We start from the raw sequence: 144,179 nt of genomic DNA, 5'->3' as shown, positions 1-144,179 counted from the left end.
GAGAGGGGTTAGATTCTGGAGTATAGAGAGAAGAGTAATATCGGAGAAAGCAGTGGAGGATTTTAGCATCTGTGGATTGAGAGACTCCCTGGGAGTCTGTGATGGCAATAATCTGAGATTTTTGCTTTTTAATTTTAAGATAGTTTGCAAGTGATTTGCCGGCTTTATTACGTCCACCATACATTTTAGCTTGAAATTTAGGAAGTTGATTGGAAGCGGAATCCCAGGAGTGTTTATTGAATTGCATTTTTGTTTTGATAAGAGAAGTTAGGGGCATATTATCAAGGGGCTTTATCTCCGCTTTTTTGGCTTTAAAAGCCAAGAAAGCGGAGATTAAATGATCTCCCTATTACCAAGCTGTCGCTAACACCAGTTAGCGACAGCTAATAGGAGATAGTGACCATCTTGGGCCCCGCTTTGCATGTCAGTGATATTTATCACTAATGACATGCAAAGTGGGCGTGCCAAGATGTTAGCGACTGAAAACAGTCACTAACATCACTATCTCCTATTACCAACTTTTGGAGATATTCGCGCTAAGCGCGAATATCTCCAAAAGCTAACACCTGCCCTGAGCAGTTCTTAGGCCATGTTATCCAATGGGAGGTGGATAACATGGCTAAGAGCATTTGCTCGATAATGCATGAATATCGCTGACTTTTCAGCGATATTCATGCATTGCGGCCGTTTTTTATCGCATTTGCGATAAACCTTGCTAATAGCAAGGTTTATCTGCGATAAAAATCGCCGATGTGCGGCGATAATTTTTGTCTCTAAATAAGTTAGAGACAAAAATTATCTCTATTGGTTGGTAATATGCCCCTTAGAGTGTTAGGGGAATTAGTAGTAAAATAAAGGTGCTCAAGTGTTTTAATTTGTTGGCGGATTTGAAATGATTGTAAAAGGGCCTTTTTTTTCTTTCGGGATACGAAGTCTATTATACAACCTCTAGCAGCGGCCTTAAAAGTGTCTCAGATAAAGTGAAAGTCTGAAGTAGTGTTGAGATTGTTGCGAAATAATTTATCCATAAAAAGTGTGAAGTGAGCAGTAAGTTGGGGGTCTAAAAGTAGAGAATTGTTAAAGCGCCAGCCTCGAGAGGCGGAGATAGGTGAGGGGTAATCCACATCTATAATGACGAGGGCGTGGTCTGAAATAGGAATAGATCCCATTTCAGAATTAGTCAGAAATTGAAAAGCATGTTGAGTGAGAAACATGTCATCAATGCGGGAGTGTGATGCATGTACTGGTGAAAAAAAGGAAAATTCAAGGGAGTCTGGGTGAGATATTCTCCAGGAATCTATAAGGCCTCTAGAGGAGTTTGATTTGTGAAATTATTTTTGCATTTTATTAGGAACGTATCTAGCTCATGATTTCCGATCCAGAAAGGGATCCATGAGTTGGTTACAGTCACCACCCACAACCAAATCCTCAGTCACATGTGAAGAGAGAATCGAAGAGAAGTCATTCCAAAAGGTTAAATACATTCCATTGGGGCCATAAACATTGCAAAAGGAAAAAAGGTACATTATTAACAATGCTATTTAGAAACAACCATATACCATTAGAATCATGAATTTCTTTTTGAACTTGAACAGACAGTGATTTATGAAACAACATTACGACACCATTTTTATTGTTAACTGCAGGAGAGCAAAAGGCTTCTCCTACACATTGTTTATGCAATGAAGATATATCTTGCGAGGTGAGATGTGTTTCCTGCAACAAAGCAACTTTACATTTCAATCTTGCTAAATGGGACAAAACACGTTGCTTTTCAACAGGATTGCGGATACCCTTAACATTCCATGAGATGATGCGAAGACCACTCATAGTGGAAAGTGAAAAGGGATTAGGAAAAATAGTGTAGACCAGTTAAAAAAGAGGGAATGAGAATAGAAAAGGTTTAAACCATTATTAAAAAAGTGAAGAATAAAAGAAAGAGCAGAAGGAAAAGGAAATAATCTTTGTGGCCACCACAGAAGAAAGAGCCAAAGCAGAACAAAAAAGCAATACAAATTCAGAGTTGAGAGTACAAGAAAGAGAGGAGAATATAATAGAAAGTATGCAAGAAAAATGTTGCCAAGGAAGAGGAAATAGAAAAAGGTGAAACCACCATAGGGACATAAGGAAGTGAGTAAGTTAAAAGGAGGAGGAAGAAAAGGCACTGTTGGGAGAAGGAAAAGAGAAAGGAAAGGGTAGAAGAAGAGGGAAATGGGAGAAAAGGATAGGAAATCGGGAGCAGCATCTCCCAAAAGGATGAAGAAAGAGAAAATAACAAGAAGCCAAGGGGCTTTAGTCATAGTATTCAATGAAAGAAGAACAAGCAATATAAAGGGAGGGGGGGCGGAGGAGAGGAACCAAGACAACCACATCACTGGGAGGGAAACGAGGACAGAATCGACAATATGGAATTAGGTAGGCATGAAGTGATGAACAAGTCCGAATGAGACATAGCAGACAAGGAGACTATATGACAATATACAACTTTATATAGGGGAGCTTACCAAGGTGTTGGGGAACATAGGATCGGAAAACACCAAACTAGTAAACACATGAGTGAAACACGTGGAAATCCTCGACCATAGCACAGGATGAACCTAAAACAGACAAAGAACAGATAACAATTAACTGAAATACAAGACAATTGCATTGACCTGAAAGGAAAAACAGGAGGCAAACTTATAAGAGCATAACAAAAACAATTAACGTTTGTCGAGTTCCATCTGCTCTTCGCGGTGAATGTGGATGAATTTCCGAAGGTCAGCCGGGTCATCAAAAGAAAAAGTTCTGTCTTTATAAGTCACCTTAAAGAAACAAGGATGTATAAGACCATAGCCAGCGTTCATTGACTTCAAAGCCGTCTGAAGGTCTAGGAATTACTTGCGTCTATTAGCAGTGGGCTTGGACACATCTTGACTGAAGAAGATTTTATGACCTGACCAGAACATCTGTTTGTGTTGCTTGGCTGCAGCAAGAATGGACATTAAGTCAGAGTATAGCAAAAAATAGACAATGATACCTCTTGGCTTAGTAGATGAGGATGCATTTCGAGGACCTAATCTGTGGGATCTTTGGATGTTAAAGTCAACAGTCTTTGGGAGAACAGCAACTTGTAAGACTTGAGTTTTCAAGAAGAGAATCATGTCAGATCCTTCTGAACCTTCTGGTATTCCGTAAATTCGTAAATTATTACGCCGATTACGATTTTTGAAATCCTCAGTGGATTTTTTCAGTAGGTTTACTTCCTTAGTAAGAGTCTCAACTTTTGCCATGACATCCTGAGCATCACTTATCTTTTGTTTGACATCAGATAATCTCATGTCCAGGCCAGACCATTTTTCCTCTATCCTTTGGAGAGTGGTAGTAGTATCTATCATGAATGGACGAATAAGTCGCAGTTCATCCATAAAAACTTCTAACGTAATAGAAAGAGGAGATTTAGTCGGAGAAGAGGGGTCTTTAGACGTTTACTGTTATTGCTTGAAGAATCCTTACGGCCCCCAGAAGGAGATCAAGAGGCACTTAGTGGTTTATTAGAATGCATGAGCTCCATATTGGAAAAATGAGAGAAAAAATGGAACAGGAAAACAGGTCCAGACACAGGATAAAGGGACCAATAAACAAAATAGCTGGTACAAAGAAGCAGGTTAGAAAATGAAGGTGAGAGGGTGATCAATTGAAAACCAGAGGAGGCCCTCATGGACACAAGAAGAATTGGCATCCGTCCAAGGGTAAGGCAAAACATTAGAGCAAGTACCAACTGTTGCGAACATTTTATACAGATTGATGCATGTATTGGCCTCTAAGAGTAAACAAAAGTGCAGGTTTAGCATGCATTGATCAGTGCCGACAAAAGGAGCACAGCCATATAACCAGAAAAGCTAAAGGCAATATGAATGACCAAATAGCACTCGTTCTAATGGAGTTCAGGAGAAAAAAGAGCCAGCTCTAGTTAAAGAGTGCATTAGTTAGAGCAAAAACATGTTCACAGCAATGAAATGAGAGATACAAGTAGAATAGTGTTGCTCTTTCTCAGTTGTAGGAGCAGTGTTCAAGTAAGCTCCATTCCGTGAGGAAAATTAATGTCGCGCAGCTCCTGACGCACAAAAAGGCAGCATGCAACTCAGACCACAAGGAAACGCTTGTTTCATGAAAATTAATCAAAGATTGAGGCACAAAGGTAACAGCAGCTTAAAGGCAGAGTCATTCTATGTGCATTTTGAAGAAGAAAATCAATCGCAGTACTTTCATGAGGCAGATTGCATTCATGTCCGATCAAACGCTCAAAATGGCGGCCGCGTGAATGAGGCGCAGGTACCCAGAACGAAAGAGACTGGAAAACACACCTTGTTTCACATTTTGAAAGTCAGAACTCACACCACCGTGATCCGGGCTGTTTCCGAAGTCGATATTGCCGGAGAAAGGCAGGAACGGGGGCAGAAAGTGTAACCTTCGCGTTTAGGGAAAGCACCGATTCTGCGATCCCTCTCAGGACACGGCCATCTTGCAGCCGACGCCGCGCGCTCCTCTCCCTTTTTTTTATTTTGACATATAAATGCAACTTGAAATATATGTGGGCAAGATGTATGCTGTTTAAAATGTACTGTTGGGTTTGATTTATTATACCATAGTGTTGTTCATCTATAGTGGTAACACAAACCACGCAGATAATTCCTCGTGATAAATTACTTGGCTCTTAGTTCAGTATTGGCATTGTTGCCAGGTTGGGAGGAGACAAGACTGTTTCTATATTCATTTTGAAAACTGTCCCTTTAGAAAAATACATCTAAAAGCACTGATATAATCTGATGTACTAAGGTGAAATGCATATTAATGAAATACAGTTTTTTAAAACTTTGAAAAGACTGTGGGGCTTATTTACAAGCCCCCTTGTGCCAACGGTGCATCACTTTTTGTGACGCACCGGCGGCACATTTTTCTCCCCCATATTTACAAGGACCGGAAAAGCCACCCTGTGTGACTTTTCCTGTCCTTGTAAATATGGCCCCTTTACACGCAGCACTTTGCATGAAAGGGGCATTCCATGGGTGTCGCTGTGGGTGTTTGCACACAACAACCATAGAACCTGACAAAATTACAGATTAAGAGAAATCGTAAACTCGGAAATGCGTCTCAATGCTCGCCTCCCATGGGCAGGTGCAACGAGTAGAAATGTATTAATTTATTCTCGTTTTGTTTCTCTTTTTAAGTGTGCTGCATTCTGCAGCACACATAGAACGAGAAAATCACCTCTTGTGATTGTTTATGTGCAGGAAGGTATCCCTTACTGCGCATAGACAATCACAGAAAAAAATATGTTTTGCAAGTTCAATGTGTACTAATGCAGCACACATAGAAGGTGAAAAACACAATTTCTGATTGTTTATATGCAGGAAGGGAACCCTTCCTCCACATAAAGAATCATCCCCATGACGCAGGCATTCTTGCACCATGGTGCAAGAATGCCTGTGTCGGCACATAGCAGCCCATTGTGTGCCAGCGCAGGGGAGATACAGGAATGCAACATATTATTGTAAATATGTTGCATCTCTGTGCTTTGAAGGTGCCACAGCATGGCACAGCCAAAGGCCTTGCAGTGCTGTGCTGTGGCAATTTCTTGTAAATGAGGACCTTTATTTTTACATGTTTATTGTGTCTCAACAATGTGTTCCTAAAGATAAATGGTGCAGGACACCTTTTTTGTGTCTTTTCTTTTCTTTCATTTAGTGTAAATAAACACTTGCCTGTTTAATTAACATATTTATGAACATTAATACTCTCAGCAGCCCAGTGCAGTCCAGAAGACAGCATGTGCCCCCCGCGGCGTACTTTGAGTATCACTGCTGTAATCAATGTGTGCATGCATGAGTATTGGTCGCATTGCTGCCAATATTTTACACAGTCAGCTTGGGCTGCCAAATAGTGAACTATTGTCTTGTGGTGGGCATGGCCGAAAAGCTGCACATGGAGACCAGGTGGAAGGATTGAAAGTTCACCCGGGCCTCAGGAGAGTTGCTGGAGACCGGGAGAGGTCTATGGCAAGAGCCCCTCCCCCTTGGAGCTCCAGATTCGGACCGACTCAGCAGTCAAGCAGGGAGGAGCACAGCGGCCCAGCTGGTGGTCCCTGCAGGAGTTCCGGAGAGACCAACTGTCCCTGGAGAGTGGGGCAGTCCATTGAAAGCAGCGGGACTGGTAAGAGGCCCGGCAAGGGGCGCGTGGACATTTAATGAACGTGCCAGCCAAACACAATCAACACACAGCAGGCATATACGCAATACTAAAGCTTCTGTTCCTGTTTGGAATATTATAATTAGGGTTCCCTGTTTTATGGTATTTCTTTTTTGGCCATTTCCGTCTGTATTTATCCATATTTCTTTTTTGGCCATTTTATCTCTATTTATCCATATTTATTTTGTGTTTTGCGTATAACATGGTACATTTTCATATTTAACTGATTGACACGCACTCCTACTTTGATATCTGTTGTGTTTTAGCTATTTAAGCTGCCAAATATTTCATAACAATACATCTACTGGTAAATACTAGCATTATACCATAAATGTATGCTGTTATTTAAAAAAAAAAATTATCCTGTGTTTATAATTCCCATGCTGTCCATCGGCTCAGCTGCTGGCCTATAATTCATGAAAGACAGCACGGAGAGTCATTTAAAAGAAGCACAAGTTTCTGTATTTATCCATTTTTTAAAATAAGCGCAGACATTGTTTTCTGTCTGTATTTATCTCTAAAAATCCGTAAAAACGGAAAACAGGGAGCCTTAATTATAATACCTGGTTGCCACTTATTTTGTCAAGGTTCTTATCCAACCAGATGAATTCATCCTCAGATGTGAATTTGCTCACTTTTTAGGAAAGTCCATCTGAAAGCATTCAGAACAATACTGAACAGTGCACAACTGAAACAAACGATAGAATAGGACTAAATTTACTTTTCAACCTTCTCCCCAATCAATAACAGCGGTGAAAGTTGAATTTGAAAAGTCAGTCATTCAGGAAATTAAGTTAATTGACATAAAAAAAGAAGAAACATTTGATCATTTCTATTGGAGAGAACACATTGCATTAAATCGTTTGGAAAACAATCACCTTCTAGTTATAAAACCAAGTGATAAGGGTGGTGCCATTGTCTTCATGAGCAGGGAAAAGTGTGAAGCTGAGTGTATCAGTCTTGTATATGACAGCAATATCTGTGATTTCCTTAATACCAACCCTACCTCTAGCATCAGGAACACAATTCATAGCATGGCTGAAGATGTGCTGTCTCAGGACTGGATTATCAAAGGAGCCTCGCACAGCCCAGTCTATATTCTCCGGAAAATTCACAAGAATAAGTTTCCACCCTAGGCAGACCTGTAGAGTGAGACATCAGATTCATATTGTAATCTTTATTGCAGGTCTGTGACTGGTTTCTTCGGCCTTTGGTTACTGGGATGTCCTCTTACCTGAAGAACACCAAGGATTTACTTGTTCTACTCAGAGTTCTGGATATTGATGTGACTAACCAGCTCCTTATTAAAATTTACATTGAGGCACTATATATAAGCATCCCCCAAGAGCTCACGTTTGAGGTAGTAGAGGCTATACTTAGAGAGACTGAACTAAACAGCATCCCTGTAATTGAATTTTTGATGAAATGTGCAAGGATAGCACTGACTGAGAATGTCTTTGAATTTAGTGGGGCGCCTTAACTTCAGACGCAGGGGACTTTAATGGGCAGCACCTTTGCCCCTAGCTTGCACTGCCTGTATGTGCATTTTTTGACTTGGCCCTTTCTTCAGGGTCATCCTGAAACATTGTGCCTCCACTCTCCTATTTTTAAACCTCTTTTGCTGGCTCTTAGGATTCTGCACACTTTACCACTGCTTACCGGTGCTAAAGTGCTTGTGCCTCTCCTTAAAATATGTTGAAACTGGCTTACACCTAATCAGCACCTTTAATTTACTTGTAAACCCCTAGCAAAGTTATACAACCTCTACCCAGTGCCTGTAAATTAAAGGCTACAAGTAGGCCTGCAGCACTCATTGTGCCACCCTCTTAAGTAGCCCTTTAAACCTGTCTCAGGCCAGTTATTGTAGTCTGTGTGTGCAGTTTTAAATTGCCTTGCTGACCTGGCAAAATAAACATATTATATAAAAGAGGGACCAGGAGTAATATAGGTCCAGCACACACAATCCCAACTATAACTAAGAACAAATATAGTGTGTTGTTCCTAACCAAAGCGAGGGTAACACCATTCATGTACCTTAGTGGTTGAGAAATTCAGAGAAAGTGTTTTACTTTTTAGAGCAAGAGCCCTTACACACCCAACAGGGTGGCATGTTAAATCATAGGGCTAGCTCTTCATTGGTCCAGCACTGCAATGCCCAGCGGTCCCCTAGACTAGAACTCTTTGCCGGAGATCTTTTCTTTCTATATGCCATGAGAAAATCAAATAGATTTGATGTATTTCAGGAGAAGATTGTCAACCAAATCTGTAGACTGGTTGAATAGTAATTAAAATTAATTAAAGTACCTCTCCTTAGGCCCTTCATTCCTGGGGGTCCCTGTTAAAAGTTATAAACAAATGGGAATAAACTAGGAAATAATATTCTTTAATATTCTCCTGTTCGGTTAACATGTTTCTTTCCCTGCCTGGTCTCTACTGATCTATGGCAATTCATGAGGTTCAAATGGGTCCATTATCAAATTGATAAAGTGCACCCTCACAAATGATCAGCCTGATGTGTATTAATTAAGAAATAACTATTATATGTCGCTGTTTGTAGATGGATAATTTCAAATACTAAAACAGACACAATTCCCACTTGCATCAAGCCCCTCGGACACTTGGGATCCTAGGCCAGTAGACTCTACTTGATCATTCAGCCTACAGTAAACCTTTGGTCAAGCCCAAGTCTTCCTTTTTAATACATATATGTCACCCCTAAGATAGACCCTAAACAGCTGATACGGCATTGTGCAATGTATTTAAAAAAGTTAGACATGTACTTTTAGGTTTGACATGTCCTGGGAGCAAAAACCTCTTAAATTAATTTGTCAACACTGCAAGGCCCACCCCTCCTATAAGATAACATTGGAGTAACCTTATTACATTTAATAAGCTGTAACTTCCAATCAGCAGCAGGTAGACAGGCCAAAGTTTGATGTCTGAAGAATTGAAATTAAAATGCCTCTTTAATGGTAAAATGGTATTTTTTGTCACAATTCTGAAAATGCCTCTTTTAGAAGGTTGGAATTTTCTTGTTTCAGCAATTTGGTGCCTACAGCCTGATCCTGGGTCACATAACTAGGTGTAGTTGCCAGTTGGTCCTTCTGTACCGCTCCCAGACAGTGAGATAAAAAGAAGCTAAGTGTTGGTAGGATGGGCCACTCATAGTTAATGTTATGTAGGAGCTGTCACCTTCCACACTTGTACATTATAAAGGATCTTGCTGAGCAGTGTGACAAAGGGTTTAGCATTTTCTTTTGTGAGCCCAGACAAGCGGGGGCCAGGACAGGGAGGAAGGGGATGCCTAACACCTCAGGGGGGTGAAAACCTATAAAAGCATTGTCCACTTCAAAGTGGGTACGAGGTATAACTATTGGTTCCTTAGACCCAACTCTTCAGTACACTTCAGGACCTGTGGACTCTGCCAGTAAGAAGTATTGTGGTGGTTCTGAAATGAATGCCACTGTGTTGGACTGCTTCCCAGAAGGACTGCTGTCCCACTGTGCTGACCTGCTGCACTCTTGCCTGGTTGAGAAGTACTAGTTCTACATCTCTATACCCAGGACTCCAGAGTCACTCCAAGCAAAAGTTGTCTGGCCTCTTGATCAGAAGTGTCAGGGACAGAACAGGCTTTGAACAACCTTGAACCCAGCACCTGGATTCTGCCATCTGTGAATTCTGCCATCCCAAGAGGTGCCACCCAAGTCCTAGACCATTTAAATTGAGCCTGAAGGTGCTCTATCAGCCCATCTGTGAATTCAGCAGACAGGACCCACTTCCTCCACAGTGCATCTCCAGAATAACCAGTACATTGCCTCTGCTGTTCGGCACATCGCCTTCAGAATCTACACATTACCTGTGCTGGATGGCCTTCCCCAACTCAAGGACTGCAACTCACCATCGCAGCCCAGTGGACTGCCAGAGTGTGATGCATCTCCATGCAAGGACATCCCATCACACTTCACAGCTCCCAAAGAAGTACTGCTGCTTCACTCATCGCCTCACCCGAAACTTGCATCGTCTCTGCTGCACAACGTATCCTCAACAGAGAACCCCACATCTTTGCAACCCAGACTTAAGGTACTGTGGTCAACGGGTCTAAGTGGGTCCCTGTAGCTGGCCCACACTTTATCATGGTAGGCCAGAGTTGTGACTTTGTCCGGGTACGGTGCAAACAGATAACCACAGTTGACGCTTTTTGGCACTATTTTCACTGAAATTGGCATTGCATGCACACATGTTGTCTGTTGATTGTGTTTGTGCTAACAACATAGAATAATAGAGATTCCTGGTTCTGATGAAAGCCACGTACCCCTTATGGGATCACAATCTAAAACATGTTGACCTGCTGGAATCATATTCACTCCTCTGCATCTCATCAGTTATTAACCATCTTTCTGCCTTTTAAAAAGATGAAAGGAAGCCCCAATGAGGAGACAACCATGATTTTTATTCTGTCCTGTTAAGATCCCATTCCCCAGCCTGCTTCCATGAGTGCTTCTAGCGAACATGGGATGCCTGCCCGCCATTAGAAGATTGTTAGGCAAGAATGGACAGTCCATAATGAACCATGATACCCAGGACAGTGTGTAAGGCCATCCCGTATAATTTTCTGAATTTGTTTACAAACCGTGATGATTTTCTCAAATATCTTGGTCCTATCCAGATCGTGGGACATACAGGGACTCAAGGGACCAACAGTATTAGGGTATTTCCTAGGCATGGACCCCTCTTTTGTGTGTCTCATTTGTTTGTTGTCATAGGAAAGATAATCCTTCAATTTAGAAGTGCCCCTTGATATGCAGGAGTAAGCTGAAACGTTGCCCAGGCCTAGGGGATCTGACAATCCTTTGGGATTCCCTCAAGACTACCCATATGAGCAATATGGTGTTGAAGGATTCCCAGTGGATTTCCTGATCCCTCCAGAGGGGGCCTTAGAGAGCTACCCCTGTGGGCTCCAAACCCCTCCACTATTCTGCCCTGTCATAGTACAGCAGATTTGGGTGACAAATGGGGCCACCTGATTCTGGCATGATGGGGGTTTGCCAGGCCATAAAGAGTAGGGTGGCAGAGGATTTCTATCTGGGGCTCTCCATGTTTTTAGGAAGTTTTTGTAGCATTTCTTAAGAGTTGCACACTGGCTGCTCAAGTACTGTGTACTATCTCTTTCAGGGAAGAAGAAGTTCTAAAAGCCATTCACCATAGTCCTTGTAAGAAGGTTCCTGGCCCAGATGGAGTCTCTCTTGATTTGTTTAAAGAGGATCTTGGATTTTGGTTTCCTGTCCTTACTAGTGTATTCAACTCTGTTTGTTAGGTTAGGCCCCAGCCTTCATAGCTTTTGTTAATTGTTGTTCCCATTTTTAAAAAGGATAATGTCCATGACCCAAGATGTGACCACAAGATGATATCCCTGCTGGATTCCACAACTAAAATAATTGTCAGAGTTATCCTAGAATGACTGCTTGCCTGGATAAATGAGAGTAATATTCTGTCCCAATCTGTCCCAATCGAGCACTGCCTTAATCTACATCTTAACATGGCTAACTATCAATATGCAAAGGGCACACCTATCCACATTGCATTTATGGATGAATTGAGTGCCTTTGATTGTGTCAACAGGGATGTATGACATTACAACGCATGCTTTTACCACACATGCCTTTACAACGCAGTTTTTACAACGCATGCCTTTACAACGCATAGCGCTTAGGGGTGCTGGATAGTGAATAGTTTAATTTACTATTCCAACTCCAGTCCCCGTGGATAGTAGGGAAGGTGTTGGATAGTAAATTTAATCTATTCCCTATCCTAGAGCACCCCCCAGCGCTATGCGTTGTAATTACATGCGTTGTAATAGTTGCGTCGTAAAGGCACTGCTTGGTAAAAGTTGCGTTGTAAAGGATGTTTCCCTGTCAACAAGTCCAAATTATGGGTTACCATTGAGTCAACGGGTCTTGAGGTGGGTTAGGTCTCCTTTTTAAGACTACTTCACGAAGATCTCTCAGCCGCTGTTAAATTTGGGAAAGCAGGTGGGTGTACTCAACCCTTTAAAGTTAACCGAGGAGTACGCTATGGTTGTGTACTTGCACCCATTCTATTCTTACTTCATATCAATGACCTGAAAAGGACATTGGCATCCGCAGAGGCAAAGGAACCGCGGCGTGTCGTGAAAACTCTGTACCTGCCTTATTATATGTGGATAACGATGTACTTCTCACCAGAATGGCCAATGGTCCAACGATTCTCATCTCAAGCTTTGTGTCATTCATGATTGGGCTTGATTTGGAGAATAACTTTACAAAAACATTCACAATGGTGTGTGGCCTCAGAAACACTTAAACCTGTACTGTATTCATAGGAGGTAGAAAATTGGGCAGGGTGAGTTCCTTCCCATATCTTGGTCTGGACTGCGATTACATTTTTATCTGGTGTCCCTGCCTTAGAAATAGATTGATTTGCTTTTCTTGTCAGATTGGAACTACTTTTTCACACACTGCCTGTATTAGAAGAAAAACGGTTGCCCCAATCTTGGCTATTTATAAAAGGAAATACCTCCCAACTGTCACATATGGCATGGAGATTTGGGGCTGTAGAGATGCTGGGGTTATACAAGTGGAGGAGAATTGATTCAGTTGACACCTGCTGGGGGTTCCCCCATCGACGCCACATTTTTCCCTGCATCAGGGACTAGGCTTGGAGTATGTCCAGGATCTCATTAATACAGCGCCTCTAGTACTTTGGTGCTCAATATGTGTGAGCAAGGAAGCTGAGCCCCACCGACTTGTTATTGGAGGGTGCCTCTCTTGCAATCATTGAATCACATCCCATGGTTAAAGTATGTTAGAAACACTACTTCTGCCCTAGGTTGCGAATATTAATTTGAGAAGCCAGATACTATCACAAAACAAGACAAAACCTGGGTTCATGAATGCTTCTTTTAGCATAGGCAGGTCACTAGGGAGGCTGTGAAACCAGCCGTGAGAGATAATTGTGCATTCCAGATGTCAGTCGGGATTGCGCTCTACCTACTGTTTATGCAGAATGTGTATTAGCACAAACACTACTGTCTCAATTTAGACTAGCCACAATCCAAAGGCTGCTATGTTCCCAATAGGGTAATACTCTTCTGTAGATATTTGTATTTGCCCATGTGCTGAGCAATCAACTCACTCTTTATTGCACTGCATCTACTTTTGTAATTGTTTATTGCCATTGCTGCGTAGGCACAAGTTCACAAAATGTAAAGCTGCTCTGCTCTTTCTCCAGCAACTCAATGACTATGATACCTGCCACTTAGTCTGGTTTTTTTTATGTATCTTATCCCAGAGGAAGAGGATTTTATTTGAACTGATGGTATATCGCTCATTACTGCACTTTATGCCCTGGTTTTTATTGTACCTTGCCCCAAGTGATTAATACAGTATTGTATTTTCTGCTGGCGAAGCATTTTAAGATAGGTACAGTATTTTTTTTAATATGCCTTTTAAAATATTTTGTATCTTTATCGATCTTTTTCTCTTCTGTGTAATCTGTATTGTGTGTATCTTTTATGATCTACTTGACAAGACTGAATAAAGATTATTGAACTTGAACTTTATAAAGTGAGGGAAAGTGGGCTCTGAGTAGTTTTGAGTGTGTTGATTATCAAATACTTTTCTTTTTCTGGTCATATTTTCTTAATTTTATTTTCATTTAGCGTAGCAATATACGCAGGCTCACGTGGTCTAGCTAATTCACAAGAGCCAGCAAAAATAGTCCCAAGTATAGCCTAGGAAAACATATTAGAAAACTAGCAAAAAAATAAATCAATAATACCATGAAAAATAAAACAAATATAAAACAATCGCAAAAGCAAACAGAACAAATAAAAACAAAGTTTGCCTGTGTGTTGGTGCGTGCCATGTCATGAACCTACCAATTTAGGGTAGAGGAGTCGCACCCGGTTAGCTCACCCAGTCTGGAGAAAAGGAGGCAATATAGAGCTCTAACTCTTCTCTATAAGGCTCATTCATAGATTGAAATGATGAGATCTATATATTTACTCAGGTCCTTGGGCAAACTCCGTCACTGACCTGGGAGGGTCATCCTAGCAGGGCACCGGATCCTCGCAGCCTCAGCGCTGCCCTGCTGCAGCATTCCCCAGGCTCCCTGCTGCCTGCCGCTTTCCACGGACGCGAGGCGGCAGATCGGGGACTACATCCCCCAACACCTATTGCGCCTTGGAAGGCGTGTTTCCTGTCCCGCCCCCGGAGGTGCGCTTAAGGACAGCGCGAGCCCCGGGGGAGCGGTGGACCTTGGGCAAACTCCGTTACTGACCTGGGAGGGTCATCCTAGCAGGGCACCGGATCCTCGCAGCCTCAGCGCTGCCCTGCTGCAGCATTCCCCAGGCTCCCTGCTGCCTGCCGCTTTCCACGGACGTGAGGTGGCAGATCGGGGACTACATCCCCCAACACCTATTGCGCCTTGGAAGGCGTGTTTCCTGTCCCGCCCCCGGAGGTGCGCTTAAGGACAGCACGAGCCCCGGGGGAGCGGGGGACCTTGGGCAAACTCCGTCACTGACCTGGGAGGGTCATCCTAGCAGGGCACCGGATCCTCGCAGCCTCAGTGCTGCCCTGCTGCCGCATTCCCCAGGCTCCCTGCTGCCTGCCACTTTCCACGGACGCGAGGCGGCAGATCGGGGACTACATCCCCCAACACCTATTGCGCGTTGGAAGGCGTGTTTCCTGTCCCGCCCCCGGAGGTGCGCTTAAGGACAGCGCGAGCCCCGCGTCGCGGGATCGCGCGCGGGTCGGCGCCCGGGGCGAAGCCCGGGCAAAGGGCGGGCCCTCTGTGGCCCTCAGAGGACCTGAGGAGGACGGGTCGGGCCACCTCACTTGGCCCCTTCGATTGTGGAGGTACAGAGAGACTTATCCCTTTCATCTTTATCGTTTAGAACAGTCTTGTGTCATCTTCGGACTACTGTTGTCCAATAATTATGTCCATTTGGGAGGAGCTGAATGCCTTGTGTGGCACGAACTATGTCCCTGACACACCAACCCCCCCTATAGTGGGCAGAGACATTGACCAAATAAACTCCACCCCCCAGGATGGATTGCCTTTCCCCAAAATAATTCTATTACAAGCTAACACACTGTCCCGGGACTCAACTAGTAAAAGGAATACCGATGTGAATTTATCTAATGTCGATCAAATGTGCTGTAGCCCCTCATTATCCCCCCCCAACCCAACTTTATTAACGCCGGATAAGGCGGGGACTAGAACAAATGACTCTGTATCGCCCCTCCAACTGACCCTATTGGCTCACATCGAGCGATTGTTAACCTCTGCGTTATCACCCCTGGTCACAAAAATTAACGACCTGGGGGACAGGCTGTCCAGTATTGAAAAAATAGTAAATAGGATGTGCCCATCAACTGAAAATACTGCTATACCCACAAGTCCTACTCTTTCTACCAACCACGAAAAGCCTAAGTCAATCGCACACAGGAAAGCACGTACATCTGATTCCCCGCTTAACACACCCATTCCAAGTGGTCATAATGGTATTTCTAATCTTGCACATGTCCCTCTCATAGCTCCTAGGATTCTCCAAAAAAGTAGGCATCAAATTAATCTACCCCCTGAAGCCGCCCCATACGTGACTGTTCTCTCTGGGGTCCCTGCACTTACACAGGGCAAACATGAAACACACCAGGACCTGCTGAACAAAGCCATCTTTTGGCTCAAAAACAACAGACCGTTGCCACCTGCTCTAGATGGCGGAATCCTGAGCGTCAGGAGGGTAGGGTGGCTAGGTATGCTGCCCAAAGACATTCCAGGTGACTTGATACTAATTAAATTTTAACACAGGAACATTGTCCCCCATCTACGATCTTCCCAGCCCAAAATTGGAGATGGCCCCATTCGTATCTGGGACCTGCATGACTTTTATCCTGGCCCCCGAGCACTGAATTATAACACTTGATGAGGGGGGACTCTGTGTATTATGTGATCTTATTTTGATTAGTTGAATCGCTAAATGGATTTTAGTTTGTTTTAAATAGCTTTTAACCTTGTAATGAATTGTGCGAGTCATACTTGTATGTATGTATTTCTTTCTGTTGCTTTTATGGTTTTAAATTCAAAGACCGAATAAAGCTTACTTGACTGACTTACTCAGGTGTACTAGCGTAAATTGCCTTCAGTGCCAGATTTAATGCTTCATGTTGCATTATTACCTGTTCTAGTGACTAATAATTCTCTCAGTGGATGGGACTCATATGCTCAGGGTTAACAGTAATGGCAAATGATTCATCAGCAGAGAACTCAACAAATTGTAATTTTGCAATGTCTTTTAGTTGTTCTGACCACAAGGACATTACTAATCACCAATTATAGGTTGTGCCACCTATGCCTTATTTGGTCATCTAAGAATTGTTGGTCTCTACCTAATAATTTAAGGCAAATAATTGGTAACATCTATCACTGCATTTAAAAAAAAAAAACATTGCGTTGTTTTGTGGAAGACAACATTTTTTTACTCTGCCCATAAATTCTATAATCGTATCACCTGATATTTCATATATTTCCTGATCTCTTTTCAACTCATGTTCGATCTCAGCCAATAGGAACTCTCGGGAATATTAGCTAGAACCTTGTTAAAATTATCGCAGTTTTAGCGGCAGGAAACTGCTGCTAAAACGGCGATAACGGCCTTGCTAATATGCGTAATAGAATTCCAATAGAAGCCCAGGTTAGATGTGCAGGTCATATAACCTGGGCTTCTATTGGAATTCTATAAGGCATATTAGCAAGGCCATTAGTTTTGTTGGGCTGCCATTGAAGGATGCCAGACACTAAAGCCTGAGTTCCAGCAACAAGTGACTTGAGGGCTGCAACGGGTATGGAGAAACAACCCATAACCCTCAGGCAAAATGTGTGTGTATGTGCGGTGGAGTGGTCTCAGTGGGGCAAATTCCATTTGTATCTTTTTTGGTTCCACTGTTTCCCGATTTATGTCTATATATGTGTATTCACTTACCAATCACGTTGCTCTGAGTTGTCAGCACTGTCTACTTCTATATTATATATTACCAGGTAGGAGAAAGGGGGTCCAAGGGATATTTATAGACCTGCGCGGATAAATCCCCTATCCAAATATGTCAACAACAAAAAAACTGCGGGTCTAGAATAAGAAAAAAGGTGTTTAGACCGACATTACAGAGTGCATAACATAGGAGATAATCACCAAGGAAGGAGTCTCAATTAAGAGGACGGATTCCCATCACCCACTGAAGTGGCATGTTTCATCATTTGGGGATCTCCTCTTGGTTACACAGTAATGCAACCAAGGAGCTACAACTCCTTGCTAGTGTAAAGGAGGAGCTCACGGATGTTTTAAAATAAAATCCAAAGCTAGATCACCTACGATCAGTGAAGCATGACATAGTGTAGTGAATGTGTAGTGCAATGTGGCGATATGTAAATTAAGATTGACTACCAGGGTTTTTTTTTTTTTTGTATCCTATGGTGTCAAGGGTTAAAAAGTGCAAGGGCGCTCTAAATAGATGTACGCGTGCGCTAGTGGTGAGGTCGACATGTTTCAGCCATTCAAGATCTTCTAATGATCAAGGCTTTCTTCAGGACCTAGAAATAACTACTGCACATTAATTGTGCTAAAAATGTAACATATCTTGTCAGGAATGATACAACCACATACCTGTATACAGCAATTGATGGCAAGGGGGTGAGCAGAAGTTATTTTAGGAGTGTACCCCCTTTTTTGACAATGGACTAATTATGGAGGGAGAAGGCAGCGAGACACCAGATGCTTCTCATATCATCCATACTAGGGACTACGAGTCCTTATGCCTGACCAGGGTTGGGGTCAAGGGGATGGGGGAGGGGGGGTGGGGGGTCACAAGGGTGGGTGGGGGGATGCAAGCAAAACCAGAAAAAAATGAAAAATTGTTTGATTGGTGTTTTATTAAAGTTCATTGCTTTCCTGACTAAAAGGGACGAAAATGGAATTATGATTTTTTACGTAAATCTTAAATGTGTTAATTATCAAGGATGCATGAAGGTGGATAGAAGGAGAAACAGTATAAATATTGATGATGGGTAACCTTCGAATTTGCTCTTGGAACGTCTGTGGTTTAAATAACAAAACAAAAGGGGGATTTGTAACCAGATCATGCAGAGTATGACATTAGATATTGTGTATCTTCAAGAAACACAAATCAGATGGAGTGATAGACATATGTTTAAAGATCTAGGTTTGCCGTTATTAGCCTGTACACGACAAGGTACCACTACAAAAGGGGTGGCTATTCTTATGAGACATGGACGGGGACGGTTAAAATGCACTAAGGTTGATCAATATGGAAGGTGGGCAATAATCGAGCTTCAGATAGATACAAAGCTATGGACAATATGTGCAGTCTATGCTCCAAACTCAGACGATCCCGAGATTATGAATTACTTAAGCTTAGAATTAGCGGATTGGCCGTCCCCTATTGTTTTCTGTGGAGATTTGAATTTACATCTTGAAGGGGGTATAGAAATATCCAGCGATACTAAATATCCAGGTTTAAAAAAGAAGACATATAATGCAGTTAAAGGCTTAGTAACTGAATATGGTTTAAGAGATGTGGGCTATGCAAAAAACCCTCTTTCACCTGGTTTTACCTTCTATCCAAATCCCCATCAGAAATTTGTACGAATAGATTATTTTTTTGTGAATTCTGGATTAATTAACAGTATTGTATTTGAAATTTTCCCCTGTATAATATCTGACCATAACCCAATAGTAATAGAGGTAACGACAGAAAATGTCTCTGCCCCATTGCTAAGATCTTGGTCATTTGATAGGAAACTACTAGCAGACCCTTTGTATATAGAAACCATGACGAGATGGATTAAAGAGTTTTTTCTCTTTAATAGGAGTACTACATCTATTCATAATGTGTGGGATGCTTTTAAAGCTGGGATCCGGGGGGAAACACGTTCCTACTCAATTAAGAAACAAAAAAATACTAAAGAGAAAACAGATCATAATTTTAACTTAGTACTTGAATGGGAGAAAAAACTAGCTACAGCTATCTCTAAATACCAAGATACTGAACAAATTAAGACTACACTGGATATCTACAAGGCTAAGCTGTGTGAGACATTCACAGTTAAACTTGCAGAACAACTTGCGACATACAGATCTCAGTTCTATGAGATGGGAGAAAATTCAGGAAAGATATTAGCAAAAAGAACTGGAGAGAAAGAAACTCTAAATTCTATAAATGAGATACAAGACGAGACTGGTCAGGTTTATAATCAGCCAACACAAATTATGGAGGTATTTCGGCAATTTTACTCCTATCTTTACAAAAATGAGAACGAGGCTTAATCTTCGGATATGCTGTTAAACTTCATTGGAGAAAACAATTTCACAAAACTGAATGATTTACAATCATACTCCCTGGAAGCTGATATTACTTGGGAAGAGATTGAATCGGCCTTGCTTTCATTGGCTGCAGGGAAAGCCATGGGTCCTGATGGCATCCCTCTTGAGTTTTTCAGGATTTTTGGAAATGCTATGAAAGAAGACTTACTAATTACATTCCAGGAATCACAGAGAGGGTTCCCAGTATCATGGAGCCAATCTATACTGATGGTGTTTCTTAATAAGGACAAGCCCCCTCTAAATCCGGCGTCATTCAGACCAATATCATAGATAAATGCCGATAGCAAGGTATTTTCAAAAATACTTGCTACCCGCATGTCAACAGTAATATCCTCTATTGTCTTACGATGGCAACATGGGTTTATACCTAACAGGGATACTGCTGATCATGTCCGAAGAATTATTGCTATGATGGACTGGGCGCAGGCTACCAATACATCCATTGTAATCACCCTGTTGGATGCCGAGAAGGCATTCGACAGGGTGCATGGCCCTATCTTTGGGATGTCTTGGCTATGAAAGGTTCGGACCAAAAATGATTGTTGCTTTGAAAGCCCTTTACCAATCACCAACGTCATGTATCAAACTAGGATCCTGCAACTCTAGTTCGTTCTCTATCTTTCGCGGTACCCATCAAGGGTGCCCGTCATCTCCACTGCTCTTCTCTATATATATAGATATTTATCTAAATCAATTAAATAGAGAGGAGGAAATAAACCCGGTGGAGCTTGCGGGGGTCTCATATAGGGCATTGGTGTACGCTGATTATGTGGTGGTTGTTACCACAGATATTACAAGGGCAATGCCAAAGATTGAAGCGGTAGCGGAGGACTTTGGTGCTTTTTCAGGGTAAAAACTAAATTCTTCAAAAACCCAAATCCTATTTGTAGGTCTAAATCCACCCACACATCTGAATATAGTCTCTACGTCAACATATTTGGGAATTAAGATTACAACCCCGATTTCTGATATTCCCAAAATTAATTTTATCCCCATACTTAAGAAAGCAAATTTTACCTTGGAACGTATTAATCATTTGCATCTGTCTTTATACGGTAGAAATAATGTACTAAAAATGCTTATAATTCCGCGATTCCTGTATCTTTTTCGTACCATTCCACATGAATTTCCAGTAGAATTTTTTAAACAACTGGAGAGAATGGCCGGAAATGTTTTATGGGGATACAAACGCCATCGCAGAGCTTTTAAAAAGCTAACACTCGCAAAGGATAGAGGAGGATGGAGTACACCACATTTTTTGTTCTATTACTTAGCATCAATACTGCAGTTTATCAATCCCTTAATCATTGGTATCAAAGCCCCAATATATGAACCACATTCCCCTTCCATTTATGAATTTTCTTTAGGGGTAGAGGCTCGTGGATGTTTTTAAAAAAATATAGAACCGAGCGACTACAAGAAAATCAAATTTAGGACTGTAATAGCAGCATATAGAGCATGTAAGATTATCAAACGACATATGAGGATTCCAAAAATCCTAAGATATACACCCCTGTCATCTAAGTATATTCTCCCTGCTATCTGTAGGGACCATATTATGATAAAATGGAGTAAACAAGGAATTAATTGTATTGGCGATCTCTGGAATAATGATGAAATGATTTCCTTTCAGTCTCTTCAGATTAAGTTTAATATTTCAACTTTGGATTATTTTAAATATTTCCAATTACATAGTTATTTTAATACTTTATCACTTGTCAATGGTTAGGGCTCTTGAAAGTACCCTTGATTGAATCTTTATACTCTAAAAGAAGGATTGGTTTTTCTATAATTTATTTATTTCATCCTTTCCAGATGATCTATCATTAGTACAAGAGCGATGGGTAACGAAGTTGGGGAAGGCAAATATATCGATAGAAGATTCTATTTCAATGGCTTACTCCATTTTATTAACGGGACGATCTCGTACTCAGCACTATATGGTCCTCTTTGATTTATATCATACTCCGGAAAAAATTGCTAAATGGGACTCTTCTTCAGGCACTACTTGTAAGAGATGTTTATTGGAAGCCGCGGACGCAGTCCATATGTTTTGTTTATGTCCGCAGTTATCAACAGTATTTATGGAAATACAGACTTTTTTTACATTAATACTTGGTTGTACTGTTACCATAACAGCAGAGATGCTTTTGTTAGGCATAACTCTCAATAACATTGCGGATGATAAAAAAAATTGATATTTATATGTATGTCTGTGTTCCGTGCCTGTGTTACTCAGGAATGGATAAGCCCAGATCCGCCATTATTTCATTCCTGGAGAGCTCGGCTGTTAGCTAAATACAATTTAGAACATGCTATTTATGCTGTAAAAGGCCGTGCTAGAAGACTAGCGGGGGGAAAAATATGGGCTCCAATCCAGCAATGGATTCAGGGAGAATTGGGGGGTTAAATGATGATATACATCCAAGGTGTAATAACAAGATTTTGTGTTTGGTTATAAGTATCTACAATGACATGTTTATTTATTTATTCTCCTTTTCGGCGTTTTTCCTCCCCTCTGTGTATTTTCTATTATGAATGAATTCTGTATCTGACTTGCTTGCAATAAAAAATAAAACCTAAAAAAGGAGTGTACCCCCTTACCCTGTCTAGAGGCAAGGGTCCCTACTTGTCACAAGTGCCTACCTGTGCCAACTAGAGACCCCCAAATCTAACATGAATGATAAACTATGCAGCATTGGGAGATTTATGACTAACATTATCACCTTACTATTAAGACCTTGGAGCCAAGGGCATGACAGCTGTGGCTGATCTGTATTACCCTTTTAGAGCCATTCAAAATTTAAAAATACTTTTTCAAAATGACTGCTGGTACTCTTGCACTGAGGTGATCACGATGGTAATCGTGCATTGGATGGCCACTAATATACCCTTTTCAAATGTCTGAGAAACTAATGTTATTAGTAGCTCGGGATGATTTTCCTTGAACGTAAGTAGTTCTTATTACTTTAAAGGTTGGAGACCCTATAGACCTTTGTAAGATGGGTCATTTAAGGAATGACTGAATTTGATTATATAATAACTATTTCAACTTTAAATGCTACTGCCTTGAATAATACCATCAATGCGTACCCTTGGTATTCTTTAAATATACTTACAGTTTCTACTTTGAAATCATTTCTTGGGAACCATCATTGTTTTTCTAGTTAAAGCCTGGAATGTTGTTGCAGAACACAGTGAGAAGGTAGAGATATAGAAACCAAGCTCAGACAGGGTTGTACAATTCTGATCATGTATGAAGTGATGGTTTCTTGCGCAGAATCTCCTGCTTTGTCTGTTGGACATGTCAAATATTTACTCAGGCAGTGCTGATCTGGATAATGTAGAAATGACAAATGCTGGAGCACATGGCTCAGCATTGAATTTTCAAGACTGTTTTAGGAATTACCATCAAGGAAAAGCCCAGCCATCGTTTTGTCATGTTCTGAGTGTTATCAAGTACTTTAGTTGAGAGATTGCCAGTTAAGCTAGTGAGCAACAAAATTGTACAATAGCATTGCTAGAGATAGTTCATACTTGAGAACAGCATTAAAAACAGACATCTTGAAGATGACACCGCCGATAGAATGTTGTTGCTGAGAGTTCCTCGCAGCCCTCCGTGTTTAAAGAATATTCAGAGTATAACTCGGTACTGACACTTCGGTGGCAGTGAGGGCTGGTCTGGATGTTGTGAATGAAACCCTCCAGCTGCCTGATGAATGATTCACGGGCCCACCCGAACTGGTACAGAGGCAGGGACAAAGCAGGAGCATAACCACTAGGATGTGGGTCCACGCCCAAAGTATCCTGTGGTAGCAACATGCCCACCCAGTGGTGGGTGCAATCACTGAGGAGATGCCGGCCTCCCACTGCATCTCTGCTAGTGTGGTGCTGATCTAAAAACTAGAAGCATGCCCAGCCCGTGCCTGGTTCCTTGCAGGACCTCCTCGACCTGCCTATGTGCAGCAATCTGGAGTATGGACTGGGAAGCGGCACTGGTACCCACCTACAGCTTCACCACTGGGGACACTCTTTGAAGCAAGGTAGGAGAAGAGTGGGTCCTCCATGCTCCTTGACATTGGCCCTATTGATAATTTCACTTCATGATACAGCGCCAGCGGACTTGGGCCTACCTACCCTTACCTACCCTGCCCTCTACGCATCGGGCTCAATGAAATGCCTATGCCACCACTTCATTACTGGTCCATGGCAACTGCTGATTACTATACATACACACACCACCATTGTCCACCGGGTCAGCATTGCACACCACTATTTACCTCAACAAATTAGAATGATTAATGGACAATTGTGCCTCCTAAATTATTTACTTGCCAAGTAAGGGGCACTACAGGATGCACTGCGCCATGATCACTGGAGAAGGTGACGACCAGGGGAAATGGCACTGCAGCAATGTAAGACCCTGGAGGTGAAGCCCCAGGAGTGGATCCCTGTCAATATCAATTGATGTTCAGCCAAGGAATCACGGCCGGACTGGAAGCCAAAAGCATTCCTGCAATTTTGTCAGACTGGCACCCACCCACGTGGGAGTGGGGGTGCAAGTGTGAAGCACTGCTGCTTAATAAAACCGGCCCCCAGCACTGCTGCGTTTGTTACTGTGGGCCGATATTGCAGCCAGGGCCAGACTCGGAATGCAAACCGGCCCTAACAATTGAGTCGGACTAGGCGCGAGGGTGGGGTGGTGATGCGTGTGGAAAACACTGCAGCTGCTTTTGTTACAGGGGGCTGATTTTGCAGCTAAGCTGCAAAAACCAGCACCCATAACAAAAACGGCCCCCCAGGGGTCCAAAACCAGCCTCCACCATGGCAGCCCACCAGGGAAATGCCTGGTGCCTGCTATGGCCAGTCCAGCCCTGATTGCAGCATCGCTGCAAAACTGGCCTGCAGTAACAAAAACCAGCTCCCACTGCTCCAAAACTGGCCCCCATCCTTCCAGCCTCCCAAGCAAACACCCAATTTCCACTAGGGCCAATCCTGCCCTGCAAGGAAGGTGTGCAGTTTTCCTGACTGGGCTCTGAGACATGATGAAAAACGAAAAGGTTGTCCTGTACTGGCGCAATAACAAGGGCTTGGGGGGCAGCCACACGGGGAGTGATTAAAAACAAACTGATTTGAAATAGACAACTCTACTTCTGTTCCAAAGGAAATGGTTGAGTCTTCACTACGTATGCAATGGTCAATCGTCCCAGCTTCAAAATGGCAAGGTGCTGGTTGCTTATTAGCATGGGGCAAAGGTCTTCAATCTGCAGGGCCTGACCCCTAGGCGGGGGTGAAGAGTCCTTGGAAGGGGGTCACACATTCTCCAACTTCACATTCCCCTGCTTTGCAATCCAAAATGTTTGCTTTCCTTTTGGAAAAAGACAGTGCTGAAGTTTCAGCAATTAAGTGTCTGGTGCTGTGAAAAGCTTTCATGCCAGAGTGCCTACTTGCCTGAATGAAATTTAAATTTGCCTATCAGTTAATCTGCAAATGTAAAGGGTGCTTGGAAACTGGTTCTGGCTTTAATTCATCAAATCACTCCAAGCTTTATGATGACAAAGGTTTGATTTTTTTGAGCGATAGTACAAGGAGTTAACAACTGGGCTGTGAAGTGCTTGCTTTTAATTGTAACTGCATTTACACAGCCCTTAGTACCCCTAAGGTGGTGTTGAAGGGACAGTTATGTACAAAATTAAAATTGCATTACATACACACCTGGTTTGACTAAAATCTACATTTTGGAAGCACCATTGTATCGTAAAACTATATGCTCATTTTGCAGCATTCTATCTTACACTGTGTGTAATGCAAGTATAAATTACTTACATATTCATAGTGCTTTCCGTCACAGGCTGTGACCTTGTAGCACTGAAAATACACATCACTATTCTCCACTGCACCAATCAAGATTTATTTCTGTAGCTCTCTGGTTAAACATAAACCTCTGCAGAGCATTGAATAATAGAGGTTTCATAATGTACTACAGTGCATTTCCCAGTGAGTAACAATTTTTCGTATTTATTTTTCATTAACGCTGCCCATTATTTTATATGTAGATGCCTGATGGTGAATGACCTCAAAAAGAATATTTGGGGGCTTATTTATGAGAGACTTGCATCCCCACAGCATCACTCTTTTTGATGCCTTGTTGGCGCACGTATATCAACCATATCTATGAGGTGTGTGAAGCCACCTACATGGCTTTGCATGGCCTCATAGATATGACATAGCAGCTCAAGTCACTGCGTTGCCTTACTCTGCATCAAGGGCTTTGCATGGGGTTCCCACCCAACACCCATGGATTTTGATGATGCCCCATAATTACAAAATCACTTGAACCTGTAGCAGCTCCAAAAATGGGCATCTCCCAAGCGGACGCGTAACTAGGAGAAATGTTTTAATTTCTCCTCGTTTGTTCCTATTTCTACATTCTACAGCTCACATAGAAAGAGGAAAACATCTCTCTGGGTTATTTTGTGAAGGATTGTGCCCCTTACTGTAGAAAAACAATCCTGCCTATATTGGTGGTAGACAGCAATTTGTGTGCCAGCACATGAGAAAAGGACAGGAATGCACAGTATTTCATAAATACAGTGCATTTCTGTCCTTTTACATTGGCATAGGGAAGCGCAGCAAATAGACTTGCAGCGCTGCCCTACGCCAATTCCTCATAATTGAGGCCCTTCGTTTTTAGCAACACCTTTGACTACACTCCCACTCTCACTGACCTTTGGTTTGCTAAACACAATTTAATATCATTTCCCCACTGTAAAAATTATTTGCTGTGGGAATTGGGAGCTTTTATGCTTGTCCATAGTTGTTGATGAGGAGGAGTACCAAGCTCTAGAACTGTTTGTCAGAAGGGGGTCCTTATGCCTAAAAGATTTTGACAAGCGGTTCTTGGCATCAAAAAATTTGAAGACATCTGGCCTAGGGTGTGAGAGCTGGGAATGTTGTGCGTTCTTCTTTTTTCTTTTAATTTATGGATTGTCATATTATGGTTGGTCCTTGGCATGCGTTTCCGTCACGTTAGTGGTCCTGGCTTATGAGCGGCCTTTTTGGTGATCCTCTACTAATTGTGGTGAGTTTGGACAATTTTGGTTTGTATAACAAAACCATGCATGCCTAAGCCACGCATGCCTTAACCACGCGGTCTTTACAGTGACTGCATCTTTACCACGCATGCCTTCACCACGCATGGCTTTACAACGAATTTCGTTCTAAAGCCATGATTGGTGAATGTATATGTGTGGTAAAGATACCACCCCAGCCCCCCTGCCCTGAGCCCTAAGATTTGGCCCTCCTGTGTTGTAATCTGCCCACCGCAGCCCTAGTAACAACAGGACCCCCTACAGCGAGCCCTAAAACCCGGGCCCAGCCTAAAAAAATCTACCCTGACCCTAGCACCCCTGCCCTGAGCCATAAAAACTGCTACCGGCCTTGAAGCTCATCTGCATCTGAGGGAAGATTTTTGCACAGCTACTGGTATGAAGTACCATTGCTAGGAGTGTGAGGAATCAGATTGTTGCAGCTTTTTATTTTACCTGTTATTTGTGTAAAGGAAAGGTGTCTATGCTTCTGTTTGCGCAATCCAAGATGGACTGTACATGCCCTGCTTGTGTAAGAAAATATTGCCCATCTGCTTCTGGTGCATGACATATTACCTTCAGATTAAAAATCCTGGCTTTTCCCTCTTAATTACCCTTCTAATGGACCATGGAAAGTGGGAGGAAGGGGATTGAGGTGAACTGTTTTTTAACAGTCCCTATTCGACCTGACATCCATGACATTGTTTTCACCAATGATTTCCCTTCAATCCTCCTGTTTTTATTGACTTAATTTTTGCTAGCCATGGGACTCTGGACACCTTACCACTTCTCACCAGAGCTAAAGTGCTTGTGCTCTCTAATTTAAACCTGGTGAAATTGGCTCATTCCCAATTAGCACAATTAATTTCCTTGTAAGTCCCTAGTAAAGTGGTCCTACATGTGTCCAGGGCCTATAAATTAAATGCTACTAGTGGGCCTGTAGTTCTCATTTTCCCACCCACTTAGGTAGCCTTTAAACATGTCTCAGGCCTACCCCTGCAGCCTGAGTGTGCAGTTTGAAATTGCCATTTGGACATGGCAAACAAAACGTTGAATATAAGTCACTCCTAGGGTAGGCCCTAAACATCCCATGGGGCAGGGTGCAGAGCATTTAAAACGTACTTTTAACTTTTACATGTCCTGGTATTAAAAAACTCTTAAATGCGTTTTTCACTGCTGCAAGGCCTGTCTCTCTCATAGGATAACTTTGAATACGTTATTACATGTAATACTTGATTAATTTTAATTGGAAGCTAAAAGAAATGTTGAATTCGGTGTCTAAAGATTTGTACTTTATAACCCTCATTAATAGTAATTCTGGATTTTAGATCACAATTTGAAAATGTCACTTTTAAAATGTTGGCATTTTCTTGTCCCACCCATTTGGTGCCTGCAGCCTGTATTCTAGGTCGAATGACTAAGTATGGCAGGCAGTTGATCTTTGTGTATTGCTCCAGGAAAGTGAGACAAACGGGGAATAGGTGTTGCCAGGGTGGGCCATCTCTGACTTGATAAGGAGCAAAGCTGTCACCTACCACACTTGCACATCGCAAAGGCTGTGCCTCAGCACACTCACAAAGGTTTTCACACTAGACTCTTGTGTCCACATCGAAGTTGACGCCTGAGCATGACAAAGGAAATTCCAAGCACTTCTGAGGTGGAACCCTCTTAAACCTTCTCCTATTTCAAAGCTGGCACCCAATATAAATATCAGACCCTCAGGCCCACCTCTTCAGTACACCCCTGGCTCTGTTAATGATCCAGAAGTACTGCTGCTGTGCTGCTCTGCTGCAAGACTGTCTCATACTCTGCTGCCTTGCTACCTTACTGTCCTGCTGGAACAGAAGGAAGACTGTACCTGCACCCTTTCAATTAATGGTCAAGTGACTCCAAGGGTCAGCTGACTGACCTCCTGTTCTGAGCCACAGAGACATAGAAAGCTCCAGATGGCCCCCTGTATTTGCCCAACTAATCTGCTGCGTGGACCTGTAATTGGACCTGACTAAGCCCTGCTGGTCTCTGCTGGAGTGAGCTACAGATCCCCAGGAAGTGACCCTCAGGTCCTAGACCATTGGTGTGGCATCAGTTGAGCTCCTTCTTCAAGAAAAGGAGAAATCCTGACATGTTGGGCAATCTTGAATGGGACTATTCACACCACAATCTCATCCCCCCATGTCAACTGCCAATCCGAACCTTCGGTGAACCGATTCTTTGAATTATAATGATCGCCAGCAATTACCGGCAAAGTGAAATCTGCAGTTCACTCGACAGCATTGACAGCGGGCAGGAACTGTCAATATGGACCTCCAGCAATGACCATCCTCGACGCCTGACTGGATGCTCACACTACAGCCTGGCTTGCTCTTCGCACTATGGTGACGACCATCTGCGATGGTCTCCCTTCTGCTCAAAGTCCCCTCCTACGCGAAAAGAACCCTTCATGCTTAACTTTATAAAGTACCTCTTTCAGGGGAAAAGCAGAGCCACCAGAGATTCAGATCAGCCATCTTCTGAATGCACACACAGCAGCAGGTTCAAATCCTGCTCAGCCATTTTACTGAGTCAACACGATCAACTCATGTATTCCGTCTCACAATGGATACAACTCAGGAAACTAACCTGTATGGACCACATGAAATGGTCGTTGGCTCTTTCACAGGATTTACAAGACATGCTAGAGGGACCCATGTGTGACAATATCGGTGATGGAACTATTTGCAGCACTATCGACTTGCCAATTCAGTATGTTTGATCTTTCCTTTCTCATTTTGCATGTTGCTAACATTGTACCCCATAAGATATTGTGAAGAAGAGTATGGTGTATCTGGGTTGATGGTGTTGTTAATGTTACGTGCTGCAATGCTTAAGGAGTCTTCCATGGGGTGTTCTAAGGTGGGCAGTTGAAGCAAGACACTTTTCAGACAGAAGGTGTTTCTTTGGGCTCTTGGAATAAATCTTAGCTCACTGTCTCTAAACTGCTGTTTCTTGAAGCTTTTTCTGCCAAGTCTTTCCTAAAACATATATCTTGTGAGTGGCCATAGACACTGTACTTGGAAGTACCTGGAGGCTCAGGTGCACCAGTGCAATTCTGTCACATACAATTTTTTACGATTTGCAAGCAAGTGTGGTAACAACTAAAAGGTGTCCTGGTCATCCGGTCGAAGCTGCAGTTCTGTTGATCATTCCCAATTACAATATAATTTTCCTTTGATTTCCAAGTTCTGACACAACTGTAAATAAATATGGCCACCAGTAAATAAAAGCCGCCCAACTCCTTCAGATGCCCAATGGGAACAGCAGCCAGTGGGGTTAAAAGGACTGCTATGTCCTCTATGTGGATCTGTCTTACTCTCATTGCATCACCAATGGTCAAAGCTCCACCCTACATGCCCCAAAAGCTGAAAACATTTTGCAGCGAGATTTAAAAAACAATGAGAACACAAGGGGGCACATTTTCAAAACTCATCCAATGCAGCGCAGCAGTGAAAAATGCTGCGCTGCGTTGTGTGACAATGAGGGAGCAGGAGAGCGCCATATCTACAGAGAAATTGCTCTCTTCTCCCCTCACTTTGTGCCAGTGTTGATTTCACCTGCCCTGTGCCAGGGACACACCCTAGTGCCATAGCGCTATGGTGCGTGCCTGAGTCTACCATAGGTTTTATACAGGAAGAGTACACTTCCTGTGCAAATTACTATGCCTAGACATGTTTAAACACTTTTCCTAATTTGTATGTGTGCTGCACATTCAAAGCCATACTTGCCGTAGCAGCATCAGGCGTTTCCCCAGTGGGCCGGAGGGGTGGGGTCCGATTTTGTACCCGTGGGGCCTGGGTTTGAATCAGTGCTGCAATATTGGCCCCCTGTAACGAAAGCGGGAGCGGTGCTTCTCACTAGCACAACCCCCCCTGCTCCCGGGGCCGGTCCGAGCAGCAATCTGCCAGGGTTGGTTGCTTTTTCTAGTCAGCCTTTGTGCACATTGTAGAACACATGCAAAGTCACAAAAGGAAGGAGAATTAAAAAATTTCTGCTTTTAATGTGTCCTTTGAAATGGTGTTAACGTTTGGTGCTAAACCCTGTCTACTATTGTTTGTGGCTAGGATTTTGCATCAAAAGGCATGGGTAGTTGCATGGGAACATCCATGTTTTGTGAATTTAACTCAGTGTAAAACTTTGTATATCTAACCCAATGTATTTAGTGGTTTCCAGGCAACACCTCATGGTCCTAAAATTCTACATGCGGTGCACCCAGGAAATCAAGGAAAAGAAAGGATGATTCGACCCACTGGTTCAAGCAAAGGACGTCTCAGTTGAGCCAACACTCGCTGTCGTCCCCTGTCATTCCTGCAGCTTCGTCATCCAACCAACACCCTCACAGTGAGCGACGCAGCCACAGAAAAGTCTAGAAGGGCTCTGTGCACAACCGAGACAACAACTTGAAGGATATCACAATCAAGGATCCTGTCACTCAATTTTCTCCACAATGTATGTAACCAACTGAAGTGCAATCCTGCACTGGAGCTGTACACTAAGACAGTTTCTGTGTGGTCGCAAGAGCGTCTTAAGAGTAGGTCTGGGCACAATTTAAGTTACACTGTCTAATCTTCATCAATTTTGGCAATATCGCATTATGCTTGCTATGCAATGTTCCCCAAATTACACTATCATATCAAGTTGCGTCATTATGTACTGTTCAAGGCAATCATATAGCACGGACCACATGAGCACCATAAACGAACACAAGCGGCAGTTTTCTTGTAATGCTTATTTTCTGCGCTATTTTAGAGTGCATATCATCCTAACATCCAAAATGGACACAAGGACATATTTTACATTAACATATAACACGAAAATTCCAGTTTTGCATTTAACCTATTTTTCCAAAAGTTTGCTGCGTAATTGCACAAAACCAAATTTCGAGACTTTTCGACCTCCCCACTAAAGTGGCCAAGCCCTGGACTACGGTGGCCCGAGAACCCACTCTTAACCAACCACCGATGGAGGGTTCACCTCGCTTCTCGAAGTGAAAAAAGTGTAAACAGTACACAGCCCAAAATAACAGTGGCCAAGACCTAGTGCATGGAGACGTGGTTCCCTCTTCTTTACTTGATGAAGATGAAAGATGTATGATGTGGCTTAGTGGATGTGAATCGTCAACTTTAATGCTAGAAAAATGAGAGCTGGTCTTGACTTTCCTAATGCATACAGTTCTGTGGTTCTGGCTCCGTTATAAAACTTGGCTCAAAAACAGACCACTGTAAAACTGGACCATTACCAGAACGAGAACTTCTCAGTACAGATTTGTATCTTGTCATCAGAGACAAGAAGTTCCAGCCCTATCCATACATTTGACATCTTAAATGTTTTTGGGAAATGTAGCCTAAGTTCAATTTATATAACAGAATTTCTTGCTACCTACCTGCTCCGTGAAGGATGGCTCCTGGAATTCAAGCAAAAAAGCATTTTACATTTTGGGGTCAATACTTGTAAAGAAAAAAAAATGAAATTACATGTTCCAGCATGCCCTATGGTGCCGAGTAAAATGACGGGACTCAATAAAAGGGACAATCAGGACGTGGGGGCAGTGAGCAACCAGGCAGCCTATTTGTCACATTTAATGGTTTGTGCAACGAAATCGGAAGGCTGGACCCGGGGGCCTGAGGACTGGTGATAGCTAATGATCCTGTCTAACAAGGATCCACATAGATGATATATGCTGGGTGGGAAATCTGTGCCCTGCCTGAAAGCAGTGTTTGTTTGCCACGATATGACTCTGAATTTGTGGCATATATTAGAAGCTTTACCAATCTGAATGCCAGGGAGAGAAGAGGGAATACAAGAGAGCTGCATCCCTTAATCCTACATGATTAAATTTTAATCTCTTTCAGCTATCTTAAATATTCATCAAACCAAGGAAAACAAACACCGTCTGCATTATTCAGCTGAGTGCATGTATAAACAGCTTCCTCTGTTCCCTTGGAGTAATGTTACCATTACTGACAAAATAATTCACACAATGGGACAATTAGGGATAAATGTTCTGGGAAGGGGATTGATGCAGCCGGGTGGAGATGCTAGGGCTGTTGGCGGCATGCGGGGTTGGTGGGGGTTTTAAATGTGAAACCTCTTTGACATATATAAAGGTAAGGTGAATGTAACCAGAGGTAGATTTACTATTGGGTAAGGTCGGAAAGTGGAACACAGGCCCTGAGACCAAGTCCGGCCCTTTGAGTCCTGCTGTTGCCAACCCAACACTCAGAATGTGCCGTCCATGTGTTTTCTTTCTTACACTTATGACTTTGCTTTGAGTTTAGGGACTGGGGGTTATATTGCCACAGAAGTATGCTCTCATCTTTCAGGGCATGCACACACACACATGGTGAATTCAGGTCCTGGCAGCTGCTCTCAAATTAAATGGTGACCAACAGTCAAGAGCATTAGACTTGCTAAGTGTGCCAGCGGAATAATTCCTAGACAATATTGGAAGATCTTCATTTAGCTTTTGTACTGTAGAACTGTTAGACCAGGCACTCTTGGCATGGTTTTCCCCTGTCTTTTTGTCCTAGCATCCAGTATTTTTGCTGTGTGATGTATTTCTTTTTTGCTGGCCTAGATGCTTTGGGCACTTTGCATCTGCTGATCAGTGCCAAAGTGCAAGTGCTGTCTCTGTAAATTGGGAACAAGGATTGGTGTTTCCATGATTGTCTTGTTTGACTTACTATTAGTCCCTAGTACAGTGCACTGTATGTGCCCAAGGCCTGTGAGTGAAATGCTGCTAGTTAGCCTACAGCACTGATTGTGCCACCCACACAAGCAGCCTTCTAAAAGGGTCTCAGACCTGCCACTGCAGTGTCTGCGCGCAATTTTCTACTGCAATGTCAACCTGGCAAATGCACCCACTTGCCAGGCCCTAACCTTCCCTTTTACTACACATGAGTCACCCCAAGGTAAGCCCAAGGCACCCTGTGGGCAGGGTGCAGTGTATGTAAAAGGTAGGACATGTACTGGTGTGTGTGACATGTCCTGATAGTGACATACAGTGTATTTAGTTTTTCACTATTGGAAGGCTATCTGTTCTGTAGGATAGAATGGGAGTTTATTTATAACATCTTATAAGTATAACATTCCACTCGGACAATATAGATGGAGTTTAGTATGCCTGAACTCAGAATGTAAAAATACATCTTTTAGTAAAGATGATTTTTATATTGTGTTTGAAAACACCACTTTTAGAAAGTGGGTATTTCCTTGATTAAAAACACAAAAGTATCCCCTCTGGAACTTGTATGGCTCCTTTGGAAAAGGTGAAGAAATGGAGGGTGGTCAATATGCCGGGAGTCAACACACCCACTATTGTGGGTAGGTAGGGAAAGAGTCCCTTTTCTTTATACAACCTTCACTCTAGTAGTGACATGCTTTATCATCTGGTTCATCCCAACCCCTAAAGGTCAGGGTGGGCTCACCCATATTCCAGGGAGCACTTATGAAGATTGGGTGTATGGTGGCATAACTTTAAAGATAGAATTCCTCACCAACTCCAAAAGTAAACTTTATTCGCAGGGTGGGAGGGAAGGTTAAAAATAGTATGTAGGGTTAAAGGATGTAATGGTCCCATGACCCTAAAATATGTGGTCTCTTTCCCTTCCCACCCCCCATTTCTTCACCTTTTCCAAAGGAGCCATCCTTGTTCCATAGGGGATACTTTTGTATTTTTGAATAAATGTCAGAGAGGACGTATCACTTCAATCCTCTCCACTGAGGACGGCTCTACCCTCCTAGGGTTCCCACCCAGGATCCCCAACCTTGTGTATAAGGATATTTTCTTGCTTAGCCATCGTGTGTGCCTCAGCTGGTTTGTGGATTGACCGTCTGGCTTTGGAGTGACAGGGGCTGGGGATGTGCATTCTCTTCAGACAGCCACTGGGGGGGGTTGAGGTGTGTCCTGGCTTTTCTGGATGAGTCTGGGCTGGGCTGAATAAACTTGGGCAGCATTTAGAGTAGAGTGAGGAAATTTCCTTGCACCTTAATGGGCCTGGTCTGCCTTACACCATGCTGTCTCCACCTCCTGCTGGGAAGCCGGACCAGGGAGGACAGAACTGGTTTTGACTGAGCACAGAGTCTCTCTGCCACAAGAGAACAAAGAGAAATGGACTGAGGCACACATGGATATTATAAATGTACTCAATTGAGCAGGTTACAAGCTGTAGTCTTGGCAGCTTTGGGCCAAATCAGAGTGGCCTTTTCTATCTGAATTATAGTTTAGAAGGGTCAGTGCCCACTACAGCTATGTGTGTGTAAACAGTCAGTCGCAAAGTCGAATTACGGCAGAACCAATGTAGCATTTGATCCAGCTGAGAACGACGACAAGCAACGAACAACCTTTCGAGTATTAATTCCCATTGGCAAGTTAAAAAGGTGCGGGTGCAAGATCATAGACTGTTGCATGCAGTGGAAAATAAATATTACCACAATTCTAGTACATACAACATAACAGTTGTCACTGGATTTTATTACACCGCCGGCAAATAGTATGGTTTCTTAACTCGCTACTTTTATTATAGCAGCCACTGATCATAGAAAACGACACTTCATAGCAAAAGCTGGGTCAAAAACAGCAGTTTAAGAGAAGTGCAACCACCAATCAGTCACAAGTTTAGTCTCCATATGGAAGTCACCAGTAACAGCCTATTTTCATGCTGCTCAGCCATGTTATATATTCTATGTCACTTCCTCTGTATTATACTGTTGTTTGAAATGTGTTTGTTATTGCATATGTGATAGTGTTTTAAGCTTAAATGAGCTGTGGTTTCCATAGTTGTGCTTCTTATTTTATTGATTATATGGGGCTCATTTATGAGCCCTTGCATCACTTTTACGCCGCTGGTGCGTCACTTTTTGTGACGCACCAGCGGAGTAAAAAATGTGCTTTGTTGCACCATATTTACAAAGTTACGCATCTAGGTAGATGCGTCACTTTGTAAACCCCTGCGCCACATTATACCTGCGCCAGGTATAATGTATGCAAGGGGGGCGTTTTGACGCAAGAAAGAGTCATAGAAGTGACGCAGTGAAATCTATAAGATTTGACTGCGCCATTTCTTGGACACTAATGTGTCAAAATCTTACGCCTGCCTCATGGCAGACGTAAGACTGACACAGGCACTAACAACTTGGGACTTGCCCATGTTAAAGTACACATTGCTGGAGTTGCGTCACTTTTGTGGCACACTCCAGCAATGCGTCACTTTTGCTCCTACAGATATGTCAGAATTACTGACGTATCTGTAACTCCTTGCGGCATACTGTAATTATGACGCATCGTTAGTGTCGCAGGGAGAGCATAGTGAAAAGTGACGCATCGCTGTTTTAACGCAGCGATGCATTTTCGTAAATGAGGCCCTTCATATTTATAGAGAATTGTTAACACTGGGTTCCTGTTCCTGGTTATTGGGCTCCTGTTACTGGCATACTATAGTTCATGCTTTGATATTTTGTTTACAGGCATAGCATGGGCACCACAATGACCAGAATGTATTGCTATTGGGGAGAAGACAGGTCCCATGATTTCCCGCATGTGTTTAAGGCTTGCACCTCAGACATCTGTTCATATCTTTCTGAGGATGTCTTGGAAAAACATTCAAAGTGGGGTTGGTTGATAGTGTTGTGCATTTAGAAGTCAGATTGTATAAACAGCAGAAGTGCAAAAACAGGCTACATGAGTCTGGCCCTTTTGATTTCCAAAGCTTGGATTTGGATATATATTTGTGAGGATACTGTTGCTCTTGGTGTTTGTGTAAATATGAGATTATGATGATAATATTAGTTGGGAAAGGCCTACTGTTCACATGAGTCTGAATGTGAAGAGGAAAAACTGATAAGAAATATCCCATATTCTTTCCCCTAATATTTCTGTTTTAAGTTCATGGCATATGATTAAAACTCCCAGTTTTCCATTTTTACAGATAAATGCAGAAAGAAAATCGTCAATTTTCCTGTCTGTATTTAGTTTTAAATGCAGATTAACATGGAACATAGGTTTTCTTTTAAATAATACTCACATCCTGTCAATTCTGAGTGCTAGGTCAATAACCGTTCAGATGACAGGGATGGAAGTAGAAAACATTAAAACAATTTCCTAATGAAGCTCAGTTAACAGCAGCATTACATCTGTTTAAGCTGTTATGCAATGGAGATTGTCTCAAATCAAATCAAATCAAAAACATCTTTATTCGGTTTCAAGTTTTGAAAAACCATAAAAGAACAAAATACAGTTACCATTTTAAATAAGACATTAAATTCAGTTCATTACTAAAATCTTGATTAAAAAAGTGAAACGTAGTACAGAAAGAGTACTTTTTATATTAAAGAGTCGTTGTTATTTTGTAGGTTCGAACGATGTCTGAGACATAGTTTTAGGTACTGTGCCACTGATTTTGTCATTAGGCTATTTTCCAAGAATTGTAGTGCCAAATATGCAAGGCAACACCTACGAATTTTCATAGCTTTCAGTACTGGTAATATCCACCTCCTGCGTAGTGAGTCATAAAATTTGCAAAAAAAGAGAACGTGGATTGTGGACTGTAAGGATGTTAAGTCACAGGGACATACTGGTGCAGTTTGTACCCAGACATTCTGGGTGGGGAATAAAACCATGTAGTGAAAAAGATTAAACCTGAAGCGTGTAAGGAGTAGTTTTTCAAATTGTGACATATCATATTGCAAATACGGTTGGATAGTTGGGACCAGCTGTATTAATAGACAATGTTGGACTGTTGGCTTTCCTATTTCATTTAGCAACCGAAGTTGAGTGAGATGCGACAGGCAGAGGGTTTTAAATTCTTTTTTTGTTATGTCTGTCACTGACTGTGGTTCGTCAAAGAATCTTTGGAGACCAATATCTGAGAGGAAAGATTTTACGTATCCCAGCCATCTTATTTTTAGCATATTCTCAAGTTTCATGCAGTCCTGGATTATTGCTCTTGTGAGCTGACACTCGTCCGTAACCCATATTCTGCGCCATAGCATGATAGGCTGGATCTTGATGATATCAGAGATGTGGTCCATTCCAAGTTCTAAGTGACAGCCAAATGTTGTTGTGCTCTTTGGAACTGCTAGTAGAAATTTTAGAAAAGCGTTTTCGACTGTCTGTAATTGGTCAACATTTGTTACACCCCAGACTCCCGATCCAAAGGTGGCTGTGCTAACGCATTTTGCGTTATAAATTTTGATCATCTCTGTGGGGTTTTTTTTGCCAAGCCGGAGAGAAAATGCTTTTAGAGCACCGACTGATCTTATCAGAGATAACTTCCGGGATGTGAGTACTTCTTTCCATTTAAAGGCCTCATCGATGGTGATCCCTAGGTAGGGGTACGTTTTGGTTCTTTCGAGGGGTAGATTGTCCACGAAAATTTTCTTCACTTTACTTCCTTTGCAACCGGCATGCATCACGAAGGTTTTCTTTATATTCACTTTTAGGTTTAAATTTGTCATGAAGGAGCAATAATTGTTTAATGCCCGCTGGAGCTGGACCGGGGTTCGTGCGAGAATTACCGCGTCGTCGGCATATAATAATGCTGGAATTTGACGACGGCCAGCTTCTGGGAGATCTTTTACGCCCTGCAACATTGCGACTTCAAGCCCGTTAGTGTAAAGTGTGAATAAAAAAGGGGCCAGCACGCACCCTTGTCTGACCCCCTTCTGTATTGGGAAGCTATTTGTTAGTTGACCCGCAGTCCCAAAACGTACTTTGCCCTTGGCTCCAGAGTATAGTTCGCGCAGGAAATCAATTATTGGTGTTTCAATCCCCATTGGCAGCATTATGGCCCAGAGTTTAGAATGTTCCACGCAGTCGAATGCTGCAGTGAGGTCGACATACACCATGTGTAGACAGGATTTTTTTACTGTGACATATTTACCGGCCAGTATTGTTAAATTTAAAACTTGATCCACGGTGCTCAGACCTTCCCTGAACCCGTATTGTAGGTCTGAGAGGACCCCTTGTTCCTTTGACCACTGCTGGAGTCGATCAAGTATTATCCTCCCTGCCATCTTTCCTGCTGAGTCCAAAAGGGATATGGGACGATAGCAGGACGGATTGTCTCTACAGCCCTTTTTAAAAATAGGCACCAGGATCGATGTTGACCAGGAATTAGGGAGTTCGGTGTCCTTTGCTGCGTTTAGTACTTTAGTTAAGAGGGGAGACCATAAGTCTAGTAAGAACTTGTAGAGGTCCATGGGGACCGAATCTGGTCCGGGTGCTTTCCCGTTTTTAGCGATCTTTATTGCTTTCTCTGTTTCTTTTATGGTGAACTGTATTTCGATGGGATATGTCACCGGTGGGAGAGGGATAGGCGTTGTTGGATCCCCCGATTTGATCTCTCCAAAGACCCCTGAAAAGTGTTGAACCCAATCCTCCGCGTTTATAGCGACATCCAGAGAAGGGCCGTCATTATTTTCTGTTAAAAAAGGACTTTTGACTACTTTCCAGAAAGCTGTACTGTCTCTTAGGGTGCTGCTGTTTAACAGTTGGGTCCAAAGATTTGCTCGTAATTCCATTTTTCTTTGTTTGATTGCCAACGTGTAAGATTTTCTAAGTTTAGTTACCTCTTCTCTGTTTCTTTCTTTTCATGCTAAAGCTTTCTTAAGTTCGGAATATGCCTTTGTACAGTTAGTATTAAACCATCCCTTTTGTGGTGCGTTGTTTCGTTTACTAAATTTAATTAGTTAATCGCTTATGGTTTTCACTATTACCTGATAGCTTTTCATAATCTCTGTGGGGATTGATGACGGATCTAAGCATATATCAATTTCTCTCCTACATTTTTTAATTATTGTTGCTGTGGTTGCTTCATGGTCTACGTTGCCCCACTTAAGAGTATATCCATTTAGTCTGTTTAACGTTAAGGCTTCCTGTTGCAACAGACCCGGGTAGGCCTTAGCTGTATCGTTACGATGGTCGGGTTCAAGATACGACAATCTAAGTGGGAAGTGGTCGCTGAGTGCGTTGTCGTCCACTTCAAAAGACTTTATGCGTGGGGCTTTGTTGTTGAATACTGAGATGTAGTCTATCAGCGTTTCAGCACCTCTTCCGTGAAAGGTAGGAGTAAATTGGGTGAAAGGCGACATTATCAGGTTCGCAAACCCTATATCTAAGTCGAACATTGCAGCCTGCATGTTAGTACCTTCTGCTGTATGAACAAAGTGGGCGAGTGGATTTTCTTGCTCGTCTGTAATCCCGCAAATAGTGGTGTTACTGCAGTTGCAGATATGAAGGTTAAAGTCTCCTCCCCAGATTAATGAGTGTGTGACTTTGGCATATTTTATTTTTAAATCGTTTACTGCCTCGGAAATTTCACTTAAAACTTTGTTCAGTTCCTTGGGCGTCAAGTTATTATAAAAATTAATGATGGTGTAGACCTCTTGATTTGTTGCTTTGATGTTAATGATTTGATAATTATGGTGGAGAGAGACAGGCGTTATTATGCGGCACGGCCAGAGGTTGGAAATGTACGTAGTTAGCCCACCTTTGCTCCTCCCGAAGTTAGTTTTTATTGCTTGTGAAAAATATGTTCTAAATCCCGTAAGGTGGATTGGGTCATTGAGCCATGTTTCTTGTAAGCAAATTAGGTCGTGTGAGTTGATTAATTCTAAGAAACTTTTTTCGAGTTGTTTAGATGCTAAACCCGCCACGTTCCAGAATAGCATGTTCCTGTTACAGTTTTTACTGTTGTTAACAGGCGACGAGGACTGGATGGTATTGACTATTTCCGATGGTGTGAAGGCAAGATTTAAATTCAAGGGTAAAATGTTTGTTTGCTTGTTTGAGATGGGTTGAGCCGTAACCACAGGTCTTATGTGTTCCTCAGGACAGCATTGTGTCTCTTGCTCCTGTGTTGCCATTGGTTGATTTTTTGTTTTTTCTGTGAAGTTATATGACCCATGCTTTAAGTTGCTTGCAGGTTTATTGGGGATCTTGCTCTTGGGAAAATTATCTGGAGAGATTGATTGGGGTCTAATAATTGGCCGGAGAGGCGGGTAGTGATTTTGTGATGGTGGTCAGTCTACCATGTCCAGGCAGCTGTAGCTATTGAAGGTTGGTATTCCGGCCCAGGGTTCCCTGTAGGAGGGTTGGGGTGCCCTCCTACCGTAGATCTTCCAGTCGCCTTGGTGTCTATTGTCATGCCTCCATTCTCCTTGATGCCATTTTCTTTGGTTATGTTCATGTCCCCAGTCTTCCTGGTTCCAGTTGTTTATACCATAATCAGGTCGATCCCAGGTCCAGTTTGGGTGCCGAGTAGGGTCCTCGAAGCGGTGGGCTTGTCGAGGGTAAAAAAAGGATAGGCGTTTTACATCCATCCCTGCATTGGTTCCCGACGATTCCCAAGAGCATATATAGTCCACTGCGTGGGGGTTTTCAAGGTTAACTATTATACAGTCCCCGGGAATTGTTTTTGGTTGGGGGCCTATCCAAGAGACCCTTCTCGCTGTGGTGATTCTGGTGATGTTATTTGATTGATTGGGTCTATTAATATTCAACCAGTGGCGGGTTTTGTTTAGCAAGGACCAGGTTGGTTCGTCTGCTTGGTTGTTCAGTTCCGGGACTCCTATTATTATGGCTACATATGGTGCTGCTTCCGGTGGGAGATTTACTGATGTTGGTCGTCGTTTGTTTGTTCGTTCTACATTGTTGGTTTGTCTATGCGTTTGATCTTGGCGTGAGTTGCTTTGTGCGAATAGTGTGGGAGGGGTATTTGTGGGTGGCGCTTTTGCTGACGGGACAATTCCTGTTGAAGTTTTTTGCGGTGCAGGAACAGTCGTGGTGATTACGTGAGGAATATTCACTTTCAGTGGAGAAGGTGGTTTTTTTGAGTTGTTTGCTGAGTCTCCAGTGTTTAAGGTGGTAATGCTTGTGGTGGCCACTTTGTTGCGTGATTGTTGTGGGTTACTTGTGATCTTGGCGTTCCCTAAAGTGGCCATTGGTCCAGGTAGAATTGCGAAATCCTTATTTGTTAAATTAGAAACTGTTTTTGAAGTAGCGATTAGTGTTGCTACTTGTTTTTCTATAATTTCTAAACTTTTCTGGATGGGTTGCAGATGATATTTCACAATATCCGCTATTTCTTTTAGCCATGGTGACTTTGTTTTATCGTTGTTACCATTTCTTGTAATAGAAGGTGCCGCGGTTTCTTGATAGATCTGCTTAGAATTAGCTGTGTCGTTGCAATCTTCTACTATGAGAACATCTGAATTACTGTTACTACTGGGTTCTATTGTTGTGATAGATTTAGTGATACGGTGAGTTTGATGATTGTTTGAATCATACAACATGAAGAGTGGATCAGGATTTATATGTGATTCAGCTGTATGAAAATGCTTTTTCGGGATTGCTCCTTCCCTAGTTCCTCTTGATTCAGCCTGTGTTAACTCAATTGATGTTGGCTGAGGGCTACAAAAAATAGCTGGTGTCTGGTCGAGGCCCTGGGTCAATTGAGAGTCAGATAATTGGGAAGACACCGATAGATCAACCGTATTTGGCATGGCGTGTATGTCGACGTTCGTTTCCTGATTGATGTTGTTTAAGGAATGGGCTTTTGGAGTTTGTGCCTGTGCTATCAATCCCATTCATGAGCGTCTAGCTTGATCCAATTCATAAGAGACTCATCGTTCGATCATCTGCACGGTTTGGTCTATGGTTTGGTTAACTTTAGTAATAAATTGGTCAATGGGGCCAACTGCACTCGTCATGTTTTTTTTGGCATTACTTCTGGTGCTTCTTGGAGACATTTTGCTTTTAATCTGATTCGAGTAAGCAAGACGATTAGACTGCGTATGATTACAGTTTTAGTTGTTGTTAAGTTCTGTCGTAAAGCTGCTAGCGGGTTTTCGTAATGGGCTTTATCTTATAGTGGGCATTAGGGGGGGGGCCCAGCCCAGTCTCCTCCGGTCTGTGACGGGCTAGGACTGGCCCACCCTTGGCCCAGGCTTCGCCCCGGGCTCCGACCCGCGCGCGTCCCGCGTTGCGCGTTACTTTACTTGGTTATATTCTGTGTAGCAGAGAGGGGGCGTGGCACTGGGAGGGGGCGCGGCTCACGCGGGAAGAGGACCAGCTGTTGTTGGTGAATGCTGGTCCTCGCAGTCCCGGGGCCGGCTCCTCTCACCTCCTCTGCGGCCACAGCGCTCACCACGTTGGTCCTTAGCAGGTGGGCAGTTCAGGCAGCTACTCCTGTAGCGAGGGCGTCGGTGAAACAGTGAGACAGCAGAATTCCTCTCAGCGATTGTCTCAAATTACTGTATTATATTGTGATTGGCTAAAACCCAATTGACAGTGTAGGGAAGTGACTCTTTTTGCATGGTTGGCCCCACTTTTTGCCTGATGTAATTTCGAACTGTAAGTACACTGGGTCCTTGCTTACCAGGTCCCCAGTCCCTGGTCTCTTTCCCAAAACACTGTACAATGATTGGCTCAACTTCAGCTGCCTCTGTTAGTCCCTAGTAAGTGGTACCTCTGGTACTTAGGGCATGGGTGCTGAAGAGGGTGCTCTTGTGCTGTAACACTGGTTGCTCCACCCATGGCCCCCTCACCAAGGCTATGCTCTCTGCCATTACAGGCTGCATGTCTTGTTGCAGGAAAATCAGAAGAGTTGACATGATACATAGCCCTGTTTACCATGTCAACCATGCAATGCATAAGGTGTAGGTAAGTCACCCCCTCTGTAGGCCTTTATTCCTAAGGCAAGGTGCACTATATCCTATGCGTGGGCATATCAGCATGAGCAGATCTGCCCCTACAATGTCAAGTCTATTCTGGGATGTTGAAAGTGAATAAGTAAGCTATAAAGAGGGCATTGGCTGGGTATTTGTCAGCATCAGTTTCATAGCTCCATGATGGCTTCACTGATTTCTAAAATGTTTGGTACCAAACATCTTGTCTTAATAAATCCTCACTGATACCAGTGTGGAATGTATTAATAAAACCACACAGGAGACCCTTTTAGAGGGTCCCCTAAAACCTAACCAAACACTAGTGGGGTCTCTGGCCAGTTTTCACCAGCCTGCTACCACCAGACATGTTTCTGACCTCCTGGGGTGAGAGCCTGCACTTTCAGAGGACAGAAACAATACCTGCTCTGGTTGGGGGCATTTCACACCTCATCCAGGACGGAATGGTCTTCCCTGGCAGGAAGCTTCAGAGGCCAGGCCACTTTTGAAATCTAACCCAGAAACCCTTAAGTAATGGGAGAAGCCAAGCCCCCTTTCCTGCTCCACTTTTAGTGGGAGAAAAGGTGGGAAAATTAGATGGGGAGTAAGGTTCCTCCTCAGCCTGCACCACCCCTAGGGTGAGCCAGGTGAAATAAACCCCTCTCCTGAAATTCCATCATCTTGAGATGGTGGGGAAACCTCCAATCAGGGCTAGGGTAGTACCTCTTCCCACAGGAAGTGGTCACAAGAAGGTGTGGACACCCAAAAGGTAAATAGCCCATTGGCTCCTGTATCCCCTTATAACACGCCTAAATTCAGTATTTAGGTGTCTCCCCAAGACCAGAACCTCAGATTCAACGGACCATAGAAGACCAGGACAAAGAAGTCTTGCTATACGAGAAATGAAGCCCTGCTACTGAAATTGAAGGCGTCAAACCCTGACTGCTGCAAGGAGGACTCGACAGTTGCTTCTGCTGTGTCATCCTGAAACCTGCAAGGACTCCAAGAACCCCTGAGCTCCTCCAGCCTTTGAGAAATCACAGAGAACCTCCCTTGGAGTGAAGGTATCACTCCTCCGCACGTTTGCCGACTTGTTGCTCCCCGCTGAATTCAATGCAGCACCAAAGCAAAACAAAGTACCACAGCTCTAGAGGGTCAGATATGCCTCTCCACCAAGTTTAGAGGCTCCAGGATCTACTGGAACCACAGCACACCAATTCCCAGGGTACCAGACCCCCAACAGTAAAAACCAAGAAGATGAGTCCACACAGACTCCCAAAGCACCAGAAGCAAGTACCCATTGGGGGACATTGAAGCACCTAAAACCCACTTCCTGAGTAGCTCAGCTGTCTTGAGGACACATCTCCAAATTGCCTGCTTCTGACCTCGAGGACCTCAAAGAGGTACAACGCTTGGGTGACCTGTTTGCTCTGCACCCGGCCCCATCGGCCTCACCACCAACAAACAAGCTCTGCTCCCATGTTCCCCAGGACCTCAATACCTCTCCCCTCCAAGGAGACACACCAGATTTACTTGTAAGTCCTTCTGTGCAGTGCATTTTCAAGTGGCCCCCTTCATCTCTGAGCACCAGACTCCAAAACCCTCAGCACTCTGCTCCCGGCTGATCCAGGACGCTTCTGAACTTCTCCTGCTAGAACTTTGGACCTTATCCCAACGAGAAGGTGAATTTTGTGAACGCAATGCCTGCTTTTATATGCAATTGTCTGCCCATTGAGTTCTTATGTGCGTGGGGAAAGGAATCACCATCTCCCTTTAGCAAATGTCCCTTATGTTATTACTATAGGTCTACTAATAGCTATTACATCACCTATTCTGTGGGCCCTAAGCTTTTTGAGGTCAAACTTTTAGGGCAAAACCCTTTAGTCTGTAGAAAGCTGATAGATATTAGATGCTCCTTGATCAAAATTCTGATATACCTCAACATGGGTGTGACTTTCTGCAATAGTTCCAAACACCAGCTGACAACTGTCAATCATTACAAATCTAACCTCACTAAGTCAAAGTCAAAGTCAAAAATTACTTTATTCGATTAATTAAAAATCATAAAAGTATACTACACATACACATATACACAATCATCAATTCAATTCATTATAGAGCAGTTGCTGGGAAGTAATTACTTAAAAACAAGTAAGAAACAGTTAAATAAGAAACAGTTAAATAAGAAACAGTTAAAAATCATTAAAAAGCTTCATTAAACAACTTCATTTTTTCATAACGTCTCATATTAACAGAAGTTATCTATAATTTCATTTTACAGGGTTACTTAATTCCTTATGATCCAACATCGGCTACTCTTGAAAAATAAAATTATACTAAACTTGTATACATTCCATCATTGGGGTTCTCATCAGTCTATTCAGTCTAGCACGTATAGATGTTACCAAAAAATTTGCAACCCCAAACCTCACTAACATGTTTGATTTTCTTTTGAAACAAGCTTGAATGATTGAGATCCAGATGTTTTTACAATATGTTATTCTCTTTGGGTGTTTTTTCTGTTGCCCGACTAATTAAGAAGGCTTCCAATAGCATTGAGTATCTTTATTTTCCTTCTCCTTCAAAGGTGAGTGTAGTGTACACTCAAATAATCCAAATTAAAGACTACTTATTTAAGGATGCTCTCTCATCATGTGTTAATCGTTCTGAATAAAATAAAGCATGCTTAATTTTTGTCTCGTAATTTAGTCTGGTGGACATAGGCTAGGTCGCTGGCTGGAAAGGATCTGTAGCTGAAAAAGATACAACCACTTTTGGAGCATAATTCACTTATGGAGAAAGGGCTTCCAGAGTCGTTTTGGCTGAAACAAGGACAGAGGGCCTTATTGATCTTTTGTTTGGAGCAGACTATCAACATTCAGGACGTTTTATTGAAAAGTGGTGGCTTTTGTTTATATAGTAATAGTAAATGGTGTTTAAACAAGTATAATGAGCCTCTGGTCTTGAAATAAAACATAGATTTTCCAAGAATGTTTCCACCACTGTTTATACCTTGTCAGATGTTGTGTTACCCACCCTGAGTAATTTGTAAACTGTCTGTATTGCAGAGGTTCTTGATTTTTTCTTCAAAATTCTTCCTAAGGCATCATCTTGATGGAGCAAGGTTTCACATTTACAGAAACTTGCTTGGACTCAGTCCTCTCGAAATAACCTATAATTAATTAATCAACATGTTTTGTCTATTAACCCCTTGCACGCTGATGATGGAACCGCTCCGTCATCAGCTGCGGGTGCGCTGTGCTGATGACGGAGCGGTTCTGTCATGGCCCGCTCGCCGCTCATGCGTGGCGCGAATTCCGCGCCTGCGCTGAGCGTTCTATTGAGCGGGGCGGGCCATGACGGAACCGCTCCGTCAAAAGCACAACCCAACCGCGGCTGGTGACGGAGCGGTTCTGTCACTAGCATGCGGCCGCCGTGCGGCCGCCCCGCCCCCTTAGCACTGCGGGGGAATAGCCGCCGCAGTGAAGGGGTTAATACTTACATTACACAACATATTTAGAATCCAAGAAAAGCTTGACTATGTGTTTTTACTAACAGTAACCTGAGTGTCCTATAATGGCCGCTGTAAACGCGGGAACTTTACTGCGCATGCGTCCACTACATCTACGTGGTATGACGTGTCTCTCTTTTGGTGGGAACTTCTTGCTTCTGCGCACTAGTGCCAAGATGGCCGCTTCATGCTTACTCATACTAACGCATATGCTGCTGCTTGTACTAAACTTTGTTTGTTCTGCTTAACTAGTAATAAATAAAGTAATGGGGTTAGAGTACAGATAAGTGGTAGACAGTGCATTCATTTATTTATGTATTCTAATGTGTCTTTCTTTGACTTTGTTAATAGCTCATATTTGGGCAGAGGGTGACATAAACAACCATATTGAACATTTGAACTGCGCATGTGTACCGAACTTTGAGAGACCTCGAGCAATGGCATTAAACTGATGCCAGAAGTTGTCTTTCCGCCAATGCGCCTGGGGAAACTACAACCCCAACCTGGGAAAGGAAGACGAGTCGCAACTGTATTCATTTTGTATAATAAAATGAAATAATAATGGTGGGCAGAATAAAGTCATAGGAAAATAAATTGTGGGCGGAAACTTTGATCAATATATATTCAATAAGAAATGATCTCATCTTAGTATGGTGTGATGACCTCTCCTCGTCTTTCTGACCAATCACTGAAGGGAAACACATAGATTTGCAACATTTAGGGGTGGTACATTGCCCTGGGAATAATATAACTAAGGTAGGCTTAGTTAGGAAATTTGTCCGACTTATCCGAATAGCTGACCTGTCACTGACCCAACGCATGCTATAGGGGATCGAGAGCAGAGGTGCTGGCAGCCACTCTGTCAGAAAATTCGAGATTTGCTGAAGGGAGAATACATCGATTACCCAGTCTGGGTACCTAAATTGTCGTAGAGAGTGGGGTGTAACGCTGGCCTTGCACTTAGCTGAGGTCATCTGTCTTGATCTGCACCTGTCCTGTCCTGAGGGCACCTGATTATTCGGGAGCCCCATCGTTACCCCAGCCCGTGGCCAGGGTTGGTCCTCACACTATTCTAGGTAAATATAATCTGTGTAGTAAGTCCTTGTGCTATTTCCCTTTCGCACCCTTCCCAGGTACCAATGTGTACAGCTGTTACTGTGATTACTTGCAAACTTTATGTCTTCAATAATCATACTCTTACTTCTGGAGTTCATGGTCTCTGTAATTTGGTCAATGACTCACCAAAACTTGCATAGATAAAGTGTTTAAACTTCTCATGAGTCTGTGGTTGTTACAGGAAAAGTAAATTGTTAACTAACTATTCATTATGCTAACCCTCTTTTTGATCCCTAGGACTTATAGCAAAGGTGATAAGGATTGGTAAGTCATGGTTTACAGGTATAAGGACTCAAAGTACTGATAAGCTATAGATAGTAATAGAAAGCAGGACTACTAGTTCAGAGTGTGAATGTTTATGGGCCCAGGTGAGTATGGTAAAATTGAGCTAGTGGTCCTGCGCGCTCAATCAGTATACTTTTCTGGTGGCAGTATGATGGTTAGGGCTTAGTTAAAGATAGATAGTTGCGTAGTGATTATTGATTTATTGATTTTATTTACTAACCAAAACCCGTTTGTATTTTTCTTTGTTGGTTGGAAATCCCAGGATATTGAATAGTGAGTGGTTGGTAAATGGAAGCCATACTGCTGTGAGGTTACTTGCCTTGATAGAATAGGTGCGGACAGTAACATTTGAAGCACTAGTTAGGTATTATTTTCTAGTATAAAAGTGAGAGTGTTTGACAGCAAAGGAGTTCGCTGATGAAACTTTGGTTTTATATCACATAGAAAGGGTAAGTCTAGAGAAGTAACAGGTTCTTTTTGCTTAAGTGAAGAGTAAATGGAAGGTTGTTTTACTTGCAGTGTATGAGGAGTAGACGGAACTAGGTTTACTCATTGTGAGAGAAATTATCTTTTCTATGAATTGACATCAGGCACAGTAGCGAATGCTTCTATGTTGTTGATAATATGGGATCACTGAGATAATATCGAGGGACATAATATCGACCATCAAAAATATCGTTGCCAAAATATCGACAGACAGAATATCGACTTTGTATCTACAAACAGGTAGGTACAAAAATATCGAGTTAAAAATATCGTTTACAAAAATATAGTTTATAAAAATATCGACTTTATTAAAAACAATGTTAAATTAAATTATTATTAAAAATTAATTACTAAAATATACTTAAAAATACTTAAATTACCTTATAATAATTAAATAATTAATGAAAATAATAACAAAAATTACAATCATATTTGTTACAAAATATATATATATAGTAACATAATATAAATAAATGATATGCAATATTATCACCGTAGGATAGCGGAAGTGTAAAAATTACTATTCCCACTCCAGAGAGTGCAACAGTAGGGAAAGCGTTGGATAGCGCAGGGGTAAAATTTACTATTCCCACTCTAGAGAGTGCAACAGTAGGGAAAGCGTTGGATAGCGTAGGGGTACAAATTACTATTCCCACTCCAGTGAGTGCAACAGTAGGGAAAGCGTTGGATAACGTAGGGGTAAAAATTACTATTCCCACTCCAAAGAGTGCAACAGTAGGGAAAGCGTTGGATAGCGTAGGGGTTAAAATTACTATTCCCACTCCAAAGAGTGCAACAGTAGAGAAAGTAAATACTTCCTATAAAAACAGTATAAATTAATATCTATAAAAAATAAATTAAAAGTAATTACCAATTTAATATAATATACTAATTAATCAATTAAAATTACAAATTACAATTATTTTTTACTATTACTTACCTATTCAAATTAATTACAAATTAACAAATAATTAATTAACAATTTAAAATTAATTATAAATTAATTAAAATTAAAAACAATTAAATAAATTGAATTATTTAATTAATTATAAATAAATTACTTCCCACCCAATTCCCCTATAAACCCACAACAGAAAATTAATTAGTAACATTAACATAATTAGCAATTAATCAATTAATTAATTTTAATTGTCAATTAAAATTTAATTAATTACCAAATATAAATTAATTAACAATTAATTAAAAATATATACCAATATATAAATTTACATATTTAATTCATTATAATTAAATTACTTCCCACCCTATTTCCCTATAAACCCACAACCTGCTACAGAATTACATTACGCAAAAATTAAAAAAACTAAATTCATTATTTAAAATTAATTATAACATAAATACACACTTTTCACATATATAATAACATAAAAAACACTATAAAAAATTCGATATTATTAAAAATTCGATAATTTTAAGAACCTATATTATATACTTCGATATTTTAACTTTCTATATTTTTAACATTTGATATAACATTACTTACCTTCAAAACAATATTTTTGATGTCTGTATTCTGTCCATTCGATATTTTGTCCAGCCTATATTTTGGACTCGATATTATGTCCATTCGATATTTTGTAGTCGATATTATGTCTGTTTACCGATAATATCATGTGCATTTAAATTGAAAAATAATTGAATTGTTGTATTACCTTGCAAAGGAGGGAGCCAGTTGCGGGTGCTGCACTGACGTCATAGAGAGCTGCGCTGAGATTGGTAGAAAGAGCGGGTGTGTAACTTAGAGAAAGTTGTAAAGGAGGGGTGAGTGCAGAGAGTGAGACCCACGTCACAGAAATGCCGCACAATCATTGGTTGTCGCTATTTGCAAATCAAAACCTCATTGGTCATTGAAAATAGGAGATGCGCCGGTATTTGAGAAATATTTCTGAAAAATAAACATACTAAAAGTAATTGAATTAACTGACAATTCATAGAAAAATTAAATAGCGGTACATGTGGCATTTAGATCCAGCAATCGTAGGAAATCGTCCAGATAGAAGATATTTAGGTTCTGCCCGAGAAGGGAGTATTAGAGGAAGACCATACAATATGTATGTGGAGAAAAGAAAAATGTAATTCATGTAGAAAATCAAGAATTATTTTAAAAAAGATAAACCAGTGAAAACGAGAGAAGGAATTATTATTCCACCAACAAAAGCGCCTGCATCATACATGATGGTAGAAAGAGGATATCACACGTGTCTGGATTGGATAGAGTATACCAAAGATGATGGCATATTAGTATTTCCAAGAACATGGTACTTTTTATGGAAGAATATTGCACAACATGCGAACTTGCATAAATGAATTAGACCCAGACCAAGATTAACGCAATATGAGGCCCTAGAAGAGTGGGAGACAGAGGCTTTTGAGTGAGATAGATCTCAAGGTGACAAAAGTTTTAGCAGATTTTACCCCAGATTTCCAAAAGATACTTGAGAAAAACAAATGAAACAATGGAGACAATCTAATCTATACTAGTGGAAGGATTACATCCTGTGTTTACCACAGACTAGAAGTAAATGTACTGACAAAACAAAAGGTTTAATGGCTCGTGGTGGTGATTCGGATGATGATTATTTAGATGATTTATTAATGAAAAATCTGCCACGTTATCAGAAAGAAACCAATAGAGCTACTCCTAGTGCTCCATTTTTACAACCACCTTTGGTTCCGCAGAATATACATGAAACCTCATTGGAAAAGGTACTACAAAAAATTGGCCAGGGTAGGCTGTGGAAGTGATATAATCTCCACCAATCCATACAGAAATTGCCTCACGTCATTCTCGGTCCCCCCTCGGGAAGCCTTATGCCTGATTGCAGGCAGTATTAAATCAGGCTCCCCCAAAGATCCGGTGTCTCCTAATGTACTACAAGGCAGTCTGGAAATTCTAGAGCCCCATATCAGACACCTCTTAGAACTTTCTTTTGATTCAGGACATGTGCCAAAAAACTGGAAGAAGGCAGTGGTCCTCCCCCTTAGAAAAAACCAAACATCAGCATGGAACAGCTTGATAATCTACGCCCCATCTCGCTCCGCCCGTATTTCACGAAGATCGCGGAAAAGGTAGTTAATAAACAGCTATCTGCTTACATTGAGGCTAATAGCCTCCTCCATCCTACCCAGTCAGGGTTCCGTGCCCTCCACTCGACAGAGTCAGCACTATTAATATCTACTGAAACTCTGCGGAAAAACGCGGACGAAGGTCAAACAGCAGATCTGATCTTACTAAATCTCGGTGCTGCATTTGACACTGTGGCGCATCACACACTGCTACAATGTCTGAAAAAGGGAGGAATGGTGGATAAAGTTTGGGACTGGCTGGAGTCATTTCTAACAGACCGCAGCTTCCAAGTGGCAGAGGGACCCTTTCGGTCTAAAGAATTTAGCCTCAAACAGCGAGTACCTCAGGGATCCAGCCTTAGTCCCACCCTCTTTAACCTGTATGTTGCACCTGTAGCAGCTATTATGGACAGATTTGGGGTGGAAGTAGTGTCCTATGCAGACGACACGCAATTGGTTGTGACTTTGTCACAGCCACAGGAATAATGTGCCGCCATTTTCATCATGTGCATGCAGGTACTTGCCACTTGGATGGCTGACAATTGCCTCAAGCTGAATGGTAATAAGACGGAGGTGCTGATTGTGGGTAGGACTCCCTCAGTATGGACCTCAGCATGGTGGTCTGCTACGCTGGGTACCCTCCCCACTCCCAGCAGTTCGGTGAAGAACCGGGGGATCTGGCTGGACAATAAAATCTCGTTCGAGCACCAGACCAAACAAGTGGCAGGCACCTGTTTTGGTATGCTGAAGGTCCTCAGGAAGACATTGGACGTCCTTCCTCTGCCTGCCAGGCAAACCATGGTCCACACTCCAATAACATCTAGACTGGACTATGGGAATGTCCTGTACATGGGAGTCAATACAAGGTGCATCCAGAGGCTGCAGCGAATACAAAATGCGGCTGCTCGCCTGATTCTGATGCTTCCTAAAAGAGCCTCAGCTAAGAAGGCGCTCAGAACCTTGCACTGGCTGGCAATTAAAGAACGTGTGATTTTTAAGGCACTGTGTGTAGGCCATCGTATCCTACAGGGGAAGGGTCCCACGTACCTACACCACCTACTTAACCGATACCATCCTACCCGACAACTACGATCAAGTGGGACCGGGTAAGTTCTCGTCCCCAAGTTCAATAGAGTGAGAATGGGGTGGCGCTCCTTTAGAGTCATGACCGCCACTCATTGGAATAAACTGCACCAGAGGCTCCGTCTGGAGACATCAGAGGCCGTCTTTCGGAAAGAGCTGAAAACCATCCTGTTCCCCAAAGAGCAATGTTAGGACCACGGGCTCCCAGAATTTACGAGCTTTAGGAATCAGTCAGGTCAGGTCCATACAGCGCGCGGACACACTAGCTAGTGTAACCAGGCACTTTACAAGCTTCATAAAAAAAAAAAAAAAAAAAAATAAAGAGAGAAAGAAGCATTAAACAAACAGCATAGTGAGTTAATTCAGAAAATCAGCCAATTGAATACAAGTCCTGAAGCTCTGACAATACCAGTAACTATAGGTCCGGTAGTCCCTCTATATGGAGATAAGCAAACTAGTCCTAAAACTCCTGTGCTGACTACACCCATAGTACAGCCTAGGAAAGAAACCCTAATAGTTGATGATCAAGCAAGTGAATGCGAGTCAGTGATTTCCCTGATGGATTACCCAAGAACCAGTGAGTGACTCGATCAGGAAAAATACTCCTCGATGTTCAAAGGAACTACAGATTGAGACATCTACAGGAACGAGAAGTGCAACTGTAGTAAGCTCTGATGAGTTAGAAAGATGGAACAGAGACATAGAGAAGTCAAAATCACAGCCAAGAGTATTGGACATATTCAAAATAAGGGTAGAATTAGAAGAAATGGTAGCTGGAAATGTAGGATTGGAAAGGTTACATTCATTTAATGAAGATGAACTGTTGTTTTTATGCAGAAGTATTACTCGAAATAAAAAAATATACCATGAAAAGTTAATGAATTTTGCTTCTGAAATTGTACCTGACATTGGTAAATCAAAGGTATTACAGAAACCGTATGGGGCTGAATTTTCTGACAAAGATTTAGAAAAAATGAATGTATCTGGGCAAAAATTGCAAATAAAGGAATTGTATAAAATTGTCGTCCCATGTTGCCCAATAGTACCGAATCCAGCAGTAATTCTGTATCAACTACCATGGAGAGCAGGATGGTTCACTGTAATTGATTTATGCCATGCCTTTTTTTCCATTCCATTGCATCCAGACAGCAAGTTTTTATTTTGGTTCAAATTTGACAAGCATGTTTATGTTTGGAATCGAGTTCCACGAGGGTACACGGAAAGCCCATCCATCTTTAATCAGATTTTGTTGCAGAAGTGGGGAGATCTAGACAAATAGAAAGCTATATGGAAAAAGAAAAAGGAAGAATCACAGGCAAATAAAACTACATCTGAGTATTTATTACAAGAAACAAAGAAATTCGAAAAGTTGTGCCCAATGAGAGAAGTGCCAGGAGGAGGTTATGTATATGTCCCATGGTCCCGACAAGATATTTTATTATTCACTAATGACTTCCCAAAGCTTAGAGAAAAACCTGTTGAATGGTACCGGCAAGCTGAGAGGTTTGTGAAAGTGTCAAAAGTACTGTTAAAAGATTTAGATGTCTTATTTGATATTGTTGTTCCAGCTGATTTGTGGACCGAGTGTAAAATTACAGTAGATTGGCAAAATGATGAATACCCTAGAGATCCAAAGACAGGAGCCCTGTCAGAAGACGTAATGAAAAAGTATAATCAAGTAATAACCTATTTAAAGGGAAATATTTCCCCAAAAGAAACAGACTGGACTAAAATAGACAGAACTACTTAAAATAAGGATGAATCTGTACATGCATATTATGAACACCTATTACAAGTATTTAAACAGTACAGTGGTTTAGAAAACATTGATAATAAGGACATGACACATTTTATTTATCGTTGTGTGTTCGGATTAAAACAAGAAATCTCCCAAACGAATAAAGAACATAAATTATGTTGGCAAGCGAAGCCTGTCGATGAAATTCTCAAGTATGCAAAATACTGTGAGGATGAAATTGATAACAAGCTAAAGAAATTAGAAGAAAAGGTAATGTGGGCTCAAGTAAAAATGGCAGAACAACAGGAACTTCAGTTAAGTCAGCAAGCAAATAATTAGAAAAGAGGGGAAGGCCAAAGTGAAGGAAGTGGAGGTAAACCTGGAGGAAAGATGAGTAAAGAAGAGGCAAAGAAAAAGTTTCCCTGTTATGGGTGCAGAAAATGGGGGCATTGGAGAAACAAATGTAAATTAATACAGAATAATAATGTCCAAAATCCAAATTTAAATCCACAGACCCACAATGAGGTGTCAATGAGACAGCCGCAACAGGTAATACAGAATCAGTTACCTCAAGCCCCTATGCCAGATTTTGTGAGTCAACCCAAATACAGTGTGGACACTGGATTTCAGGAGGGAAGCGGTAAGAAAAATATGATAACACCACAGTTTCTTTTGCAGGACACATTTTTCGAATCTGAAGACTATGGACGGTGCCTGAGAGGGGGAGAGGAGGATTGCGTACTTGGCGCATCCTTACCGGTAGGTCAATCAGGTCCTTACATTGAGGGAAAAGTGGAGGGAAATGATGTTACCTTTTTGTTGGACACTGGTGCTACCCGTTCTATTGTGAGAATAGCAGACATCCCAAACCTACCCCTCTCAGGAGAAGCGATCCAAGTAGTGGGCATTTCTAATAAACAAATTAGGACCCCTGTCACAGAACCAATGGAAGTCTGTATCGATAATTTTAGAGAAATGCACACGTTCCTAGTGTGAGACTCTAGTCCTGTAAACTTGCTAGAAAGGAATCTACAATGCAAGATGAATTGCACAATCTTTTGCACACCCAATGGTGTTGAAATCCAGACTCCAGATGAAGAAGGAGTGTACAAAATTATGTTAGCCAGACAAGAAACAGAAGTTAAAGATATGTCCCTGGAAGATTTCCCAGACGAGCTGAAAACGTTTGTAAATCCTGATGTGTGGGATTTTTCTGGAAAAGAAGTAGGATTAGTGGCAGATATTGATCCCATAAAAGTGGCAGTAAGGGAAGGTGCAATTTATCCAAATATTCGACAGTACAAAATGAGTCCCGAAATAAAGGCAGGCGTTGCAAAAGAAATAGAGCGTTTGGTTGAACAAGGCATTCTAGAAGAAATAATGAGGAGTCTTTGAAATTCACCCATAATTGGCATAAAGAAACCAAATGTAAAGAACAGTGTGGTCCAAGACCTCCAAAAATGTATAAAATTATCGTCCCATGTTGCCCAGAAGTACTGAATCCATCAGTAATTCTGTATCAAATACCATGGAGAGCAGGATGGTTCACTGTAATTGATTTATGACATGCCTTCTTTTCCATTCCATTGCATCCAGACAGCAAGTTTTTATTTTTGTTCAAATTTGACGAGCATGTATATGTTTGGAATCGTGTTTCACAAGGGTTCCTGGAAAGCCCATATATCTTTAATCAGATTTTGAAAGTATGTCTTGAATCACTGGTGCTGCCCGGACAATCTGTCCTGGTGCAGTATATCGATGATCTACTTCTAGCATCGAGAACCAGAAATGACTGCATGATTGATTCCATCACATTATTGAACCATTTAGCAAAGGGTGGACACAAAGTGTTCCCAGAGAAATGGCAATACTGTACAACCTCAGTTAAATATCTGGGACACCAGATAGAAAGAGGGGTCTGAAAAGTGACGTCAGAAAGAATTAAAATAATTCAAAACATGAAACTACCCCAAACTCAGAAAGAAATCAGAATGTTCCTCGGAGTTGTAGGTTACTGCAGGCAGTGGATTGTGGGATTTGCAGTGCTAGCTAAACCATTGATTCAATTGACAAAGAAACGAGCAAAAGACCCAGTGGAGTGGGATGATGAAAGCATGTCTGCTATCTTAAAATTGCGTAACAGTCTGTGTGAAGCTCCAGCATTAGGGCTGCCTGACTACTCAAAGGAGTTTGCTCTGTTTTGTGACACCAGAGACAATTGGGCTCTCTCAGTTCTAACCCAGACCCATGGGTTAATGCGACGTCCTGTGACATATTTTTCAGCCACATTGGACCCAGTGGCATCAGCACTGCCACGTTGTCTGAAAGCAGTAGCTGCAACTTGCATGAGTCTTGAGCAAAGTGAATCCATTGTCATGGGATACCCTATAATTGTGTATGTCCCACATTCAGTCGTGATTCTGTTAACCAGAACGCATACTCAACATTTAACTCCTAGTCGGATGACTAAGTAAGAAAGAATTATTGTTGGGTCAGAGAACATGACAATAGTCAGGTGCACTATTTTAAATCAGCAACCCTATTACCAAATTGACACTTTGAAGAAGTAAGAGAAGAAGTCAAACATGATTGTATCTATCTCACTGAATTCAGTACTAAACCTCGAGCAGACATACAGGGAGAACGTTTAAAAGACCCAGAACATGAGATATTTGTAGATGGCTTGTGTATGAGATATGAGGAAGGAGGACTAAGTGCTGCTTATGCTGTGTGCACATTATCAGGTATAGTCATAGCATCCTACTTACTAGGAGTAAAGTCTGCACAAGTAGCTGAATTGATTGCTTTAATTAAAGCGTGCAAAATTGGGAAAAAATGGAGTTTACACTGATAGCCAGTGTGGTTACGGTGTGGTAAATAAATAAATTACCGGTACTATTTTTCTATCCATTAAATGAAAAGGATAGCTCAATAAATAAGAGGCAGAGTCCGTGGTATCTGAGTCATACGGGCTTTAATTAAGTGGCTCGAGCCAATGGACATCGGGTTCCATCACCTACTAAGGTTCAGGAAGGGACATTCAACATTTCTTTGACATCATACAATATATATAGTAAAACCATACAGTTGCATTGAATATAGTAGGTGTAACAAGTGACAAACGAAAGATAAGAACATATGGGCGTGAAAAGAAGGCGTGCACAGGGCGTACACGGAGGTGTGTGATGTAGACGTCACAGAAGTGTCATAAGTGGGTGGACACATGGAGGGGCTACATGGGCAGCTGGAACCTTTAACCTACTGGTGCGCGCAAAACGAGTCATGACGTGTAACTGGGGAGAGCTGGGGGGCGCTGACTCCTAGCACTAGTAGAGGAGACTAAAGTCTGGGATGTCAGAACGACCTGTACCTATAGCGTATCTGATATCTTGTTGTTTAGAGTACATGTTGCTTGATTCTAAAAGTCATCAGGGCAAAGGCTACTTGTCACTAAAGGCAAGTAGCATGCATATATTTCTTCATGTATTGCGTGAGCTATGGATCTTCTATGGATACTAATTCAGTAATTCACTTGCATGGAGACAGGAAGACTAGACTGTAGATGGATATGTTTATGCTGTTCGTTAGCTAGGAATGTGAAGCCGGGGAGCTGAACAGATAACTGTAGGCATAACATATTCTTGGCAGGCAGGCCAGGCCGAGCCGGGCACCGCGTTGCTTGGCAGGAAGTAAGTGAAGGGTCAGGGATGCGGGCGGGGCTGCATCTCTCGGAGCGTTTCAGGAGGCTTGAGGCCTGAATCTGGTGTCCGGGCCCTGTGGGGCCTTAGAACGGGTGCATCTCGATGATTTAACGTGCACCATGTAAATACGTTGGCAACATAGGCCTAGAAGCCTAATTCAGGTTGCTTTCACGGAGGACTGGATAACTGACATATTAACGTTGGACGCAACTGCAAATGCGTCTTTATTTTCGGTCATAAAGGGAAAATGCATAGAAATCATGCACATATATATTACATGTTGGGGAACATGTAGGGACACATAGCAGGGCAAAATTCAATTTTCCTCATTCCCTCCTTGTTCCCTACGTTCCCTTCAGGAAACATCAATATTCATGAGACCATCTATCTGTTCATACAGCATCATTTGCTCGTCTTTTTTCATTTGGGAATGGGATCGTGGACGTGCAATACAAGATGTAGCGCACAAGCCGCAAATCGCCGGGCCACATTGCAAACAGAGACAACAACTGAATATGATCATTACTATTACTCCTAGGAATGACAGTACTTTCCATCCCCATGCAGATATTACACTCCAGAGCCAGCCGGACCAAGTCCAGGTGCCTGGATTCTGGTGTAGCTGATGAGCTATTTTATGAAGTCTAGTCATTGCTGAATACACAGACGGTGCGTTATTAGGAATGAAAACGCAACAACTAGATCCGATGACTCTACAAGCTCCGCCCCTATCGGCCAGAATGACGTCAAGGACAAGGTGGTTCTGAAGAACAACAAATCTCATAGCAGACTGCTCTTCTGTTAAGTTACCTAGGGCGGAAGTAGTCTCATTCACTACTGCTTCGAGGGTTCTGGTTAACCTGCGTATTAATTTACTATTCTGGATGGGACCTATGAAGAAAAAGAAACCTTTATTGAAATCCGTATACTGTTCCAATGCAGTTTCAGTCTGATCGACAATTGGGGACTCAATCTCCCTTCTATGTCTGACGTGTACTAGATGGGTATTTCGGTGATAATCGGATGGGGCTAGGAAAACTGGTGGCAGTAGGAATGCAATGTAACATGTACCATCCCAATCTAGGGGCAAACGTACATAAGCGGTCTGACCACATATAAAATAGGAATGACGTGAAGCTTTGAAAGTAGACTTCCCTTGGTCACTGTATTCGACCACAGTAGTACAATCACTGTGTCCTAGATGTACTGAACCATTCTTTCTGACACATAATTCGCCTTTCACTGGTATAACTGTTATAGAAGGCAAGTCTGAATTGGTCTCGGACTGAACATTCAAAACCATGAGGTTAGAGGAAAAATTACCTAGATCATATACTTCATTTTCTAGATCTATCCCTGTCCTATGGGGAAGACCGTCCTTGTCTGGGAAACAGGTTTCATTCAAAACTGTATTCAGAAGGGACTTATCGTCTAAAGATGACGTCAATGTAAACCATGCTCCACACGAACCATTGTGTGAAAACGGATAGGGAAAGAGTGGCAGAACTCCCTTCACTGTCTGGAAAGGGGGGAGTCGACCACATACCCAGCAATTAGTGGCATTGCTGGTCTGGTGAGAATAGTGTAACATACGAATAAAAGTATTGTTGCGCATTGCAAGTCGATAGGATAACTCGTGAGGGGGTAGTTCACTAAATGTGTGCTCTACAGTATCATTAGAGGAAAAGTGTGAATGCGAACCAAGAGGAGGGAAAAATACATGTAGCATATAACTTATACATGTGATCGTAAGACTCAGAATAAACATAAACAATAATGTAACAATGCATCTGCTTCGGAGACTTTTACAATATTTCGTTTTCTTGAAGTTTCGTCTATCTCTCTCACTATGTGGGTCTATCTCATACATGTCAGGAACCTGTCTAACCGCTTCACCCGAGGGGGACTTAAACAATTAAACGCTGTCTGACTTACTAGACCTTAGTTTCAGTTTATACTCCTGCTGCAGAGTTTTCTCTAACAGGGGAAGTTTAGAGTCAGTATCGGGGCAGTCCTTGAAAAAAGTCTTTGGACACAGTCCATGGAAACGCTTGATATGACTGGAATGGAGCCAGCCTTTTCTTCCTTCTAGCTTTACGGCGGTCCTTGTGGTCATCAGAACGAGTTTTGGCTCCTTCCAGCGGGGCTCCAGAGGGCTTGAGCGATATAAATTCCGGACCAGAACGAGATCACCTGGAACGACCTCGTGCGGTTTCACCTGGGTGTTATCTGGAAAGGCAGCCGCGACCTGTGAACGACAAGAGAGTAGTGCAGACATCAAGGAAGCTAGGTAATCTGTCAGCATGTTACTGTCAACATCGGTGATTTTACGAGGCATAGGTGTACCCCACATGTTTGGGGGACGACCGAAAACTACTTCATAGGGTGACAAACCAGATCTGGAGTGAGCGACCATTCGCATATAGAAGAGGGCAACCGGCAGGGCTACCATCCAATCTACACCTTTTTCTGCACAGACCTTCGCTATTCGTATTTTCAGAGTTTGATTGTGTCGCTCGACGAGGCCAGCTGCCTCGGGGTGTCGTACGCAGTGGAATTTCCACTGGTACCCTAACAGAAGTGATACCTGTTTCATGAGTTCGGACGAGAATGGCTGTCCATTATCTGAATATACGACACGGGGTAAACCGTATCGAGGGAAAAACTCACGAACCAACTGCTTGATCTGATATAATCCATCTGGAGGACTTCAAAAGGGTGGTCAGGAGGATGAAATCCACCTTGTTCCACGGGAACACCTTTACCTGGATTGAACTGACAACAGATCATGCAGGTACGCACTTTCTGCTTCGCTGCTGCTCGTAAATGCTTATTAAACCAAAGGTTCTGGATGCTGTCTAACATGGCTTTTTCTCCTAAGTGTGCTGGACTATGTGCTGTATTAATAATGACTTGAACCATAGAGTCGGGGAGAAACCATGTGGCTTTTCCCTTCATCAACCATCCCTGATCTGTTTGGACCCCTCCTTGTTCAGACCATTTCTTGATTTCGTCTGGAGTAGCATGTGTCTGTATGTCTAGTACATCTTGTGTGGGGTCCTTGACTGTCATGCAAGTCGTCTGGACTGAAACATCTGTCTTTGTCGTGTCAGCTGGAATGTCTGGAGTCTGAGCTGTAAGCTTGGCTGTTCGATCTGCCAGGTCGGTACCCTGGGAAATGATGTCAGTGACTCTCGTATGTGCTTTGCACTTCATAATCGCTATAGCTGTAGGTAAATGTATTGCTTCTAACAGAGCTTGAATGAGGGGGCCGTGCTGAATCTTGGCTCCATGAGAGGTCATAAAACCTCTTTCTTGCCAGAGGACTCCAAAGTCGTGAACGACTCCGAATGCATAACGTGAATCTGTATATATGTTCACTTTCAGGTTCTTGGCTCGTATGCAGGCTTGGGTCAGAGCGATGAGCTCTGCTGCTTGAGCAGACAAGGTGTCAATACGATGTGTTTCTATTACTTCAGTTTCAGTAGTCACAGCATATGCTGCCACTAACTCTCCTGTACTTGTCCTCATACATGAACCATCCACATAAAGTGTCAGGTCTGGGTCTGGTAATGCAATGTCCGTCAAGTCTTGTCTTGGCTTCGTCATGGTGTTAATAACTTCCACACAGTCATGTGTTGCAGGGTTTGGGGTAATCGAGGGTAACAGTGTAGCAGGATTTAATATATTACAACGTCTGATCTCTATGTGTGGCTGAAACAGTGTCAATTCATATCCCGTCAATCGTGCAATAGTCAAGTGCTGAGTCTGTGTTCGGTTTAAAAGAACTTCCACGGAGTGTGGAACCTGTACTGTCAGGGAGTGTCCTAACACTATGGAATCACTTTGTCTGATAGCTAAAGCTGTGGCGGCAACTGATTTGAGGCACGCAGGCAAAGCCTGGGCTACTGGATCTAATGTGCTAGAAAAATAAGCACAAGGCTTGTGTTGTCCTGCTTGATCTTGTGTGAGAACAGATAATGCTGTACCATCACGTTCAGTGACAAAAAGTGTAAAAGGTTTACTGTAGTTTGGTGTCGCTAAGACAGGTGCTTGACATAAAGCTTTCTTTAAATCATTGAAAACAAGTGTATGTTCCTGGGTCCAAGGGAGGACAGTCGATGTCGCTGCCTCCTGTGTTGTCAACTGTATCAGTGGCTTGGCTAGATATGCGTACTGAGGGATCCATTGTCTGCAGTAAGAAGTGAGGCCGATAAAAGCTCGTACCTCCTTCTGTGTCTTGGGCTGTGGAAGATGTGCAATTAACTGGATACGGTCAGGTGTCAACTGTCTACCCCTCTTGGACAGCAAGTGTCCAAGGTATACCACTTGCTAGACACAGAATTGCAGTTTCGAAGGGGACACCTTGTGCCCCATTTCTGCCAGAAAATACAAGACTGTCAGTGACGCACGTTCGCAGTCACGTTCTGTACGGGCTGTAATTAATAGATCATCAACATACTGGAGCAGGGCAGTGTCAGTGGGCATGTGAATACTATCTAGTTGTCTTTTCAGTGCTTGACTGTAAATACTAGGACTTTCTGTGAACCCTTGAGGTGCACGTGTGAATTTATAGCTTCTTCCATTTAAACAGAATCCGAAAAGGAACTGGCTGTCTGGATGGATGGGTACACTAAAGAAGGCGTTCTTGAGATCGATAACAGTAAAGAACGCTGCTTCGGAATCAATGGCAGTCAATAGGGAAGAGATATCTAGAACCACTGGGTACTGGGGTATAATACATTTATTAAGTTCTCGAAGATCAATCACTAGTCGATATACTGGAAGTGCATTTGGGTCAGTGCGTTTAAGAATCGGAATGATAGGAGAATTACATACATTGGAGTCAGTTTCTACAACCACTCCTTAAGCAATGAGCTCGTCAATGATTTTTGATAAGGCTGCTACAGCCTCAGGTGGCAACTTGTATTTTCGGATTCGTGGTAGTACAACTCCTTGTTTCAGAGTGACACGGTATGGTGTAATGTGCATACAACCTACATCAGTTGGACCTTGCGCCCATAAATGCTGTGGTACATTCAGTAATCTTGGATCAAAATCTCTTAACACATAATGTCCTTTAAAATCACGTAAAAATAATCTCACTCCTTCCGGAGAACAACAAATCACTGCACCTAGTTCTTTCAATGTTTTAATACCAAGTAAGTTTTCTGGACATGATTTCGTAAGTAACAAGTCTGTAGTTCGGGACAATGGACCAACTTCTAGGGAAACTGGTTTCGATATTTCATTAACAATGGGCTTTCCTGAAAATCCCAGGGAAACATTTCTTGAGCCTGAGAGAGGAGCCCCTGGAACCTCGTCATGACTGATGGTAGTCCTACTTGCCCCTGTATCAATCAGAAACTTTCTGTCTTTCCCTAATACTTGACTGTGTACATAGGGACCCTCTTGATCTACAGGAACCTCGATGAGAGGCAAGCCAACCTCCCTCTCTAGGCTGTTTCATGAATACTGCTGATATTCTGGGTAATCTGACTGTGCGTACTGGTACATCTGCTGTGTAACGTGTTGTGTGGCAGCTATAGGCTGCGGTACTGTTACTGTCTGTTGTGCGTTCTGCGGTGGTTGCGTGTTTTGTGGAACATGTTCCTGTCTAGGAGGACGCGGTCTCTCTTTCGTCTTACCAGTAGCTATGTTGTGTTTCAGAACGGCACATTCGTTTATATAGTGACCTGGCTGTTTACAGTAATTGCATGTCCCTTTAACGGGAGCTGCAGAATGACTGGTCTGAGCTGTACCCCTCTTCTGACTATCCACCGGAACAGACTGTGCCACTAGTACTTTCATTTTCGTGTCTTTCATACGTCTCCTTTCGTGTTCTTGCTCTTCTCTGATTCGGTTCTGATGGTACTGTAACATTTGTAACATTTGGGACGGGGTATTAGCTTGCCAGGTACTCTCAACTTTCAGTACTCGATTTTTAACTTGTGTTAAAGAATTTTCTACTAATTGGGTAACAAAAAGATGTGGATACGACTCACTACTCGTTTTCAAGCCGCTATTAATAATGAAACATTTCTCAAATCTGGAATAAAAATCACTAGTGTCTTCGTCTTGTTTCTGTTTACAGGCTGAGATGGCATCCCAGTCTTCCTTTTTCGTGGTTAGTAATCTTGGCAAGACTTGTATTAACAACTCGGGCAATGCTTTGGCTTTTTCCCCGAGACCAGTACCTGGAACTCGTGTGTTATCTTCGTTCTCTAATTCTGCCCGGTCAATCTTTTTCTCTCCCACCTCCCATTCTTTTTCTTTAAGTTTTTCATATATGCCCACAGGCAACAGGACCTTTAACATTTTGATGATATCGGGATACGTGTATTCTCCCATACGGAGCATGTCTTTTAATTCACGATGGAACCCTGCTGGATCTTTATCGTGACAGGGCACTAACTTTTTCATTTCCAGTAGTTCTATTTTCGTTAAAGGGGTGTAAACAAATACTCGTTCGAGCGTACCTCCCGTTCCCTTAACAGGATGGACTTCTCGCAAGGGATTCTGTCTGTCTATGTAAAATGTCTTCCTTACTGGGGGTGGAACAGGAACGAAATGTGGAGTCAGGAACGTTCTGTATTTGTGGCGTTGTTCTAAAATGACATTAATCAAATCGGTACCTAGGCCTTTCCATCTGTTTAGGAGTAACTCGTCCAATACATTATATAGGGGACCTGGATCAGAATGCTGACTTTCGTACAGTGTAATGAGGTGCTGGATCATGTACATACCCACCAGTCGCTGTTCGTCTGGGGATAGTTTCAGAAATGTTTGGGCCACTACTTCGTCTGAAAATGTGCTAGAATCACTAGTCCATTGCACTGCTGATTGGGCTAGTTCCTGTTCATGCATGGTACTAAGTTCACTGTAACCTATTCGTAGTTTCAGAACTCTATCGGTAGCTTGGAATAAATGCTCAAGAGAACACTGTTCTGGTACGGGAGGAAGAAAAGTTTTCTTACATTCTAGGCGTGTGTGTCTGTCAAAAGGTCTCGTCCTACCTACGTACGCTATTCTATCTGGGTTCTCTGTGTCTACATCTTCGTCTGAAGTATCATTCTCTTTCTCGGTTCCTCTTGTTGCTTTCTCCCTTTCGTGTATGCCTAGAATTTCTTTACGAATCTTTCTATACATAGTTTCTATACAACTTTGTTTACTGTGTTTTCCGTCTGCTATATTGTCACTCCATTTTATCAGGGCCTTCATCTCGTCTTTATTTTTACCAGGCTGGTCTTGTTCTCTTATTAAACAGTTTATCAAAAACTGCAAGATCATATTTTGAGTCTCGACTTTCCTGTGTGCCATAGCCTCGTGAATACTTTCTGGTCCTTCTCCTGTTCTGATGAAATGATATATTCTGTCTAAATGTTCCCTCATTTCTGGCATGATAGCCAAATAACTTGCAACTCGTCGTAGACGTACGGAATATAATATCATGTGATCTTCGCCTGGCACTTGATCATATCTACAATCAGTAAGGTATTGTTTGAGGGCTGCGTATGTAGCCATTTTTGGCGTACGCTGTAATGCTGCGTCTCTCAGAGTCATTCGTTTTACTTGAGGCGGGGTGATAGGGATACCTCCCCCTGCTCCTCCTGAACTAGAATCATCAACTAATACTGGGTGTGACGTTGCTGGTAATGTGACTGATAAAGTAGGCATATGTAATGTGGGCTGGTCCTGGGTTACTGGCGGATTAAAAGGATTCCCGGGACCAGTGGCTGATGGAACAGTAATTTCGTTATTAACAGGGTTGAGAGGTTGAACAGACGGGGTAGGATTCGGATTTGCATATTCTGGGACAGTGTCGTCTAAATAGGAAGAAAGGAAAATTTCAGCTGCGGTCGGTTTATGACGTAGCTTAATCGGGACCAATGGTGGCGGTAAGTTACAGGGTACTTCCGGGGTCGCCTTAGGCAGGCCCTCGGCGAGAAGGGGATACATGCCTTTAATAAGGGCATTTCTTTGTCTGTCTGACTGTTCTGCTCTAACTCGTTCACCTTCTTCTAGTAGTTCCCTTTCTTGGGCTTTTTCTGATGATTCCCTACTTAGTTCTGCTTTCCTGAATTCTTTTTCTGTTCTTTTATGCGATTCTTTACGCCACAATTCTATGGCATCTTTCTGGGATTGTCTGGCTTTCTTTTTCCATAATGCTTCCTCTACTCTCATGATGCGCTCGGCATCCCAGGTTCCTGAAACAGGCCATCTATATTTCTCTTCCAGATGTTTGGTATAGTCTACCCATAAGTCTAAGTACAGTATGGCATCTAAGCCATGTTTATGATACATGAAATGTCCAGGACTTTCCCTAGGTGGGACAGGAACTGATTCTTCGAGTATCCCTTTTCTGGTTCTTATCTGACGTAACTTTGAAAACAGAGGCATATTTGAACGTACTTGAACTTGAACACAATGAACACAGTAATGAACTAGCAAACAAATCATTCATACCACGACATCAAAACACATTAAAAACAGTTCGAACAGGTACTACCTAGTACATCGAAAACATAATACATCGAAAACATAATACTGGAAATCTCGAGAGACTATACTAGAAAACAGAATTACTGGATGCACTGCTAAAACAGTACAGAACATACCGGTCTCATAAAGAGACACGTCATACCGTATCCACCTAGGTGAACACGTCGGACCGGATCTGTGTACCCAAACCCGTCTGGACCGGGCACAAATTAATGAACCCGTCTAGATGTGTCCCCAGCAACGGCACTCACCGGGAAGCAAAACTGAAGGCCTCGGAAACTCGACTGGACTGGACTGGACTGCTACGACGTCTGGTTACTGCTACGCACTACGCATGCGCTTCGGGCTTCGGAAACAGGTGGGCCTCAGGATACCTCGGACCTCGCTCTCTCGGCTTGGGCTCTGGTCGGGACTCGCCGCATTCCTCACCGCCTCGTCTGGATGTCGGACCGCAGTCTCCGTCTCCTCCGTGGGCCTGAGGGAGTTTAAGCAGGAAAACCTGCAGGTGCACAGTAGGAGTCCGTCACGGCTGTAGAAGGGGTCAGGGGGCCTGCGTTACATCGCCGGCGCGTGGGGAAGGGGCTCGTCCCTGTCCGGGCGCCATTATGTGGTAAATAAATAAATTACCGGTACTATTTTTCTATGCATTAAATGAAAAGGATAGCTCAATAAATAAGAGGCAGAGTCCGTGGTATCTGAGTCATACGGGCTTTAATTAAGTGGCTCGAGCCAATGGACATCGGGTTCCATCACCTACTAAGGTTCAGGAAGGGACATTCAACATTTCTTTGACATCATACAATATATATAGTAAAACCATACAGTTGCATTGAATATAGTAGGCGTAACAAGTGACAAACGAAAGATAAGAACATATGGGCGTGAAAAGAAGGCGTGCACAGGGCGTACATGGAGGTGTGTGATGTAGACGTCACAGAAGTGTCATAAGTGGGTGGACACATGGAGGGGCTACATGGGCAGCTGGAACCTTTAACCTACTGGTGCGCGCAAAACGAGTCATGACGTGTAACTGGGGAGAGCTGGGGGGCGCTGACTCCTAGCACTAGTAGAGGAGACTAAAGTCTGGGATGTCAGAACGACCTGTACCTATAGCGCATCTGATATCTTGTTGTTTAGAGTACATGTTGCTTGATTCTAAAAGTCATCAGGGCAAAGGCTACTTGTCACTAAAGGCAAGTAGCAGGCATATATTTCTTCATGTATTGCGTGAGCTATGGATCTTCTATGGATACTAATTCAGTAATTCACTTGCATGGAGACAGGAAGACTAGACTGTAGATGGATATGTTTATGCTGTTCGTTAGCTAGGAATGTGAAGCCGGGGAGCTGAACAGATAACTGTAGGCATAACATATTCTTGGCAGGCAGGCCAGGCCGAGCCGGGCACCGCGTTGCTTGGCAGGAAGTAAGTGAAGGGTCAGGGATGCGGGCGGGGCTGCATCTCTCGGAGCGTTTCAGGAGGCTTGAGGCCTGAATCTGGTGTCCGGGCCCTGTGGGGCCTTAGAACGGGTGCATCTCGATGATTTAACGTGCACCATGTAAATACGTTGGCAACATAGGCCTAGAAGCCTAATTCAGGTTGCTTTCACGGAGGACTGGATAACTGACATATTAACGTTGGACGCAACTGCAAATGCGTCTTTATTTTCGGTCATAAAGGGAAAATGCATAGAAATCATGCACATATATATTACATGTTGGGGAACACGTAGGGAAACATAGCAGGGCAAAATTCAATTTTCCTCAACGGGGTTGTGCATGACTTTGGCCAGCTATGGATGCAAAGGGCGTTCATGACTTCTTCAGAAACCCCAATTAAAAATGGACAATGTGTAAAAGAATTACTTGAAGCAATTGAATTCCTTTAAGAATTGGCCGTGGTCAAGTGTGCTGCTCACCAATCTGGAAATGACAAAGTGACAGCTAGTAATCGTTATGCTGACCAAGTGGCCTAACATTGTGCCAAATATAAAATGGCAGTAAACAAGAAAATCAATGCATGTGGAATCAGCTGCCAACTTATGCTGTTGAGAGGAGTGAATACATAGGAGGAAGTGAAAGACTTACAAGGTGAAGCAGAGCCCAAAGAAAAGAAATACTGGCTGAAAATAGGGTGTCAGATGAGACCTGAAGATGGTGTGATAGTTTACCTAGATGGGAGACCAGTATTACCGGATTGTATGCTAGCACCAATGGCCAGGATGTACCATGGGGATTCACACATAGGTAGAGATGCCATGATTAGGTTATTTAGACAGGATTGGTTTAATGTGAAGTTCAGGAACATAGCAGAGAGTCGTTGCCACAGATGCTTAACTTGTCAGCGCATGAACCCTGGCAAGAAAACTGTGGTTTGTCCCGGGAAAATTGGAAAGGCAGAAGGTCCATTTATCAGACTACAAATTGACTTCATTCGGTTACTTGTGTGTCGAGGATTAAAATATGTTTTAGTCATTGTTTGCTTATTTTCCAAATGGGTAGAAGCATACCCCACCCAAGCTCTTGTTAAGGGGGCTCATTTCTCGAGTCAGTTTTTCAGTAACGATTGAATCAGACCGAGGGAAACATTTTAATAATGAAATAATTGGATTAATTTGTGAAGCATTCAAAATTGAGCAAAAGCTGCACTGTGCATACCGCCCAGAGGCTTCTGGAGTGGTAGAACAACTGAATGGCACAAATGAAGCTAGATTGGGAAAGATGTGTGAATCTACCCAACTAGAATGGCCCGATGCTTTACCTCTTGTCCTGATGGGACTCAGAAGCATTACAGATAAGAAAACAGGCTTGAGTACCCATAAAATACTCATGAGAAGGGCAATGAGGCAAGCATGTGTGCCAGGACACCAACTGTTAACTATATCTGATGATTTAGTGTAGGAGTACTGCAAAAGTTGGCTGACCAAGTGTGTTTTATCTCTCACCAGGTTGGGGAAGACGCTGAAGCCAGACATTCAACTCCAGCACATGATTTGAACCCAGGAGATTGGGTAGTGATAAAAAATCACAACCGAGAATCTTGCTAAGCACAAAGGTGGGGAGAGCCACATCAAGTGATACTGGTTACCACCACAGCTGTAAAGTACAAGGGAATCCCAAACTGGATCCACGCCAGCCATACCAAAAGGGTAACAGAACCTGAGGAAGTTGAGGCTGAAGGTTGTGCAGCTGAAGGGTCTCAAGAAGTTGATCCTGAAATAGTTGACGAAGAACAACCGAGCACCTGCCAGGATGAATGGATTCCAGTGGTCGACATACCTGAAATAAGAATAAGAACAAGAAGCCAAACATTCTTAGATAGTCAGACTGATAGTGAAGATGAGACAGCAATAGAAGAACGTACTCAGATTACAGAATTCCAAACTAATGGTAATCACAAGGAGGACCAGATAAGGAAAGGGCAATATACTCAGACCAACGAATCACCCACCAGAACATCACTGTCTGAGGAGGGACAGATAGGTACTCGACAAAACACACAGGCAGAAGACAACCAAGAAACTGCAAGACCTGTGCAGGACCAGACAGGATTAGCTAAACAGGTTCAGGAAGAAGAACAAATTCCAGGCCCAGAAAAGCAATAGCCTGCACTAGGACAGACAAGTGTAGAAGAATCCATCCAGGCACAAACATCAACAATAATAAGCCCTGAACAAGGCCAGATAGAGAGGATACCTGAAGTTGACAAAAATCAAGTTGTGCCACAACTCAAAGAAAATAAAAGAACATCTGAAGAAACAGAAAGCACAGTGCCACCTAAAAGACTCAGAAAAGGCAATAAATGGCATGGTTTTGTTAAAAGACTGAAATATCGCCTAGTCACAATAGGTGAAGAACCTGAACAAGTTACCGGAAACTCGAAAATAAACTGTATAAAGACATGCTGTAGGATATACATATGTAGTGTATTGATAGTACTTATAGAATGGCTAGGACTGACAATAGCAATACCTTACTTGATGGCTGCTAAACACATCGACATTAGTATACACGGAAAGGTAGTGCACCACAAACAAGATAGAGTAGACTTAGAAGCACCAGATGAGATAGAATTACATCACTTTAGAAATAAAAATGAAACAGATTTGAATGTATTTGCTAACCTATTAGTACATTATGTAGAGACAAGGCAAATTAGTGATTGTTAAGTCTGTATGAAATTGCCGAAATCCGTAGCTGAAGGAGTTACCACCATTTACCCCTGACATATGGTATTTCATGTAGTATATTAACTAGTTTGTTTTATAGAACCAGCAGGTGACGGTATTTTTATTATAACTTAGATGTCATTTTTTCTGAAATTCCTATGTGTAAAATAATGAATTGCTGTACTTAGTAGTAAAGATGCACAGTTCATGGGTTAATATTTTCTAACAATGAAAACAATAGATGTAGCTGATGCACACAAAGACAATTTAACATGTAAATTACACGAAGAAGAGAAGATATTTTTTAATTTAGTAGAGAAAAGGAGACAGAATTTTCATAGGAAGGCCACTGAACTGAAACCCCAGATACCCAAATGGACTGAGAGGGAGGAATTTATGGCAACTGTTAAGACTCATGCTGCTATGTCTCTGGATTTTGAAAAGAAGGGAAAATCTGTCTCCATACGTTGAAAACAGAATATAACAATGTATTCATTGGTTCCAGTGAATTTGAACACAATGTCCTCATAATTGGGGGTTGGGGACCATAAGGGGGAATGGATCCAGTATTCCTGGAGTCTAGTATATTTGTGGGAACAAAGCTTATTTTAAGCTGCCTGATCATTGGTATGGGAGTTGCTATTTCGGAATAGTATTCCCAAAGGTATACCATGTCAAAAGAATCACTGGAAACAATGAACACGAAAATGAACTAACACGATATTAAAGAGCTAGTTTGGCAGGAATTTGAGGTGATATATTTAGTGCATTGATACCTTCAGTGGGAGTAATTCTGAACACTCCAAGAATTTGTAAATTGTCTACAGTGGTGGATCGCTTATCGACAGACACTGCTGGTGGATTTCTATTGATCAATATCAAATTGGTTGCAATCAGATCAATGATTTTACAAAATCGACTTGCTCTTGATATATTATTGGCAAAAGAGGGTGGAGTCTGTCGAATGTTGAAAGCGCAACATTGTTGCACTTACATACCTGATAAAAGTGTTGAAATTGAAAGGTATGTAAGAAACATTACTCATTTGGAAGATAAATTGAAACCACTGGAAGTTGATAGTGTATGGAAGAGACTAACTTATGGTCTCTCTCCTGTTGGTAAATGGATTTCTAATATAGATATAAGTATTGTGGGAAAAGTACTGATGCCACTAATAGGAATATCACTAGTAATATTGATGATAAAGATGTGGTGCATATGCTGCAGAAACAGAAAAAGGTATACAGTGAATGAGAAAAAGAAGAAACAAAAGATAGATGAAATTCAAATAGAAGAAATAAAGGGTGATATTTATTAAAGAATAAAAGTGTTTTAGAATAAAAGTGAAAACAGAACTCCCACAGTAATTGAAGAAATTGAACTGGGAGAGTGCTAAAGTTGGCATCTGGTTCCGTAATTATTGATGATATAAAATATGATCAAAGAGGGGATTGATGGAGCAAGGTTTCACATGTACAGAAACTTGCTCGGACGCAGTCCTCTCGAAATACACTATAATTAATTCATCAACATGTTTTGTCTATTAATACTTGCAGTACACAACATATTTAGCATCCAGGGGAAGCTTGACTATGTGCTTTTACTAACAGTAACCCGAGTGTCCTAAAATGGCCGCTGTAAAAGTGGGAACTTTAATGCTCATTCGTCCGCCACATCTAAGTGGTGTGACGTATCTCTCTTTTGGTGGGAACTTCTTGCTTCTGCTCACTAGTGCCAAGATGGCCGCTTCATGCTTACTCATACTAACGTATATGCTGCTGCTTGTACTAAACTTTGTTCGCTCTGCTTAACTATTATTGCAATAGTATAAATAAAGTAATGGGGTTAGAGTAGAGATAAGTGATATACAGTGCATTCATTTATTTTTGTATTCTGATGTGTCTTTCTTTGACTTTGTTAATAGCTCGTATTTGGGCCAAGGGTGACATGAACAACCATATTGAAAATTTGAACTGCGCATATGTACCGAACTTTGAGAGACCTCCAGCAATGGCATTGAACTGATGCCACAAGTTGTCTTTCCGCCCATGCGCCTGGGAAAACTACAACCCCAACCTGGGAAAGGAAGACGAGTTGCAACTGTATACATTTTGTATAATAAAATGAAATAATAATGGTGGGTGGAATAAAGTCATGGGAAAATAAATTGTGGGCGGAAACTTTGATCAATATATTTCAATAAGAAATGATCTCATCTTAGTATGGTGTGATGACCTCTCCTCGTCTTTCTGACCAATCACTAAAGGGGAACACATAGATTTGCAACATCTAGGGGTGGTACCTTGCCCTGGGAATAGTATAACTAAGGTAGGCTTAGTTAGGAAATGTGTCCGACTTGTCCGATTTGCTGACCTGTCACTGACCCAATGCATACTATAGGGGATCAAGAGCAGAGGTGCTGGCGGAGCACTTTGTCAGAAAATTTGAGATTTGCTAAAGGGAGAATAAATCGATTACCCAGTCGGGGTACCTAAATTGTCGTAGAGAGAGGGGTGTAACACTGGTGTTGCACTTAGCTGAGGTCATCTGTCGTGATCTGCACATGTCTTGCCCTGAGGGCACCTGATTAGTCGGGAGCCCCATCTTTGCCCCAGCCCGTGGCCAGATGTGGTCCTCACACCATTCTAGGTAAATATAACCCGTGTAGTAAGTCCTTGTGCTATTTCCCTTTCTCACCCTTCCCAGGTACCAATGTTACAGCTGTTACAGTGATTTCTTGCAAACTTCATGTCTTATAAATCATATTCTTACTTGTGAAGTTCATGGTCTCTGTAATTTGGTCACAAACTTGCATAGATGAAGTGTTTAAACATCTCCTGAGTCTGTGGTTATTGCAGGAAAAGTAAATTGTTAACTAACTTTTTATTATGCTAACCCCCTTTTCGATCCCTAGGACTTATAGCAAAGGTGACAAGGATTGGTAAGTCATGGTTTACAGGTATAAGTCCTAAAAAGACTCAAAGTACTGATAGGCTATTGTTAGTAATCGAAAGCAGGACTACTAGTTCAGAGTGTGAATGTTTATGGGCCCAGGTGAGTATGGTAAAATTGAGCTAGTGGTCCCTCACGCTCTAACAATCTTAACAGGACTTATATGTGTCTAGCCCCATGGATATTCCCTGTTGTTCTCTGGGGATGTGGAAGAAGATGTTCTATTGTTTCTGTCATAATTCCTTGATAATGTTTTTCCATTTTATTCACATTATTTAATTTGTTTTCACATAAAGAAAAGAGTCAGTTACTAATGATGTGTAGCTCGTAGATGATTGGTGGCTTCACTTCTCCTCAACCTATATTTTTTTACCCTGGTTTGCTGGGAAATGTAATTTCCTGTGATTCCTGGCTCTGATAATGAAAGGAGCAATGTAAGAAAGAATAACATTTTCTTCTGTGTCCTTGATAAAATCAAGACTTTCCTTAAATCACTATTCCAGTAGGAAAATGTGCAATCCTTCCAAGAATCATGACGCATTTTCCTGGCAGTGATCATCATAAGGTGTTACTATACCTATTAAAAAATACAGATTACACAAGTGTGTTCAACAAACATTGGCATATTTTTGATTTTGAATTCCCAATGTAATCAAATAGACAATCTTCGAGCGCAGTAAGGGAACTTGAAGAGGGACAACACCAAACATTATCAATGTAATGGCCAGAAAGCAACTTGGAAAACACCCTTTATAATGTACAGTTCAAAATAATCATCATGGCCACTAACTACCCCCATAATCATTTGCAAAAGTATGAGTTCTTAATATTTTATGTTTCTGTTCCTATCAAACAGAAGACAGATGATGCTACCACCCTTCTAAGAAAAAATATTTTTCAATCCAATAAGAAAGAATACAAATTGTGGACTACCTGAATATCGATTACACTGTAAAACGTACCTACAGTAGCTGTAAAAAATATTATGTATCTGAAGAAGCATTTTTTATTGATTCCAGGAGTACGAGATTTTTGGGGCATATTATCAAGAACGGCGTTAGAATTTATCGGCGCTTTAGCGGCAGAAAACTGCCGCTAAAGCGGCGATAATGGGCTTGATAATATGCCCTTGCGAATTCCCAGAGAAGCCTGTGTTCTGGTGTGAACATGGGCTTCTATTGGAATTCTCCAGGGCATATTATCAAGCCCTTTCTCGCCGCTTTAGCAGCTGTTTTCTGCCGCTAAACCGGCGATAATTTGAACGCCGTTCTTGATGATATGCCCCTTTGTTTTCTCGCTCCAGTCATAAAACATGTTGTTGGGGATGAAACATTTAAGGGTGGCATTTGTTACATATAAATATCTGCATAGGTGCATTTTATAGGATGGTTTATTATGTTATTGTCAAAAAATTTCTCAGTATTATTGTAGTAGACATTTTCAATGATGTCTGTTTAGCTGCTCTCCTTGCAATCACATTGGTAAGATAACATGTTTTTCTTTAAGGGGAAAGCCGAGTTTCACAAGCAGGAAATCAAAATAAATGCCAAGACAACATTAGAAACGCAGTACAAACACATTGCGAATGGTCACACTGTTCCATCCTGGAAATTGCCTCAGACAACCCCTTTAGCATTCATGACAAGAACTGCGACCAGTGCTTAGCTGATTCTTGTTGAGATAAGAAAAAAAAAGATCATCGAAATGCCAAGACTTTCGAGTTTCTCCATAAATACCTTCAGGTGCCATTAGAAGCCGCGAACAGCTTGGCAGCTGCAGCAACTACAGAATGTTTCAACCTCGCTCATTCATACATGGTGAATTAAAGCAGGGATTAAACAGACGCTATAAATCGGGGCTTATTGCAGCCGAGAACCACCTGTGAACCATTTGTGTTTTTTTCCCGAAATCCACCTTTGCTTCTGTTGTCACACTGAGGCCTAGTTCATTAGCGCAGCTGCCACCGCCAGCCAGGCTGGCATCGCGCAGCCGCTGCGTATATTACTAGAGGGTAATTGTGAGCAATGTCTTCCGTTTGTCAACAGCAATCCGGGGGCGTCAAGAATGCCCTTTGAGCTTTACCTTTAATTGACTCCCATGCATGTTTTTTCATTGGGATGGACAGTTGCCGCATAAATTATAAATAAGGAGGTGGAAATATTGCTTCCACTTGCCCACTTGTAAACGAATGTGAAATCATTTATGTAAAAAATGAGGAAGCGGCACAATTGTAATTGCATTTACATAGCGCTATCGAGGCTGACGAGGCATTAGAACACTTTAAGATAAGTAGCATGCTACTCTGGTTCCAAATGTTTGTTGGGAATATGATGCAAGGTCATCCTTTGTGCCCTGTGCACCCCCATTTGATGCTGACTGGTACTGATGTTAACTGAATCTGACTGTGTCTTGGGCTCTTCTAGTCAGGCCCAGGACCAGTGATTTTTTTTTTAACATAGTTTATTGAGTTTTGCGTATCAAACCATACAGCAGAATAAGGACAAGTAGAAGGATCATAGCGACATATCCAGGTAGAGTAAAGCAGCACCGTACAAAATCCACAATAACCACAAACGTGGACGAAGTTCAATCTGCACCGCACCAATGCTACATACAACCACCGCTCATACTACATCAGTATAATATAAAGCAATACATACAATAAATCCCAAGAAAAACAATACCCCAACACCCCCCACCCCTGAGTGCACGGTCTCTGCCTACCCGTTACATACTGTACTGAAATACACAGTGGGTATCCACAGTAAGAAAAGAAAAGAAAAAAGGTGTCTGGTCCGCACCTTCAGCTTTGCACGAACTTCCAACCCTGCTTTATGGCACACATTCGACATAAGACATTACTGTGCTGTACCTCCATATCCTAGACAACACAGTCCAAATCCTGCGATCGCATCCCCTCTAACATTACTTCCCATTCGAGAGAGATCCGGGTTTTGCGCAGACGTCTAATTTCTTCTCTGCGGAGCGCCGAGCCTTCTGCACCACCCCAACGTAACATTTCTGTGTACCATACACGCACCTCCGGGGATTTGCGAGATTTCCACCTCATAGTAATATTCCTAATAGCCAGGAGAAATGCAAGGTTTACAAATCTATATTGCACTTTATGGGTAGTAACATTATTGTGTAACCCCAAAATACACTCTCCCAGTGCGTCGGCAATAGTTAGCTGCGTGGCCGTCGCCGTCATGTGTCGTACCATATCCCAGTATCGCCTAAGCCTCGGACATTCCCATACCATATGTATAAAGCCTGCACCTTCCAAAAGAAATCTCGGACATAGGTGTTGTGCTTGGGGAAACTAGTCTAGTCTATTCGGGGTCAGATATGCACGATGTAGCGCCATCGTTTGTATGAATTTGAATTTGGCATTACGTGGGATCTTTCTAGGGTGCTCCAATACTCTTGACCATTCCTTCTCCGACATTTCCTTACCCATATCCAGGTCCCACAGGGTCTTCAGTGTGTGCAGAGAAACCCTTGTGTGTGTACTAATACCAGCGTACAGCCAGTTAACCAGATGGCGCCCAGCACCCATATAATATACCATCTTAATCAATTAGTTCTCAGGCGGTGCGGTTCCTTGCGGAGCCCAATGCGTCCTGATAAACCTAACCAAAGCCGCATGTGTTAGATACAAATGTGCTGGGGCGCCAGTCTGAGTCGTAAACGTATCATGGTCCATTAGCGTCTCTTCCCCAAACAAATCCGCCACGGTACTAACACCCACATCCAGCCGGGGCGACAATCTGCGCCTCGTAAGCCTACCACTTGCCAACGTAATGCCCAACAATGGTATGTTCGCTGCATATCTTTGCGTCGTGCGTGTATACTGCAACGCGGCCCTCCAGCACCGTATAGCCGTCTGCAGCAATGGGGGAAGGTCCGGCGGGGCCCTGACACCTGGCAGCAACAAAGCGTGTAGTGACCCACTATTCAAGTTCGCAGCTGTATAGTCGATCTCCTGCAGATTGCGGCCCGCCGTCCAATACGACAACCATTGCAGCTGACAGGCGTAATAATACGCATGAAAATCTGGCATTCCCAGTTCACCCGCCGCAGTCCCGACTTGTATTTTTTTAAGGCTAATACATCGCCGACCCTTGCCCCTTATGAGGTCTGTCACCAGAGTGTCAAGGAGGCCAAAATGATGTTGCGGCACAACCACTGGCAAGTTCATAAAGTAATAAATCCGGCGCGGAAACATAACCATTTTCGCTATAGCTGCTCTGCCCGAAATAGAGAGCGGCAAAGCACTCCAGAAGCTGACACTAGATCTCAATGCTCTGATCGCTTTATTCAAATTGCCCTCCAACATGTCCACATGTTTCCTATACATTTGGATACCTAAATATTTGAACGTCGACTGTGCTACCTGGATAGTAGTGTCTCCAATATCAACCTCCGCAGCACCCTCCTGTTCCATAAAGAAAAATACATGTGTTTTTGTGGTATTGATGGCCAGTCCCGATATCCGTTCGAAGCCGTGAAACGCCTCAAACAACACGGACAGTGGTTTGGGAAGATCCGACATATACAGAAGGAATTCATCGGCCTATGCCGAAATTAAGTGAGTCGTGTTACCTATCCGTATTCCCCAGTCCAGGAAATCTCGGCGTAACATTTGGGCCAACGGTTCTAACGCCAATATAAAAAGGAGGGGGGACAACGGACAACCTTGTCTCGTCCCCTTATGTATGGGATATGCCTCTGATATATGCCCACCCGTTCTAGTGCGTGCCGTAGGGGCGCTATATAATATTCGTATCCACGTTATGTATTCTATTGGTATTCCAAATTTCCCCAGTGCTTGGAACATATATTCCCAGTGTATGGAATCGAAGGCTTGTATAAGGTCTAATGAAAGACAACCGGCATATGGATAACGCTTCGGGGCCTCTGACAATAAATATTGTAGCTTCCTTATATTAAGGGAAGTGCTGCGAGCGTGAAAAACACCTGTTTGGTCTATATGTATCAGCTTGGACAAATGTGGGAGCAGCCTATTTGCTAATACCTTACTCAAAATTTTGTATTCCGTGGACAGTAACAATAACGGTCGATAATTTGCCATATCCGAGTGATCTCTTCCTGGTTTAGGTAGTGTAATTACCAGGGCTTGGGCCGTCGTAGCAGGTAGAAAGCCTGTTTCCCACACCTCTCTATATAAGTCCACTAATTGGGGCACCAGTACCTCTGCATACGTAACATAGAATTCTATGGGGAGCCCATCAAGGCCAGGTGTTTTATTGCACGGTAGTCCCTTCATTGCCACTCTAATCTCCTGCGGTGTAATGGGCCCTATAAGTCCCTCTCGCTGCGATTCGGGAATTGTCGGATGCGTCAGGGCGGACAGAAAATCAGCTGTTTGGTTCACAGCAGTGCCATCAGGTACCCCATACAATGTGGCATAATAGTCGCGGAACGCCGCATTAATCTCCCCTTGGGTGGAGACCACATCTCCATTGGCTTTAACAATACGAGGTATAACCACTGACTGGGGGCTATCGCGTATAATGCGAGCAAACAATGCACCCGCCTTATCGACCTCACTGTGGGTGCGCTGTGTAAATCCCATATATTTAACTACCCTCAGAGATTCCAACAATTCTGCATGACGGATTCGCGCCTCCTGCAGAGGGCCTGTTTTGCCCACATCCGTAACAGCCTCTTTCTCTAATGTGCCCAGAGTCTCCTCCACCTCCACCAGTGATTTATGTAATTCCTGCCGTACACCCACTGTCGTGCCAATAGCCTTCCCGCGAACCACCACTTTAAATCCGTCCCATTCTATCAGTCTATTCGTGGCCATGTTACTGTTATCCACAAAGTATTGTTCGATGGTGTCAGAGAGGGCACTCCGGAAGACCTGGTCTTCCAGGAGTTGTGGCCAGAGGTGCCACGTCGGAACAGGTGTGGGAATCCTACCCCATGTAATGAGGGACTCCAGGGGGTTATGATCTGAGAAAGTTTTGGGGAGATAGGTGGACTCAATCATCTGCATCGCTATCCTGCTGGAGCAGAGTAACCTATCTATTCTCGTGTGTAGGTCGTGAACTATAGAATAATATCAGTATTCCCTATGCAATGGATGTCGCGTGCGCCACACATCATGTAAACCCCACCCCTCTGTCCACTGCTGTAGCGCCTCAGCTTGTTTCTGTACCCCAGTGCCCTGTACTGGCGGGTGCGACCTATCTAATGATACATCTAGCACAACATTGCAGTCACCCCCCAGTATCCATGGATACTCCTCCCATCCCGCTAAAGCCCCACTCAACGCGTTCCAAAATTGATCTTGTTCGTAATTAGGGGCATAAAAATTCCCAAGGATCACCAATTGGCCATCTAGCGTCCCTTTAACAAACACATACCTACCCAATTTGTCAATTCTGTGCTCCTGCGCAACAAAGGGCACCCCATGTCTTATCCAAATCGTGGTACCTCTGGCACAATTATCATGTGTGACTCTTGCAGGTAGACTATTTGCGCCTTCCGGCGCTGCAATTGAGCATGTATCTTGTGCCTTTTATGTATCGTGCCCATACCCCTTATATTCCAGCTTATAATTTTGTACTTCCCAGGTGTATACATCTGTACATTAAACATAGCATGCAAAAACACATTGCGTAATATCGACTGGATACTCTAACAGCAATGGCAGACAATTCAAGACCGTGCCCCTTCCCAATTCCCCCAATACTCGATCCAACCTGAGAACTGCATCGGACCAAAACCTTAACCAACTGTTCCATCATACATTCAGTAATCAGCAATAAATTCCAAAATTGAATGAACAGACAAAAAACAAAAAAGGAACACCTAGAGCGCCTTCGCCATATGGTACAGCACAACAAGTATCAGCTAGGTGGAGCTTCTACGGTACAAGAGCACTAATTCAATTCAAAGATGCTTTATTCGAGTTTTGCTCATAAAAGCACATACAATGCACAAATACAAAAAACAACCTTAAAAAAAGCACCTCAATTATACATGTCAATTGAATTTCCAACGTATTATGCCTTTTAGACAAAACATTGATTCATAGATAAAAAAACGAATACAATATACAAGAAAGGTAAAATACAGACAAACCCTGATGCAATAAAAGACAATCAGCTGCCTAAAACCCTCTGTCTAATAGTCCATGCCCATCCAAGATATTTGGCTGTTGCTAAAACTAGAGGCAATGCAGTGCTAGTACAAATAATTCTTAAACCTACAGCACTACTGGTGGTACCTAAGTTTTTGCACATTGGTATTAACCAAACACGCCTGGGTTCAAAATAGGACCTGCATGCAAATAAAAGGTGACCAATTGTTTCCTTGTGTGCTCCACAGGCTATTAGATATCCCCCCCACCTGCCTGTTAGGGACCTGAGGGGGAGGGCACCTGCTCTCATTTGAAAGAGAAGCTTCCTATCCCTTGGCGTAGTAATTGCGTCCCAATAAAGTTCTAAGCTGGGGTGCATTTTAACTTCTAGGAAGCCGCCAGCCATAGAACCAGCGTTGGTGTTTCACCAATTCCGGGTAGCTACATTTTCCCAATAGATTTCGTTTAGAACTTTTTTGCTTGGGAATGAGGCTCCTGACGTGTTATCCCATAAGGATTGGAGACCGAGATCACCCAGCACTGTTCTAGGAGCATTCAGCCGGCCTATTTTGTTGAACACATCCACTTAAATAATAGCTAGAAACCCCTCGGCATAATGATGGAGCTCAGGTGTGGTCCAGAGCCTCCTCCAACATAAAATGGGACGAAGCCTCACCAGGTCTACTACAGCCTTCCTACCCAGGTCGTACCTGAGTGGGAGCAATGGAGTACTTTTAGGAAGGCCCGTGTTTGCCCTAAAAAAATTGTTTTCTGATCTTTGTAAGGACTGAAGCTTCTCAAAGCCCCATAACTCGGCACCATATAGTGCAGAGCCAAGGGCTTTGGCCTCATATACCTGTAATGCTGGCTTAATTGGTTTAGTCCTAGATTTACTATGCTCTGAACCAAGAGCACCAGCCAATTGTCTATGCCTTAGGACTGCAATGTCTATATGCTGTGACCATCTGAGATCGTTTGTTACATGGATACCCAAGTACATAAAAGCTTTAACTATCTCCGGAGGGAGAGCGTTCATGAACATCTTAGACCTAAAACTTCGGTGGGGGTTAAAAACGTAAGCTTAGTATTGACCACATTGACTTCTAAGCCATGCTCCCCACAGAATTTATCAAAAATAAGTAATGCTCGCTGTAGGCCACTCGGAGTCTTTGATAAAATCAGGGTATCATCTGCGAACATTAAAATCGGTATCTTAGTACCAGCCAGAGAAGGTGCATCCACGTTAACAGATAGCATACGAGCCACAACTCCGTTAATGAACAGGGAGAAGAGCGTTGGGGCCATTGAACATCCTTGCCGGACTCCCCGCTCCACCAGGAAATCTTCGGTGACCACACCCTGCCCCCCCCCCCACCGAATCTTAGCAAAATTCGCTTCGTGCAACCGCATTATCATTGACAGTAGCACTAATTATGATGCCTAAAAGAAATTACCCATATTGTCCAACGGACAAAGCTAATCAAGCGCAGCTGCAGCGTGTGAATACAACATAAAAGGACAGTACTTGTGTGAGTCCATCACCCGAACAGGTCCGTAATCAGCTGCGGAGTTGCCGAAGGAAACAAAACCACAATACCCTCGGAGTCTGAGCCATGTGAGTCCTCCTCTTCTGTAGAGGATTTATTGGTTATCCTTGGCGCATTCGTGAAGGTCGCCGTGGCCAATACTGCTTGTTGTTTGGTCTTCTGTATCTGCTGCGAGGTAACTCGCGCACCCCCGTTGATCCTCCTCAGTTGAGGACCCCTACGCCCAGACGAGGTACCCTCGAAGGACTTCTGCCGCTCCTCCACAAACGCAGCCATCTCCTCTGCATTCGTAAGTTCCAGCACCTCCAGCCAATCCTCAATATCCCCAGGGCTCTCAAAAAAGTACGATTTCTGTTCATGGACTAGTTTGAGCCGTGCAGGGAACAATAACGCACACAGCAGCTTCAGATCTCGGAGTCTCTGCTTCAACGCCATAAAGGGGTACCTTTGCTTCTGCACGAGCATCGTGTAATCAGGAAACAGAGAAATCCTTGCATTCTCAAAGGTGATCGGCGCCATCACCCTGACTCTTTGCGGCAGGACATCACGGTCACGGTAGTTCAATAACTTTACTATGAGGGGCATCGGAGGAGCAACCGGTTTCGGTCGTCCACTAGGTATTCTATGCGCCCGCTCTATGCAGTACTGTGAGGAGAGCCCCTCTGTCATGACATGATCTTTAAACCACTGCTCCATATACCTGGCCGCCTCCGGTTCTTCACTTCTCTCCAGCAGGCAAACCACCCGGATGTTATTTCTTCGTGCCCTTCCTTCCGCATCTTCAACCCATTCCAATAAAGTGGCCACCTGCGTTTGCAATTGCTTCACATCCGTCTCCGTTTGTTTCTATTTGGGCGACAGCTCAGCCAAAGTAATTCCATGCACTTTCACGGTTTCTTCCGTTTTGACATGGTCCGCACTGAACAAGTTCAATCCCGTGGAGAGGGACACTATTTGAAGCTCAAGTGCTTTCCGTGTATCGCGCAACTCTTGTAGAATAAGGTCCAACTTCTCCTCCGTGCGGGCTTCCCTGGTCGGGGGGATACCTCCCGAGCCCATCGCCTCATCCGTACCACCAAGACCCATGTGTGGCTGGTGTGCATCACTGTGGTCCTGCTGTTTCGACTTGGCCTGTCCTACCTTGCCCATTGTTCGCAGAGTATGTGCGCACCAGGGGAAGATGCAAGGCAAGAAGGGTCCACACACATAAAGGCCCTCTTCACCGCTGGGTTTTTTGAGGTATCAAACCTGCCAAGCCGTTCCTCCCCCTTGCGTGCGGCGCTCGTGTTCACATAGGGTCCGGCAAGTTCTGCAGTCCCCCCCAGCATCACAGGAACCTATAGTGAGGCTGGCATCCACCCCAGCGACGTTAGGGATAGACAACCACACCTCCGCAGCGGCCGTTCCTCATGCTGGACCCAGCAACAAAGGCGGGGATGATAGCATCTGAGTAGTGATAGAAAAAGTCCAGGCGACAACTCACATAGTAATGCCTTGCTCCTCCCAAGTTCATTCAGTCCCAGCACTATGTTAGAGTAGAGTGGTGTAGAACCCAACAGGTACTTGCAGTATAACAGGCCAGCAGAAGTGAATAAATGCATCCAAGTAGAGCCCCTGTAGTGGGTGCAGCAAAGGCCCTCTGAAGTTCGCCCATCTGTCCACAAAACAGAAGCAGCCCACCGTGGTTTACCTTCAGTCCACACAGGCACGTCGGACAGGGCACAGAGGGGCAGCCACCTCCCTACAGCTCCAATCTCAGGTCAGCAGGCAGCCGAGTCGCAAATGGCCGCCATCTTCACAGGGCCTACTCGGCAGGTCACCGCACCGGTGTGCACACAGGCCCCACACCGCACCATCAGGTATAGGAGCCTCCAGTCTTCCCCACGCAGCTTCCACTCCTCACTACAGGCGCCGATGTGCAGGTCACCACGGTCCGATCTGTCACGCCCCACCGGGGCCCGTCACCAGAGCAAAGTAGGCCTCACCGCATCCCCGGCCTCGCGTAGGTGCGCGCTCCGAATTCACGCCACAGTCTCCCTCTCGCCCGGTCATATAAGCGTAGATCCGGGCGGACAGGGTCGTTGGCTGCACACCACAATATGCGCCCCGCCGTCAGCGCCGTCCCGCACTGCCACACCAGCCCCATGAGGACGGGCCCTAGTAAACCGCGGCGGTGTCACTCCGAGTCCGACAGCCGCTCCTCCTCTGTCTGCGCCATGCAGTTTCAGCAATTACGGCACACCGCATCTCCACTGCTGCAGGTAATCAGCTTCAAGTGCCCCGGTCCGTCTCACAGGCACCCACCGCAGCTATCGGCCACCATGTATAAAGATCTGGCACATTTATTACAGGATTTTTAAAGCTCGAGTCCGGAGCTCACCTAACAAGCAACTGCCATGCTCGGCTGCTGGCCACGCCCCCGGCCCAGGACCAGTGATATGTGATAAACACAAGTGAAAACGCACACATGCATTAGGGTACACTATGTGTTAGGGTACACCTAGAATTGGCATGACCACCCAATACGTCCTTATTAGATAATATAGCCAGAAGGATTAAAATTACCTTTACATCCCTAGTATAAAATAGGGTGTGGCAATTTATAGGCCAGCTGCCTTTGTTGCACTTGCATGTGTGCACTGCTGAGTGCCTGAGATCATTTTATAAGACACCCTGTGTTGCAGCTCTGCTTTTAAATGTAAAGTGTACCCAAACTTGACTTTAGTGGTAGGGGCACTTCTAAAGTGATAATCTACATTATGTGTACATATTGGGTACCCCCAGGGTCTTCCCTAGGTGTCTCAGGGGTAAGGGGTCATGTAATTATAAGCAGGGTCCTTATAAAAGATTTTTTATATGCCCTGGGGATAGAAAAGTTGCATGTTTTATGTTTCCCATTGTAGATAACTAGCCCATTGGATAACATTGCAATAGTTTATGAAAGCATTAATATTGCTAGGAATTTCAATAAGATATCATTTAAGGAGTTAGGAAAATGGTATTGATATTTCCAGAAATATGCCATTGCTGGATTCATCCTAAATTGTACAGAACATAAGTTATAAGACTTTCTAGCCTGTAAGCTAAAATTCAGCCTTCTTGCTGTACTGCATAATTGGTCAGTGTTAACAGGATTAGCTAGGCTGCTTTGAAGAAGTGATAAGTGGCTTATCAGGGCAAAGGGAATCTGGTGGAGAGAGCTCTACTACACAGGAATACCAGAGCAGGGGTGAAGGGTCACAAAGCATGAGGCTTCAAGGGAGGAATAGGACAGGCAGGGAATGCCTGGTCTACCCACTCCCCATCCCTATCCCCTCTGATCCAGCCAGATGGTAGGCTTAAGGAAGGAATCTGCAGATGTTAGGGCAAGGAGAGCTATACAAATGAGCCACACTGGAGGTTGGTTTACCTTCTTCTTGCTCCTCTGCTGAGATTTCAGCCATACAGAGCTTTGGATGAATAGTGCTTTCTGGGAGAAGAATATGTCTCACATTGATTGTATTGCATAACATTTTCAGTACATTAAATTTGAAAACCACTAGATGGAAGCAGCTTCACCAGAGAGACCAATGATAGTATCTACCACTACCTCAGCAAAGAGACCATGGAGAATGTGGTTGCTTCAGTAGCAGAAGAGTCAGAGCTTTATACCCAGGGTGTCTAAGCAGACTCTGGCTACCTGTACATAGAGGCCAAAGAGACAGCCCATGCTGTGCCAGAGAGGGCAAAGAGAAAGCCTATAAACATGCATTTTGTGAGAAGCGATAAGCATGCATTTTAGGAGAAGTGGACCATTGATGGTGGGAGCTGGAATGAGACAATGGGCCAGGAGCAGCCTGTGCAGGTAAGAGTAGCAGGTTGAAGGACAACTCAACAGATGATGCGGGAAAATTAAATAAATAATTAATTTTCCCACATTGTCGCCTGTTGAGTCCTCCCACCACTACACCCCCACCGCTCCAACCTGCATGGACTGCTGCTGCACCAGGTTCTATTCTGACACAACCTAACCAATCTGAAATTCATGCTTATATTTACGAGGATCATTTTACAGAACTAGTTTGAAAACACAGACAGTAAGACCTGCTGCTTTTATATTAATTTTAATTTTAAAGAACTGGGAAGTGGCAGCCACTTGATCCTGGTGGAGGGTTACTGTCTTTGGACGTACAAAGCTCTATGAGGCAAGAAGAGGACACATATTTAATGTAGTTGGTAAGTATCAGCATGGTAGTATTTTACTCCAAGTCTGCGATCATTCATTTCACACATTTAGATTGTGGTATAGCCAAAATACCACTTCATGTGCAACAAAATGCTCTAAAATATTACTAAGAAGAGCAATGAAAAGTTTTTTGTAAACCCCAACATGGTAATACTCAGATAATAAAGAACATGGCATTTCTGAAATTAGAGTATTACATGTAGCACTTAACACCAAGACAATCGATTAAAACCTGATTTCAGTAAAGAGGGGAATATTCTCAAGAACGTGTGATAACCATCGCAAAAGTAACTTACCACAACCTTCAACATCGCAGTCTATCACGGGAAAATTACGCTGTGTTAACTAAGTATTCATAACATGGCGGTACCATGCGATAGTCACCAGATATGCATCAAATGGCCGTGTTAAAATCAACGCCACGCCGCAAAAATGCAAAACACGAATGTAAGAAAACTTGCGATGAGGCCAATCGCGATACAAAAATTAGCGAAAACTAGCGACAGGCCTGCAATTCACACGCGTCAGGTGGGAAAAATCACCATAAGGAGAAAAAAACCAGACAAACAAATACCAAACAACAGTGAAGCACAATGGATGTTGCCGTAGCAAGTACGGAGGAGAACCAGAACCCCACAAGCCCCCTGGAGGACCAGCCTGGGACCCCGGGGTCAGGGAAGGCCAGGGAGAAGAAGAGTAGGAAGAAGCTGTGCAGTCCGCAGGAAAAAAGGATCTTGATAACGGAGGTGGTAGAGCACCAACAACTACTGTTTGTCACCTGTACTGTGTCATTGGCAACCAAAAATGGAATAAGGCAGTCCATCGTGGATAAGGTGAATGCCGTCAGAGTGCTGAAGAGGACAATGGAAGCGGTCAAGAGGCGCTGGAATGACGTGACGCTCAAAACCAAGCTGAAACTTGCCGGAAGGCAGCAATGCAGACTGGATGTGGGAGACCTGCGCCACAGGAGGAGCTGAACGAGATGGAGGAAATGCTGTCCACAGCCATCTGTAGGGAGACGGTGGCAGGAGTCGGGGGACCGGACACTGTTTAACTTGACCGGACTCAACAGCAACAGGGTGAGTAATGACCAGGGACTGGGGGGATGGGGGAGATGGGCACAATGGCACACATGCACAATTAAGTAGAGCAGATCTGCAGACAAACCATGCTCCAGACCCCCAACTCCCACCCAGAGATCAATGTACCCAAGTAAGCAAAATCACAACACTGTACAAGCACTGAAGGCACACAGCATGTAAGGGAGAAGGAGCAGCAAAATCAGAGCTGCAAGGGTGACTCCCCCAAAATGCAGCACACACACATAACATGCAGAGCATACCCACACTGACAACAATGTGGTACAAACCGCAAAACACCTACAACAGAACACAGGACCCAACTGGTGCCACTTAGGTGTAGACACTGGCCAATCACACTTGACATTACAGGGAAACGTGAGTTGATAATGTACAAGTACAATTACAAACATGTCTGTTGTCGAAATGGCCACTGTTCACAATCAAAGAAGCAACTCCTCCCAGACAGCCACAATGTACACAGTCATGCTTTGAATTCCATCAGGGATCACTCACAGTCCCTAACGGACACCCACAGTCCCCTCCATGCTCTCCAATGGACCATGGCTGACATCGCTGAAGCCCTGGTTCAGAGAATTGAACAGCAGTCCAGTCGGAGTGGCTCTAGCGTTATCAAACGGGAGTTGGGAAACATGCAGAGGTTAATGGAGACCATGGTGCGGATGCAGGCGGAAATGATTCTGCCTCCGTGGTAAGAAGGACGCAGTAGCATTCTTCTCCACCATATTGTCTGTTTCAGCTTGGTTCTGCCCTCTACATCAGCACCTTCCAGTGTCCCCCGATGCACCCTGCGACACTCACCTTGGACCTCGACATGGACTGCCATATTCTGTTTGATCGCCAATGACACAGATATCAGACTGCGGACTGAACTCTTCCCCTTCCTTTGGACTTGTCATTCCCTGAAGGACTCTGGCTGGACCTCCAAGGGCCAACATCGTCATGTGTGGTTTGCACTGCCCTGTACTGCTCCAGGTGCAACACTCCACTGAATGTGCATTAAACATTCATAATCACACAGATGTGTCTATGTTCCTTCAAGTGTGGAAGTATTTATGAATGTAGGGTCAATGAATTCCTCTGACGTCCATGTGGCTCATGTCGTTGGACTTGGGTCACAGGATGACACATTGCCGAATGCGATCCAGGTGGCGCCCACACAACAACAGGGACACACGCATTAGTTACTTCCTTGTCCAGCACCGTACAGAACCACGCCCAGAGCCCCGGGTCGTTGTTCACACCCTTATGCTGGACTGGCATACGCCAGGCCAGCCCACTCCGCTTACGCTCAGAGGGGGGGACAGCAAGGCTACATGTCCCAGGTCTACCCTCTAGTAATCTGTTGATAACAGGCCTAGTTGTCAGCACGGCACAGCCACTTCCTCACGGCTAGTATACACCCACATCACACTCATACAGCACTCGTGTCACAGGACAGGTGACCCTGCCAATAAAACGGCCCTGGTGCACAAGTTCAACACCATTTACGACCTCTCTTGGGGTATATCTGTGTGGTGTTCATGTAGGCATGGGGGCCCATGGCCCTGCAACATCACATTCCGCAAGCCAGGAGGTGACATGATGGCGTCCGCACCACGATACCCAATCATAGATGGTCCGTGACTTGCGGGGCACAAACTTGGTGGCACCAGATGCACTGTAGCCTGCACAGGCACACTGCCACTGGACGATGACCTTCGGTGCACTGAAGTAGGGGCACCTTAAGTGCTGAGCGGGTGTGCAGCCTGCGATCATACCCTGTCCCGGTGGTCCAGACTGCTCAGGAGTTGTGTGTCCTGCTGGACCGCAGTGCAGGCCTAGAGCCAGCAGCAGCGCAGGCCTTCAACCAAGTGGCGTCGCCTCCTGGATCACAAAGTTAGTAGCACCACTAGGGCTGAGCGGGTGTGCAGCTAGTGATGATGTCGGGTGCACTGGTAAGTCGTCTGCCATGGCGATATCAAGACCCGGCATCAAATGTGAAACCTGGTAGCCTGCGAAGTGGGGCTGCATGATGTGGTGGGTGCCATGTCCACGGGCCCAGGGCTTGGTGCCTGCACTGGCACATGGTGGGCCTTCAGCAGGTGAGCAGTGTGGCCTAGGTGCGCAGGGGCAGGCACATACATGTGTTTTTGTGGTATTGATGGCCAGTCCCGATATCCGTTCGAAGCCGTGAAACGCCTCAAACAACACGGACAGTGGTTTGGGAAGATCCGACATATACAGAAGGAATTCATCGGCCTATGCCGAAATTAAGTGAGTCGTGTTACCTATCCGTATTCCCCAGTCCAGGAAATCTCGGCGTAACATTTGGGCCAACGGTTCTAACGCCAATATAAAAAGGAGGGGGGACAACGGACAACCTTGTCTCGTCCCCTTATGTATGGGATATGCCTCTGATATATGCCCACCCGTTCTAGTGCGTGCCGTAGGGGCGCTATATAATATTCGTATCCACGTTATGTATTCTATTGGTATTCCAAATTTCCCCAGTGCTTGGAACATATATTCCCAGTGTATGGAATCGAAGGCTTGTATAAGGTCTAATGAAAGACAACCGGCATATGGATAACGCTTCGGGGCCTCTGACAATAAATATTGTAGCTTCCTTATATTAAGGGAAGTGCTGCGAGCGTGAAAAACACCTGTTTGGTCTATATGTATCAGCTTGGACAAATGTGGGAGCAGCCTATTTGCTAATACCTTACTCAAAATTTTGTATTCCGTGGACAGTAACAATAACGGTCGATAATTTGCCATATCCGAGTGATCTCTTCCTGGTTTAGGTAGTGTAATTACCAGGGCTTGGGCCGTCGTAGCAGGTAGAAAGCCTGTTTCCCACACCTCTCTATATAAGTCCACTAATTGGGGCACCAGTACCTCTGCATACGTAACATAGAATTCTATGGGGAGCCCATCAAGGCCAGGTGTTTTATTGCACGGTAGTCCCTTCATTGCCACTCTAATCTCCTGCGGTGTAATGGGCCCTATAAGTCCCTCTCGCTGCGATTCGGGAATTGTCGGATGCGTCAGGGCGGACAGAAAATCAGCTGTTTGGTTCACAGCAGTGCCATCAGGTACCCCATACAATGTGGCATAATAGTCGCGGAACGCCGCATTAATCTCCCCTTGGGTGGAGACCACATCTCCATTGGCTTTAACAATACGAGGTATAACCACTGACTGGGGGCTATCGCGTATAATGCGAGCAAACAATGCACCCGCCTTATCGACCTCACTGTGGGTGCGCTGTGTAAATCCCATATATTTAACTACCCTCAGAGATTCCAACAATTCTGCATGACGGATTCGCGCCTCCTGCAGAGGGCCTGTTTTGCCCACATCCGTAACAGCCTCTTTCTCTAATGTGCCCAGAGTCTCCTCCACCTCCACCAGTGATTTATGTAATTCCTGCCGTACACCCACTGTCGTGCCAATAGCCTTCCCGCGAACCACCACTTTAAATCCGTCCCATTCTATCAGTCTATTCGTGGCCATGTTACTGTTATCCACAAAGTATTGTTCGATGGTGTCAGAGAGGGCACTCCGGAAGACCTGGTCTTCCAGGAGTTGTGGCCAGAGGTGCCACGTCGGAACAGGTGTGGGAATCCTACCCCATGTAATGAGGGACTCCAGGGGGTTATGATCTGAGAAAGTTTTGGGGAGATAGGTGGACTCAATCATCTGCATCGCTATCCTGCTGGAGCAGAGTAACCTATCTATTCTCGTGTGTAGGTCGTGAACTATAGAATAATATCAGTATTCCCTATGCAATGGATGTCGCGTGCGCCACACATCATGTAAACCCCACCCCTCTGTCCACTGCTGTAGCGCCTCAGCTTGTTTCTGTACCCCAGTGCCCTGTACTGGCGGGTGCGACCTATCTAATGATACATCTAGCACAACATTGCAGTCACCCCCCAGTATCCATGGATACTCCTCCCATCCCGCTAAAGCCCCACTCAACGCGTTCCAAAATTGATCTTGTTCGTAATTAGGGGCATAAAAATTCCCAAGGATCACCAATTGGCCATCTAGCGTCCCTTTAACAAACACATACCTACCCAATTTGTCAATTCTGTGCTCCTGCGCAACAAAGGGCACCCCATGTCTTATCCAAATCGTGGTACCTCTGGCACAATTATCATGTGTGACTCTTGCAGGTAGACTATTTGCGCCTTCCGGCGCTGCAATTGAGCATGTATCTTGTGCCTTTTATGTATCGTGCCCATACCCCTTATATTCCAGCTTATAATTTTGTACTTCCCAGGTGTATACATCTGTACATTAAACATAGCATGCAAAAACACATTGCGTAATATCGACTGGATACTCTAACAGCAATGGCAGACAATTCAAGACCGTGCCCCTTCCCAATTCCCCCAATACTCGATCCAACCTGAGAACTGCATCGGACCAAAACCTTAACCAACTGTTCCATCATACATTCAGTAATCAGCAATAAATTCCAAAATTGAATGAACAGACAAAAAACAAAAAAGGAACACCTAGAGCGCCTTCGCCATATGGTACAGCACAACAAGTATCAGCTAGGTGGAGCTTCTACGGTACAAGAGCACTAATTCAATTCAAAGATGCTTTATTCGAGTTTTGCTCATAAAAGCACATACAATGCACAAATACAAAAAACAACCTTAAAAAAAGCACCTCAATTATACATGTCAATTGAATTTCCAACGTATTATGCCTTTTAGACAAAACATTGATTCATAGATAAAAAAACGAATACAATATACAAGAAAGGTAAAATACAGACAAACCCTGATGCAATAAAAGACAATCAGCTGCCTAAAACCCTCTGTCTAATAGTCCATGCCCATCCAAGATATTTGGCTGTTGCTAAAACTAGAGGCAATGCAGTGCTAGTACAAATAATTCTTAAACCTACAGCACTACTGGTGGTACCTAAGTTTTTGCACATTGGTATTAACCAAACACGCCTGGGTTCAAAATAGGACCTGCATGCAAATAAAAGGTGACCAATTGTTTCCTTGTGTGCTCCACAGGCTATTAGATATCCCCCCCACCTGCCTGTTAGGGACCTGAGGGGGAGGGCACCTGCTCTCATTTGAAAGAGAAGCTTCCTATCCCTTGGCGTAGTAATTGCGTCCCAATAAAGTTCTAAGCTGGGGTGCATTTTAACTTCTAGGAAGCCGCCAGCCATAGAACCAGCGTTGGTGTTTCACCAATTCCGGGTAGCTACATTTTCCCAATAGATTTCGTTTAGAACTTTTTTGCTTGGGAATGAGGCTCCTGACGTGTTATCCCATAAGGATTGGAGACCGAGATCACCCAGCACTGTTCTAGGAGCATTCAGCCGGCCTATTTTGTTGAACACATCCACTTAAATAATAGCTAGAAACCCCTCGGCATAATGATGGAGCTCAGGTGTGGTCCAGAGCCTCCTCCAACATAAAATGGGACGAAGCCTCACCAGGTCTACTACAGCCTTCCTACCCAGGTCGTACCTGAGTGGGAGCAATGGAGTACTTTTAGGAAGGCCCGTGTTTGCCCTAAAAAAATTGTTTTCTGATCTTTGTAAGGACTGAAGCTTCTCAAAGCCCCATAACTCGGCACCATATAGTGCAGAGCCAAGGGCTTTGGCCTCATATACCTGTAATGCTGGCTTAATTGGTTTAGTCCTAGATTTACTATGCTCTGAACCAAGAGCACCAGCCAATTGTCTATGCCTTAGGACTGCAATGTCTATATGCTGTGACCATCTGAGATCGTTTGTTACATGGATACCCAAGTACATAAAAGCTTTAACTATCTCCGGAGGGAGAGCGTTCATGAACATCTTAGACCTAAAACTTCGGTGGGGGTTAAAAACGTAAGCTTAGTATTGACCACATTGACTTCTAAGCCATGCTCCCCACAGAATTTATCAAAAATAAGTAATGCTCGCTGTAGGCCACTCGGAGTCTTTGATAAAATCAGGGTATCATCTGCGAACATTAAAATCGGTATCTTAGTACCAGCCAGAGAAGGTGCATCCACGTTAACAGATAGCATACGAGCCACAACTCCGTTAATGAACAGGGAGAAGAGCGTTGGGGCCATTGAACATCCTTGCCGGACTCCCCGCTCCACCAGGAAATCTTCGGTGACCACACCCTGCCCCCCCCCCCACCGAATCTTAGCAAAATTCGCTTCGTGCAACCGCATTATCATTGACAGTAGCACTAATTATGATGCCTAAAAGAAATTACCCATATTGTCCAACGGACAAAGCTAATCAAGCGCAGCTGCAGCGTGTGAATACAACATAAAAGGACAGTACTTGTGTGAGTCCATCACCCGAACAGGTCCGTAATCAGCTGCGGAGTTGCCGAAGGAAACAAAACCACAATACCCTCGGAGTCTGAGCCATGTGAGTCCTCCTCTTCTGTAGAGGATTTATTGGTTATCCTTGGCGCATTCGTGAAGGTCGCCGTGGCCAATACTGCTTGTTGTTTGGTCTTCTGTATCTGCTGCGAGGTAACTCGCGCACCCCCGTTGATCCTCCTCAGTTGAGGACCCCTACGCCCAGACGAGGTACCCTCGAAGGACTTCTGCCGCTCCTCCACAAACGCAGCCATCTCCTCTGCATTCGTAAGTTCCAGCACCTCCAGCCAATCCTCAATATCCCCAGGGCTCTCAAAAAAGTACGATTTCTGTTCATGGACTAGTTTGAGCCGTGCAGGGAACAATAACGCACACAGCAGCTTCAGATCTCGGAGTCTCTGCTTCAACGCCATAAAGGGGTACCTTTGCTTCTGCACGAGCATCGTGTAATCAGGAAACAGAGAAATCCTTGCATTCTCAAAGGTGATCGGCGCCATCACCCTGACTCTTTGCGGCAGGACATCACGGTCACGGTAGTTCAATAACTTTACTATGAGGGGCATCGGAGGAGCAACCGGTTTCGGTCGTCCACTAGGTATTCTATGCGCCCGCTCTATGCAGTACTGTGAGGAGAGCCCCTCTGTCATGACATGATCTTTAAACCACTGCTCCATATACCTGGCCGCCTCCGGTTCTTCACTTCTCTCCAGCAGGCAAACCACCCGGATGTTATTTCTTCGTGCCCTTCCTTCCGCATCTTCAACCCATTCCAATAAAGTGGCCACCTGCGTTTGCAATTGCTTCACATCCGTCTCCGTTTGTTTCTATTTGGGCGACAGCTCAGCCAAAGTAATTCCATGCACTTTCACGGTTTCTTCCGTTTTGACATGGTCCGCACTGAACAAGTTCAATCCCGTGGAGAGGGACACTATTTGAAGCTCAAGTGCTTTCCGTGTATCGCGCAACTCTTGTAGAATAAGGTCCAACTTCTCCTCCGTGCGGGCTTCCCTGGTCGGGGGGATACCTCCCGAGCCCATCGCCTCATCCGTACCACCAAGACCCATGTGTGGCTGGTGTGCATCACTGTGGTCCTGCTGTTTCGACTTGGCCTGTCCTACCTTGCCCATTGTTCGCAGAGTATGTGCGCACCAGGGGAAGATGCAAGGCAAGAAGGGTCCACACACATAAAGGCCCTCTTCACCGCTGGGTTTTTTGAGGTATCAAACCTGCCAAGCCGTTCCTCCCCCTTGCGTGCGGCGCTCGTGTTCACATAGGGTCCGGCAAGTTCTGCAGTCCCCCCCAGCATCACAGGAACCTATAGTGAGGCTGGCATCCACCCCAGCGACGTTAGGGATAGACAACCACACCTCCGCAGCGGCCGTTCCTCATGCTGGACCCAGCAACAAAGGCGGGGATGATAGCATCTGAGTAGTGATAGAAAAAGTCCAGGCGACAACTCACATAGTAATGCCTTGCTCCTCCCAAGTTCATTCAGTCCCAGCACTATGTTAGAGTAGAGCGGTGTAGAACCCAACAGGTACTTGCAGTATAACAGGCCAGCAGAAGTGAATAAATGCATCCAAGTAGAGCCCCTGTAGTGGGTGCAGCAAAGGCCCTCTGAAGTTCGCCCATCTGTCCACAAAACAGAAGCAGCCCACCGTGGTTTACCTTCAGTCCACACAGGCACGTCGGACAGGGCACAGAGGGGCAGCCACCTCCCTACAGCTCCAATCTCAGGTCAGCAGGCAGCCGAGTCGCAAATGGCCGCCATCTTCACAGGGCCTACTCGGCAGGTCACCGCACCGGTGTGCACACAGGCCCCACACCGCACCATCAGGTATAGGAGCCTCCAGTCTTCCCCACGCAGCTTCCACTCCTCACTACAGGCGCCGATGTGCAGGTCACCACGGTCCGATCTGTCACGCCCCACCGGGGCCCGTCACCAGAGCAAAGTAGGCCTCACCGCATCCCCGGCCTCGCGTAGGTGCGCGCTCCGAATTCACGCCACAGTCTCCCTCTCGCCCGGTCATATAAGCGTAGATCCGGGCGGACAGGGTCGTTGGCTGCACACCACAATATGCGCCCCGCCGTCAGCGCCGTCCCGCACTGCCACACCAGCCCCATGAGGACGGGCCCTAGTAAACCGCGGCGGTGTCACTCCGAGTCCGACAGCCGCTCCTCCTCTGTCTGCGCCATGCAGTTTCAGCAATTACGGCACACCGCATCTCCACTGCTGCAGGTAATCAGCTTCAAGTGCCCCGGTCCGTCTCACAGGCACCCACCGCAGCTATCGGCCACCATGTATAAAGATCTGGCACATTTATTACAGGATTTTTAAAGCTCGAGTCCGGAGCTCACCTAACAAGCAACTGCCATGCTCGGCTGCTGGCCACGCCCCCGGCCCAGGACCAGTGATATGTGATAAACACAAGTGAAAACGCACACATGCATTAGGGTACACTATGTGTTAGGGTACACCTAGAATTGGCATGACCACCCAATACGTCCTTATTAGATAATATAGCCAGAAGGATTAAAATTACCTTTACATCCCTAGTATAAAATAGGGTGTGGCAATTTATAGGCCAGCTGCCTTTGTTGCACTTGCATGTGTGCACTGCTGAGTGCCTGAGATCATTTTATAAGACACCCTGTGTTGCAGCTCTGCTTTTAAATGTAAAGTGTACCCAAACTTGACTTTAGTGGTAGGGGCACTTCTAAAGTGATAATCTACATTATGTGTACATATTGGGTACCCCCAGGGTCTTCCCTAGGTGTCTCAGGGGTAAGGGGTCATGTAATTATAAGCAGGGTCCTTATAAAAGATTTTTTATATGCCCTGGGGATAGAAAAGTTGCATGTTTTATGTTTCCCATTGTAGATAACTAGCCCATTGGATAACATTGCAATAGTTTATGAAAGCATTAATATTGCTAGGAATTTCAATAAGATATCATTTAAGGAGTTAGGAAAATGGTATTGATATTTCCAGAAATATGCCATTGCTGGATTCATCCTAAATTGTACAGAACATAAGTTATAAGACTTTCTAGCCTGTAAGCTAAAATTCAGCCTTCTTGCTGTACTGCATAATTGGTCAGTGTTAACAGGATTAGCTAGGCTGCTTTGAAGAAGTGATAAGTGGCTTATCAGGGCAAAGGGAATCTGGTGGAGAGAGCTCTACTACACAGGAATACCAGAGCAGGGGTGAAGGGTCACAAAGCATGAGGCTTCAAGGGAGGAATAGGACAGGCAGGGAATGCCTGGTCTACCCACTCCCCATCCCTATCCCCTCTGATCCAGCCAGATGGTAGGCTTAAGGAAGGAATCTGCAGATGTTAGGGCAAGGAGAGCTATACAAATGAGCCACACTGGAGGTTGGTTTACCTTCTTCTTGCTCCTCTGCTGAGATTTCAGCCATACAGAGCTTTGGATGAATAGTGCTTTCTGGGAGAAGAATATGTCTCACATTGATTGTATTGCATAACATTTTCAGTACATTAAATTTGAAAACCACTAGATGGAAGCAGCTTCACCAGAGAGACCAATGATAGTATCTACCACTACCTCAGCAAAGAGACCATGGAGAATGTGGTTGCTTCAGTAGCAGAAGAGTCAGAGCTTTATACCCAGGGTGTCTAAGCAGACTCTGGCTACCTGTACATAGAGGCCAAAGAGACAGCCCATGCTGTGCCAGAGAGGGCAAAGAGAAAGCCTATAAACATGCATTTTGTGAGAAGCGATAAGCATGCATTTTAGGAGAAGTGGACCATTGATGGTGGGAGCTGGAATGAGACAATGGGCCAGGAGCAGCCTGTGCAGGTAAGAGTAGCAGGTTGAAGGACAACTCAACAGATGATGCGGGAAAATTAAATAAATAATTAATTTTCCCACATTGTCGCCTGTTGAGTCCTCCCACCACTACACCCCCACCGCTCCAACCTGCATGGACTGCTGCTGCACCAGGTTCTATTCTGACACAACCTAACCAATCTGAAATTCATGCTTATATTTACGAGGATCATTTTACAGAACTAGTTTGAAAACACAGACAGTAAGACCTGCTGCTTTTATATTAATTTTAATTTTAAAGAACTGGGAAGTGGCAGCCACTTGATCCTGGTGGAGGGTTACTGTCTTTGGACGTACAAAGCTCTATGAGGCAAGAAGAGGACACATATTTAATGTAGTTGGTAAGTATCAGCATGGTAGTATTTTACTCCAAGTCTGCGATCATTCATTTCACACATTTAGATTGTGGTATAGCCAAAATACCACTTCATGTGCAACAAAATGCTCTAAAATATTACTAAGAAGAGCAATGAAAAGTTTTTTGTAAACCCCAACATGGTAATACTCAGATAATAAAGAACATGGCATTTCTGAAATTAGAGTATTACATGTAGCACTTAACACCAAGACAATCGATTAAAACCTGATTTCAGTAAAGAGGGGAATATTCTCAAGAACGTGTGATAACCATCGCAAAAGTAACTTACCACAACCTTCAACATCGCAGTCTATCACGGGAAAATTACGCTGTGTTAACTAAGTATTCATAACATGGCGGTACCATGCGATAGTCACCAGATATGCATCAAATGGCCGTGTTAAAATCAACGCCACGCCGCAAAAATGCAAAACACGAATGTAAGAAAACTTGCGATGAGGCCAATCGCGATACAAAAATTAGCGAAAACTAGCGACAGGCCTGCAATTCACACGCGTCAGGTGGGAAAAATCACCATAAGGAGAAAAAAACCAGACAAACAAATACCAAACAACAGTGAAGCACAATGGATGTTGCCGTAGCAAGTACGGAGGAGAACCAGAACCCCACAAGCCCCCTGGAGGACCAGCCTGGGACCCCGGGGTCAGGGAAGGCCAGGGAGAAGAAGAGTAGGAAGAAGCTGTGCAGTCCGCAGGAAAAAAGGATCTTGATAACGGAGGTGGTAGAGCACCAACAACTACTGTTTGTCACCTGTACTGTGTCATTGGCAACCAAAAATGGAATAAGGCAGTCCATCGTGGATAAGGTGAATGCCGTCAGAGTGCTGAAGAGGACAATGGAAGCGGTCAAGAGGCGCTGGAATGACGTGACGCTCAAAACCAAGCTGAAACTTGCCGGAAGGCAGCAATGCAGACTGGATGTGGGAGACCTGCGCCACAGGAGGAGCTGAACGAGATGGAGGAAATGCTGTCCACAGCCATCTGTAGGGAGACGGTGGCAGGAGTCGGGGGACCGGACACTGTTTAACTTGACCGGACTCAACAGCAACAGGGTGAGTAATGACCAGGGACTGGGGGGATGGGGGGAGATGGGCACAATGGCACACATGCACAATTAAGTAGAGCAGATCTGCAGACAAACCATGCTCCAGACCCCCAACTCCCACCCAGAGATCAATGTACCCAAGTAAGCAAAATCACAACACTGTACAAGCACTGAAGGCACACAGCATGTAAGGGAGAAGGAGCAGCAAAATCAGAGCTGCAAGGGTGACTCCCCCAAAATGCAGCACACACACATAACATGCAGAGCATACCCACACTGACAACAATGTGGTACAAACCGCAAAACACCTACAACAGAACACAGGACCCAACTGGTGCCACTTAGGTGTAGACACTGGCCAATCACACTTGACATTACAGGGAAACGTGAGTTGATAATGTACAAGTACAATTACAAACATGTCTGTTGTCGAAATGGCCACTGTTCACAATCAAAGAAGCAACTCCTCCCAGACAGCCACAATGTACACAGTCATGCTTTGAATTCCATCAGGGATCACTCACAGTCCCTAACGGACACCCACAGTCCCCTCCATGCTCTCCAATGGACCATGGCTGACATCGCTGAAGCCCTGGTTCAGAGAATTGAACAGCAGTCCAGTCGGAGTGGCTCTAGCGTTATCAAACGGGAGTTGGGAAACATGCAGAGGTTAATGGAGACCATGGTGCGGATGCAGGCGGAAATGATTCTGCCTCCGTGGTAAGAAGGACGCAGTAGCATTCTTCTCCACCATATTGTCTGTTTCAGCTTGGTTCTGCCCTCTACATCAGCACCTTCCAGTGTCCCCCGATGCACCCTGCGACACTCACCTTGGACCTCGACATGGACTGCCATATTCTGTTTGATCGCCAATGACACAGATATCAGACTGCGGACTGAACTCTTCCCCTTCCTTTGGACTTGTCATTCCCTGAAGGACTCTGGCTGGACCTCCAAGGGCCAACATCGTCATGTGTGGTTTGCACTGCCCTGTACTGCTCCAGGTGCAACACTCCACTGAATGTGCATTAAACATTCATAATCACACAGATGTGTCTATGTTCCTTCAAGTGTGGAAGTATTTATGAATGTAGGGTCAATGAATTCCTCTGACGTCCATGTGGCTCATGTCGTTGGACTTGGGTCACAGGATGACACATTGCCGAATGCGATCCAGGTGGCGCCCACACAACAACAGGGACACACGCATTAGTTACTTCCTTGTCCAGCACCGTACAGAACCACGCCCAGAGCCCCGGGGTCGTTGTTCACACCCTTATGCTGGACTGGCATACGCCAGGCCAGCCCACTCCGCTTACGCTCAGAGGGGGGGACAGCAAGGCTACATGTCCCAGGTCTACCCTCTAGTAATCTGTTGATAACAGGCCTAGTTGTCAGCACGGCACAGCCACTTCCTCACGGCTAGTATACACCCACATCACACTCATACAGCACTCGTGTCACAGGACAGGTGACCCTGCCAATAAAACGGCCCTGGTGCACAAGTTCAACACCATTTACGACCTCTCTTGGGGTATATCTGTGTGGTGTTCATGTAGGCATGGGGGCCCATGGCCCTGCAACATCACATTCCGCAAGCCAGGAGGTGACATGATGGCGTCCGCACCACGATACCCAATCATAGATGGTCCGTGACTTGCGGGGCACAAACTTGGTGGCACCAGATGCACTGTAGCCTGCACAGGCACACTGCCACTGGACGATGACCTTCGGTGCACTGAAGTAGGGGCACCTTAAGTGCTGAGCGGGTGTGCAGCCTGCGATCATACCCTGTCCCGGTGGTCCAGACTGCTCAGGAGTTGTGTGTCCTGCTGGACCGCAGTGCAGGCCTAGAGCCAGCAGCAGCGCAGGCCTTCAACCAAGTGGCGTCGCCTCCTGGATCACAAAGTTAGTAGCACCACTAGGGCTGAGCGGGTGTGCAGCTAGTGATGATGTCGGGTGCACTGGTAAGTCGTCTGCCATGGCGATATCAAGACCCGGCATCAAATGTGAAACCTGGTAGCCTGCGAAGTGGGGCTGCATGATGTGGTGGGTGCCATGTCCACGGGCCCAGGGCTTGGTGCCTGCACTGGCACATGGTGGGCCTTCAGCAGGTGAGCAGTGTGGCCTAGGTGCGCAGGGGCAGGCATGCACCGCTGGGCGGCAGGAGAGGCTGGGGTGCAGCAGGCTGGGTGCGCAGGGGCGGGCATGCACCGCTGGGCAGTGGGAGGGGCTGGGGTGCAGCTGGCTGGGTGCGCAGGGGTGGACAGGCGATGATGGCTTGTGCAATTGTGTGTACTTTGCCAATCATGTATCTGGACTCTGTTGCAGATGACGGATGTTTCAGATGTGGGACCTGGTGAACTGCACTACATACTGGCACTTGGCTGGAGACACACCGGTGTCAGCAGGTGAGCAGTGAGGCCTGGTTGCGCAGTGCGGGCACTCTCTGTCTCTCTCTATCTCTTCTGTTATCTGGGTCTCGCTCCCCCTCTCTGTCTGTATTTCTCTCACTCCCCTTATCTCTCCATCTTTCTCTCTCTCCACCTCTCTGTCCGTCTTTCTCTTGCCCCTCTTCTCTCTCCGTCTTTCTCTCGCTACCCCTCTCTGTCTGTCTTTCTCTCGCTCCCCCTCTCTGTCCGTCATTCTCTCTCTCCCCCCTCTGTCTTTCTTTCTCTCACCCCCTCTCTTTCTCTCTCTCAGTTCTGCTCTCTCTCATTCGCTCTCTCTCTGTCCTTTGATGAGCGCAAATAACACCTTCTCATCTGGTTTTTTGTCTTGCAGACTGTGACCTATATATTGTCCCGAGGACAGCCGCCATGTGTCTTTATTTCTGTTCTGTGTTTATTTTATTACAATTACAATTGTTTATTCAAAGGTGAATGTGTGATGATCATTTTTGTGACGACACATGCATGTCACCAAATGTGATTGTGCAACATCAGGCTCGTTATTTGGTACATGTTTTGTGTAGTTGATGTGGCAATTCTTTGACCAGAGGGGGGTTGCCAAAATGCTCCTTATCCCTGCATTATCAACAGATTACAGAAAAACCGCCCGCCAAAATAGAGGGTTAGAAAAGCTGCAGTTTCTATTTGTGAAAATGCTTAATATTCAAGCGCTCGCAAAATGTGCAAATATGACGGGAAGATACACCTACATCGAGATCAGATCTGAGCTTTTTGAACACAGCAATATAGATATATGCATTGTAATCAATGTCCTAAGTCATTAAAGAGTGTGACTGCCAACCTTCAACGTATTAAGTGATGCTTGTATCTTCTGAGTGACCTATGCTTGGAGGGCTTTTGTTACCTCAATAAAGCAATGACCTTGAAATCTTATGAAGTCTTCCCAACACGGAAACAGAGACTGTGGTATTGTCCATCTTACTTCTTTGCTTCCATAGTCAGATGATTTCTCATATTACCTACATATTTTAAAGATCTGTCCAATTTATGATTTCATAATGCTTTGATCTTGTACACACTTGAGCACATATGAGGGTCTAAGGGAAGCCACAATAAGTGCTAGAACGTTGTGTCCTTAATACCTGATACAAGCAATACACAGTTAATAAATAAATAAAAAAGGTACAAAACAATTTAGTACAAGTACAATACTATTCTAATTAGAAATTGCACATATTGGCAAGGAAAAAAAAATCTGTATGAGAACTTACTAATGATTTGTATTTCAAAAGGGTAAACATCATTTACAACGCAACTTTTACCACGCAGTGCCTTTACGACGCAACTTTTACAACGCAAATTATTACAACGCATTGCGCTGGGGGGTGCTCTAGGATAGGGAATAGGTTTAATGTACTATCCAACACCTTCCCTACTATCCATGGGGACTGGAGTTGGAATAGTAAATTAAACTATTCACTAGCCAGCGCCTAAAAGCACTATGCGTTGTAAAGGTATGCGTTGTAAAACTTGCGATGTAAAGGTAGGCTTTGTAAAAGTATGCGTTGTAACATCATACATCCTTTCAAAAGTAGCAAGATTGAAAGAAAGTGACACAAACACTGAATCACAATTATCCATCAAATGAGGAAATGCACCACAATATATGCCATATAAAATGATGCTTTATTCTACTGCTCCTGCCTTCTACTTATGCAATTGTTTAAACATGATTTACTGACTCTTAAATGCCATCCTCCTCCACTTACATTAAAGACCTTCTTCATGAAAATATCACCCAGCATGTGCATCCAGTAAAAGCATATAAAGGTAAAAGCACTTATAGGCTTTTTGCACAATTTCTGATCACCTTCTACCTTGATGTGTGTTATATTGTTAGAATTAATATTGTTTTTGAAGTATTTTAAATTCACATTGATATTTTACATTTGGTTTATTAATATTTAGAAATACATATTAATAAAGCATGAGTGATTGTGCTTTAGAGAGATTAGACCTTGGTGAAGTTTAATTTATGCTGGTGTAATTAGCAAAACTTAAGGAACTTCACGTTATGCATGTTACACAAAATTCGCTAATATTGTACCATTATGGCCTCCCATGTAATTATGTGCTGGTCATGGTGAAAATGGACTGTTAATGGCGTAATTCACAGCAAAATTTCACTGAGAATCAATAAATCAATCAATCATAGAACTTGTACAGCGTGCTACTTACCCGTGAGGGTCTCAAGGTGCTGAGAGGGGGGGGGGGGTGCTGCTACTGCTCGAAGAGCCAGGTCTTGAGGAGCCTTCTGAAGGTGAGCAGGTCTTGGCTCTACCGTAGGTGGGTGGGGAGGGTGTTCCAGGTCTTGGCGGCGAGGAAGGAGAAGGATCTGCCACCGGAGGTCGTTCGCTGGATGTGCGGGACGGCGGCAAGGGCGAGGCTGGCGGAGCCGAGCTGGCGTTTGGGGGTGTAGAAGTTGAGTCTTTCGTTCAGGTAGGCTGGTCCGGTGTTGTGGAGTGCTTTGTGTGCGTGGGTGAGGAGTTTGAAGGTGATCCTCTTGTTGACGGGGAGCCAGTGTGTCGTGTATTTCTATAGGTTCTGAATCAGTCCCCCTATTTCTGACCCTATTCTGGTTAAACTAACTATCAAGTTAACTAACAGTCAGCCCATGAGGCAAGAAATCCCCCATGATGCAGATACCGTTATCTGACGCAGTCACACTACGGCACAGGAATGTGTTATCTGATTAGGTCATAACGCTTGAGATCTAATTAGACAAGCGACATTCCTCCAGCCCCTGATAAGGCATACGACGTTCTCATAACAAATCAAACCTATGACAACCTGGAAAATCCGTGCGGCCATTGTTTTGATTTCACAGAGAACTTTAGTAAAGAATGTGCTAACGAGCAAGTCGTATGACATCTTTATTGACGTATCTATGTCCATCCTTACGTCAATCTCGGCACCTTTAAGGTATAAATATTGCCGACCTTGCCCTATGCAAACACACGCGTGGTGACAAGACGGAGCAGCCATACTTGCCGAAGCCGAGAGCAGAAGCAGACCCCGCTGGCAGCAGCCCCGCCTTCCTGACGCGCTGAGAGACGCGCTGCTATCTCAAGCCGAGAGACCCAGCACCGGTGCTTCTGGGCAGCCCTCGCAGGCAGCCTGGAATATCGAGAGCAGAGAAAGAGATACCATTCCTCATTCATCCTAAATTCCAGGTACAGAACTGAATAACCCCTCACAGAGAATTCTTTAGTTATTCACTTGGCAAAAACAAACTTAACTTAAACTGTAACTTTCTATTCCCGCCCACGCATTAGACTTAGGTCAGGTACACGGGGTAGGTGTATTTAGAAACACCAGTTGAGTACGTTTAGTCAAATGTATATGTGTATGTAAATATATTTTAATCATTTTAAACATCATATGGCTCAGAAACCATATCAATGTTTTTACAGTATTATTTTATACTATTGCTTCTAATGTATGCACTTTACTTAACTATAAGTATTGCAATAATATCGATCCATTTCTCTTGTACGAGAAAAGAGACTGATCAATAAATAACACCTTTTTATTGAACACGCCCGTCTCTTCCTTTTCTCTACATTCTGATGAGACTAAGAATGCACGTACTGACTGAGTAAAATAATTGCCTTGTGCTCACACGACTCTTGAGATTGACTCTTGATTAGGGGAGAGCAAAGTTGTCATGTTCTATGGTTGTCAGAAACTAAATCCCTTCTTGTCTAATCAGGGGAGTTAATCCCTTCCTTGAACATTCGAGAAAGTTTCTAGCGAACTCTGAGCTTAGCTGGCAAACCCAAAAATTAAGTCTAGTATCGACAGTAGTAGACCTAGTTAACGTCTGGTCTAGGCCTTTACTGCTGTAGGTACTATTCCAATGCGCAGAGCCTATTGGGAAAATAGGAGCTACACTACATGGCGCCCAACACGTTTGGAAAGGGCGATAAAACTAACGTAAGACATTTAGAGTAACTCAGTCGTGCTTTCTCACTCAGACCCCTTTTTCCATAATACTCCAAAGACGTCTGGAGTGGGTGAAAGGTTATATCCTCCAAAACCTCGCAGGAGGGAACTCCTATGTATGGTTCTTGGTTAAGTCAACGTTGAAGGATAAACAGTTCCAAAATATTGTGCATCTAATCTCTGTTTCCATAAAGAAACCTGATCTGCAAATAAACATAATACCATCCGGTCAGTAAAATGGCTGAAAGTGATGATGAAAGAGCGGCAGTTAGATTAGCAGCTGAAATAGCAGCAGCTGATAATACAGCACTCGCAGCAGACCCGGATATAATACTCATCCAGGTCGCCAAAAGGAGATCTATAACTCTAAAACTTATAGAAAATGGACTGACACCTAGAGGTGGCACAGTCATATTCGTAATTGAGGCACACGAATATCGGCAGACAGAGGTATACTATTCATGGATACATTTTCCAGCAGCGAATGCTGTAACAAGGTACTTCCACTATTACAAAGTAGAGGAACCTCCTGAAACATACACTCCGTTCGAGGAGGTGGAAGTACCACTCAAATTCCAAGAGCATTTGCTCTTATTTGATGGCGCCCTAAAACATAACAATCACATTACAAGGCTCGGTCCTTTAGGAAGACCAGGAGCGACGTGGCCGGTCTTAGCCGGATACACACCACATCCAGACATCGACGAGATGCCTGCACCACAGCTGTTAATACAGCTAAAACAATTACTAAAAATTCATAGACAATTAGTTCAGTATGTAATGCGGACTTCAACAATTCAGCCAGCGATTAAACTTCCACAGCTGACCCCTCACCAGGGGAACACAAATAAAATTACACCACAGAACATCCAATCCTGCCTAGGTAAAGTTCCAGCTAAACGGGAACAGATACCATTCTGGTTGGCACAGAAAATCACCCAAATAGAGGCGGTGTTTCCTGACACCACCCCATTAGAAAAACACAGGATTCTGACTATATGTCTCCCAATGGGAATCGCACCACACATTGAGGACTGTGACACTTGGGGTACAGTCTTTGCTTCCATCTACACAAAAACGCACGGTGTTCCATCCATTTCGGTAATACCAGATGTGCTAAAACAAATTCAAGATGAATACGGTCCAGAACCCGCTTTAACTCTTGGTATGAAATTACTAAAAGACTTCAAGCAGGTCTCGGCTATATTATTAGCCAACATAAAAGGTGAAGCAGCAAACGTGGCGATCCGCCAGAGGTTAAAAGAGACAGATATAGCAGACCAACCAGCTGAAATTGCCAGAATCATAGAAAAATCCTATGAAGAACTAGGCAGAGATAGTCTAGGTGGAATACCAGTAAAACCGCAACTGACTACAAGTCCAGAAAAAATATTCTTTAATAATAATAATTCACCAAAAAAGAACTGGGATGGAAATAAAGAATCCAATCCTAAAGAAAAGAAATTCCAGTCCAGAGGAAGGTCTCCGAGGCGAAGAGAGAAATCTCCAAACCAAAGACAGAGGTCACCGCAGAGTGACCCCTCTGGGAATAGATATAACCTTAGAAATAGGGATAATATTAAAAAACCTGATAGATATCAAGACATTGATACACGTCCCTCTCAATCTTTTCAGAATTCCTCGCAGAAATCGGAAAGAAGAGGACGATCAGAAGAGCACGCCAAGTCCAAAGACAAGGAACCTGCTCAGCTAAAAAAGAAATTACAATTTCCAAAAAAGAAGGTAGCCAGTATCAAGGTAGTTAACAATGCCGAGAATACTGAGGACACAACTGAAAAACGGAGAATGGGCTCAGACAATGCTAGACAGCGCAGCAGAGGTGAGCATAGCTCGCAAAGTCCTTATGAATCATCTGGAGACAGTGGACACGAATGAATACCTTCAAGTGGAAACTGCAGACACCAGAGTTAGCAAGCCCCACAAGATATACGAGATAACATTACGTATAGAGGGAGATAAGACTAGGAAAATTAGGGGACTATTTTGGGATATCCTCTCCAAGGGCTATGACATCCTTCTTGCTGAAAAAGACTGGCCACCAGAGTTTGTCAGGGAGTGCCCTCATGGCGAAGAAATAATTATGCCTGCCTTCTCGAATCAAATACCGATTCATAAAAAATACACACTTGCTAGAAAGTGGGCAGTGGCCTTAGCACCTGCTTTATATAAAAATCATGTAGGATGGGATGAGGATTCTCCTCCTCACAAAATCCAGTTAAAATCACAACCAACTGCACAAAGGCAGTACCCAATTAAGCAAGAAGCTAAAAAACAAGTAAATGAAATACTAGATCAGCTAGAATACCAGGGGGTGATTGAAACTTGCACCTCACAAATGAACAATCCTTTGTTTCCGGTCTCCAAACCAGACAATTCATATCGTCTAGTTTTGGATTACCGACACCTTAACACATGTTGCAAAACTTTTGCAGTGCAAAACTCACACAGTGCTGCACTAATGAATAACATAGTGCGAAAAAAATACAAAACAACCTTGGACATCTCCAATGGATTCTTTTGTCAAAACATAGCACCAGAGAGCAGATATTTAACTGCATTCTCAGTAAATGGCACTCAAAAGCAATTCTGTCGGTTAGCCCAGGGGTACAAGAACAGCCCGGGGGTATTCTCAGCAAGAGTAACAGAATTACTACAACTATATGATGATGAAGCATTATCTTATGTTGATGACATTTACTTAACAGATGATGACTTGGAGACTCACTTGAAAAGGGTGAACACCATAATACTTGGGTTCGCTGCAGAGGGTTACAAATTCAACTTCAAAAAGTCCAGAATTGCCCATCTAACGGTCCTATTCTTAGGATACGAGTTATCAAGTGAAGGCAAAAGCCTGGCAGACAATTTCCTAGAGAAATGTGCCGTAATCCAAGCTCCTAAAACACTAAAAAACCTACAGTCAATTCTAGGCTTCCTAAATTTCGGAAGAACATACATTGCAAATTACGCAGAAAGGGTCAAACCCCTTTATGATCTAATTAAACCAGACTTTAAAAGATCCAGTTGGACTCAAACACACACAGAAATTTTGAGATCCTTACAAACAGACATGCTAATTAAAACAAAATTAGAAACACGTGATAACACACGCAACCTTGTGATCCGAGTCATCCCAGGGAGATGCGGATTCACATACCTGACCTCTAATGAGGGAGAAAAGGTACCAATTGCATTTAAATCACACATGTACACAGAAGCTGAACAGAAATTCAGTAATACAGAAAAAATCATTCGTGCAGTTCAAACCGCAATAGCTAGAGAAAAAGACATAGCTGACGGTAGACATATCACAGTCAGAACAGCAGAATCAGCCTTTGAGGCACTAACAACACCGTGTAATTTACCAACAACAACATTGAATCCGGAATGGATACAATGGGTGAATTCAATCACAACGGACAAAGTATACTACTACTTTGATCCAGAACTAGAAGAATTAAAAAATCTAAAATATGAAAAGACGTATCCTCTGCCAATCGACATTCTGCCTCTACGACATTACGCCTGTGTAATCTATACAGACGGACATGCTCAACCCTCCGTTTGGGGAGAACAAGCATACAACCCCACATGTGAGATTACAAAAGAAGTGTGGCGCGGAGGTATTTTAAAACCTCTATTAACAAAATCACACTCAGTAGAAACTAATTCAGAACAACAAACTGAAATAATCGCATTGAAAATGGCGCTAGATAATGCGGATCGCGAATTCCCGACACTTATAGTGTCAGATTCATATTACTGCGTCAAATCATATAACAGCGATTTGCAGACATGGATTCAGAACGGTTACAAAGAGGACACAGATGCACCAATAAAGCAGAGACTGCTCTGGGAACAAATAGCTCTTTTACAAAAAGAACTACCAAAGACTCACATGACTCATTCACTGAGTCATCAACGTGATGGCGTTCACGTTGTAGGGAATTCATTGGCTGAAACAGCCGCAGCGGCAGCCACTAAATCGGCTCCCGTAGATCGAAAAAAGCGTACATTAAAATACATTGACGGTGAAACATGGCTGGCGGTGAAAACGTCATCAAAAGGCGACTGCTCAGCGTTACCGATCAACTATCCACTCAATTACACATACATAATCGATGCAAACTCCGTCCCTTTTGCTCGAATCCCTGGAGTGGGGGATAGAGTGATTCCAAACATGGACAGGAGACACTTGTTAGTCGCAGACGCACATATGGGTGAGGGTCTTGGTCACCTCAAACTAAAAGATTCTCTGGAAGATTTACAATCACGGTACTGGTGGCCAGGCATGAGCCTACATCATACCATGTTTGTAAAAAACTGCCCAAACTGCAACAGAAATCGCAGTGGGGAGAGAAAAAATAAAATACGGTGGAATCTGACTACAGATAACATCACCAGTAAAAAGAATGGCTTGCGATTAACATATACAGGCTAGTTTCCACTTATAATGTAGATCCACAGCACTCGGCTGACGTCCGGACTATTATACAAGATTTGCGAGTCTAAATGGCATATACGCTAAGAGCATGCTACGTTCGACCATTGTTTTCACTCAGGCAATCCAGCCTGGGGGGGAAACATGGCCAAATGAGCACAGCCCAGCGGGAATCTTCTCACTTCCTTCCTGAGGGTACTGGATGGTGTAAAGAAAAAACCAAGGCAGAAAGCAATCTATAATAGAAAGGAAATTAGGTTCGGGAGCTGGGTGGGTCAAACATCTAATAAGTGTCCAACGTAGTCTAAATAACTTGCCAAGAAATTCTCTGAAGGGATTCAGTCCGTACGAATTATTATTCGGAACTAGGATGTTGATCTCTGACCTTGATAGTCAGACTTCAGTGGTAATAGAAAAAACCTTTGATGTCAAAGACCGTTTGGCTATTTTGCAGGACTTAAACAAAACAAGAAAAGACCTGAGCAACATACAGTTGAAACAACAGCCAACGACCACTGAAGAATCACCACCTGTCCCAGCAAGACCTGTCTGGATTCCAAAAGTCGGGGATCTAGTCATGGAGAAGATCGCGGTAAAGAAGGAATTTGGGCCTTCTTACAGAAAAGCAGTTCCTGTCTTGTCTGTCAACGGGACAAGATCAGTTGTACTACCGCCACTTGCTGGAAAAAAGGAGAACCGAGTTGTATCCATCGACCTGGTAAAACCACAACATGTGGCCGATAACAAACAGTAGGCCAAGTGGACTCCCAATAAGTAGCAGAACACCAAGGTTTGCTACCAGTACAGAGGTCCTATCAAAGAGGCTCATCACATTCGAAACGCCTACAGAAGAACAACAACGACTATGCAACAATGCAATAGAACTCAGACCTCTGAAAACCCAAATAAAAACATTTAGCAGAGACACACCAATCTACAATGAAGTACCAAGTGACAATGCAAGAAACAAAAATCCTGAAGCAATTGGAACAATTGACAGAACTGCATCCGGGTACTTCATCAACTTCGATGATTCCTCTGAAGGCTTCAGTGAATCAAAGACACAGCCATCATCAAAATCCTTTAAAGACAAAGCTAAGGAACCTTTGAAACAACTGAAAGAAACATATCTGGTTTCTCCATGGATTGAATTTTGGGTGGGTTTTGGTGCATTTATCCTCATACTTTGGCTCATCATGGTATTTACTTTGGGACGCTTCATTGAGGGAAAATATGCTAAAATGGACACAGCAAGTCAGAACATCAACTTGGTCCTCAAACCACACACATCTTCACACGTCGAGAAAAGAGAACTTTCTTCAGCCAACTTCACAGCCAATCCGATACCTGGTGGGGTAGCCTGGGACAACACTGACTATGAAATTTATGGTCCGGTCGAGATCCTGAAATATCCACACCAAATCAAGATCTCTTTGAGTGACTTTGCAAAACCAAACTCATTTGCTGATGATTGGGACTTCGAGAGTATTAACAACATGATGTCTGATTTAGTAATGTCTGCTAAATTTACAAAACATGATTATTTGCAAGGTTCTACAAATTATGATAGTATGTATTGCTATAACCATTATGGTAACCATTTTTTGCATAAATCTGCACAACCTAGAAATGTTTTAAATTATAATCAATGGGAACATTGTGCTACACCTCCAAAAGGGAGCTCTATAACCGTTTATGACAAATATTCATATTGTTCAGGTTTTAACATAACTAATGCTGAAACATTTTATTTTAAATTGTCAAACAAGACAGGGATGAAAACCATGATAACCAACACAAAATTGATATATTCAGATTCATTCTTTGAAAAAATGAATACTTTTGGATTTGATTATTGGGACAAAAATGTTGATTTGAAAAGTGTTTGGGGTACAAAAGAATGGCAAGTACAGGGTTTAGAAGCTTTGTTTAGAGCCTGCATGATCCCAGAACAAATGATATTTTTAAATGACACTGTTCAACAAACCACCTGTCTTGGCTTAGCCAAAATCAAAGATTTAAATAACCCGTCTATTCCAAAACCAACAATGTTTAGCAATAGCTCTGATACAGATGAAGAGATAGACGTAAACCATATACTTAACCAAAACAGAACACATCCTGATTGGAAACAATGGTTGATCTGGCCCACAGATACAAATCACTGTCAAGATAGATTCCTGAATAAAACACAGGGTTTCAAAATGACCAGGCCAGACCCTAGATATCCTCAAAGACATCACCCAGGGATAATAACAACCTACAGTGTGGGCAAATTATGCCTTCAATGGCTACAGTCTTCCACACTGCCTGAAATTAAGCAACACCTAACTTTACTTACTGATGGTACTGACTTGCGTGATTTCATACTGGGACCACGCAAACAGCGTCAAAAGCGTTTCATAGCAGCCTCTGTATATGCAGCATACAATGAGGCCTGGAAGGTTACTCAAATTGAAACAGCAGAAAGAATACGGGAAATTGACCGTATCAATTTGGAAAAATCACTTTCTGTAGTGGACAATGGGTTAATGACTCTGTCCTCCAGAATTTTTTCTTTGGACAGCATTGTGTCGTCAGCAATCGATATATTATCGCAAGACTTACTGTTATTACAACATGGTCAGTCACAATAGCGTTCTATTGTACAACTTGGCTGGACGTTACAAAATCTGCGTTCAGGCTATGTGCCTTGGCGTTTAATCAACACAACGTCACTATTCCAAATCTTTAACCTTACTGATAGACAAATCGGTATGGCGCAAAAGGGTGCTGATTATACAATCTTGAGCATTGAAAAACTAGAAAGATTACCGTTGACAATGTCAGAACGACCTGTCAGTGAATGGATAATCCACGGAATCATAAATATTCCGATCTCAACCTTCAGGTTTCAATACTGCCAAAAATATATACAGGCTGGCATGTACGAGAAATTGGGAAAGGGGTACCTTAAAACAACTTGGAACCTGCCCTATTCACATGCATGTGTCAGTAATAAAGGACAGAAAGTGTTTCTTAGTGGCAACAATTGTGCTATGTCACTAAGCGGCACGCTTCTGTGTAACGGTATTAGTTTGCACGGAGCCTGTGAAGGGAATTCATACAACCTTTCATGTCACCAGCAAGGCGCACCTGCAACTGAAATAGAACCATTCTTTCAAAGACTCTATAATGGGAGTTACATTCTTATTGTAGACCGCAGATGTTGCAGTCTTATGCCCGGGACTCCTTATCTAGTCACTACAACGGCGAAGGTCAAGTGCTGTGGACGTTCTTTGTTCCCCAGCTCCTTTCCAGACAGGGAGGCAAGGGCATGGCCCAGTTTGAAAATTATTTCTATTCGAATAGACACTTTAAGCAGAATGAAAACAGTGCTTCTTCAGACGCCTACAAGGCTCACGTCATCAAAAGAAACGTATGATCTACAAGTCGCAAGGACGACTGCAGAGATACATACATTATTATCAACTAATTCCCCCGTACATTTCGCGGAAATCCTAAGCGAAATCTTAAATATTTCTGATACCACTGGGGTCTCAAAGGTATTTAAGACAGTATTTTCGATGGCATTAACACCATTCAAAGCCATACTGGGTATTTTTCCAGATTTCGTCCATTCGATTTTTGGCGGACTTCCCCTGATCCTGGGACTAATTGCAGGAATCCTATTCCTAGTCCTTATTTTTCGTTATGGCAACCCATGTCACAGATCAAACTCTCGCGACAATGGAAGATACGATCCTAGCCATTGGATACCGGGACCGGATATCAAAAATCCTGGGACTCTCCCGGCTTAGAGACCTAAACATGACTTGGTTTCTATCATTTCGACCAATGTGGCAAAGGTGTGTTTTACCTGTACTAAGGTGTCTGCTATGCGGAGAAGAATGCGTGTTAGACACCTGTCTGACGCTACAATCGGATGCGCCGGTGGATGCAGATACACTGTTGGTTCCTACCAAGGTTCACGCTTTGTGCTGCCCTCAAAGGCTGCCAATCCTGATGACGGCATTCCTGGAATCTTCACCACTACGATTGAAGAGTAGTGAAGTTCAAGATGAAAGCAGCATCGAACAGGTACGACCTTCTGTCAGCAATGCGAATCAGAATGTCAATGGAGACAATCATGCGCATGAATGCATGGTTACCCCTATTTCCGACTTAGTGGAACTTTCCCATGAAGCTGTTGACAGTTTTTTCGAAAGCCTGAATGATATGATGTTCTCTCCGGAACAGAAATAGAGACTTTTGAGTAAACTCGCACACGGCATTCCCTGAATTCGGCCTTCAACTTTAAAAATAAAGTCACATGAACAATTTCACTCCAGTTCACGGACAGCAATTTTTTCAGCATGCCCCTTAAAATATTTTTCTACATATTTTTTCCCCGGGACACTGATCTTCTGCTTAAAGTAAGAAACTATTCCTAGAGAACTAAAATTTCTATTTTTAGATACTTTATAGACTTTAGCTGCCCGCTGGTATGTTCACAAATATTTAATTATGTGATGAAATGGTCTCGGACTTCCTTTCTGTATAGCCATATTAAGAGCCATTTCATGTGTATTTCTCATATACCAATAAGCAATAATGCATAAAAATGCGTGTCTACTTTTGCATTTAATTCATAGCTTAAGTGCATACAATATATATGACTGCAATTTTTCAGTATATTTGAAAATTTCGAAATGCATTTATGTATTTTGGGGTGGTAAGGTATACACTATACTCTATAGTATGTTGTACTATGTTATACTATGCATAGATTAGTAGATATGACCATAGTTAGCGTGGAGTGGGTGTCGTGTATTTCTATAGGTTCTGAATCAGTCCCCCTATTCCTGACCCTATTCTGGTTAAACTAACTATCAAGTTAACTAACAGTCAGCCCATGAGGCAAGAAATCCCCCATGATGCAGATACCGTTATCTGACGCAGTCACACTACGGCACAGGAACGTGTTATCTGATTAGGTCATAACGCTTGAGATCTAATTAGACAAGCGACATTCCTCCAGCCCCTGATAAGGCATACGACGTTCTCATAACAAATCAAACCTATGACAACCTGGAAAATCCGTGCGGCCATTGTTTTGATTTCACAGAGAACTTTAGTAAAGAATGTGCTAACGAGCAAGTCGTATGACATCTTTATTGACGTATCTATGTCCATCCTTACGTCAATCTCGGCACCTTTAAGGTATAAATATTGCCGACCTTGCCCTATGCAAACACACGCGTGGTGACAAGACGGAGCAGCCATACTTGCCGAAGCCGAGAGCAGAAGCAGACCCCGCTGGCAGCAGCCCCGCCTTCCTGACGCGCTGAGAGACGCGCTGCTATCTCAAGCCGAGAGACCCAGCACCGGCGCTTCTGGGCAGCCCTCGCAGGCAGCCTGGAATATCGAGAGCAGAGAAAGAGATACCATTCCTCATTCATCCTAAATTCCAGGTACAGAACTGAATAACCCCTCACAGAGAATTCTTTAGTTATTCACTTGGCAAAAACAAACTTAACTTAAACTGTAACTTTCTATTCCCGCCCACGCATTAGACTTAGGTCAGGTACACGGGGTAGGCGTATTTAGAAACACCAGTTGAGTACGTTTAGTCAAATGTATATGTGTATGTAAATATATTTTAATCATTTTAAACATCATATGGCTCAGAAACCATATCAATGTTTTTACAGTATTATTTTATACTATTGCTTCTAATGTATGCACTTTACTTAACTATAAGTATTGCAATAATATCGATCCATTTCTCTTGTACGAGAAAAGAGACTGATCAATAAATAACACCTTTTTATTGAACACGCCCGTCTCTTCCTTTTCTCTACATTCTGATGAGACTAAGAATGCACGTACTGACTGAGTAAAATAATTGCCTTGTGCTCACACGACTCTTGAGATTGACTCTTGATTAGGGGAGAGCAAAGTTGTCATGTTCTATGGTTGTCAGAAACTAAATCTCTTCTTGTCTAATCAGGGGAGTTAATCCCTTCCTTGAACATTCGAGAAAGTTTCTAGCGAACTCTGAGCTTAGCTGGCAAACCCAAAAATTAAGTCTAGTATCGACAGTAGTAGACCTAGTTAACGTCTGGTCTAGGCCTTTACTGCTGTAGGTACTATTCCAATGCGCAGAGCCTATTGGGAAAATAGGAGCTACACTACAAGTGCAGGTCTCTCAGGTGGGAGGTGATGTGGCTGCGGCGGGGGACATTGAGGATCAGTCGGACTGAGGCGTTCTGGATGCATTGTAGTCGTATCAGGTGTTTGGCCGGGATTCCAGTGTAGAGTGTGTTGCCGTAGTCCAGCCTGCTGCTGACGTGGGCTTGGGTCACTGTTCTTCTTGTTTCGGTCCGGATCCACTTGTAGATCCTGATAAGCATGCGGAGGGTGTTGTAGCAGGAGGAGGAGATGGCATTGACCTGCTTCGACATGGAGAGGGAGGAGTCGAGGATGATTCCTAGGTTGCGTGCGTGGTCCGTGGGTGTTGGAGCTGCTCCTAGTGTGGTCGGCTACCAGGAGTCGTCCCACACAGAGGGGGTGGAACCTAGGATGAGGTCCTCTGTCTTGTCCGAGTTCAGTTTCAGGTGGCTGCTCCTCATCCACTCGACGACGGCTTTCATTCCCTCGTGGAGGTTGGTTTTAGTGGTGTGTGGGTCCTTGGTGAGGGAGAGGATGAGCTGGGTGTCGTCAGCATAGGAGATGATGTTCAGGTCTTGCTGGCGGGCCACTTGTGCGAGGGGGGCCATGTAGACATTGAACAGGGTAGGGCTGAGGGATGAGCCCTGGGGTGTGCTGCAGATGATGTTAGTGGCTTCGGATTGGAAGGGCGGGAGGCGGACTCTCTGAGTTCTGCCGGAGAGGAAGGACGTGGTCCAATCCAGGGCCTTCTTCTGGATGCCGGCTTCTCAGAGGCGTGTTCTTAGTGTGCAGTGGCAGACCGTGTCGAAGGTGGCTGACAGGTCCAGGAGGATGAGGGCTGAGGTTTCGCTGTTGTCTAGCTGGCGCCTGATGTCGTCTGTTGCGGCGATGAGGGCAGTTTTAGTGCTGTGGTTGCGTCTGAATCCAGACTGGGATGGGTTTAGGATGTTGATGTCCTCGAGGTGGCAGGTCAGCTGCATGTTGGCAGTATTCTCGGTGACCTTCGCCGGGAAGGGAAGCAGGGAGATGGGCGGAAGTTCTTGAGGTCTTTGGGGTCCACCTTGGGTTTCTTGAGGAGGGTGTTGATTTCGGCGTGCTTCCAGCTTTCCGGGTGTGTTGCTGTGTCGAAGGAGATGTTAATGATCTTCTGCAATTGGGGTGCGATGGTTGCGTCCGCTTTGTTGAAAACGTGGTGCGGGCAGGGGTCGGACGGGGTTCCTGAGTGGATGGAGTTCATGACCTTGCGTGTCTCTTCGTCGTTGATGTGGGACCAGGAGGTCAGCTGGTTGGTGCAGGTGATGTTCGGGTGTGGTTTGTTGTGGTCGGGGCGGATGAGGAGTTGAAGCTGTCGTGGATGTCGGTGATCTTGCACTGTAAGAAGGTGGCCAGTGAGTCGCACAGATCTTGTGAGGGCGGGATGCCGTTGGTGTTGTCGCTGAGGTTGGAGAGTTCCTTCACTATGTTGAAAGGTTATTTGCTGTCGTGTGCACTGTTGTCCAGTCTGGATTTGAAGGATGATCTCTTGGCTATTCTGACGAGGTGGTGATGTCTGCGGATGGCGTCCTTTAGGGCTGCGCTGCTGTCTGTTGCGTGGTCGTGGAGCCATTTCTTTTCCAGCTTCCGGCATGTTTGTTTGGAGATCTTGAGTTCTTCGGTGAACCAGGCGGCTTTCTTGCTGTGGTGGTTTATGGAGGGTTTCTTGATCGGGGCGAGGATGTTGGCACAGTCGTCGATCCACTGTCTGAAATTTCCGGCGGTGGCATCTGTGTCAGTGGGGTCGGTGGGTGGGTTCTGGGTGAGGGTGGTGATCAGCTGGTGACTTTGCTCCAGAAGCAGCGAGGCAGCTGTTGAGTGCGGTGGTGCGTGGTTGGTTTCTTGAAGGTGAAATGGATGCATCGATGGTCAGTCCAGTGGAGTTCGGTGGTGTGGTTGAAGGCGACGTGGGTACTTGTGGAGAAGACGGGGTCGAGCGTGTGGCCGGCGGAGTGGGTGGGTTCGGTCAAGAGTTGTCAGAGGCCGAGGTTGGCGATCAGGGCGGTGGAGTTGGCATCGTTGTTGTTCTCGAGGTGGAAGTTCAGGTCCCCGAGGAAGATGTAGTCTGTGGAGGCGAGTGAGTGGGTGATGGCGAGGTCAGTGACGGAGTCGCTGAAGAGTGTTCGCAGTCCGGGAGGTCTGTAGATGAGTTTTCCTCTGAGGGTGGTGTTGGGGTCGGTGTGGATCCGGAGGTGAAGGTGTTCGGCGAAATTGAGGGGGTCGTCTGCGAGCGTATGGACCTGGAGGGTGGACTTGCGGATGATGGCTATTCCTCCTCCCATCCCGTTGGTGTGGTCTCTGCGGGAGATCTTGTAGCCGTCCGGGATGGCTATGGCGATGTCAGGAGCCGAGGAGTCGTTCCACCAGGTCTCGGTGTCAAGCAGGTCCCAGAGCTTGACGGCGTGTTTGCGTGCGGAGCGGGTGTGGTGGAGTATGCAGCGGAGGTGGTTGGGTCCGGTCCTTGGAGGTTTGGTGGTTCTGTCACTGGTGAAGTTGCAGGTGTGGCAGGAGAAGGGTCCCTGGGTGCGTTTCTGGGTGGCCTGGAAACAGCGGTGTTCTCGGCCGGTGTTGAGAGCGTGGAGGGTGTTGGCGTCGTATCACAGTCCGGGGGTGTGGAGAGCATGGGGTCCATGGGTTCTGGCGCTGGGTGCGGTCCAGGCGCGGATTGGCGCAGACGGGCTTGCCTTTGGCGCTCCACGGCGCGCCCGCTGCACAGCCGAGCAGCGGCCACCGTATGAGGGGTGGTGGGAGGGAGGAGCAGCTGGGAGGCAGGAGCGGGGCGGCGAGTGGGCGTGGCCTTAGAGGTATCGGCGGGAAGAGCGGGAGAGCAGAGAGCAAGGGGTGCGCCCAGAGCGAGAAAGGGCTGAAAGAAAGGCACAGAGGAGATAGCAGCGCACAGAGCAAGGGCGGGATAACAAAGCAAAGCACGGTCTGACCCAGGTCACGGCTGTGATCAGTGGCAGACAGCGGGTGCGAAAGCGCACAGGACCAGGAGTGGCAGTCAGCTGGTGGAGCTGTTCAGAAGCAGGGGAGTGACCTGGCCTGCAAGCAGGGACCGGGGAATGCACAGTAATAACAGAACCAGGGCAGCTGTTTGCATTACTCTTGTTTTTTTTTTTTTCAAAACTGTATTTATTAGAAGTTCAAGCAAATCAAGTGCACAGCTCTCCAAGAGCAGGAGAGCACGTCAATATGCAAATTACAGCAGAATATACGTATGGCTCAAACCTATGACTAACCCCTACCCGCCCCATTATCCCCCCCACAACTGCAACAGTCCCAACTACCCACCCCTTATCCCACCCCAACCCGATGCACGTGATCACAATCAGCTGCAGTATACAAGAGGAAACACACTAAGTGTCTTGGAACTTTCCAGGCCCCGAGGTCTCAATCATCGGACAGATCACCATCCGTTTCAGCGGGAGGATCCAATGTCAGGTCTCTGTAGTCCGCCCACCGCTTCCAGATCTTGTAATGCTTCCGAGGGCAGCCCCTGGCTTCAAACACTGGCTTTTCCAGCCCCATGAGGAAGTCTAAGCCCGCCTTCCATGCGTTAAGCGGGGGGGCGCGGTCACTCTTCCAGGCCCTCGCCAGATCCCTCTTGGCCACAACAAGGCCTAACAGAAGGAGATGGCGCTTATAGATGTTACCACCCACTTGATCCAGGATATGAAGAAGACCCAACCTAGGTGTACGAGGTAGCTCCCATCCCAGCACCTCCGACAGGCAGTCCCACACTCCACCCCAGAACCGGACCAGGCCCACACACGACCACACAGTGTGCACCAATGTGCCTCTCTCAGCCCCACAGCGCAAGCAATCAGGGGAAGCAATCAGGCCCGCCCTCCACAGTCTCTCTCTAGTGTAATAGGCCCGATGTAAATATTTATATTGTATGAATCGCAGCCGCACTGCTATAGCTGTGCCCCGGGGGGATTCCAACGCCTCTCTCCAGTCATCCTCATCCAGCGGACCAACATCCACCTCCCAAGAGGCCTTCAGCGACACCAGGGAAGAGGAGCAGTGAGTGACCAGTGTTTGGTAGATTTTCGAGACTTTTTTATCCCCTAGGTCTCCCATGAAAAGCTTAGCCTCCACGGGGCTAAAGTCTGGAAGCTGGTCCAGCTCCACCAGACTCGGCGCCAGAGCATGACGAAGCTGTAGGTACTTAAAAAACTGGGTCTTAGGCATCGCAAATTCGGCGCTGAGCGCTTCAAAGGATTTAAGGGTAGTCCCGGTAAGTATATTACCAAGTGACGAGATCCCTATGGAATCCCAGCCACCAAACCCCTGCAGGGAAGCCAGTGCAGGGAGCTGCCCGTTGTTCCACAGCGGAGTTTCGGCCGTCAGCCGTCCCCACCAGCCCATTTGACGCAGTGCCTGCCTCCATATCAGGAAGACCACTTGAGTCGCATGCGGCAGCGACTTCCGCCGCCTGGCCGAATACAAGAGGGTATGGAGCGTGGCATCCCCCATCAGAAAACGTTCTAGGGCATACGCCGGATCATCACGGCCACCGTACCACCACTCATTTAAGACCAGCAAATGAGAGGCTTGATAGTAGGACAATATGTCTGACGTCGCGAGACCTCCACAGTATGTGGACAAAAAGCAGGTCCGCAGTGCCACCCTAGAAGCACCCCCAGCCCATAGAAACTGGCCCAATAAGGAGTTTACACGCCGGAACCACTGCGGGTCCACTCTGTACGGATGGTTTTGTAGCTGGTATAGCAGTCGAGGGAGGGCCACCATCTTAAAAATAGCAGATCTGCCATAGATATTCAGAGGCATGCGCGACCACGTTTTGACGTCGGATTGAACCCTGTCCCACACCGGTTGTATATTACGCTCCCACGCAATATCAGCAGACTCCGACAGGAAGACTCCGAGATATTTCAGGCCACCGATCGCCACCTGTAGATCCATTGCCCAAGGAGACACGTCGCGCCGGCCCCCTAGTATCCAGAGAGTCGATTTACGCGGGTTAAGGTAGAGTCCCGAGACGTCCCCGAAAATGCGCATTATCTCCAAAATACGCGGGCCTGAACGATCAAGGTCTGTCAAAAAGAAAAGAACATCATCCGCATACAGTGCGATTCTGTCCGTGAGGCTCGCACTCCATACAAAGCCACGAAGCTGCGCGTCAATGCGCACCCAGGCTGCCAGCGGCTCCATGACTAGCGCAAAGAGATACGGGGACAGGGGGCACCCCTGCCGGGTCCCCCTAGCAATCGGGAATTTCTCCGAAATGGCGCCCGAGACACGTACCGAGGCTGTGATGTCGGTGTACAACAGTTTGACATACGAGACAAAAACCGGACCTAAGTTGAGGCGTGGTAACAGAGCAAAGAGGTACGTCCAGCTGACAGAATCAAACGCTCTGTCGATGTCCGCCAGTAGGAGCGCCGCCCGCTCCCCAGTCGCCCCCATCGCACCCACCGCTACCTGTGCCCGTCTGATATTGTGCCTTGTCGCTCTGCCCGGCATAAATCCCGCCTGATCCGGGTGGACCAGCTCTGCAACATACGGGAGAAGACGATTTGCCAACGCCTTAGCCAACAATTTGGCCTCAAAATTAATAAGGGAAATCGGGCGATACGACTCGTGTCTGTCAGGGGGCCTGCCCGGTTTCAGGAACACCACTATTTCAGCGTGACGCCAGTCATCCGGCAAGCAACCACCTTCCCGCGCCGCCTCCAAAGCCAGCCGATAGTGCGGTCCCAGCTGCAAATGAAATTTCTTGTAGAACTCACTGGGAAAGCCACTCGGTCCAGGCGCCTTGCCCGTGTTAAGTTGTCCTAGCGCGTCGCCCAGTTCCTCCGCCGACAGGGGAAGGTCTAGAGCCGTCTTGGCCTCATCCGATATCACCCGGGGGGGAAGGTCAGCTATGAATTTGTCAATTGCCTCCGGTGGGAGACAATCACGCGAAGCGTATTGTGCCCTATAATAGTCGGCAAAACTCGTCGCAAGCGCAGCAGGGTCCGTCATGGCAATCCCCTCCCCGTCGGTAAGGCCCGGCAGAGAGATCGGCTGTAGAGTTTGCTGACACAGTCGGTGGAGCATAGTGCATGATTTGTCGCCCCACTGGTACACCCTACTCCGCGTGGCCAGCCAGGCTTGCCGAGCCTCGTCCAGTAGGATCGAAGCATAGGATCGCTGTGCCTGGAGAAGTAGCCTGAGCGCCACATCTCCTGCATCTCCACTACACTGCCCCTCCAAAGCTCTCACCGCAGCCGCAGCCGCTACAGTGGCCTCCTGACGCTTCCGACGGGCGGCAGCACACCAGGCGATGTCCACGCCCCGCAGCGTGGGTTTCATGGCCTCCCAGACCGTCACGCTGTCCATGTCTTCGGTCAAATTCTCCCGCCAATATTGGGCTATCGCACCGCGCATGTGGGTCGTATATTCCGTCCGTTGGAGATGCCACGAAGACATCCGCCAACGGAACGGCTGATGGGATTTACACAGTGCAATCCGCACTGCGACTGGGGAATGGTCCGACAATCCTCGAGGTTGGATCACGGCCTGCTTCACCCTATCGAGGAAGGCCCCGGGTACAAACACACAGTCCAACCGGGAAAAGGAGCCATGCACCGCCGATACATACGTGTATTCACGTGTCCTGGCATGTAGATGTCGCCATGCATCCACCCAACCTAGCCCATCGCTCATCGCTCTCAGACGCGTAGGGGTAGGCGCCCCCGCGGCCACCTGCATTCTCTGCCTGTCCAGACTCACATCCATCACATCATTCCAGTCACCCCCTATTACAGCCAGGCAGTCCGGGATATCGGCCCACAATTCAAACAGGCGCTCCGCCAGAGACCACTGCAGGGGAGGGGGAGCATACACACTGCCGAACACCACAGGTTCCACACCAATCATGCCTCTGACAAACACAAACCGACCCTGGGGATCAAGCCAACTGCGCTCGTGAGTATAAGACAAGCGTCGATGAATGAGGACAGCCACCCCTCTCGACCCCCTGGTAAAGCCTGCATGGAACACCTGGGTATAACCAAAACGTTGTAAACTCAGTACCTTCGTCCCTAACATATGTGTTTCCTGCAACAACATGACATCCGCCGAGTCCCTCTTACCCCAGCGCAGTACTGCTCCCCTTTTAATTTTGTCCAGCATTCCCCTGACATTCCAACTAAGAATCCTCATGGAGCCACTAACAGGCGCCGTCTCCGGGGAATCACCCATAGTCTCGGTGGGAGAGCATCTGGAAACCCTCGGACCTAGCCCAAGCACCTTGCAGCACAAAAATCACAGCAGCAAAAATCACGTGCATCCCCACCCAACTACCCTGCACCCCCCCCACCCCGTTCCCCAGCACAACATCCCCAACTACCAAACCCCCGCCTATCCCCCCTCCCCCACCCCTATACCTCATGAAACAGTGAAGTACCTGTCGCGGCATAAAGAGCCCCGGGCCCAAAACAGAGCGCCCAAAGCCCCCAGGCCAATGGATCCCCTCACACACCCCAACTAACAGTACCTCCCCTTAGGGCCCCCCTCGAACATGGGAGGAATAGGCCGCCCATGGGTCAGCACCCCGAGCCCCATTACTCACATGTGGCCCACCGCTTAAGCGCAGCGGGACAGAACTACTACAAACATTGCGCCCCCCCCCTGTGTGTCCAGCCACGGCCTAGACCACTCCACACCATGCGCCAGCCCATCAAGCAGTAGTGTCACCCCTATGGCCACCAGCCAAGGCGAGACTCGAATGACGCTCAGGAGACAAGAGGGGGCCCTACGATCCTCAGGTCCCAGTCCCAGACTGAGCAGTGTCCGACTGTGCACCATCCAGCAGGTCACCCCCGGATTGGGAGCGGCGCCGCGACCTAGACTTCCCGCGTCTCCTGCTCCTGCTGGAGGATTCGCCCCTCTCCGGCGATGACCCACGCGATGCTCCAGAGTTCAGGCCCGGCTGGGCATTCGGTCGGATCCTGACTGTCTCATCTGTCCAGTTAAACACCGCCTCCGGGGTGTCAAAGAAGTGGGTCTTGGAATGAAATACAACACGCAGACGAGCAGGGTACAAAAGTGAATACTGAATTTTCAGTCCACGTAACTTGGCTTTCGCATCTTGGAAGGATCGGCGCTGCTGCTGCACCAGCCTGGTATAGTCCGGGAAAATCATAATCCTGTGACCCTCGAACGACAAGTCCTCCTTCGCTCTTGCTTCCCTAAGAATAACGTCCCGGTCATGAAAGTTGAGGATCTTGGCGATGACTGGACGTGGTCGCTCTCCCGCCGGCGGTTTCTGCGCCAGGGCCCTATGGGCGCGTTCCACTACAAAGCAGCGTGATAGAACGTCCGGGGGAAGCCAACTCTCCAACCAGTGCGTCAAGAACACATCCATGGACCCCTTCTCACAATCCTCTGGAAATCCAACAAAGCGCAGATTGTTCCTTCGCGCCCTCCCTTCCGCATCTTCGACCCGGAGTGCCAGCCCCTTTTGAATCCTGGCCATGTCCTCCACCTTTTTCTTTAGGGCCACCACATCATCTTCCACCCCGGTAATCCGGGTCTCGGTTTCGGTGATGCGGGCCACAGCATTGCGGAGATCTTGACGCAGCAGCATGACATCGGCTCCAACCGCACCTATTTTGGCATCAAGCATGTCCCTGGATTGCGTAATGGCGGCCATTAGGGCCGCATTATCTGGACCTGTGCCCTGGCCACCCCCGGAGGCCCCGGATCCCCCACCGGGTCCCGTGAATTTATCAATCGGCCCATGCTTGGCAGGACCAGTGCCGCCCCCACCTCTCGTCATGGTTAGTGGTAGGGAAGAGGGCCTCTCAGCCACTGCGGTGGGTCCCTCGTCGACAATAATTCAACAGCAGTGTCCACTCTGTGGGCCAAGGAAACACCGGCAGGGCCTGAACTCCGTCCCCAATGAGCACCCCCAGATCACGGGCACCGCAGCCACACTCCGGGCGGCCAGCCTCGGCGGGAACGCTAATAGGACAGCCCCGTCACCTGCTCAGGGCCTCCAAGGTCTCTGTTCGGACCGCACCCAGGATCTGCGAGCCAGTATAGTTTCAAGTACAGTTTCAAGACACTGGGGCGTCCAGGCCACCCCACCCCTCACTCGTGACCACAGCAGTAAACGATGCAGGGTAGGTACTCTGGTCTTCAAACTGGATAGCCCTGATCACCCCTCGGGCCACACGTCTTGTCGCGGCGCCTTAACGCAGGTCCACCAGGGAGGAGGAGGAGAGGGGGGGGGCACTCACAGTTTGTCGCGGACCGTCTGTGGAAGACTTCCAGGCACCACTCGGACAGCAGGCTCGTCCCTCCAGGCGTGTTCGTGAGCCCCACTGAACAGCACTATGCAGCGTCGTCAATGCACCAACCGTCCACTTCACCAGCCAGCACCGTGAAATCTGTCCCAGCACACCAAATTGGACGCGGCGCTCGACCCTCCAGCGCCCCGGTTGCACTTCCGTCTAGAAGCCAGTGAGGATACAGCCCGGCCGGGGGTCGCCAAAGTCCAGGCCACAGTGTCCCCAGGGCCAGGCCAGCCACAGTCGCACTCGGATGCCCCAGGTGCCCAAAGCAGGATCCAGCCGGACCTTGCTCCGACGTGCCGCAGATGTCAAGTGGCCTCGGGCCAGGCCAGGGGATGTGTGCCGCAGGGCTTACTGCGTGAGCAAAGTCGGGTCCTCCAGGCAGCCGGGCCCCTGCCACAATCTACCCCCTCCGTGCTCCTCCTGCGGTGTGTGCCCAGTGGTCGTCGGGCGCGGCAACCGCCCCAGCAACATCAGGGGTGGGCTTCAGCAACCCACCGTCATCCGGGTCCGGGCCGGCCCGGGGCCGCGAAAATCGAGGTCCCCGGCTGCCCTGGGTCTGTGCAGTCCGCCGCGCCTCTCCGCCGTCACAGGGTCACCTCTAAATATGAGAAAGCTCCACTGGGCCCCACAGCAGTGTCCACAAGCTCCGGCGATGCCGCCTCTGCGCGGGGGATCACCCGACCGGCCCGACCACCGGCCGTCGGCGTCCGACCCTGAAACTCGAGGTCCCGGCTCCACTCGCGTACACCAGGCCGCACCACGCCGCCGGCAATCCCGGGTCACCGGGACGGCAAGGAGAACGGGTCGGCACACCGGAGGGATCCGGACACCGTCAGGAACACTCTCCACACCGGGAAGGCAATGAGCGGGCTCGGGGGCCAGGATAAAAGAGCAGATTATGATCGGGCCGGCGGGAGCTCCTCTAAGCTGCGACCGCCATCGACGCCCTCCAAGCCACGCCCCCATTTACTCTTGTTTAAATGCATCCTCACACTAAAGATTGATTCCAGGGTGCATTTCATGGTAAAATATAGTACAAAGTGATATATTTACATTTCCTGTAATTATCCATAATTTCACTGAATTTTTTCATAATTTCACTTAATTACCAACATTTTTCACACCCGTAGTTAAACAGTGTTGTTTAGTGTGTTCTTTTATAAAGTAAGGTTCTTGCTATTGAGTCTAAATGTGGTAGGATTACTTGTATTAGTAAAGAGTCTTACGTTGAATGCTAGGAGTTCTATTGTTTAGTTTGTTTGGAGATTATCAGTTTGAGTTGGGTCAGGATTTGTTTCATTCTTAGCTCCTGGTAGCTTTATTTTTTTTAAAATAATTCGAAGCAATGAGTGTAGGGTGGATTCTACAAAATGTTCCTTGGAAGATATTGTGGCACACTTTCACTGCGCTATTTGTCTTTGCTTCTTCTGACATGGTGCTGGGATAGTCATTCCACCATGGAATGTGATATATCTATTGCCTCTGTTGCCTGATCAGTGCAAGAAACCAATCAAGGTATCATGAAGATAATCCATTAGTGAGGCTAGCCTTGTTTCTTGATTTTTTGTGGGTGAATTATTTTTTTTCATATGTTAGCATTTCGCTGTAAGTTTTGTTAGATAACAGCGCATACACTAATGGGATGTTTGCATTTTTGATATTTTACCATATATTGTGTGTATTTGACTGAATGGTGAAGGGCATGACTTAAAATGCCATCCATCATCCAAGCATTACATTGCATTATGGATAGTAAATTGGTAAGCATTCATGATAATTATTTTATTGTTATTGAAGTCATATAACAAAAAAGTGTTTTTTACATACAATAAGAAAATGTTGGATTGTTTTTATCCTCATATTTTTTAGGGGCTACTGCCGTTTCCCTCGCTATTCAAAATGTTCTGTCAATTAATCTTTTTAGGATTGGTATGCTGAAGAGTTGCCTGGTGGTTGTTCAGGAACACTTGGTGTAACATTTGTAAGTACCATTTTTGTTGGCTCTTGTGAGTTGTACAGGCCTCTTTTAGGCTGTGTATGTTTCTAATTTCTAGTTCAGTAACATTAGGTTGATAGTTTTGTTCCCTGATGCTTTCAACCTTTTAATTTTAATGGTAGCACCTCCATAGCATGACTTTGATTATTGTTGAATGTTTGGTGCATTTCCAGTTTGTTTTCTCATGGGTGGTGCTCACCATTCTTTAAGTATAAACTTTTATAAAAAATATACATACATTTCTTAAAAATATATTATAACATTTTTGCATTGTAGGTGCACATTTTAACTTCTGTTCTGGATTTTGTCTTTTCTTCATTTTTGTTGTAGTTTGTTGCATTGCAGGTCTGTTTAGTGTTGTTTTTTGCATAGTTTTCTTTTGATAAATACATTTGTTGGTTGTGTCAATTTATTCTTTAATGTAAAATTTAGTTAGGTGCTTTGTTGTTTTACTTTATTTTGTAAATATGCTGCGACATTCCCTTTATTGAACTTGTAGTTTTTTTATTTGACTATAATACTTACTTTCGAGGTGTTTTTTTTAAGTATTTCGAGTAGGTTGGTGTTTGTGTCTTTATTTTGTTTTCCTTTAACCGTTTTTCCCTTCTTGTAGGAAATGCACCTGTACTTTGGAGAAAAGGACAAGCAGCAGGATTTTGATTTGTTGGATGTTTAAGGCAGGTGGTTAGCACGCTCTAGCAGCTTAATTAATTGAGTATTTGGATTCCAGTTCAAATACTCATTTGCACAGTGCCATTTGTTCTTGCATCTTAATATTGGAAAACACTTTTCCCTGATTGACTTTCATGATTTAAAATTGCTAAATGAGGAGATACTGTTTATTGCTTGATTGTAGGACACATTTTAAGATTATGGGGAGGTCTTTTTAAAAACTATATTAATTTTCTATCTTGTGCTTGTGAGGCTCTGATTCTGATTGACTTTATTTTATTTATTTATTTATTTTGAAAGTTTTATATAGCGCGAACAAGATCTTTGCAGATATCAGAGCGCTTTACAAAAACAAGGGGTAAGAAAAACAAGAGAGTGATTAACAGACTTTTTGAGTACAAAATAGTTGTTGGATAATAAATGAGTATCAAAGTAGGTTAGGTACAAGAAGGAGCATAGTCAATCAGATAAACAAATAGTACAAATAGAGAATCAGATAAATAAATAGTACAAATAGGTGCAGAGTCTGAAATAGATCCAAAGTAAAAGTTCAGGTGAATTTAGCCATGAGGATAGCTTTTACTTCTTTCTTAAAAAATGCAGTGGAGGAGATAAGCCTGGTTTCTGGACGGAGTGCATTCCAGATCCTGGGTGCCATTCCTGAAAAGGAGCGTTTATACATTTTTTCCTTCGGGAATCTTCGAGGTTTCAGAAGAAGATATTGTGTGCTTCTAGTGGTTCTTGAGCCACCTGATATTGTCAGCTTCTGAGTGAGGTAGCTGGGTGAGTTGTGGTGTACGGCCATGTGTGTCATGCAGGCAATTTACAGATGTATTCTAGCTTCAAAAGGCAGCCAGTTCAGGGATTTTAAGTCAGGGGAAATATGCGAGTGTTTTTTTGATCTTGTGATAAGTCTCGCTGCAGCGTTCAAAGAGGCTCTTAGGGGTGTGGTTGTTGATAGGGGGAGTCTGCAGAGGGCGACGCTTCCGTAGTCCATGCGAGGAATGACTAGGGCTTGTAATGCAGTTTGGAAGTCCTTAGCTGGGAGGAAGGGTTTAAGTTTCCTTAAAGTATTGATTTGGAAATTAGCTCCCTTAGTTGCCTTGCTGATATGCTGCTGCATGTTTAGATTTGCGTCAAGTGTTATGCCTAAGGATTTCGCGGAGTCCACGATGGTAGGTTGGACATTGAGTGCAGTTAGGTGCTTAAGCCAAGTTTGAGTGGTGTAGATTTTCGCGGGAGGTGAGATCAGAAGGAACTCAGTTTTCAGAGCATTGAGTTTGAGGTGATTATCGGCCAGCCATGATTGGGTGTTTCTTAGCGTTGAGTCAGAAGTTTGTTGTCTTGTGGGGATTGTAATTTGAGATAGAGTTGGGTGTCGTTGGCGTACATGTGAAAGTGTACATTAGATGCTTGTGACAAGGTGGTGAGTGGCTCCATGACTAGGTTGAACAATGTTGGGGATAGGGAAGATCCTTGTGGGATGCCTAATGTTACAGGCACAGGTGGGGACATCACGTTGTTGCTCTTGAATTTCTGAGACCGTTTATGCAGTAAGGAAGTGAACCACTTGAGAACAGTCCCAGATAGACCCATTCTGGTGTTTAACAGCTCGAGTAGGTTCTCGTGTTTGACGGTGTCAAATGCTGAGAGGTCAAGTAGGATGAGTAGGCAGGTATCGTTTGATCTAGGATTTGGAGGGCGTCATCAATTATGTGTGCTATAGCAGTTTCCGTACTGTGTCCTGCTCGGAAGCCTGATTGATGAGGGTTGAGGAGGTCAAACTGATCAATGTGTTTTGTCAATTGGAGTTGTACGCATTTTTCCAACAGTTTGGCCAGGGTGGGGATATTGGTAATAGGACAGTAATTGTTTAGGTCAGTAGGGTCAGCTGTTGGTTTCTTGAGTATAGGCGTGACTTGTCCCACTTTGAGGGAGTCAGAGATGAGTCCTTGTTGAAGTGAACTGTTAATAATTTTGGTCCAAAGTGGGAGGAGCAATGGGATGAAGTCTTTTACAGCGTTAGCAGGATGGGGGTCTGTGAGGTGATTAGAGGGTTTCAAGGTGCCGAGCAGTTTGTCAATTGTTTCTTCTGAGTAGGTGTCAAAAGACGACCATGCAGCATTGTTTTTTGGTTCAGTGGGTATTATGCTGTGGAGGCTGGAGTAAAGGCTTACGTCATTGAGGAGATCGCTCCTTATGTTATCATTCTTTAGATTAAAGAAAGCAGAGAAGTCTTCACAGGATGGTATATCGCCCATTATGCTATGTGATTGTTGGGGTTTTTTGCTTGGTCGACCTGGAGGCTGAAGAAATCTGATTTCGAGCGCTTGATTTTCCTAAAGTAGGCGTTTCTCTTTTTCTTAAGAGTTTTACGGTGCAGTGCCGAAGAGGCTGATCTCCAGGTGCGCTCTGCCATTCGCATGGCACGTCTATCTTCGTTGAGTCTACCATCGTACCATGGGTTAGAGTTCTTAGTGGAGACTCTATTCAGTTGCAAGGGGGCGGCCTCATTGATTATTGAGGTCATAGAGTTGAGGTAATCGTCGGTCAGAGATTGAACGTCAGAGGCGCCGGTAGGGGGAAGGAGGAGATTGCAGCTGTGGGAAGGTAAAGAGTTGGGGTTGAGTTTCTTCAGGTCCCTTTTCCAGACCTTGGATTTGGTGGATTGAACCGGGTTAAATGTAACTTTTTCATTGATGAAGAATGTGAGAATGTGGTGGTCTGACCAGTCACAGGGTTGGATTGACCCAAGTTGGGTAGAGTCCTCTTTGGAGATGATAAGGTCGAGGATAGATCCTTTGTCATGGGTCGGGCTGTTGCAGATTTGGGTGAGGTCAAGAGCGTTGAGGAAATTTTTGAGACTATTTACCACCGCATCATTGTGATCATTCCAATTGAGATTGAGATCACCAAGGAAAATTTGAGTGTTTTGCCTTCCGGAATTGGTTGAGATCGTGTCCATGAGTTGTTGGGTGAAGATGTGGTTGTTCCCAGGTGGGTGGTAGACGACGTGTAGAGAGCATACAGGTTTGCCCTCGCTGATGACATCGAGGCAGATGTATTCACAGGAGATAAGAGAGGGGGAAGTGACTCTAGTAACTGAGAGGTTGCTCCTATAAATGCATGCGATTCCACCGCCTGTCTTGCTGGACCGGTTAAGTCTAATGATGTGGTAGTTGGGGGGAACTAGAATGTCCATGATAGGTGTAGAAGATTCAGTTAACCAGGTTTCAGTCAGAATGGTTAGGTCAAGGTCCAGTGTTTTGATGAGATCAGCGATGTCGGAGGAGTGTCTAGGGGCCGATCTGCAGTTGACTAGTGTGCACTTGAGCCGGGGGGTGAAAAGGGTGGTAGAGGGTTCTAGAGTGAGGGGGACTTTTTTAAGGTTATTAGGGATGGAGCCTCTGTTGTTTTGTGTGGGGGGCCTAAGGGGGTTTGAGTGAATCTTGGGGATGGAAAGGTGTGTGGTGGCTGTGTGGTTTTGGGGAACTTGGTCATATAAGCAGAGGAGGGTGCGTATGTCGTGGTCCGAAAGTGGATTGATGGTGCGTCGGGAGCTGTTGGTGGGATTGCTAGCGGGGATTGAGGTCCAGTGTGGGGAGTTTTGTGTGAGAGGGTGAGTAGGATGGGTGGGGGACGTGTTAGGAGGGGAAGTGGTGGTGGGTAGGGGGTGTCTGGGGTGTATGAAGAGTAACTCCTTGAGGATGTGAAGATCTTCTTTAACTTGGAGGAGGGTGGACATAATCTTGTCCAGCGTGGGATTGGGAAAGGTGTTGGGGATGGGCACTGAGGGTGAGTAAGTGTCCAGGGTACTGGAGTGGGGGGAGGGGTGTGGTGGTGTTAGTGCAGGGGTTGGTGGTATTAGTGAGTGGGTTGGTATTCGGAAGGGGAGGGAGGTTGGGGGAGGGTTGTGGTTGAATTAGGGAGGAGGTTGGTGGTATATGTGAGGGGGTTGGTGGTAGGAGGGGTAGGAAAGTTGGGGGGAGGGGTGTGAGGGGTGTGATTGGATTAGTAAAGGGGTTGGTGTTATTGGGGCGGGGGTAAGTGGTAGGAGGGAGGGAAGTTGAGGGATGAGTGTTGGCTAGGGGTGGCGGGGGTGCAGGTGAGGTAGTGGGGACCGAGAATGGGGGGTATGGGATGGGGGATGGTCCTGTTGTGGGGAGGGGGAGTGAAGTTAAGGGAGGTGGGGTGTTCTGAGAGTCTAGTTGGAAGTGGGAGGGGAGGGTTATGTTGGGGGGCAGGGGGGATGGGGGTGGGGAGGATGTATGAGGAGGAGTGATCTACGCCTGGGAGTGAGTTAACTGCAGCGGGTGTGTGATTGACTAGAGTACTGGGGAGAGGGAGGAGGTGTGTGTTGTTCTGATGCTGTGCTAGGTTAGAAGGGGTGAGGGTGGGGGTGGATAGGCGATTAGTGGTAGGAGGCGCTGTGGAGTCAAGGGTGCTAGGACTGGAGGTCAGATGGATTGGAGTCTGAGGGTTGGAGATATATTCTTTGAATGTGGGGAACAAGTTGTCAAATAGGTCAAGGTTCCTGTCTGTGGATTGAGTTAAGATAATACCGTTGTTGTAGATAGTGATGGTTGCTCTAGCTGGCAAGAGTTGGGATGGTGCGGTGGAAAGTGTTAGGCCATGAGCGGATTTCCTGGTGGCGGAGATAGTGAGTAAGGTGTGGAACGCATTTCTCCCTTGTGCTCTACGTATAGTGTAGAAGATGATATCGGTGCTCTTGGCTCCATTGTTTAATGAGAAGTAGGTGTCCACAAAGGGGGTTTCAGGGTGGGACTTCAGGAAGTTGTGTTTAAAACGTTTGGCGTTTTTTGGGGGGAGCTCGGGGGTAATTAATTTTATATGTGTGCTTGCCCGTGGGTTCCATGTTGTGAGTAGAGGTGTAGGTAGGTGAAGGAGGTTGTGTGGGTAGGTGTAGATACAGAGCTATAGTAAGTGCGAGTAAGGTGTGGGTGGTTAAGCTAAAAAGTGGGCATGAAGGAATAGAGATTGTGAATAGTCTAAAATGGCCGATTCCTTAGGCATGGTTAAGTCATGGAGAATGACTAGTCTAAGATGGCCGCCAAGTTGGAGAGATAGAGAAAAGTATTGTAGTCCTCTGCTTGTTATTATGTTTTGAGACCAGGGGTGTAGACCATTTTCGCTTTCTAATCCGGGGCAGATCGAGATAGTCCAGTTTCTAGCTTGCTCGGTGGGGAGAACAAGTCCTATATCTATTTTGGTGATCCCAGTGCCAGGCAGAGTTGTTGTTCAGCCTTGAGAGCATCTGGTAGTAATGGAGGCGATTTATTGCTGCAGTTTATGACCCCAGCCATTTTGGGCAATAGATCTCATAGGGATAAATGGTCAAAAATCTGAATTAAAAAAGGAGCAGAGACAATACCTTGTTACATTCCTGTGTAGCAAGTACGCTGGTGTTATCAGCAATTCGTTTCAGTCATCGGCGTCATCGTCGTTGTGTGCATCGTCGTCTGGCACAGTCTACGGGTCTGCTCCCGAAGGTCCCGGGAACAGCAGGGGGGCCTCGGGAAGTCGGAGCCGCGAGGCAAAGACCAGTATCGGAAGTGCGGGCAGTGGGCAGATCCGCGACGCAAGGATCAGGATCGCCAATGCAGGCAGCGGGCAGCCGGGGGCCAGGACGAAGGTGACACTGTCGTCGTCGTCAGGAGCAGGAGCCCCCGTCACGGCAGTGCGAAGGGCGAAGATGCCCGCGGGTTGCTGTGAAACATCCAGGAGTACGGGTCGGGGGCCCAGCCCGCCTCGATGGGAGTTGTCGCGTGCACCCCCAGACCCCTCCGTGAGGCACTGCCCAGTCCAACCCCAGGGCTCCTCTACGGCCGCTTCACCTGGGCATCGACGCAAGCACTCCAGGTGCAGACCCAGTCTTCAGCAGTCCGGTGAAGGTGGGGATGACTGCAGACGGGTCGGACCCCTCCGATGGCCAGCACAGCTCTCCAGCAGACACTCCAAGCGGGCTCCAGCCATCAGTCTTGGGCTCACCGATGTCCCGCAGCAGTCAGGTGAAGGTGGGGAAGACTCCAGGCGACAGCTTCCCAGGTGACTGCAAGACCTTCAGCAGGCTCCAGCCATCCGTCTCGGCTCCACCAATGGCCAGAGGCAGTCCGGTAAAGGTGGGGGTGACTCCAGACGATTCGGACTCCTCCGATGACCACAGCTTCCCAGGTGACCGCGGGACTCTCAGCAGGCTCCAACCATCCGCCAGTCAGGTAAGAGTGTTGTGGTTACAATCCAGTTACTTGTAAGTGTTGAGTTCCTCGAAATAGTGGGTGCTAACAGGGATATTTCCAAAAGTGGGATCCCAAGCACTAGGAGCTCTTATCAGGAGCTCCTACCAGGCGGCCATCTTGGAAGATTATACCTTTGCTGGTCAGCGCTCTAGATGTGCTGAGGGGGGTCTTAAAACAGCCTAGCAGAATGGCCTTGCTGATGGCAGGCCGAAGGTGCACCAAAGAGAAGACCATCTGCACCAGGCCGGGACCTGGGCCAGCCACTATTAGGTTTTCTTCAACCCAAATCCATATATTAAACATGTTAAGCTACTGGATATCTCCCGACTTTCAAACAGTGCAAAATAACAATACCATTCTTAGAAAGAAAATGCTAGATGTTGACATACAAATTAGGGATAGGAGCTAGGTACGTATGTGTTGAGCAGGGAATCTGAAACACACAACACGACAACACAATCATCATTAAGCAGTCTCTGTTTGTGACAAAACTGTCGACAAAAGCCACTGAAAATATTGACATGCACTTTTCTCTTAATTTATGGACCCCCGCCCCCATTTTATGTGCAATTTTTCTAAGCTGTGAGATTCTGTGTCGATTGATGATGAGGCATTTAAAGTTGATTGTATTAGGCAACTTTAACTTCTGGGCCAATTATATAAATCCAAAACCATAGACATTAAATTAATAAATTCATTGAAACTATGACAGCACAAAAATGCACCTACTCACAAAAAAAGGCCAGACGCTGGATCTAGTATGGACCCATGATTGTGATGTTACTAACTTTAAAATCCTGCTTCCAGAAGATGGAATAGAATTGACAAAGGAAGGTTAATACTAACAGTGTCTGAATCAACACCAAATCTAGTACAAACCACTAACCATCTAGAACCAACCATCTTCCAAAGGATAAAAAATGCTGCACACGTCAATGGCCCAGTAACAAGCTGAAAAATGAAAAGAGTCTTGCCTGCTCCTTTATTCACATATGAACTAATGGATGCCGCACTACAACTAAGAAGGGTCAGGCGCCAGTGGTGTAGATCTTATGGTGAACTGAGTAAAATAAAGTTCAAACACGGCATGAATGTGTACCATAAACCTCTATCACAAACGCAGAGTACCTATTACTCTGTAAAGCCAAAAGCCACAAAGGAAAATGTTTAAAATCATGCATGATCTCTCAGCCATTGATAATCTCACTCAAGGTGTTAAACCTACCCAGGACAGATGCAACGAATTCAACTAATTTTCCATAAAAATATAAGTAGCATCTGGGTCAGGATTCCTAATTGTCCTTCTATGAAAATGTATGCCATCCAGGGAGAACAAAATCAGAGTCTCCCAAATAAATGAAAATCTCTAAATACGGAATTACTTCAGAAATTGATTAATAACATTAGATTGAGTTTCTATAATGACCTTTGTTCCTCTGAGGTCATGAAATTGAACATTCCTGCCATCTCTGACCCATTACTGAAGCACTGAACTCCTCCATACGTCAGGGTCTAGTAACAGAAAATTATGCAAATGCTGTGGTGATACCTCACATGAAAAAGCCAGGCAACAACCCGTAGACTTTAAAGAACTTTCATCCAATCCAATTTCATTAAAACGTTTGTCCCATTTTATTATTACAGTACTGTGCAAAGAAACTTGACACAGGAGATCAGTTCCCACTTACAAAGAAGAAATTATTTGGACCCTCACCAAGCTGACTTTCATCCTAGGTGTAACACATATACAGTAATTCTGCATGTCATTGAAGACCTAAAAGCAGATCTAGACATTGTCTCCATATCCGTACTCTTACTACAAGATTTATCCACAGCTTTTGACACTGTTGATCATATTCTACTATTACAACGTGTCAAGTCTGCCTGTGTTTTCAGCATCTCATTTGTCTGGCTTGCATTTTACTTAAAGAATAGAACACAAGTAGAATGAATGCCTCCCTGTACAGGTGCTTGAATAGGTGTAATTTGTGGAGTTCCTCAAGGATCTGCAATGTCTCCACATCTTTTTAATATTTAACTAAGGCTCCTTATAAAGGAACTAGGGAAGAGAGGCAGAAGGATATTCAACTATGCAGACAATTCTCAAATACTACTTTGCTTAGAAGACAATACACTCCTGATGCTCAACTTTCAGGACGCCATCCATTTTATCTGAGTTGAATAAGTAAGAACCAACTGAAAATAAATGCTGGTAAAACTTAGATAGTAGTAATGTAGAGAAATCCACAACTCTGGACTCAGCGATACTGGCACAAGAGATGGAATCTTTGCCTAAACCTAAGAAGTCTGCAAATAACCATTGATAATTTGCTATCCCTGAGACCTCATATCAATGCTGTTCCATCACAGTGTATCTTTATACATCGCACTGTCAAAAACAACATGTTTAATTTTCAGTTGAGACATTGAAAGACCACACGCTGTAGTTGGTTTAAGGTTTGATTATGCCAACTCTATTTATGTTACCTGTACCGGAATCCACTGCTTTTCTGATGAACAGAGAGAACAAGCGAAGGGATAGTCGAGAGCAGTCGAGAGCTGATCGAGAGCCGATTGAGTGAGCCGCCGAGTGAGCCGCCTCTGCTACAGCATGTGTAATGCTCCCGCTCCAACCGCTCCCGCCGAGAGCCACAGAGAGCCACTGTGAGTGAGGAGGAATTGAGCGAAAGTGGCGAGGAGTGGCGAGGTGCGAGGTACGGCAGAAAAGTGGTTGCAGGAATCTCGGCGGGCTGAATTACCGCGCTGAATTACCAGGAGCAGTGGACCGTCACTACAGCGGGAGCAGCGAGCCGCGTGAGTCAATCCCGCTTGTCTGCTGTTGCTGGCGGGTGGGCGGCAGCTACAGCTGCAGCTGGGACATGCGTGGGGCACCATTGTTGACTTTGTTGTTTGATTGTTTGGCTGGCACGTTGCGGGAGCTGAAGGACTTGAGGAGGAGTGAGGAGTGAGGGACGGCCTGTGGCTTCCTCCCCCGCCCCCGCTGCTGCTGGGCGCTGGGCCCTGGGCCCTGCCTCTGCCCCCGCCCGTATCTTTGGTGCTGAGCCCGTTGTTGGCGGCTGTCAGTCCAGGGCTTGTAGCTGGGCAGGGTAAGCGGGGGGCGCAGGAACAAGCGCTGAGCAGCTGCACTTGTGTGTGGTTGCCAGGAGCATGCCGTAGAGCCACCAAGCCATTGCAGTGTTGGATGTGGAATAAGTGCCTGCTAGGTCTCCATTGCTTTGGGTTTGGAGGGGCAGAACGGTTGGTGAAGAGCCAACTCGAATAATCAACTATAGGAGGGCTGCAGGAGGGCTGCAACAGTGGGTTGTGGGACTGGCTTGACTGGGGTACCTGTAGTGGGTACTGACTGTTTGACAACCCCTAAGCAAGTTAAACTCAGTTCAATCGCGTTAAGCTGAGTGGAAAACAAAAGACCAGAGACAAGATAGTCGGAGCAAGCAGAGGTCAGTATGAGGTCAGGCCGCGTCCGGGGAAGTGCAGTCACGAAAAGAGAGGCAAAAAACAGAAGCGAATAACTAAGATGCTGGAGGAGACAGGGGACGAAACACCACCAGAAACTGGTCTAGCAACCCAGAAGAACTGCTCCCTTATAGAAATAGCTATAGATGGAAACACTTCTGGATTAAAAAAGAGTGGGCAAACACCGAATTCAGAGATAAGCAACAAATTAATAAAAAGGCAATTTTCGTACCAACCAAAGATCTTTACAAAATTTTGCTTTCTAAAAAATGCGGGGGACACTCTACTTTCAAGCACAAGAGAGGTGCTAGGTCTTCAATCACCTCTTCAGCCTGTACAATTAAATCAATCATCACAGATTACTGAAGAACAGAAATTAACTTATAAAAGGAGAAGCCCAGGCATAAAAAGAAATGATAGTATAGTAGTCACCAGGCCCTTACATATAACATCAACTCCTCAACATAATAAAACACGGATGAGCTTCGGAACAACAGGTAAAATACAGACAGGAGATGTCGAGATAGTTCAAGTTCACAGGCAAAATGAAGTAATTAAGAGGGCCAATGACGTCCAACGAGAAAATCGAGAAAATCAAGAAATCAGCTTTGATTTGAACGGCGACTGTGGACCATTATATAGCAAAAACAGAATTGGCAACTGTGCTATGAATAATACACCAATGATCGATAGCCCAATAAGCCCGCTGGAAAAATCACTGCACAGGACCACTGACTCCAAACAAACAAGGAATGGGGAGGTGCGGGAAGAAATAGGATTCAAACTGGCACCACCTACCCCAATCTTAAATAAAGAAATACCAAACCATCAATTAGAGCCAAACAGTGGGGGACAGAGAAACAAAGAACTGATCTCAGCGAAAAAGTCAGCTGAAAACACAGAAGACATAGAGATCTCCTCATACCTTGGAACAGAAGAATAGGAAGGCTTTATGGCCGCTTATAGCCAAGACAAAAGCAGAAGTGGGCTTAATATCAAAACTCATGATAAAATAACTGAAAATAACCAGGAATCACATGAGGGAGGAATAATAAATGAAGATCGAAATGAGACAAAAAATCCAGCTTGTGCGGAAGAATCACCAAATAATGCTAGCCAGGGAACAGCATGGCCAAGCTTGTTAAAAACAATGCAATTATTGATAGAAGCACTCCACTACCAGGCAGATAAGATGGATACCCAGCTGACGCTTTTAGATACCCTGGCTGTTTTTGTGGTTGCTATTGATGGGAAGCTGGGTACATTAAATATATTGCTAGAGAAGAAGCAGGATCAAGACCAAAATAAGATTCTGGGATGTGGATTTGGCCCAATTACTGACAAATTGGCCACACTACCATTAATGCTGAGTGACCTATGTATACAAATGAAAAAAAAACCTGCGAGGAAAAGAGAGTTATTTGTGTGACGGACAAACAGATGCTGAAAGAGATAAGCATTCCTGTGGAAACTGCACTATGAACAAAACAGACAAAATGGAAAGTACAGGAACTCCAATAATTATTAAAAACGTACGCCCTGGGGCAAAGGATACACAGATCTACAAGTACAGAAAAGAAGAAGTCAAAGAGACCATAACAGCGTATGACCAATTGGCAGCAGTTTCAATGGAAGACAAGGCAGATAAACAACTGAATGCAAAACAAAGGCGGGCGAAAAAACGCAAAGGCAGAAATCAAAAAACAAACTTAGATAGAGAAGGATTTAAGGGTCTTTTCAGGTAGACGTCACAGTTTGACCAAGGCGAATCCGAATCCTCAAACGAGATCAATAAGAATGAAGAAGGAGAGCCCAAAAAAGACACCAATAAAATCGAAGAAGGAGATGTGTTGCATCAAGAAGAGACCAGCAGACTTTCTCCACTCAAAAAGAAAGGATATAAAACCAAAGATCCAGTTCATAGCCAGCAAGTAAAGCAGAACTTCATGAACTGCTCGGACACTAACATCATAAGGAACTCTTTTGGAATAAATGGAATAAAGCTCGGAAGAGAAAGCGCCCAGCACGTACCATCCAATATAACGACGGGGGAATCTAAAGAGTCAGATGACAGCGAACTGATTTCCAGTATACATTCAAGGGCAAACCTGAGAGATGATACCAAGGTACATGTAAGGGGTGCGTGAATAGAACTAGCGGTCCTCAGCCAGGAAGACGCGAACCAAATGTCAATTAACGGAGGACAACAAACACTCCGCCAGGAAGGGAGCGATGAAGTAGAATCTTCTACACATCAAGCATTATTGAGAGCATCGCAAGGACATGAATCTGGACAAAGAAGAAATGACGATATCAAAAATATCAGGAGCCTGGAAGATATAAATATTGTATGGTTTAACCCGGATTACATCTCGAAAGGAAGGCATGATATACTGAATAGAGGCAATATTTTACGGCTGTTATCTCACATTCCATCCCTGGCGGGTGTGACAACTCTGGATTTTGTTTCTATTGAATTTATAAAAGAAGATGGAACGAAGTCGGAAAAAACAAAAGCAACATGGAAAACGTCTCTAGTTGCACATAAAATACTGGCAGAGATTCAAACCTTTAAAAATTGGGGAATAACAATTGCCCCTCATGTAAAACCAAAATATCCTGATCTAATACTACCAGCAGTAATAGATGGAGAACAGAACTCCTCCAACAGATCTGGAATACCAGTACTTAGAGGGAGAATAGGGACAGACGGAGTAAGAAGTGTGGAAGATCTCAAAATTAGGGGACGTACTTTAGACGGCGCATCAATAGGACCAATTGACCTAAGATGGATCGCCAGGACAATAAATAACCAGGTAAATTGACCAATAAACAATCTCCCTAAATCAAGCGGGCATAATCATTTTAAAATATGCTCATGGAACATCAACGGCCAGGAGGACCGCGTCGTCAGCATATAACAGTACTGGAATCTGGCGCGGTCCTACTGTCGGGCAGTCCAGGGCAAGGGAAGTGAGGCTGCTTTCCAGGTCATTGATATATAATGAGAAGAGAAAAGGCGCAAGGATACATCCTTGCCTTACGCCTTTTGAGCAGGGGAATGGTTCCATTCGCCCCCCCTCGGAGCTATAGCGCACCCTGGCCGAGGTGTTCCAATGGAGCTCCTTTAAGATATTTATGAGCTCCACCTCCATTCCCATGTTATACATCATGGCCCATAGTTTGTTTCTGTTGACATTGTCAAAAGCAGCAGCCAAATCCATAAATCCCATATATATCGTGCCACTGCTAGCTTTAGTGTATTTGGCCGTTAAGAGATAGAGATTCAAACACTGGTCACTAGTAGATCTGCCCATTCTGAAGCCATACTGTGTCTCCGCTATGGAGTGATGTTCCTCCGTCCAGTCCATTAGTCGATTTAAAATTACTCGCCCTAGTATTTTCGCAGAGACATCAATTAAAGAGATCGGTCTGTAACATTTAGGATCTTCTCTGCTTCCTTTCTTGAAAATGGGTACGATCAGTGCGGAGGACCAAGAACGTGGCAGGCCTGACCTAATGGCCGCATTGAGAACCATTTTTAAAATTGGTGCCCAGAGATCTATATTACTTCTGTAAAGGTCTGGGGGTGTACCATCAGGTCCTGGTGCTTTATTGGGGGTAAGACCTTGGATCGCCGTTTTTAGCTCTTCCACAGTGAAAGTTACTTCTACGCTCCTGCCTCCCTCCCATTCTCCCTCCTGTATAGCCATGTTAGTGTTGTTATAAAGGCCCTCAAAGTGCGTAACCCAGTCATCTGGGAGGATTGTAGCCATAATGGCTGGTGCTGTATTGTCGTGGAAACAAGGTCTGTTCACAATCGTCCAGAATTCTGAATAGTCCCTGTTTTCACCCGCCTCTCTTAAATCTGCCCAGACTTGTGCCTGTAGTGCTGCTTTCCTTGCCCTCACACAAGACTTGTAAATTTGCCTACAGTTGACTACTAGTGCCGTGTTCCTTGGTTTAGATTTGAGGGCTTTTTTTAAATTCCTCAATGCTTTAGAACAGGTGGTGTCAAACCAACGTGGGTGGTTCATTTTTGGCTAGGCAGAATCTTTCGCTTCCAGTAGTGTATCTGCTAATTTAGTTAGGGCTTCAAACGCTGCTACTGTCTCTGTGGCTTCAGTTTGGGGGTTCAGGCATTGTTCTACATATTTCCCCCCTTTTTGGACGAAGGATTTGTAAAATACCTGAGGGTTTATTTTTGTCCATTTTAAACGCCTCCCCTGGTCTACCGGCTGCAACCTACCCTCCATTTTTTTAATCTTTCTCCTACAACCCACGTACCTTAGTTCTAGCACTAGTGGATTGTGGTCGCTAAAGGGGCTCCACTTTGTGATAACCTTAGTAATGCGGGGTATCGCAAAAGCTGATATGAATATGTAATCAATTATTGATGAGCACCCTCTCCCCTTGAATGTAGGGACAAGCATACCCCCCTTCTCCTGTCCTGCCATATCCATAGTGTGGACTAATGAGTAAGTATCTATTATTGTAGATAGACTTGTACCTTCCTGGGTGTGCTCAAAGTGTGGCCCCTTTTGTAGTGGGCAAGCATCCCAGTCTGGTAGTATAGTGGGAAGGTTTGGGCAGAGGTGAGAGTTAAAATCACCCATCAGTAGTATTATTGGGCTCCCCCCCTCTATTCTCTGATCAACCTTTTCCCTAAATCTATCGTTTAACTCTGATATAGCAGTGTTCTCTCCTTGTGAGGACCCTGGATTATAGATGTTAAAAAGTTCTAATTTTAATCCTCTACTCAGGAGTGTTACTAACTGAAGGGTATGTGACGTCCATAATGGGACTGCCCATTTCCCTTCTATGGTTAGGTCAACATAAATATATAAACCTCCTTTCGCTCTACCTGCTCTACTTTCCTGTGCTGGGACAGCAAAGCACTTATAACCCTCTGGCTGGTACAATGGCGGGTTCAATGCCCATGTTTCTTGAAAGGCAAGTATCTGGTAGCCTCCAAGTTCCTTCCTCCATTCTGGATTTTCAAATTTAGCAGCTAGCCCTGCTACATTCCAGGATATAATGTTTATCTTTCCCTCCTTCTCTTCTTTTTCAATGGGGACCTGGGGCAGTAGCCTACGCTCGATCACTTGACTGTTCCTTTCCCCATTTATTCCTCTATCCATAGGTGGGGAACAATATATCTCCCTAGGAAGGGAGCAATCTACTTCAGTGGGTGGGGTGCAATCTCTCTCCCTATATTGGGAGGGATCTGTAGCTTGCATTCCTTGCCCCTTGCTATGCTCACTCGCTGCCAGCACCTTATTCGGGGACCTGCTCCTCTTAACCCGTTCAGTCTTGGATGGTAATGCTAGTCATTCATTGTTGTCTAGGGTCAGTAAGGGGCAAAATCTATTGGTCCACTGAGGGGGTAGCTGGTGTGGGTAGTACTGGATCGTGAAATCATTATGCCTAACCCAATGATCATCCACTATTCTTCCTCTGGTACCCTGTTTGGGGTTTGGGAGGTATGTATCAGGTGTTCTAGGGTAAAAATAGCCTAGTGGCATTGTCCTGATTGTGCTTGTGGAGTTTCTATTTTGATTGTCTAACATGTATTGCACTAGGTTAGGGTTTTTGAAGTTTGCGATTATGCAGTTACCTTCTCTATCTTTTCTTCTCCTTCCTACCCAACTTACCCTTCTTACGTTTAGGATTTCCCCTTGTTCGCCCCCCTGCAATGGTCTATGAATATTTAGCCA

Source organism: Lissotriton helveticus, chromosome 11, assembly GCF_964261635.1.
Source record: "Lissotriton helveticus chromosome 11, aLisHel1.1, whole genome shotgun sequence".
In the NCBI taxonomy this organism is placed as follows: Eukaryota; Metazoa; Chordata; class Amphibia; order Caudata; family Salamandridae; genus Lissotriton; species Lissotriton helveticus.
The sequence above is the reverse complement of the archived record's forward strand: the minus strand, read 5'-3'. Positions refer to the sequence as shown.